The 144,179-nt window shown below is 44.4% G+C and overlaps 1 protein-coding gene and 1 long non-coding RNA gene across 4 annotated transcripts in view; both read left to right on the top strand.

Annotated features, from left to right (window-relative positions):
• The first annotated feature begins 47,006 nt into the window (after positions 1-47,006).
• Positions 47,007-114,225, top strand: LOC136313211 (uncharacterized). The gene is made up of 4 exons (XR_010727111.1): positions 47,007-47,065; positions 65,436-65,509; positions 71,865-71,982; positions 114,100-114,225. It is a non-coding gene; the product is annotated as an uncharacterized lncRNA (long non-coding RNA).
• Positions 114,226-141,458: 27,233 nt separating this feature from the next.
• Positions 141,459-144,179, top strand: part of MAF (MAF bZIP transcription factor) — a 15,313-nt gene continuing 12,592 nt past the window's right edge. Inside the window, exons 1-2 of one of the 3 annotated variants that reach the window (XM_066242862.1) lie at positions 141,459-141,804; positions 142,603-144,179. The exon at positions 142,603-144,179 is cut by the window's right edge and continues 170 nt beyond it. In XM_066242862.1, coding sequence (XP_066098959.1) covers positions 143,235-144,179 — 945 coding nt within the window. In that variant the 5' untranslated portion in view covers positions 141,459-141,804; positions 142,603-143,234. Of the gene's footprint in view, positions 141,805-141,839 lie in introns of those variants that run through there. The other 2 variants (XM_066242863.1, XM_066242864.1) reach the window with 2 other exon arrangements.

The raw sequence follows: 144,179 nt of genomic DNA, 5'->3' as shown, positions 1-144,179 counted from the left end.
CCCCCTAGCTTAAAAAAAGCCTCACTGAAACCCTGTTTATAATCTTTCACCATAAAGTTTATTTTCTAAAACTTTTCTTTAAAACCTATGAAAAATAAAAATCAGGATTGGAGCAAATCAGATTATTGTGTTTGCAGAGGCTGATATAATTACTGGCTGTTGTCCCCAGTGTCCTACTATAACTTTCTAGGCAGCCCTGACTTTTCAAGTCTGTTTTATTAAGTAGCTTTCTCTCTGAACACTAACCCAAACCCCTCCTGTTTCAACCTTTGCTCTCTCCCGAGCTTTGGCCAGTTAGTGAGATGCCTCCCTACCTACCTATTTATACAATACTTTGTCTCTTCTGCTTTCAGTACTTTTTGTTTGTTTTTAGCCTTTCTCTCTTCCACAATAACTTTTCGGAGTATGCTCTGCCTCTATGCTAGGCACTGGGGGTTCCCACCCCCATGGTACAGTCAAGTGGGAGACACACTATTACCCAAATCCCATGAGACATTCAAACAGCCTGTTATCCATGTTACAAAACAAGCTTCATGGAGGAAGAGATGTTTGAGCTGAGATTTCATGGGTGGACATAGTGTTGGGAATGAGAGAGGATAGAAAACAGAACCAGAACCAGCATGGGTGAATGTCCTCTGTTGGGTCTGACATCCACGTGTCCACTGAGTACAACTAGCAGAGCCTGTTGCAGTGCAATCCACTATCTATATAGATGGGAAATGACTTTTTATTGAGACTGGTAAAAATTAGCTTCTCTAAAAACCTTGGTCTTTCCCCTAAGACAAAGAAATTGGGACCATATGTTTAGGTCAGGTCTTACTAGGTGGGTGTACTCAGCTCAGCAAAGGGATAAAATCAACACATTTTTCACTGCTTCCATAATCAGGGAGTGGGAACATTGGAGCCCTACCGATTTCTGCCTTCGCTCAGTGTAGCTTATATTATTAAGAAATGTTAAACTTTCAGTGCCCCTTAACTGAAAGAGTTCAGATTCAAATGCCACCAAGATTTATTAAGTGCTGAGTTGAAGCCTGGTATTTCCTAACTATGACCCCCTGGGAACCCACACAACAACTCTGGGAGATAGAACTTTTCAACCCCTTTCTGCAGATGAGAAAACCAAGGCCCAGAAAATTCTTGGATTGTGACTCCAAGAGTGTGTGTCATGGACACAGAAGAAGATAACAGATTCTTTGATAGTGCACAGATTGGATGTTTTATGTCACACGCTCACAAAAGATTGGGTTTGGACTGTATTTCAGGGCAACTATTTTATTGTTGTTAATTCTTACACAGTACAGTATTTGATTTGGAATATGCCTGACTGACAAGTCCACTCTGAACTTGAATCTCTCCTCTAGTAGGAAATTTTCTGCCTTTTTGATGAAGTTACACTGAATTTTAGGTCTTTGATTATTCAAAAAGCTCTCACCTTCCAGGCTTTTCTAATTGGCCCAAACATAAAACAGTACCTTTTTAGGAAAGATATGTATTCAATGTTTAAACAAAGGCAGTAGGCATAAACAGCATCAGGTATACTAACAACAGGGCTCCTTACTTCGAGATGATAGCAGCCCTGCATGTAAAGGGCAAGCCCAGAATAACGAAGATCATAGTGTAAGTGTCCAGAAGCCTTCGAGGGCTATGCTGCCATTGCTCCCGACAACCTCTCCTATGTTTGTAGAAACCTGAATTACGACATTAATTGAGTCATCCATTCTACTCAATGATCTTCCATTGAAAACCCTTCTAGACTTAATACTATCAAAATGAGGCTCTTAGGTACACCTTTTATAGGCTTTCGGGCCTAGGTTGGTGGCGAGGGAACATGGAGTTGACATTTTTCAGAGCCTCTAGAGTCAGCTTTCCAACTCCATGGGCGTCCTATTTTCTTGTTGCCCTACTATTTGGGTGTTTCCCTGATGGACATTAATTAGCTTGCCCCTATCCTAAGTATCAATCTCAGCAGCTTCCTCAAATAGAGTCATTCTTAGTTCATCCATCCATTTATCCATCCATCCATCCATCCATCCATTTATCCATCCATCCATTCACCCATCCACCCATCCACGTAACAACTGTTTGCTGAGCTCCTACTATGTGAGCCCTGGGAAGATGAAGTTAACAAAGCAATTCTTTCCCTGCTTTTATGACATTTACAGTCTAGTGGAGGGGAAAAAGGCAATGTTTAAAGGAGCAATAATAAAATGTCAAGTCCCCATGATTATGCATGATTACATTTACCCTTCAAAATATTCCTTCTGGTTCCTGGCTGCTGTGAATGGAAGGGGATGTGGGGAAGAGGACGTTGTCTCAGGCAGTTGTTAACACTGCTCACATTTAATCACCTTCCCTGTTAATTTCCTGTAAGCACCACTCATGCTCTGAAATGACTGCTGTTGTTTCTTTATCATTTGATGATCCGCCTTTACCCCACTAGAACAAAAGCTTCGGGAGGCGAAGAACTTTCTCTAGTTTGCTCACCTCTAAGCTCTAGCGCCAGAAGAATTCCTGGAACCAAGCGGGAGTCCCGCCATATTTCTGGAGCCAATAAATGACTTTTTCCTTAAACCTGAGTGAGACAGGACTTCTAGAAGCACCTGAGAGACAGTGGCCCACCTGTGCCTATTGGGAATGTCCATCTGCTGGCTCGTGTTATTGCCACTCAAAGAGCCTCCACTCTCCTCCCAAGGAATCCTTTAGGGATTTGGGCAGAAGACTCTCCTTTGTCTTAATAATTTAATTACTGGTTAACAATTAAATCCAAGTTCAGAGATAAGTTCTTGAATTTTCAACTGAAGAGCTTTTTATTATTTTCCTTTTACTCCCTAACCACCCACCCCCTTCTCTTCCCAGAAATGGGTGCCAGGCATAAAAACCCATGTACGTAGCAGTTGGCTATGGAAGCACATGAATAATCTCTCACCTTGAACAAGGAAGGGAGAAATGGAAAATTTGATCCCCAGGGGACTTTATAGGAACTGAAAAATAAAAAAATGGAGCTGTTGGCATTGTCCAGTGCTTCTAATATTTTCCTTTTATAAAACAATCATTATGTTTGTGCTTGCAGCATGCTTGGTAATCACTTCTGATCATCATTTTCTACATCAGCACAACGTTTGATCCATTTTGAGGAAGCTGCAGTTAAGAGTGGGTGAGGGCCTCATTATTGAGGCTCAGCATAGACTGCTCAGACCCTGAAATGAATCAACTCCAGAAGAGCCCTTTTTGTCCTCGCTAATATTCCCTCCAAAGGGTAAATTTCCCATAGGATGAACTGCAAAAGAGCATGTCCACAGTTAAATGGGTTTGACCCCCCAAAGAAAGAAGCAGCGTCTCCAGGAAGTTGGTGTAAGGGCTAGAAGGGAGGGCTGTGCTCCGAGGCCCCACGTCCACCCTATCTTTGTGTCATGGCTCTAGCCATTAGGGATGTCGTCTCTCATCCCCCGATCGCAGACAAGGAGGGGGCAGTTGGATGTCACTGGAGGAGACAGAAGATGGATAGCCCTGAGCGGTTCCTCTGTCCTATTGACTCAGACACACCCGTCTCTCTGTCTCACTGCCTGCATCACCTTCAATTTGGCCAGATGGACATCACGGGGGAAATTTTGTCTGGACCAGGAATCTTAAAACACTAGCAAAAAAGAGCTGGCTCTTGGGAGACATGAGGATGGGGCCATTAGAAGTTGGGAGCTGGGGCCATTAGGAAGCAGCTGGGCTTTGTTGATGCACCGGGGATTTCTGCTCGATAATGGGAAATGTGAGCACAGGTTAGTGCGGTGATTACAGCATCCTGGAGGGAGGCCCTGAGAGGCCAGGAATAGATTAAAACTCACTCAGGCAAAGGTTATAGGGAGGGGCAAAGGTCACCTCTTCAGATTCTGGGGAAGGTATCCATGTGGTCAGAGACATTCTACTCCACTGTTTAGACAGGAAGGGTCCTTTTATGTGCCACTGGGGAGTGACACACACACACACACACACACACACACACACACACACACATATATGCTCAGACCTGGCTGAACTGGACCCTCAAGATTGGGACAAATGAAATGCACACCCAGAACAGCACTCTTTAGAAAGCTTAGTAAAGGATTTGCTACACCCTGGTGTGACAAGGTGGCTGAGTCTCCACCCTGCTTCAGGGGCAATTTAACAGCATCCTTCATGAAAACAGACTCAAAAACACACACATTTATTCTGAAAAATTAGTTTGCTATCCGCACAAAGATTTATAGGTAAGAAAGAGCGTCGGTGTCATATTTATGCTGGTGAAAAATGGAAAATAATATAAATGACCAAGGACAGAGGAAATAGCTAAATCAATTGTGCATTCCTACAACGGCACTTAGCAAACCTTTAAATTTAAAATCATGTTAATGACATGGGAGAATGATTATGGCATGTTGAGTAGGAAAAAAAATGCAGGTTACACAAAGAAAGTGGATAGGATCTGATCCTAATTCAGTATCTAGAAAAGAAAAAGTTTAAAAGAAAATAGAATAGACTGTTAACAGTGGTTTTCTCTATGTAATAAGGGTGTGGGTGGTACTTTATATTCTTTTCATAGTGTTCAGTGCTTTCAAAAGTAGCTGCACATTAATATGCATGTGTATTTATAACTAATCCATAGATTAGTTACTCTCCCCTCTTTGTCTGTCTTACCCTACTTTATTCGTCCCCACACCAGGGTTCACTGGTTGACAGCCTAGGGATGCAGGTGTTTACCTGCTATGTGTCACTGTTGCTCGATCCTCTAAACTTCCCGAGGACAGGGCCTGCGTCATGCCCAGTGCCAAACCCCGCTCCCCTCTCCTATCTAGCACACAGCCTTAGACAGAATTCAGTGATTATTCACTGAATAAAATCAATATGCTCTTTTCATAATCATAAAAAATAAATATTATTAAGATACCAAAAAGAGAAAATGTATAACTGCAGAGCAGATTGTTTTCTCTCCCATTAACAAGCCTCACGGGTTTGTTAAAATTCTCAGGTTAACAATGCGGAGTTCCTGACCCCGCTGGACTCTCCAGTCACAATATCTAAGAAGGAAGCTGAGAATCTACATTTTTAAAGGGTTGCCCCGGTGATTCTTCTGCACATATACATTTCAGATCCATTGCAACTAGCATTTCTAAAGTCAAGGTGCAAACTTTGCATTCTTCTTACTCTTCCAATCCAAGATTTTCCCTTTGACTAAGGGAATGTCTAACAGTATGGCCTTGAGGAAGAACATAGACATTAATCCTGTAACATCTAAGCTCCCTCCACATACTGACAGCGACAAAACTTTGACATGCCACCACTGCGCCTTGGAGGGCAGAGGTTAACCACTCAATAGTCCTGAATGCCCACTTCTCAGAATGGATTCATGCATGTGTCTTTTTAATTTACACACATGATCTAACGGAGCTCTAAATCACAGAAAAAGATCTGTCCCTGATGTCACACCTCCCTACAAATGAGTCTTTCTCCCTATTTCTCCATATTACTCCCTTCCAGTTCTTGAATACTTAAATTTTATAAATTCATAATCATTATATTGATATATTTCCAAGATACAGTTCTTTTAATTTCATGATCAATGTCTTTCCCACTCTTCGGCTATTTCCCATGCTATAGAACTTTTCTTTGTAATAAATAATTCTTAACCTTTCTGTGAGGCTTTGCAGCTCTCAAAGTATCTTCACACCCATTACCTTATTAACAGAACCAGATTCATTTATTTAGATGAGAGATTTGTTCCTTCTTGTGAAAACAATCTCAGCGGGGACTCACCTAGTAAAATGCTTAGGAGCATGGGCTATGTAATTGGAGAGACCCAAGTTCAATTCCTGCCACTTCATAACAATGAATTCAGACAAGTCATGAAACCTCCCACTGCCTGTTTGTCTTGTCTACACAATGTAGTTATAATCACAGTACCAAGTCCATAGAGAGGCCGTGAGGATGAAATGAGATAATCACTTATAAAATGTTCAGCACAGTGCTGGTATAGAGTAAGGGTTCTGTTCATATCAGTTATTATTGTCATTATCATTGTTATTAAATATATTAGATAAAGGCTTTTAATGACAGTAGGAAGTGGGAGGAAGACAACTCCATTTGACCTGACCCCCAAAACCAACTCAGTCCAACCCACAGATTTCAACCCAGAACAGGAAAGAGGAAATCATATTTTGCGTAATGTTCTTCACTGATTGTCTCTCTAATGAGGAAATTACAATTTTATATTATTGGATATCTTCTGAGACAGAAAGATAATTTTTAAGATCTCAACTCCACCACCACCACACTGGAATCCAAAATTTCCATAGTTTATAAATGTTTGGAATTTACTTGTCTTCAGATGGGAAATTTTTAGACTGGGGTCAAGTCGGGAATATGGGATGGGGGGTTCTCACATCCAGACTTCTCGTGTGGGAAGCAAGTTCTTGCAAGTCTCGGCAAACTTGGTTGGTTCCAAGAGTTCAGTCTCAGGTAAGCTTTGGACAAACACCTGAGGCTCTGAGAGGCTTACTGAACTTAAATGTTTTATGAGGTACGCCCATTGATAACTCTCTTGGCCAAGGTTTAGTGGGCCTCATTGTGAACATGCTCCTGTTGGCATCTAGGAAGCTCACATCTTCACAGTGGAGACATGGTTTGCTTTGACTTTACCAGATCTCCACGAGCTGGAAACCATTCTTGCACATCCATGCACATAACATGAGTGCGCTGTGATTGGCAGCCTCCTGTCATTTCAGCCTGGCAGCCATTTGTCCCGGGTACAAGTTGTCTTGAAGTTCCAGAAAAGCCAGACCTCACCTTCCCCTTAGCCAAGTCCTCCAGGCTGGGACCAAATTCTCTCTCCAACATAACAAGTCTCATGAACAAGGGAACACCTAATCTGAACACCTCTGCCAAGCTCCCGTGTGAATTGGGAGGAACATAGAGCCTGTCTTGGGAAAGAAGATGTACAATGCCCTGGCTGGATGGAGCTCATGGGCCATCTGAGAGAGGAGCCCATTAGTCTGGCAAGGTTTGCCATCTTTCTTGGTTTAAGCGAGCTTCTGCCACCCAAGTTCAGAATCACCTAGGAAACTTTCCTTCGGCTATGCCCCAACCTCAAGACTGTAAATCCTTCAGGGTCTTGTTTATTTTCTGTTCATCAACAATCATTACATACAGATATCAAAAATATAGCACAACTCCTACCCTGAAAACTTGAGTGGAACAGTATCTAGAGTCCATGGAATTTTCAGAGTATTCTTTTTTTTTTTTAATTATTTTTTTATTTATTCATTTTTAGAGAAGAGAGACGACAGAGGGGAGAAAGAGAGAGAGAGAGAGAGAGAGAGAGAGAGAGAAGGGGGAGGAGCAGGAAGCATCAACTCCCATATGTGCCTTGACCGGGCAAGCCCAGGGTTTTGAACCGGCAACCTCAGTGTTCCAGGTCGATGCTCTATCCACTGCACCACCACAGGCCAGGCTTCAGAGTATTCTTTAGACCAACAGGATATGAGCTGAAAAGGCACAAGTCAAATAATGGCCTCACAGGTAGGTTACCCTTCGAATGTTCTGGATCAGTCACGCCCCGGTCAGAAAGAAGAGTCATTTGTGCCAGGGAGCTCAATGGCACAAATTTAACACGAGGCACCATGTTACAAAGGTGCTGGTGAAAGGCAGATGGGGTTTCAGTAAGCAAACATGAGATTAGCAATGGCTAAGAGCTTCTGTCACAAACTAAAAACTGAGAAGTCAGAGAGCTACAATTACTTTAGTGCAAACACCTCTGTTTTCACATGTATTACTGTGTGTCTTCTCTATACCCCCAATTTCACGTTATTCTAGACCCTTTATTTTCATACTGTTTCTATCTAGGGCATGTAGTAAAGTCTCCATGAATGTTTTTGATTCAAGAAAGAAAAAAGCCCCAGTCTAGCAAGAGCGTATTTTCACTAAAAGGAAGGGTGGCCAGAGAGTCAGTGGTGAGCAGACGCCTTCCCTGGACTGCTGTAAGGGTTCCATGAGACAGTGGGCTTGACTGTGCCTTGTCAGTGTCAGGCCCAGACAAACACGTGCATTGTCAGTGTTCTTGGTGCTGTGTGTGCCAGTAAGACAATCCAACATCTTTTTTTTTTTTTTTCCAGGGCAATGTTGACACATGTCAAACGCATTAACATTCCTATTGAAATGACTCACGTGGAGGGAATAGTCAAGTCTGAAAGATGAGACAAGAAGATTGGGAGAAGCCATTTACAATTATTTAAGATATTAGGACCAGCATGTCTCTTTGGGGTGTTTTAAAGAGAGTAGACACAGTATTTATTACTGCTATCATATTGTTAGCCAATGTCACTGCCATTGTTGTAATTTATAGGTTGTATTAGCCTCACCAATGTAGAAATCTGAATGAGGTCACCGAGCCAGGGGGTGAGCACTAGGTGGGCCTCCCCTGCTGGCTGCGTATCAGCATCGCTGGTACCTGAGCCTTCAGTATCAGCCTTGGCCTCACTCCATCTTCCTTTCTCTGGTGCTTCCCCACAACCCTGGTCCCGCTCCTTAGGCGCTGATACCTCAGGGTCATATTCAGGTCCGGGGCCCTCCCTTCCTTTGGAGTTTCCCATCTACACAGTTGGAACTTTGTTATTATTGCTGTTGGTTGTTTTTAATTTGTTCTGTTTTAGGGAAGATCTGGCTGTAGTTTTTGGCCAGAAACAAAATGACACAAGACTCTATCAATGGAAACGAAAGATGACCCTGCTTAGAGCCACAGGCCCAGACCCTTTGGAGCCCACCCCAGAGCCGTCATGACATTGGGGAATGACCACAAGCATGTCTCACCCCTAGTGTTTGTGCCTGACCACCATGGGGCGCAGACCAGCCTTCTGTCCGAGCACTGACCTCATTCCCACCCTCCCACCATACTCACATATAACCCCAAGTAAGTGGCCACAAAGCCGTGTCTGACACCCAGACAGTTCTCCAAGCCTGTGTCATTGAACATTCAGGAACTTTCCCCACAGGTTATCTAGGGTGGTCTTTGCCCAGGATGGTCTCCCGTCCGATTTTCACAGTGGCTCCCTCAAGATGAGACAACCACGCGTCCCACAGTCCTCGTCTGTTTCCTGCCCTTTAACAGGAACACGCTATACCTACAAGGGCACGCCACATTCATAAGCACAGTTCAGACTGTGACTTAGTGGAAAAAAGAAGTATTTCAGCCCCTGCTCCCCAGCAAAAAAAAAAAATACTAAAAACAGAAGCAGGACTATGGCTCAACCAAGCATTCCACTTTTAAGCTGTCAAATGTTTTATTCCAAGTCTGTCCTCAGCTTCCTGGTTCTTCACAGGGTTTCCTCAAGAACACTGGTGGCACTTGTTTTATTTATGCGCCACCAGAGGGTCCCTCCAGGTAGTTTTTTCTCAGACAAGTTAACAGTACCCAATGGGGTAGCCATGTCTGTACCAGAAAAAAAATTCTTACAGATTTGAAATGATACATTTTTCCAGCTTTGACAACACCTACACAGGGTTTCAAATTCAAAACTTTAGTTCTTACTTGTGTGATGCTATTACCGTTCATGTTCGGGGCTTTTCCAATGTGTGCTGACATTGCTCTGCAGTGAGAGCCCACTACCACACATCCACTCTCCACTCGCTTCCGCCACCCATGTCCCCAGCCCCGCCCTTACACACGCACGTACACACATTGCGAAGAAGGTCTCTGCAGGCGAGAATTCATGTAGCCCAGTTGTCTTCCCTCTGCTGCTCTAGATCAACGTTCCTCTAGATCATCTAATCGCCCATGTGAGCAGAAGTTGCACATCAACCTCTCAAGACTGGAACATTCTCTCTTGTGACCTTTGATATGGCTTTCATACTTGAATCCATTGGGTTTTTTGACAGAATCACCAATATCTATGGCATCTCTCTCTGCAAGAGGTCACAAGGACTTCCTGTTGATTTTCAGTGTCAGCTACTTTGGGGATAACTGTCTGCTTTTTGGGAACCACTGCAACCCCACTGAAAGCTATATGTGCATTTTAACTTATAGGAGAAGTCAAGCATCCCAAGGAAATCTCAAGGCAGAATTCTGAATTCTACCATCAGTTCATTATCAGTTCATTGAGGAAGGCAGCCAAGAACAGACAGCTCCAAACTAACTTCTTTCCTTCTTCCCTCCTTCCCTCCTTCCCTCATTTCCTCCCTCCCTTCCCTCCTTCCTCCCTCCCTCCTTTCCTTCCTTCCTTCCTTCCTCCCTCCCTACCTACCTGCCTACCTACCTTCCTTCCTTCCTTCCTTTCTTCCTTTCTTCTTTCCTTCCTCCCTCCCTTTATCTCTTCCTTTCTTCCATTTATCCTTCCTTCTTTTTTCCTTCCTTCATTCTTTCTTTTCTTCTATTGTTCCTTTTTGTTTTCCTCCCTCGTTTTCTTTCTTTCTTCTTTCTTTCCCTCTCTCTTTCCCTCTCCCCCTCTTCCCTTCTTTCTTTCTTCCTTTCACTATTTTTCCTTCCTCCTTTTATTATTCCTTTTTAAAAATTTCTTCTACCAGTGCTGGTAATATATCTGACTATGTCTAACTCCTTTAAAAACTGCATCTATCCTCATCTTTAACCTAAGAACACAAAAATCGATCTTCTCATGAAAATGAAGGCATCTTTGATTTGCTTCCTGAGCTTCTCCTCCAGCTTCTGTTCAATTTCTTTCACTTTCTTCTGTCCACTAACAACCTGAGCCTAGTTTAGGGGAAACCTTCTGACCCCCCCCCCCCCCACTCCGCAATGTTCTCTCTTTCCTGTAAACTCAAACTATCAAAGGCCTTTCTAGGAGGAATGATCACCTCCCCTATGCTATGCCTGTTGGCCTTGCATGCTTCAAATGTCCCCTTTTACTCTTCAAAGTGTCCTGGTCTTCTGCTAAATTATAGTTACCCTGTTCCTAAGAGATCTTTAAACATGGTTCAGACCCCAATTTCATGGTTCTTGACAGGCAATCACAAGCCCTCCCGAAGACTTCCCAGAAATCTTTAAGTTCCTGGGGTTTACTCCCCCCTGCTTCTCTATGGCTTTCTGGATTCTCTGCTTTCCTCTGGCACTCAACTAGATACAGAACTCAGCTTTGTTGGACTGACTCAAAGACTGTACTCACTCATTTTGTGAGAATGTTGGTATACTTTATATAAATTTTGGGAGAGTGCTGGGAATGGGCACAGTGTGGTTTGTAAACCCCCCTCCTCCCTCAAATTTATTGGCTCTATGCCCACTTCCTGCCCCTCCCTCATTCTCCCTTATCTCCCCTCCTCTGCTGAGGGGCAATAAACACATTCCTCTCCCTGCCCCCTGCAGAGCCTTGCTGCTCATGTCAAGGTCTCCGCAGACCTCAGCTTCTATACCAGGTACTTTCCAGGGAAGTTTTTGAAATTATCTTGTTCTTCATGAAAGTCTGATGAATACATTTTCTTTTTCATGTAATTAAACCTATCTACCTAACTCCATTTGATTTAATTGTCCTTATCTTGATTCTCGCTGACATGTAGCCAAAAGTAAACTCTGGCAGAAAATATGGGAGAAAGTCAGAAGAGATGAAATCACCAAAGAAATGAATCTCATGGGGTGGGAAGAGGGGAGGGAGAAGGAAGAAGAAGGGAGGAGCCCTCAGTACCAGAGTTTAAGATGTTATCCCTCCTGAACAGTGGTTTAAAAACTTTCCTGGGAGAGGCTGTTCCTGGGAGTGTTGTCAGAGGGTTAGATTTGTGGAGTCTCACCCCCCAAAGGCCTTGACCTGTTAAGATCTACACAGAGCACGCTTTGAACTCTTCTAGAGTATGCTTCAGCTGAAGAAAGATGATATAAAACTAAATGTAGCTAAATTGGGGAGGATTCTCATTATTTTTCTTTTTTCCAATTTATCTGACCTCTACATAGCTCTTTCTGTCAGCCTAGATATCCCATTTTGGCCTGAGAATCTCTAAAGTCCTCTGAAGTGGCACCAATATGGGACACAGCATTACAGTAGCCAGGTCGGCTTCAATTCCAACTTGAACTTCGACAATATCCACATTAGCCTCACCCAGTGCCTTTTCAGGCAGATACAAAGTCAGGCTACCCAGGGCAGTGCTGGCCAAACTGCTGGGGCATTTGCTGGGCTTTGTTTATTTTTAAAGAACATGTTAGGAGCCTGACCAGGCAGTGGCACAGTAGACAGAGCATTGGACTGGGACACAGAGAACCCAAGTTCAAAACCCTGAGGTCGTCAGCTTGAGCATGGGCTCACCAGCTTTAGCGCGGGGTCACTGGCTTAAGCATGGAGTCATAGACATGACCCCACGATCGCTGGCTTGAGCCCAAAAGGTCACTGGCTTGAAGCTCAAGGTCACTGGCTTGAGCCCAAAGTCACTGGCTTGAGCAAGGGGTCACTCACTCTGCTGTAGCCCACCCCACCCCCCAGTCAAGGCACATATGAGAAAGTAATCAATGAATAACTAAGGTGCTGCAATGAAGAATTAATGTTTCTTATCTCTCTTCCTCTCTGTCTGTCCCTATCTGTCCCTCTCTCTATCTCTCTTTGTGTCTGTAAAAAAAAAAAAAAAGAAGAACATGTCAGGAAAGGAATGAAATAATACATGGAAAGTGACTCGTACTTTGCCTGGAACCAAGTGTTATTGTAATGAAAAAAAAAAAAGCAACAGTGATTGACTTGTTGGAGACAAAAAATGATGCTCTCTCCTCCATGTGCTACTCAAGTACTTAGTCAATGTCTTCACCGTGAAGAAAGCACCTAATCCATGTGGTGAGCCAAAAGGAGAGGCCCTAAAACAAGGGGACTTGACAAAGCCAACTTGATCTAATGTTAAAGCTGCCAGAAGGAATGCTATACGGGATCCCTGCTCTAAGTTCATTCCTTTGCAATTGATATTCAGGCAATTGTCCTGCCCTGACCCTCTGCTTAACCTCTGGCCACCGTCCTTTCTTGTTGGCAGAGCTGTGCCTGGCAGTGGCAGACCATCTGGGCTATCAGAGCTCTAAGTCAAATACCAAAAACAGAAGGTGGTCTCATGGTTTTAGTACATTCGAGATGCAATAACAACAAATATCGTAAGTGGTGTGGCTTAAGCAACACATATTAATTTTTTAGAGTACTGGGGTGGGAAGTCAAGCTCAAGGAGACAAAAATGATGATCTCTCCGCCAGGTGTGAGGGAGCCAGCGGCTTTGGCGTCCGGTGAAGGACGCTTCCTGGTTCCTGCACAGCCAGCCGCCATCCTGCTATGTTCTCATGTCGCAGGGTGGACCGGAGAGCTCTCTGCGGTCTCCTTTACAAGGGCACTAATCCCTGGTTCATAAGGTCTGTACCTCCCAAAGCCCTTACTCCCTAACACCATCACATTGGGGATTAGGTTTTCATATATAAGTTTTAGGGGGACACAGACATTCAATCTGTAGCGCCCTTAAAACTCATAGTATTCACACATGTGCATCAAAACAGACCTGAGAATAGAAACCCCCCAAGCTTAGAGCCTGTAGGATGTTACTTCAATGCTTACTGTACACAGCTTCAAGACCCCTCTTGAGTTGACAGTTCCTGGGTTGTCGCCCTGATGTCTGATTCTGATCAGAGCCCCAATTCAAAGTATTCTTCACAAACTCTGCTTTCTTGATCTCCCCATCTTGGTTTTCTACTTCAAATGGATGTTGCCCCATATTCTTCTTCATATGTACCCATAAAGTGGAAAAAGTTATACCCTTCAGCTAGAAATTGACCTCCTCTCTGCAGGAAAATCCAAATAACTCTATAGCCTTGTGAAAGGCTGTCCATGTGGTTTCTTCTCCACATCTCCATCACAGCCCCTGCCAGCCAGTCACCTTCATTCCCCAGGAACCAGAGAGCCTCGTAAGATCTGCATGAGGGTCCCCAGTCTCAGTTCTCATAGGCATGAAGGAGATCACCAGCTTTCACCTTTTTCAGTTAGTTGAAGGCAGCCATTGTTTTTCATGTACAGAAGTTGAGTGTCTTGTTTGAGGCCAACCGATGGCTTTGTAAGACAAGATCTGGGTGGACAGTTCTGAAAAGGATCCATATCCACTCTTGCTCTCCTGGTAACTGAAAACAAGTTTGGGCAAGATCTACTTCACAGAAATCTTGCTAATTCAGAGGCCACTGGGATGATGACTTCATCATCTTCCATACAGATATTAACTTTCCAAATCCCTAAGCAATAGTATGAGAATGCTTTTTCTGAATTCCATAACTCATTGCATGTACATTAGTAATCACAGGGGGAAATAAAACAACTTCTGGTGTGAACCGAGTATGGGTTATTTCAAGCACTGCCTGATTCATGGGAGTTACTTAACATAGAGGGTGCTAGAAAGATGCACTTTTCAGAGAGATTGTCATGCTGGCTGGCCTACCCTGGAGCTGGTTGATGAATGTAATGTAACCTGTTTTAGCATTTTTGAAGTCAGATGGAGAGGGCTCAAAATGTACGTATCCTTATGATGTGGGCCTTCCCCTTGGCTGGAGACATGGAAAATGCACAACAGCTTCCACGATATGGTTTAACTTCCCCCAATATTAGCAGTAGTCTAACGTGACATATCTGCAATTAAAGGGTGATGTCAGTTGACACAATGCCACCGAGGCCAGTTAAACATTGTTCCTTAGAAAATAAGAGCAGGATTCAATCCTGAAAAGGTTGGTAGTGGTCCAGGGACTGAGTCATTTGGCTCTCTCGAAGCGTCTAAGCTAGCTGGAACATGTCAAGAAGCGCGAGATCCCTTCACACCATGGAAGCAGGAAAGAAAGAAGCAGGAAAATGCTATTTGAAAATAATGCAGTGCTCCAGGGATCAACTATTTCCCTCACAATTTAAGGCTACTCTTATTCACGGCCGTTAACCCCTTGCACCGCGGTTCACCAAATGTGCTGGGTGGGAAAACGAGAGGGGCCCATCGAGGTTATTTTGCCATTCGACACATTTTTAGGTACTTGAATATTTTTTTTCTCCTTCTTGCAAAAGAGCTGGGAATTGAAAGATGAAATCTCATGTAATTTATGGGCACCTCCCATTTTGATAGGAATACTTGGAATGTAATATATACTTGTTTAAAAATAATGCCTTCATGAAAAAAACAAAATATGTACCCAAGTGACTCTTGTATTCATGTTTGTACAATTTTACACAAAAGTAAAACTATCTAGTGGAGAAGAGCGAGGCAATGTGGCTGCCCCATTAAAAGAGAAAATGTAGTTATGTTTCTTCACTGGTTTTCTGTTGCTGCTGTAACAAAATCGGTGGCTTAAAAACAACACACATTCATCATCTTTAGTTCCTTAAGTCAGAATTTTGATGGTCTCACTGGGCTCACATTAAAGTGTCAGAGTTGCATTTCTTTGGAAGCTATCAATGAGAATTCATCTTTCTGCCTTTTCTAATGTCTAGAGCAGGGGTCAGGAAACTTTCTGGCTGAGAGAGCCATGAACACCACATATTTTAAAATGTAATTCCATGCCCGACCAGGCGGTGGCGCAGTGGATAGAGTGTTGGACTGGGATGTGGAAGGACCCAGGTTCGAGACCCCGAGGTTGCAAGCTTGAGCACGGGCTCATCTGGCTTGAGCAAAAGCTCACCAGCTTGGACCCAGGGGCACTGGCTCCAGCAAGGGGTTACTCAGTCTGCTGAAGGCCCGTGGTCAAGGCACATATGAGAAAGCAATCAATGAACAACTAAGAAGTCGCAATGCGCAACGAAAAACTAATGATTGATGCTTCTCATCTCTCAGTTCCTATCTGTCTATCCCTCTCTCTGACTCTCTCTCTGTCTCTGTGTAAAAAAAAAAAAAAAAAAAAAATGTAATTCCGTGAGAGCCATACAATGACCCATGTACGTTACTCATTATCCAATAAAAATTTGGTGTTGTCCCAGAGGACAACTGTGATTGGCTCCAGCCACCTGCAACCATGAACATGAGCAGTAGGAAATGAATGGATTATAATACATGAGAATGTTTTATATTTTTAACGTTATTATTTTTTTTATTAAAGATTTGTCTGCAAGCCAGATGCAGCCATCAAAAGAGCCACATCTGGCTCGTGAGCCATAGGTTCCCAACCCTTGGTCTAGAGGCTTCCTACATCCATTGGCTTATGGCCTCTCCCCGCATCTTCAAAGCCAGCGATGGTAGGTTAAGTTCTTATCACATCGCATCACATCACTCTAATGTCCTCTTCTGCATCCCTCTTCCACTTTTAAAGCACTTTGTGATTACATTGGGGTCTTCCAGAAAATTCAAAATAATCTCTCTATTTTAAGGTCAGTTGATTAGCAATCATCTGTAACATTAATTCCCATTTCCTATACAAGATAATATATGAACAGGTTCCAAGCATGAGGACATGGACATTTTTGGAGGGCCATTATTCTGCCTATCACAATTTCTAATTTCTTTCATAAATTTCACCAAGTAAATTCTAAATGCAAATAAGTCCATTCCCATCTGTTTTTCTACAAGAGAAAAAACAACTGAAATTGACTTCCTACAACAATTACATAAGTGAATGCAGAGGTATAAATTTATAGTGGAAGAAGAAAGGTGTGTGTGTGTATGTGTGTGTGTGTGTGTGTTTAATGCATTTTGGTTAAGAGCCAACGATTCTTAACTAAAAATTGTGGAAAGCACTGCTATAAACAGATGACTATTAAACTTAAATAGTCATCAAGTTAACTTAAATTCAATTTAACTTAAATATTTATTAGGAGTGAAAGCAAACATAAATGTTGAAAACCCAAATCCTTACTTCTCGACTGTCTTCTCATTTTCTCACAATATATTTCTGGCTGTTTGGAGGCAATTTTCTACATTTTATTAACCAGTAACAGAAGGGGTTTACAGCTAAATTCATTCCAGAGAATAACTCATTTGTAACAGAGTGTTGCAGCTTCCATAGCAAAGGGGTTAAGGGGGGGAAAAAAGCATGAACTCAGAAAACTTGGTTGCCTGGGAGCTGAAACAACTTAGATAAAGACGGTCACCTCCAGAGCTGTAGTTGACATGATCCATGAGCTATACATTGGTTTCCTGTAGTAAAAATTTTTAAATACACAGAATTTGTACATTCAAAAAAATATTTGGAAGCACCTAACACAGTTCTAGGCCCTGAGGTATAGTCATGAAAGAGGCAGGCAAGATGCCTTCCCGGATGGAGTTCATGTTCCTATAGGGAGAGTTAGTGTTAAAATAATTTTAGAGAGTGTGTAGTAGGACATACACACCACGGAAGAGATGACACAAACTGAGTAAATAAGGAGAATTTCATACAGGACTATTTACAAAGGTGTGGGCAGGTTCAAGGTGAGCCAAGGAGTTCAGCAGGAAGAACACTGGGGGAATTGGTCCTCTGACTCTGTCTCCTTCTGCCTCTACTACCCATGAGAACCTCCCCTGGCTAAATTCAACTTGTCACTTGAGCTCCAGGGAGGTTGTTACTGTAGTCCACAAAGACCAATCTCCATGAGCAGAGAAGAGGATGGAGAAGGGCAGAGGTAGGACCTAGAGAAGCAATCTCAAACCTTCCAACACCTACTCCTATGAAAAAAATGCTTTGAAGCAATGAAATAGGCATGTGTTGGGGCATAGGATGGGGCATTGGGATTTACTTTAGATAGAGTTCAAGGAACACTTCTCTTAGGGAGGGACATTTACGCTATGGACGCTATGGCCACATAAGAAGCCACTGATGCATGAAGGAGGGGCAGATGGTTCTTGGCAGAAAGAACCAAATGCCAGTGAAAAGGCCTGGAATAGAAATAAATGTGATGTGCAGTGAAGGGAAAGTTTAGTGATGGTGTAACGAAGACAGCTATAGACAGGAGGTAGGAGATGGAGTTAGAGAGACAGGTGGCAGCCACTTCATATAAGCTTTGTCTTAGGTTGGATTTCCCCAGAAGAAAACCCTGAGATGAGGGGTTGAATTATTTGGAAGGTGATTCCAAGAGGCATGGGAAAGGGGATAGGAAAAGGAAGGAGGAAAGGGAAGGATTCCAATAAAGGCGATATTATTGGCTTGATTACCATAGGGGCCAGTAGGGCTTGCTCCCCTCGGGCTTTCTGTGGATGGGAGGAAGAGGACTGCTGACTCATCAACTCCTACCCATGGTTTCTTGTGGGCTGCCCCAGGGGTGTCTCACCTCTGACTCTTTGGGAGAAGAGAGAATCTTCAGCTGAGGTGTTGGGGGTATTTGCAGTAAGATGCTGCGAGGTGAGTTGTGTTCAGGAAGGGTGAGCTCGTTGATTGGGGTGGGGCACCCAGAGTCCAGCCATCATCAAAAATCATTTAAAATTTTTCTTTTTCTCTTTCTTTCTTTTTCTTTCTTTCTTTCTCTTTTCTCTCTCTCTCTCTCTTACTTTCTCTCTCTCTCTCTCCCCTTCCTTCCTTCCTTCCTTCCTTCCTTCCTTCCTTCCTTCCTTCCTTCCTTCCTTCTTTCCTTCCTTCCTTCCTTCCTTCCTTCCTTTTTCTTTCCTTCCTTCCTTCCTTCCTTCCCTCCCTCCCTCCCTCCCTCTCTTCCTCCCTCCCTTTATTTTTCTTTCTTTCCTCTTTCTTTCTTTCTTTCTTTCTTTCTTTCTTTCTCTCTTTTTCTCTCTCTTACTTTCTCTCTCCCTCCTCTCTCTTCCCTTCCTTCCTTCCTTCCTTCCTTCCTTTTTCTTTCCTTCCTTCTTTCCTTCCCTCCCTCCCTCCCTTTATTTTTCTCTTTCTTTCCTCTTTCTTTCTTTCTTTCCTTCCTTCTTTCAAGTGAGAGAAGGAGAGAGAGTGAGACAGACTCCCACATGAGCCCCAAGCAGGATCTACCTGGCAACCTCTGTCTGGGGCTGATGCATGGATCAACTGAGCTATTCTTAGCACCTGAGACTGATGCTCAGACCAACCAATCCACTGGCTGAGGGAGGTGAAGAGGAAGAAAAGGGGGAGAGGGAAGGGGAGAGAAGCAAATGGTTGCTTCTGTGTGCCCTGACCCGCAATCAAACCTAGGATGTCCATACACCAGGTTGGTGCTCTAACCATGGAGCCAGCTGACCAGGGCCCATTTGGGAAGCCATCACATTAAAAATGTGATAAATTATTCACATTTCATCTCTGACTAGGCTGAGTTGTTAGAGAATAGGAATATGAACGGGTTCTTTTTTTAATTGAGATATAATTCACATACCATAACATGGACCCTATAAAATATGCGATTCAGTAGATTTTAGTGTAGCCACAGAATTGTGCAATTATCCACACTCTCTAATTCCAGTATGTTCTCATCACTTTAAAAGAAACCCTATGCCCATTAATAACCATTCTCCAGGAATGGGTTCGTAAATGATGGTATGGGAGGCTGGTTGATGATGACCTCTGTGTCCATAACAGAAAATCTCAGTGTAAAGGATAGAGCATTAGCTTCTGAGTTAAACACCTCATTGGATTACTTGTCAATGGGCAAGTCACTTCTCTCCCTGACTCAAGTGTGTTTAGCTATGAAATAGAGGCAGCAGCATGATGATTCAAGGAGGTCCACAATCAGGACTCACACACGTTGTGTACTGCAGTCATCGTGTGTTCTATGCAAATGCGGGTCAGTAGACTGTTCACAATGTGACAGTGCAAACAAAGCCTGGTGTTTGGGAATAATGCAAGAGTTAGAAACATAAGCAAAACATGAAAAGTTTTAGTGGTGAGGCAGGAAGTAAAGATGCTGAGAAGGGTCAGTTGGAGTGTTGTTTGGAGTGATGTCTTCCAGGTGAGCCAAGAGAGACAAAGAGAAATATGGAAACAGAGCCAAGGCTTACTTAATTGGTTGGCATACAACTTTTCATAGTATTCTCTTATAATCCCTTCTATTTCTGTAAAGTCAATAGTGCTTTCATTTCTGGGGTTAGTAATTGGAGTCCTCTCTCTCTGTCTCTTTTCATGGTTAGTCTAGCTAAAGGTATGTCAATTTTGTTGATCTTTTTTTTAAAAAAAAACAAACAATTTTTGGTTTTATTGGTCAGGGTTCATTGGTCATGATATCTGCTTCTAGTTTAGGAAAATTTATACTGATCTTCATAAGCACTCACTCTCACTGTGTTTTAAAAGTGATGGTTCTCAGAGGTGAAGGGATTATAAATATATATATATGTAAATAGATAGATAGATAGATAGATAGATAGATAGATAGAGACAGCAGTGTGGTGATAGGCAGAGGGAAAGGGGTGGGGTAGGTGGAGGTGGGCAAAAGGGAGGTAAATAGGGATGGAAAGTGACTTTGCTTTGGGCAGTGGGTACACAGTGCCATGTGCAGATGGTGTTTTGTTGAGTTGTACACTTGAAACCTGTATGGTCTTGTGAACCAATGTCACTCCAATACATTCAATTAAAAACTATAACTATGATACTATTATCACATATATGAAGTATTTTAATATAAAAACTGCTAATTTCTAAAAAAAATAGCGATGTTTCTCTTTGTGTTTGATGAGTGGATTTATACATTTATTGGTTTAGAAAATTCTCTCCTTTTGGGTTAAATGGAGTTGGCTACATTCTGACAGATGCAGCCCTGGAGTGGTAATAAGGGAAAATTATTGCTAAGACTATGAAAATCTGTTACAGTCATTTTAGTGTTTCTCTTCTCCGTCAAAACCAAGTTAAACCAAATATAAATTTCCAAATGTAAACACATCTTTTATTCTCCAACGCTTTCTCAACATTTGTCCTCTGTGTACAGAGGGTATGTTTGCATATCCTTTTTCCTTATAGGGCCCATCTCATCTCACGCCACAACCCCCTAGAAGTCTTTCTGTGTGAGGTGAAGCTGGAGAAAAATCTTGCCAAATAACCATGTAGACATTCTCTTTTCCAAAGATGAAATTTAATAGGCGGTTTTCATCCCTTCCATCCATCTAGTCAACTCCTATACACCCTTTCATGTCTCACAGAGTAAAAAAGAATCAACACTATCAGACTTGTTTTTATCACGAGAATCATTATGAAGAGCATGAATTGAGTGGACCTTGATCTGTTAACTGGAAAATAAAAAAAAAGCCATGAACTTGTGCAGAAGGCAGGTTGGTCATGCATGAGGGAGGGTCTGGTCAAAGGTTTGGTGGCAGGAAAACATGGGCAGAGAGCAGGGCATCACAAGACAGCTCAAGATATAAATATAAAGTCTAAAATAACCTTCACCTCCCTGCCCTATATACATTCATGTGTGCATGGACGTGTGCACAGGCATACGTACACACACGGACATGTGGAGGCCTTTCTTTTGGTCTCACAAAAACATATCAGTATGTTTGACCTCTAGCCCTTTCTATTATATTTTGTGCCAATGGAAATAAAAATAAAGGCACAATAGAAGGACATGAGGTCTTCATCTTTGAGAAACCCAATGGAGGCTCTATGGACATTCCATAGCAGAAATCAGAGGTGAGTGATGCTCATCGGAGCCTCGTGTCAGCGGAAATGAGTCCTATATTTCATGAGTTGGGTTGTGTGTCTGTGCATGCATTAGATTGTCTGTACAGACAAGCACCAAGGACCGCTTTCATTCCTGTATACACATGCCACTACATACTTCTGTCAAGAGGAGGAGTCTTCTTTCTTTGAATCCCAACTGTTCTTCTGACATGTATTGACCAACAGAATGCAACAGAAGTGATATTGTGTTTTAAGAAGTCTGGAAGCTTCCACCTCTACCCTCCTGGGACCCAACCATCATTCCAAGAAGATTGGGGTAAACAAGTGAAAACTGAGAAACCATGGGGAGAGAAGGGGTTCATTTATTTTTAAAAGGTCTTGGGTGGTTTGGCTTAAAAATAAAAGAACCATATCTTTGATTTTTGAAATAAAGTGAAACAACTTTGTTTGTGAGTGTTTGATAAAAATATGATGGAATATTGGTTCATGACGTCCAATCTGTCTAATACATAGATTCTAGAAATGCTCTTTCAAGACCTGGATCATGATGCTCTCAAAATGTCTCTTTGCTTTCAAGGAAGATGAATGTGATGTTTCTTAGAGAAAAGATGTGTCATGACTGGGTCAAGTGGCTATCTCCTTTGGTCGGAACACTTCTTCTTTGTATGGAGAACTCGTCAACTGCCAAGCAGAAGTTATCTTTAGAGATGTCTCCTGTTCTGTAGTCAGTGTACTAAGAGGATTCTAGCAGAGCCACCACAAAAGCCTCATTCTCATCCATGTTCCATTCTCCTCTCACACCAATTACTCCAAAAAAGAGAGTGAAGGAGCAAAGTATATTTAGTTCATTAACTTTCCTAAGCTTTCTGGGTAAATGTCAACTGGGTATGAAATGGGACCCTAGTGAAAGACAGAATGGGACCCTTCAGCACCTGACTCATCCCAAATGAGAAGGATGGGACTTTCAGAGAAGATCCAACCAAGTTCATTGATTGCTTCAAATTTTTCTCATTCATACTTGCCCTTCATCCATTGCACAAACATGTATCTATTACCCAGCAGGCACAGGTATAGGGAAATGTCTTTAAATACATTAATCTTTAAAACACCACACAAAGTAAGCACTATTGCCCCCACTTTACAATCAGATTTAGAAAACAAAGTGCCAGTCATCACATGTTTACTTGCTGTCAGAGCCAGAAATCTACCAAAGTCTTCCTTATTTTGAAGATCGTGTTGAGTATGCTCCTCTTGGATTTCCCAAATGTAAATGAGTTGCCACGTCCAGGTTTCACACATATTATTATTATTTACTTAATATTTTAAAAATTTAATCACTCTTTACATGAATGTATCTTTAGAGATTTTGCATAGTTAGCTGAGGAAAACCAACATGACTTGCCGCAAATAGGAAGGAGCAAAGGAAATGAAGCCCCGCCCCATGGTTGGATCCTGACTGGAGGAGAGGCCTTTGACAAAGGCTTGAACTGGAAGCTTGATGTCTCTGTTAAAAGAGGAAACTACAATAGCAAGTGTGACCCAGTGGTGTAAGAAATGTACTGACACCCAGCTTATACTTCACCCTACATGAATGAAAGAGAATGAATGAGACTTGAAAAGGGCAATGCGTTCTCATCAGGAGTCGACGTTTTCAAGTGTCATTCTTTGATGTACCATTTAAAACCAGCTCCTCCACCACCTCTGGGTACTACCACTCTGTGTGGTGCCCTCCCTCATGAGCTTATTTAAAGAAGGTATTGAAAGAGGTAGACAAAAACCAGGCAAATACAATGCATTTTGAAGAGTATTATAGAGTATTATGTTATTGTCATCTCCAAGTTATTGTGACCATGTACCCATGTAAATTTCATGACCATACTCCCCTGTATACATTTATATTTCCTATTAAAAAGGAATAGATGTATAATAGGGTACCAATATTTTATGTACATTCTAAAACAAATAAAGGTAAGAATTAAAAAATAAAGATGTTAATGTTTTTCCCAATGGTCCAAAAGAAGGTCCCGCATTGCCCTCACTTTGGAGACTGGTTTTAGGTGGAAATACAGAAGGCATGAAGACAGGGCAGCCAGCCCAAAAGCAGAGATAAAATGGAGGTTCTGAAAAGGGTCTCTGGAAGGAGTGTCACAAGAAATGACCACAGTGTCATAAGAAATGGTCCCAGAGAAAATGAGAAACGGAATTCAGAACCAAAGGCCATGCCTTGCAGGCATGCACACACATTACACTACACCTTCTTCAGGGAAGGGGAGTGGGATTGTGGGGGTGAAGCAGAATCCATCTATGAAGGGCCTTAGGAACTAAATTGAGTCAGAACCTTCTCCAGGGCACAATGTGGAGCCAGTGAAAGGTCTTAGCAGGGAGCAGTCCAAGCTCCAGAAGATGTTCTCTCCATTCACTTACACACATACATCCGTGTACATGCCCATTGTAACCCCTACTCAAACAAGGTACAGAAAAACCAGCCTACCATTCATTCATTTTTCTCAACACACATTTATTATGGGCATAGTGTGTGCCAGGCACCATACTCAGGTTGGATTTTCCATGGTTAATACAATGGACAGATTCAAGTCATCAGAGAGATTTCAGTCACATGAGGAGATGGACTAAAACAAGAGAATAAGCAAATTTATTTATAATCTTGATTATGGAAAAAAATAACATGATATATGAGAGAATGATGACAGTTGGAATGGCAGTGTCTAAGATAGACTCATCAGGGAAGACCTCTGGGAAAGAGACACATGTGCCAAGATGTGGACAGTATGGAAAAACCAGCTCTGAAAGGATTGAGGATGAGTTGCCCCGGCTATGGGAACATCACAGAAAAAGACTATGGGTGTCCCAAAGCTTGGCATGTTCTGGAAACAAAAAACAACACAAGAGGCCTGGGAGGCTGAACTAGAGTGTCAGTGGGACGATGACCAGCAAGATGGGTCTCATTAGGAGAGCGGGGACCTAATGATGCCCGGCTTTGTAGAGCAAGGTCGAGGGGCACTGAGAAGTCAAGTCAGATGTCTGGGAGGGAGGGAGGCATTGCACATGAAATTTTTTAAAACTTCTAAAAATGTATTTATTGAATCTTAGAGAGAGAGAGGAAGAGAGAGAGACATCGATCTGTTTCTGTATGTGCCCTCATCAAGGATCGAACCAGCAACCTTTGAGTATCGTAATGACATTCTAACCAGCTGAGTTATCTGGCCAAGGATGCGCACGGTAATTTGAAAAACTCCCTTTGGCTGCTGAGAGGCTTGGAACTTGCTGTAGTTGGTCTCTCTCCGAGAAGTTGGCTTGAACTAGACTGATGGTGATAAATGAGACAAGTAGACATTTGAGTGATACTTATGTCATGGCTTGGTGATTATGAAGGTAAAGGAGTAGAATCTGGGGAAAGACAGAGAGACCAGGCTCATGATGTCCCAGGGAAAGCCCAACTGCATAGAAGAACTGGGAGATGCTCAGTCTGCGGGCAGTACAGGGGGAATTGTCTCATGTCAAAATGACAGTAGGGCTCTTTGCAGCTTCTGGAGGAAGTCAGATTTCCCCAATGATCCAGGGTGTCCTCAAGTCCAAACTGAAAGGGTGGCCTCTTAACACTTCTATTTGTCTCTAAAAACTGCATACACCCAGTGCTGCATTCCAAAAGAGCCCTGAGCTATTAAAAACACTAATGAAATATGGAAATGTGGTATTGATCAAGGGTGTTTCCTTCCAGGCCCCACTGGGCTCTGGAGTGACTCAGGGAGAGCCCAACGCAGACATGAATAATCCCGCACATCATCACCATTGCCCTTGAGAGGCCATGTCTGCAGGGCCACTCACCAAGAATTCTGGGAGACCACCTGGGAAAGGGGTGGGGTGGACCCCAACTGATTATCAGGCCAGACCACCCTTTGGTGGAAACTGAGACTAGGAAAGTCCTTGGCTGTCCCCATGGGACTGATATTCAGCCAGATCCAGTCTCAACGTTTGTTTGTTTCCTTCTGGTTGCTTCCATTGGTCCCAAATGATATACTGCTTTGAGCAGTCTCAACCAAAGGGAAGGGGATCTGGCATGTATTGGCAGGAAAACACCTGCCACAACCAAGTGCCTGAGTTAGCAGCTTTACCAGGTTTATCTCATCAGAAGCTCGTAGCAACATTTCAAAGGTTGAGTATTACCTTTGTTTTTGTTAACAGGATAAATGGAGTTTAGTGATGTCAGGAGATGTACCCAAGAGCTTCACAGCTAACAAGTGGTAGGTCCACCTGGATCTCAGATCACAAAATCATCTGTGTACATTTTAGACAGTACTGCATGCAGCCACCAACGGTCTATGTGATTGTGCCTACTGACCATGTAGTCCTCACCAAGGGTCACTGGGAGGAGACAGTCAGGAGGAGAAAGACCCATAGCAACCTTTATGAGGTAGGTGCTTCTGTTATCCACACAGCCTGAGGTCATCTGGATCGGAAGAGTTGGGATTTGAACTCGGATATTCTGGCTCTTCTCCCTGCCCTAGATTTGCCCAAATTTGTCCCTTTTCATTGTATAACATTGAACGCAGAATCGCTTAGAAGATAACTCTAAAACCAACACAAAGCTCTTTTGTGAAAGTCAGGAATGAGAGATAATCAAACAAACATTTTCTGTAATGAATGTCACACGGACCCAACTGACTAGCTTTGCATACATTCACATATGTCATCCATGTGTGGTTATTTCAAAGGACAGATAGCATGGAGTCTTAGAGACCTGTCATATAATTATGTGTGATCTTCAACACATGGCTTAAGCTTTCTAAGCCTCAGTTTCCTCGCTGTTAAAAAGAGGCTAATCACTTCTGCATGAGATAGAACCATGGGAATATTTTGTAACATCAAGCATGTAGAGGCATTCAAGGGGACAGCCAAGGACTCTCCTATTCTCAGTTCCCACCAAGGGGTGGTCTGGCTTGAGTAATCAGTTGGAGTCCACCCCACCCCTTTCCCAGGTGGTCTCTCAGAATTCTTGGTGAGTGGCCCTGCGGACATGGCCTCTCAAGGGCAATGGTGATGACGTGCAGGATTATTCATGTCTGTGTTGGGCTCTCCCTGAGTCACTCCGGAGCCCAGTGAAGACGGAAAGGAAATACCCTGATGGATACCACAATGTCAGTCCCCTTCCTCTTCCCAAGGAACTCAGGTGTGTGAAAAGGAGGTAGAAAAGGAAGGTGAAGAAGACAGAAATGAAAGAGCATGCATGGTTTTCTTCATGTTCAAAAAGGGAGCTCTTAGCAGACACATGGTTGCCAAAGAAGATTCTGAAACAATACAAGCGACCTCAGAGGGACCAGACGATGTGTGTGATAAGAAGGGCAGCAGGGCAGAACGATGTCAGAGTGGAGGAATCACTGTTAGTCAGACAGTAAGAGGAAAGAGTTGGCTTGCCAATTAAAAAAAATTTTTTTGACAGTCTGCATGTGCCTCACCCAGACACACTGGAGGCCACACACAACAAGGACAATAGACTGTCAGGCTAATGAGCATCTCTTCTGGGGTTGGGGATGGGGATGAGTTGGACACCCACACTCTTACATATTTATTTATCCAGACATATAAAGAGAATGTCCCAACCTCCACTGCGGACAATTGGCCAAGAAACGGCAGTGACTGATGAGGGAAATATATCCAAATGTATCAAGAAGAAAGACATCGCAGAGCAAGAAGCTAGGAAGAAAGAGGAAAGGTAAAAAAAAAAAAAAAAAAAAAAAAAAAAAAAAAAAACAAAAAAAACCTCAGCATGATGAAGGAAAAGACAAAGAGGGTAGAGGAATCTCGGTGGCTCTTGGCACTTATGGGTTATGCAAGAAGCAACAGCAAGGAGTTGTTCAAAAAACACGGGCTAGAAGTGCAAATTCTCAAGAAGTATCTCTTTAAAGCAAGAGGATAGTGTTAGGGAGCGGAGCTTCTGGTATGTATGATGATGGCCTCAAGGGTAAAGACTGTGTTTTTTTGTCTTGTGGACCCTGCTGCCAGCACAGTGCCTGGCATGTAGTAGGGGCTCAGGGAGTGTCCAGTTGGTCAGTAGCTATTGCAGAAGGGTGGTCATCTTGATTCCCATGGGCCCTGCTATCCTGGTCCATGAGTGGAGGCCAGGCCCTAGCAGCAATGTGGGGGTGAAGGGTGCTGGGTGGGGAGAGAGAAAGCCCCCAAGTACTCCAGTGATGTGTGCAGGAGGGAGGTGCCCAGGGGCCCCAGAGGAGAAGCCCTTCCCCCTTTGCATGGCCCATAGGCACCCAAGCAACTTGGAGTGCAGGTGTGGGCTCTGTGCTAGGGCAGCGGGAAGAGGAACCAGGAGCAGGCGGTAGTGGTCTGAAGAGTTCTCTCAAAGGGCACTGAGCCTGCCTGGACCCCTTTGGATCCTGTGCCCCAAGCAGACAAAGCAGCTTTCCACCCCTGCTTCTTTCCCAATGGATCCTTTTGTCTTCCTCTTGACCTGGACTCTCAGTTGTCTGTCTGGGCTCACCAAGATTTTAGCCTGCAGATCCAGTCTGAGCATAGACTGAGGGCATGCGGGAAGGGAAGGAACCCATACTGAGCACTCCCTATGTGCCTGGCCCTGTGCCGAGTGCTCTACTGTCTCTTCCAGTCCTCACCATAACCAGAAAAGATATTGTTATCCTGGGTCCATGATGAATTATATGACGATTAGAGGCAATTTCCAACTTGCTCAAGACCACTTAGCTAATCAGTATGGTCTTTCTGCCTTTAAAGCGCCCCCCCCAAAAAAAGCCACATGGGCATTCAGCTACATCAACATTAATTGTTGGTCTGGAGGTAGTGGTGCTGAGGAAGATGACAATGATCATTTTTATACTTTTGTCACAACAACTCTGACACATTTTTAGATAAGGAAACCAAGACTCAGAGAATTTAAATAATTTGTCTAAGATCACACAATTAGCAAATAAATTCTTTTTTACTTTCATATTTGTTTTAGCATGTAGGCACTTTTTTTTTTTGCCTTTTTTTAATTGATTTTAATTTATTGTGTTTACATAGATTCTAGTGTTGCCCCGAATGCATCCCTCCTCCCCTGTATTCCCCTCAACACCTCCTTTGCCCCCCTCCACATCGCGCCCTCCCCCCTTCCCTTCAGGTTTCTCCCATCCTATCATCCCCTTTCCCTCTGTTCTCTTTTCCTCTGGTCCCTTCGATCTCTCCTCTGTCTCAATTTTGTTCCTCAGTTCACATTGTTCATTGGATTCCTCAAATGAGTGAGGTCATATGATATTTTTCTTTTCTGCCTGGCTTGTCTCACTTAACGTAATAGTTTCCATGTCCATCCATGTTGTCATAAAAGGTAAGATTTCCTTCTTTTTCATGTTCCCATAGTATTCCATTGTATATATGTACCACTGCTTTTTAATCCACTTGTCCACTGACAGACACTTGGGCTGTTTCTAGATCTTTGCTATTGTGAATAATGCTGCCATAAACATGGGGGTACATTTTTCCTTTTGAAACAGTGCTATGGTGTTCTTGGGGTATATTCCTAAAAGTGGGATAGCTGAGTCAAAGGCAGTTTGATTTTTAATTTTTTGAGGAATCTCTATACTGTTTTCCATAGTGGTGGCACCAGTCTGCATTCCCACCAGCAGTGCAGGAGGGTTCCCTTTTCTCCACATCCTCGCCAGCACTTATTCTGTGTTGTTTTGTTGATGAGCACCATTCTGACTGGTGTGAGGTGGTAACTCATTGTGGTTTTAATTTGCATTTCTCTAATGATTAGTGATGTTGAGCATTTTTTTCAAATGCCTATTGGCCATCTGTATGTCCTGTTTGGAGAAGTGTCTATTCATTTCTTTTGCCCATTTTTTGATTGGATTGTTTATCTTCCTGGTGTTGAGTTTTACAAGTTATTTATAAATTTTGGTTATTAACCCCTTATCAGACATATTGTCGAATATGTTCTCCCTTTGTGTAGTTTGTCTATTTATTCTGTTCTTATTGTCTTTAGCTGTGAAAAAGCTTTTTAGTTTCATACAGTCCCATTTGTTTATCCTGTCTTTTATTTCACTTGCCCATGGAGATAAATCAGCAAATATATTGCAGCAAGAGATGTCGGTGAGCTTACTGCCTATGTTTTCTTCTAAGATGCTTATGGTTTCACGGCTTACATTTAAGTCTTTTATTCATTTTGAGTTTATTTTTGTGAATGGTATAAGTTGGTGATCTAGTTTTACTTTTTTTTGCAGGTAGCTGTCCAATTTTCCCAACACCATTTATTAAAGAGGCTGTCTTTACTCCATTGTATGCTCTTACCTCCTTTGTCAAATATCAGTTGTCCATAAAGGTGTGGGTTTATTTTTGGGTTCTCTGTTCTGTTCCATTGGTCTATGTGCCTGTTCTTATGCCAATATCAAGCTGTTTTGAGTACAATGGCCTTGTAGTATAGCTTGATATCAGGAAGTGTAATACCTCCCACTTTATTCTTCCTTTTCAAGATTGCTGAGGCTATTCGTGTTCTTTTTTAGTTCCATATAAATTTTTGGAATATGTTTTCTATATCTTTGAAGTATGTCATTGGTATTTTAATTTGTATTGCATTGAATTTATAAATTGCTTTAGGTAATATAGACATTTTAATGATGTTTATTCTTCCTAACCATGAGCATGGTATATGCTTCCACTTGTTTGTATCTTCCTTGATTTCTTTTATTAATGTTTTATAATTTTCTGAATACAAATCTTTAATCTCCTTGGTTAAATTTACAAATAAATTCTTATAACGCACCAGAAAACTTGTTAAAATGTACCACCCTACTGGAGATTGGAGGAGGGGGACAGTGAGTTGAGTTTAAGAAATGTATTTCTCGCCATACTTAGTCTGTAGCATTGAGGCAAATTACCCGGTGTTGCTATAACCAGTAGCCAGAGCAATGAGTTGATCCATGGCTTTTATGCTGCCATTTTTTCAAGGACGGTTAACAGGCTCCTTTCTCTTCTTCCAGGGCCTTAGGGTTGCATCCTGGAGGGAAGGATGAAATGAACAAGACTGCCCAGAGAACCAGCTTGGCAAAAAGCACCTGGGAGCAGGGGGTAAACCTCAGCCATTTAATATCAGTTTTTGTCTCTTATTGATCCATTTCATTTTCCTTTTACAGAACAGGTGCGTCCCTACAGTCTAGCTCATCAGTGGCCTTTAAAGGTTTCCTATCGATCTCTGGAACTATTGTCTCGGTTTGCATTATCCCTTTTGGAGACACCTGGGCTTTTTGGTCATGTTCCGTATTTAGTTCTTATGCCAAGTATGGCTTCTTTTCTGGGAGTAAGGAGCAGACACCTTGGACCCCAGGAAGAGGGTGGATTCGATTTTCTAATGCTTCTGGCACCTACTTTTTGGGCTCCAGGCAGTCTCCTGCTCCAGAGAATGATGGAAATGTTGGCAAAGGAGTGAGGGTCTAGCAAGGACCCGATGCCCTCATCTCAAAGGGAGAGAGTAGGAGTGAAAACAAGAGCCTCCATTTCTTGAGCACTTTCTCCATGATTCAAGCTCACAATAACCCTGAGAGACAGTTTAACAGACGAAGAAACTGAGGCTGAGAGAAATACTTCGTTGTTTCTGTGGACACACTCAGTTTTGAATTCTGTTTCATGAGTAACTACCCACATGTTAAAAATCTATGGACCAATGTTTCACTTCAGTTTTCTCAACTCTGAGTTGAGTATCATGATGGAACTTTCTAGAGTTGCTTTAAGGTCCCCATTGGGTAGTGTATCTGAGGCCCTCAGCAGAGTGTCCAGTGTAGAGAAAGTGCCCAGGGGATATTTGGCAAATAAGGGGAGACTCCCTTCAACTGTTTTCTTATAAGAGTCATCCTTCTACCCTGTCCCCCATCATTAGATGAAAGCTTAGTTCTTTCTAAAGCTAACACTTCAAGTAAAGTCTAGGTTTCAGATGAAGAGAATATGCACTTGAAAATGGCCAGTATAGTGTCTGCCATGCAGTAGTAGGTTCTCAATAAATAGTGATTGATTCATTTACCCATCCATCCCCGGCTCCTTAGGAACCGTGTGTCTCCAGCATCTACCAACCTCCCTCTTCCATACCTTCAGATGGAACCTTCCCCGCCCTCTTCACTGACCCTTCTCAAATACTTTTTCTGCTAAGCTACTTGAGCCTTTATTAGCAGTCTTCATTTCTCACTGCTAGATCTTTGCTTCTTAAACCTCTGGAAGCTGCCTTCTGATTTTCCAAAGTTCAGATCTCTCCAAGGTCCTGTTGACCTGCTCATTACTTGATACTTATTCTTGTTTTCCTCAGCCGCTCCCTGGCTTTTGACAATGGGCATTACCCTCTCTTCTTCACCAAAATGCTCTCCTCCCTTGGGTTCTGGGTCATTTAATTGTTTCATGCATTTATTCACTCACCCCACAGTTTCTGCGTGCCTTTGTGTGCTGTGTGAGTAACTGGCCGGAGATGTCACTTCTCCAGAAGTGTTCAGGGCCAACAGTAGATTCTGGTCCCTTCCTCTCTCTTTCACCCTCTTCTACTGCCCCACCCTGATTGATTCTTTTGACCCTATGCTGAGATATCACCCTCTATTCCACGGGGATACCCTGGCCCCCCTTTGACAGAAATGATTATTTCTCTTTCTCTGTACTGTTTCCATTCCTCCAGCCTACCTCCATCATGACCTATATCCCCCTGTTCTTGCACCTGACTCTCACTGTGAGTTTCTCAGGGGCATGAAGTAGCCAAGACTCAACAACTCTCTATTGAGTTAAACAGAATATTTTCAGCAACTTCTTCACTCTTTTCCTTGCTTCCTCTTTTTCATTCTGGCCATAAAACGGGAGTGTGCCTTTAGAAACCCAATTGTTGTCTCTTTGTGACCCTTGAGCTTGCTTGTTGATCATAACACCAACCTTGAAAGAGAATTCCTGTTTATTCTACTAGGGCCTTCCACCTTCATCTTGCATGCTCCTGTACAAAATTAAACTTGTTTTTCTTTGTTACCTAAGACCTCCACCTCCTAAGTCAGGGCTTTTATATCGTTCAGCCTCCTGACCTTGTTGACTCCAGCCAGTCATCTCTGTTATTAGTTTCTTGGTTGGAAGTCTGAAGTCAGTAGTCAGTAAGGCCATGCTCCCTCGGAAGGCTCTAGGAGAGACTGCTCTACCCTTCTCTGCTGGTCTCTGGGGTTGGCAGGTAATCCCACATGTCCCTTGACTTGTGGCAGCCTCACTCCAGCCTTTGCCCCCATCTTCACATGCCCTTCTTCCTCTGTGTGTCTGTGTCTTTACAAGGCCGACTCCTACGGGTCCCCGTCATTGAATCAGGGACTGCTATAATCCAGGATGACCTCATCTCAACTAGTCATGTCTCCAAACCCCTGTTTTCAAATAAGACCACACGCTGAGGTTCTGGGTAGAAATGAATTTGAGGGGAACATTATTCAAACCAGTACCTTTTTCAGTCCATCCTGTCTACCACTGCCAACGTCAGCTTTTGAAACATGGTTTGGTTATATTTTTCCGAGTCTCAAAAACCTGAAACAACTTTGAAGTCTTTTACTTCCTTCATTACCATCAGCTGCCTGAGCAGCTTGCTTTCGACTACATACACGTTACCTTCACTTTAAGTACTTTAAACAAAATTGTGACCCTGATGGACTATAAATTTCAGGGGTACAAAAGTTTAATGTGTCTCCATCCCCATTTCTCAGAATGCTGCACCATTCATGCGTGGGTATTCAATAGCTCCCTGTTGAATGGATGCGTGCAAGTTAAGTATCAGACTTTGACAAGTCCTCTATTACCTGTCACTGCACCATCCATTCTGGTCAGCATTCTCTGAGTAAAAATTGGCTGCTCTCAATAAATACTTGTTGGTTGATTGATTAATCCATCAGCCAGGTTACATGCTCTGAAGCATTTTTAATGGTGATCCCCAGGAGGCTGCCGTGAGGGGCAGCCGAGGGGTGGAAGGAGGAACAGTGGAGACACTTGGTCAGCATTCCCACCTTTGCACTCCTTGGGACCTGCCCAAGGTTTCCATTTGCCTGAGAACCCCCTTCTTGGCCTTCTAAGAGAAATAATAGCAGCAGCTTTGGAACACCGGATGGTGAGGTCCGGGACACGGAAATTAGGACATGTTAAGAGCAGGTGACATGACTTCTTTTCTGCAGAGAAAGCATTCCAGAAAGGCAGGAAGCTGACCCTGAATTGGAGAGCTGTCTGGTGACTGCACTCTCTCCAGATCACCTATGGACCTGTGTCAGCGAATGAAGTTTGTGAGAGCAACACTGTATGGTCGCATACGTTCTAACACACCCCAACGGGGAGCAACTTGTACCCATGTCACTAGAGAAAAAAGGGGTCTACGGACTAGATGAGATAGACCCCTGGAATCTGACCATTCTGTGGGTTGGCTTTCATAGCAGAATATCAAAGCTATCTAGGATACACACACACACACACACACACACACACACACACACACACACACACAAACCAGAAATAACTGAAGGGCAGTCATTTTACATAGAATTTGATCCTAGGTCATCACAGCTGTTACCGACCCCTGAGCCAAGCCCTCCTCCACCTCTACCCTAAAATGCTGTGACCTGAACCGAAAAAGATCAGGCACCTAGTAAGTAAAAAGCCACATGCGTCCACTATTTTACTTTCCTGTGTTTCTTTTTTTTTTTTTTCTTTTCTAAGTGTCTTAAGTCACCCATGCTCTTAACACTTATTCCTTTGGGGATTACAGGACTGAAGCGGGCTTTATAGTGTTACAGTTCCCTTGTATCTGTTTCACTAGAACGGCTAATACCACTCATTTTCAGATTTTGTGTGCTTAATAGATTGGGAATATGAAGTCATGTGTCCAAAAAGATAATTATCATTCTGGGCACTGGTTGAATGCTTTCATTGTGCTCAAAATATATGGAAGGCAGAAAGGACTTTTGTTATGGCTTTACCTGATGAGTATGCGTGTGTGCGTGTGCGTGTGTGTGTGTGTGTGTGCGCGCGCGTGAAATTCCTGAAACTTCACATGACTCAATTTGCCATTCCAAAATAACAGAAAGTTAAACTTTGCTACAGGGGAAGTGGGGTATTATTAGCAGATAAATTAGCATTTTCAGGAAACACAAGCTATGCAAAAGTTGTACTGAGTATTAATAGCCTGTTGGATCAAAGTGAGCGAGAGTTTAACACATCTGCCTATTAGGTAACCATCTTTGTTGGTTTCCTAAACTCTCAACACCTGGAATGGGAGGGAGGAACAGCGCCTTCCCATGGCTGTCCATTCTAAGAGCACTGGTGGACAACACACCTTCCATGGCCTCTTTTCACTCCTCGAGGCAGAGAGGAGAGGACCCAGCTTTGAGCTCTCCCAAAGGAATATGGATATGAAATGAGAGGGTCGCCAGTTCTGTAACAAACTAAGGACCCAAAAGTATTGCCACGAACATTTCTGGGAAATGACATCCAGCTTCAGATTCAAAGCAGGAAACAGAAAATGCCTGGGTCTAAGAGCGTGGACCATGTGACTCCTGATAGAGCAAGCCATGCCCTTCAGTTCCTCGTGGGAGTGATTACCGCTAAGCCACGTGTGGAGATGCCAAGGGTGACCCCACCTGGGGAGCGTGCCTGGATTGCACCCCATCTGTTTGGCTACGCAGCTTCCATATGGCTCTCAACTCCTTGACGCTTTTCATATCTCCGCCACTGCACCCAGGGCCACAGTGGACTGAGTTTGGGTCACCATTTCTGGTCAAGCAAATTTTATTGTTTTTTTGCTTCCTACCTCTTCCTCAGTCTGCAACCCTCCACTCCCTTATCACTACTATGCATCGTAAAGCATTAACCATTCACTAATGCTCAAAGATGAGTCCAACCTAATTAAAAACCTGGATGTAGAGACATGCAGCCTTAAGTCTGGGTCTCATGGCACCACTTACTAGGTGGGTAAATCTGAGTAGGTGACTGAACACCCCCCTGAACCTTAATGTCCTCGTATAGAAAACAGAAATAACAGCGCCCACCTCCCCATGCTGTGGAAACTAAAGGTGCCTGTGGCATGCACCGTATTCCAGAAATAGGACAAGAAAGCCACCTTCTCTCACAGAATGTCTTAATATTATGTTTTTATTTCAAACATAATCTAAAATAAAGTTAATAAAGCATATTCTGGATTATTTAGATGGCCCTTTATAATGGCTAAAGGCCACTGGATCTAAGTGTCAGTGATTGAAAACAAGTTGGTACTGTATAATTTGTACTAACGAGACAAGGATAGAGGTGCAACAAATTCAAAATCATGCCTTCCTGTTCAATCAATGCCAAGTAGTTCCAGGGTGCCCTTTATATTTGGGGGGAAATGCTGGGGTACTTGAACCATCACACCTTGTAGGCATGGTGTGTTCTCTACTCTGTGAAGAGTCCTTTCATTCATTATATTCTCTCATTACCCAGTTTGAGTGTTGATTTGCTTTTCTCTAACCTCTGGCTGGGACAGCGAGGGTCAGGGTGATAGTATAAGGGACTTTCTGGTGGGCATGGGGCTTTAGGCAAGTACAAGGTGTACATTAACGTGAAGAGGACAATGAACACTGAATAAAATCATAATAATTATTAGTGCTGGCATTTGCAAACCTGCTTTGTCCCTAAACAGAACTTAGGATCTTCAGCTCCAAATTCCTAATCCTGAACATAGCATCACATTGTTTTTCCCATTTTCCATGAGAGCAAACAGAGCCTCCACTTACATCTAAAACAGCCTACTTATTAAGTGGCAAGGTCAGAATTCAACCCAGGTTCTGTCCAATGCTGTCTCTCCATGCTCGATGGGCATAGCAGCCCGATGGGGATGAGATACTGGGGTCAAGTACCCAACTCTCTCTGGGGGACACGCAAATGGAAGAAAAGATTCTAAGCCAACCTGCCCTTAGATCCCAGGGTCCTCCCCTCAGCCACCCCTTAGAGCAAGGGTCCCCAAACTTTTTACACAGGGGGCCAGTTCACTGTCCCTCAGACCGTTGGAGGGCCAGACTATAAAAAAAACTATGAACAAATCCCTATGCACACTGCACATATCTTATTTTAAAGTAAAAAAAACAAAACAGGAACAAATACAATATTTACAATAAAGAAAAGTAAATTTAAATCAACAAACCGACCAGTATTTCAATGGGAACTATGGACCTGCTTTTGGCTAATGAGATGGTCAATGTGCTCCTCTCACTGACCACTAATGAAAGAAGTGCTCCTTCCGGAAGTGCGGCGGGGGCCAGATAAATGGCCTCAGGGGGCCACATGTGACCCGTGGGCCGTAGTTTGGGGACCCCTGCCTTAGAGGAAAGGCCAGTAGAGCCATCTCATATGCAGGGTGGGCGTTCCTGAGCTCTCTCCTACTCCTGAGACCATTTCACCCTGTTAGCTGGAACGCCCTCTCCACAAGCAGCCAGAACCAGACTGCAGAATGCTTCTCTGTTACCCACTACCCACCTTGCACCTGGCTGGTCTGCACGCCTCCAGGTCCTGAATCCCAGCCAGCTGCTCCATCTGGGCCAAGGTCTACCTGCTCCTCAGAGAGATGAAGCCTGCAGAACGAGCATGCATTAACTTGATTTCCTTGTGGTTAAGACACTGAAAAAGCCTGTTGTGGCTATTGGAGAGAATCAGTGTGTCAGGCATGTGGACTTGGCAAGGAATACGCTGGAATACCTGGACACATGACAAGATTTAAGAGGAGGAAAGATCTTCCAATATCATTATTTATTGCATTTTTTAATGTTTTCTTTACATGTTCATTATTAAATTTTTGCAAACAATGGAACATTTTAGTGGAGCTGGGAGAAACACTCTCAGTCCTTCATTTAGAGATGACTATTACTTTTATTTTTTTTAATTTTCATAAAGTTCAGTTTATCAATTATTTCTTTCATGGATCGTGCCTTTGGTGTTGTATCTAAAAAGTCATTGCCATATTCAATCTAGGTTTTCTCCTATATGTTCTTCTATATATTTTTTAAAAAAATTATTATTTATTTAGAAATTAAATGTAATGGGATGATATTGGTCAATAAGAATACATAGGTTTTGCCTGACCAGGCGGTGGTGCAGTGGATAGAGCATCAGACTGGGATGCAGAGGACCCAGGTTTGAGACCCCAAGGTCACCAGTTTGAGTGCGGGCTCATCTGGTTTGAACAAAGCTCACCAGCTAGGACCCAAGCTTGCTGGCTTGAGCAAGGGGTTACTCAGTCTGCTGAAGGCCCACGGTCAAGGCACATATGAGAAAGCAATCAATGAATAACTAAGGTGTCGCAATGAAAAACTAATGATTGATGCTTCTCATCTCTCTCCATTCCTGTCTGTCTGTTCCTATCTGTCCCTCTCTGTCTCTGTAAAAAAAAAAAAAAAGAATACATAGGTTTCAAGTGAACATCTCTTACAGTGTTTGAACTGTTGCTTGTGTTGTGTGCCCATCAAGAATCTAGTCTAGAAATTTTTTCTCTATATTCTTTTTTATTATAATAGTTTTTATCCTGTGTACTCAAGGTGGGGTTTAGGAAAAACAGCTCTGAAATCACCTGGGAATGAATTGGAAATGCAGAGTCTGGTCCGCCCCCCACCCCTCCAGGCTTACCAGATCTGAGCCTGCATTGGAGCGAGACCTCCAGGTGAGCAAGGGTGCGTGGAGGACACTGCTGTCCAGGACTTGGGGGTCGAGATGCACCATGCATCATCTCCTTAAGCCCCCTTTAGCTCCAAACCATACCCCATCGAGACCTTTATGACTATGTATCCCAATGCAGGGAAAGACGCTGTATAAAGACTATGGCATCCATCTTTGAGCAAATCAGAATGACATTATTATTATTACTATTATTTATTGGGTGCTGATTATGTGCCAAGCTGTGTGTTGAGTGCTTCATAAGAATTATCTCTCCTCATTCATACGATGGCCAAGAAAAAAGGGGCTACTCTCATCTTAGAAGGGATGTGACTGGGCACTTTTTAAAGTATTTCAAATAATGATGATTTTTCTACTACAACTGATGTGTACATTCTGTATTCTAAAAACTCTAATAAATGTTTTAAATTCTTTTGTAAAAAAAATTTTAAACTTCCAACAAAATTTAAACTTAATACAAGAGACATGTATTATTAGTAATCTTCTTGAAAAATAAGGAAACGAGGCCCCCAGGTCACACATCATGTCCAAGGTCACATACGACCATAGCGGAGCCCTAATATAGACCCAGGTCTGTCAGATGTTCCTACTCACACTCTCAACATGACGCATGAGCAGGAAAGTGCTAATTTGCTTCAAGTTCTTCAGTGTGTCCTTGGGGCCTCCCCTCCTGGTCACTGCTGGGCTCTTAGCAGGCCATTCTTTCCCATAGCCTTTGTGTGTGAATGGACAGAAGGGGACCACAGCACTGCCTCCTCGGCAGGGATGGGCTTAGGGGGACAGAGGATTTTGTTCTTGCTAATCACAGCTGTACACAACAGGGCTGCCGGCATTGGGATCCTCAGACATTCAGACTCTGGCTGCGTGGCAAACATCCCAGGACTTTGCAGGGAACAATGGGCACTGAACTGCAGGTGACCCGACCTGCTAATCACTGCCTGATTACCAGCTAATCAGTGCCTTGTTTGGGACACTGAATCCCAAATCCCTTTGGACTGGGCTGGGCCCTAGGAGGCAGTCACCTGGTTAATGTGCCAGGGGCGAGGCAGGGGGTCATGTGTTCCAGCGCGGAATGGCCAAAGGCCGCCTTTGGGGAAAGTGTCACGGGGTCTGTCTCTCCCAGCTGGTCCTGGACAACTGCAGCTCTTGTCAACAGCATGGAAGTGAACAGAGGCAGAGAAGTAAAAGGCCAGCCTCTGGAGGAAAAGCTAACCAACCCTTCCAGGCAGAGAAAATAAAAGACTTTTTCTCAGAAACTGTCCAAAGGATGTCTCATAAATATTTATAAGTCAGAGGAGGGTATATTAACACCCACCACTAACACACTCATGCTATCACCTCTGTCCAGGCCACCACCAGCACTAACACTTTACCCACCACCTCAACTTCTGCTCCTGCCACTATCGGTACCACCACCACCCTCATTGCCCTCATCACCACCAACAGGATCACCACCACCTCCACCATCGGTGCCACCACCCCCATTGCCCTCATCACCACCAACAGGATCACCACCACCTCCACCATCGGTGCCACCACCCCCATTGCCCTCATCACCACCAACAGGATCACCACCACCTCCACCATCGGTGCCACCACCCCCATTGCCCTCATCACCACCAACAGGATCACCACCACCTCCACCATCGGTGCCACCACCCCCATTGCCCTCATCACCACCAACAGGATCACCACCACCTCCACCATCGGTGCCACCACCCCCATTGCCCTCATCACCACCAACAGGATCACCACCACCTCCACCATCGGTGCCACCACCCCCATTGCCCTCATCACCACCAACAGGATCACCACCACCTCCACCATCGGTGCCACCACACCATTGCCCTCATCACCACCAACAGGATCACCACCACCTCCACCATCGGTGCCACCACCCCCATTGCCCTCATCACCACCAACAGGATCACCACCACCTCCACCATCGGTGCCACCACCCCCATTGCCCTCATCACCACCAACAGGATCACCACCACCTCCACCATCGGTACCACCACCCCCATTGCCCTCATCACCACCATCTGGATCACCACCACCTCCACCATCAGTGCCACCACCCCCATTGCCCTCATCACCACCATCTGGATCACCACCACCTCCACCATCGGTGCCACCACACCATTGCCCTCATCACCACCAACAGGATCACCACTCCCATTGCCCTCATCACCACCATCAGTACCACCCCCCCCATTGCCCTCATCACCACCAACAGGATCACCACCCCCATTGCCCTCATCACTATCATCAGGATCACCACCCCCTCCACCATCGGTACCACCACCCTCATTGCCCTCATCACCACCATCTGGATCACCACCACCTCTACCATTGGTGCCACCACACCATTGCTCTCATCACCACCATCGGGATCACCACCCCCTCCACCATCAGTACCATCACCGCCACTACTGTTAGAGCCAGCACCACTCACACTGCCGCCGCCACTACCACCATTCTCCGACTCTCAGCCACACTACCGCCATCACTAACATCATCACCCCACTGTCACTTTTTATCACCTGTCCCTCACCACCACCACCATCACTGCAGTTACTGCCACCATAACGCAACCACCACAGTGATCATTGTGACCACTGCTGCACCCTGCCATACCTTAAGAAGGCAATCTTAAGTCATGTTTCAAAGACAGTGGTTTGAGAGTCTAAGAAATTTAGGCTCTACTCCATGAAGTACTCGATGTTTAAGTGTGGACAATTAATTTAACTTTGAAGCTCAGTGTCCCCAAATGGAAAAATTGAGATAGTGATATAACAACTGATAGGGTTGTGACTTCTGGTGGCCATTCATTGTAATACTTGGCACATAATAAGCACTCAACAAAAACTCACGACCACTATTATCATTGCTTCTGCCCTAGCTCCGTTTCAGTGCACAGGCTCTCCTATCGCATCGTTGCTGGGCAGAGGTTAGGGATGGGACAGTTTCCCCTTCACCCACGATTATCATGGGTCTGAGCTGCCCATCATCCCTTAGAAGTGTGGATCCGGTCATGACTCCATGGGTTAAAGAAAGTTTTCAATTTGGAATCAGTGATTGGGATTGAATTGACATCTTCTTTTTAAAAGTCATGTGACCTTCACAACTTTTCTAACCTCCCAGAGACTCCCTTTCCTTTTCTGAAAAATGGAGAATGGTAATCTCTTCTTTACAGGATTGTGAGAGGATTACATGAGGTAGGAGAGGGGAAACCCCTAGGAGATCAATAGGGCCACAGTAGACATATAATACATTGACTTGTTTGCCCACTGTTTCAGCTTCAAAGAAATAGTTATTAGAAAGTGGAAAACTTATGCCTTCCTCTAGAGATCCTCCTAATGGCAGGGGTGGGGGGAATAAAACCACATCTTCCTCTCCCTCTTTCAGAGAGACCTGAGCCCTACACTCTGACCAGTCTTCTGGGAGGTCTAATAAAAGGGTACCTTTGCCCGGTTGCTTCAGTTCTAGGAAGCTGTTCAATGTTTGACTATATTTCTCCAAACTCATTTAAAAACAGTTCATCAGGTTAGTTCAGTTGAATTATTGCTCCTTGGGAGATTTCCAAACCCTGGATTTCCTTCACAGAGAGTTGGATTCTGTTCCATTCTTGGAATTCAGCTCCTTGACCCTCGCCATGACCCCTGATCACAAATGCAGTGTGAATACCCCGCTGCCTCCCGCATGGAGAGAGAATGCCCTGGCCTCCTACTCGCAGAACAGAATCACTCCTCTTGGGCTTCCCAGAGCAAGAATGTTAGACAAGCTTGTCCATTTCCCTTCCTCACTTCTATGGCTGTCTGTCACTGATATTTCAGTGGTGCACGTTGATAGGATAGATATGCCTCAAAAATGTTTGCATGGTAATGCTGAGGTCGCCGGTTCGAAACCCTGGGCTTGCCTGGTCAAGGCACATATGAGAGTTGATGCTTCCAGCTCCTCCCCACCTTCTCTCTCTCTCTCTCCTCTCTGTCTCCCTCTCTGTCTCTCTCTCCTCTCTAAAAAAAAAAAAAATTAAAAAAAATTAAAAAAAAAATTTGGCCCGACCTGTGGTGGCGCAGTGGATAAAGTGTCAACCTGGAAATGCTGAGGTCACCGGTTCGAAACCCTAGGCTTGCCTGGTCAAGGCACATATGGGAGTTGATGCTTCCAGCTCCTCCCCCCCTTCTCTCTCTCTGTCTCTCCTCTCTCTCTCTCTCTCTCTCTCTCTCTCCATCTCTCCCCCTCCTCTCTAAAATGAATAAAAAAAAATGTTTGCATGGTAAAAGAAGAGGGAGAACACTCACATTTCATCCAATCAAAATTGGTTCCTGCCTAGTCTATATGAAATTTACTCATACCCTGGGAGGCACACTGCACTGAAAAAATGCTCAACAAAATTTCCACCCATGACCGTGTAACGCAGGCTGCCCAGGGAAGGTCAAGAGAGGTAGTGATGAATTACCAATCCATGTAAATAAATAGCTTAGAATTCACTTTGGCCAGCCTATCAAGGGGCTGGGGCCAGACTGGAACCCTTCCGCTAACATCGGGACAGGTAGACTGTCTGCCAGTAATGTGGTACTTGATGCGTAGAGTGTTTCCCCTCGAGGAAGCCCCAATTCAGCCTCCAAGTGAGAGAGATAAAGGACTCAGGGAAGAAAATTAGCAGGCAGACAGTCCCCAAATGCCAATTTGACTAGATTCAGGTACCACCCCTTCCCCTTTAATCCTGACTTGTTGTATCTTTATTTTTCACCCAGCACTGCATTTTTAAGAACTTTGCATATTGCTAATTGATCATTCCAGCTAGTTTCTTCTAACTGCTGCATGCATAGTTTTCCACAGCGGGCCCCAGAACATTCTACTTCCCCATTTCTTCAACTGTGGACTCCCCGGTTGCCTCCTTGGTCCAGCCACCAGCAGTCTCGACTCTATGACAACCTCTTATATTTTCTCTCATGGGCTCAAGTGAGGGTTCTTTGGGATATCCCATAAAAGAACTTGATTCTAGTGCAGATTGGCACTCAATTTTATGAGATTGTTCTTTGGGATGGCTTCTCTAATCGATACTCCCAAGAGCAGTGTGTGAGGAATTATGTCCCTAAATCTCAGGCCAGCACTTGGAATTACCCATTTCTGCCAGTCTGATGGGTAGAAAGCTGTGTCTTACTAGAAGGCATTTGCATTTCTCTGATGACTAATGAATCATATTGTCTTAACCATGTGGATTTCTCCCTCTGAGTTGCTTTTCCTATCCTTTGCCCCTATTACTAATGGGTTTTATGATCCTTTCCCATTATCTTACCAGTGCCCCTTACATATCTTAAATTAATTCTAAGTCAGTTTTGGACATTGGAAATACTGTGTTCCAGTTTGTTATATTTTTACTTCATCTTTACTCTCCCTTATTAAAAAGAACTCCTTGATTTAGGAATAATCAAAACCATCAATTTTCCCCCTGATGGCTTTGTGAGTTTAGGTCTTGATTAGAAAATGTGTCCCACCTCCAAGTCATAAAATAGTCCTCTAAATATCCTTCTGTTAACCTTATAATTTTGCCTCTCATTTAACCTCTTATTCATCTGGAGTCCACCTTTGTGTAATGTAGGGATATAGATTTTATTGTTCTCCATATGGCAAAGTTTCTCAATACCATCCCCTAAATAATCTAACCATTCCCCATGATGGATAAGCTGTGTTAATCGTATTTCAAGTTCTCATTTATAAATAGGCCTGTTCTGTTGCTTGCTCTCTGTTCTTGAGCCAGTACCATACTGATTTTATTATTATCGTTGTGTAGGATGTCGATATTTTGTAGGGTCAGCCCCTCCCCCATATTCTTCTCTTTCGTGGTTGACCTCTCTCTCTGGGGAACTTCACTCTTCTCTATCCACTCGAGCATAATCTTTCTGTGTTTCACAACAATAAATTTAAAAGAAATAAATAAATGCAGCTGGAGTTATGATTATTATGGCATTAGATTTGCTTCTCATTCTTCACAAAAGCAGGGCGTGCATGTGCCTCCGGTAAGGAACTTGAGTCTTCAAAAAGCAGTCCCGTTGCATGTTTAAGTCAGGATGAAGATGCCACTCCAGCGGAGGGCAGTGGCTCTCTCTTGACCTCTGCACCCTGGGGAGCGCCGGGTGGCGGTCGATTGGGTTTGGGCAGTGCTGTTAATGCCTGATCCTTTCTTGAGTAATGACTCTGCTCAGAAAACCGTGCCTCAAGGCTCAGATTTCCCTCATTTAAGCTTGTGGCTTCTTGGCTTGGAGCCTGTTCCCTTCCCAAAATGTTTGTTAGTGTAGTGGCTTTTTATGGCACTTTATGGAAAAATTAAAGGGGAGGGGGTGACTGTATTCTGCAAACCAGCCCGTCCTTAACCTTCTCTTACTGGAACTTGAATCCTCTGCATACCTTGTTAGCAGAAAACTTCAAATATATATATATTTTTTCCATCCAAGCTCACAATTGGAATGTTCTTTACCTCTTAACTCGGTCCAGGACAAGTGTGGCCCAGGCTCTGCAAAACAGCCTGTTCTTTAGAAGAGTTGTACGACAGCCTTTGTACAGCATTTACAACGGCAGTTATCTGCGTGGGCATCGGGACAGGGCTGGCTCTGGTGGCGCAGAGAGGACAGCCGCTCCGTCATGCAAACCGGATATCGGAGTCTCGCTCCTCGGTCCCCAAAGCCCCTGGTCCGGCTTTAAAATCACACCTGGAAAGCTCTAGGGTTAGATAGGAGCTTTCCAGGAGACAGCAGGTTCTCTGCTTGTAGAGATGGGAGCCAGCAGGCCTACCATACAACCTGTCTCTGCTAAAGGGTGGGGTGTCAGCAATGTTGGCTGGAGCCCCGACAGAAGAAGGGGGACCAAAACCAGGCCTTCCAGAAATGTCATGTTTTTCTTAGAACTAGGGTCTATATTACACACAAATTTGAGATTATCTCAGACAATTATCTCAAATTAACTGTGGTTTTAAAATGAAAAACATTTAGGGGAGGATCAGATAAGAAGGAAGCCTATTTATAATACTTGCCACAGGGGAAGGAGGAAAAGTAAAAACAAGAATGAGAGAGAGAGAGAGAGAGAGAGAGAGAGATAGAGCACTGCACAAAATGATACCAAATGTACTTCAGGCACCATAAGCCATAGTGCTGACTTTTCTTCTCTACCCCTCATTAATAACAGAAACAAGAACTTTCATCCTGCCTGTCTGTTCACCCGTGGTCTCTTAGAGGAAATTCTGTCCCAAGGAGCAATGCTGGCTTTCCGTCCCATTCTACAATAGGTACAGACAGACGTGGGTGAGTGTGGTTCAGAGCCACAGAGGCCAGCATGGGTCAAAATGTCTGCTCACAGGGTTTGAAATATTAGCCAGTGATTCCTGCCTCTGAAGTGGTTATGTACGAGCTGGAACTGCTTGACAGTTCAAGGAATGAGAAATGAGAATAAGGTAGAATCCAGTGGAACATGCTATTTGAAGCCCGTGTGTTCACACAGACACAAATAGAAAGCACCCGAGTGCCTCTCAGCATCTGGGCTCCACGCTGTACAGGGAGCAACTCAACACGGACTATACTGCTGTTGTTCCCATTTTACAGAAAAGGAAATTGAGGCACAACAAATTTACTTGGCTAGCAAGAAAATAGGCCTGTAACTGAAGCAGGCCTGAGTTCAGAATTCACACTCTTAACCACTACGCCAGATGACCTCTACGCAACCATAGCCCACGTGGCCTGACCCCACTCTGCACACACTGCCTGTGAGTGGCTTTTCTCAAGGAAGACAGAGGGAGCTAGGGATGTGTGTGCTGAGAGGAGAAACTTCTTGAGAAGATGAGTAACAACAGTTAAAACAGAAACTGCCATCCATTGAACAGCCGTTCTGTGACAGACCCTGATAGAGGTTTTTGCCCATAATTGTCATAGCTGCCATTCATACAGGCTGTTTAATTTTTTTTTCTTTTACAATTACAGTTGGCAGTCAATAGTATATCAATTTTGGGTGTACAGCGTAATGGTTAGACCCCCATATAACGGATACAGTAATACCCCGATAAGTCTAGTATCCGCTTGACATTGTACATAGTTATTACAATATTACTAACTATATTCCCTATGCTGTACTCTACATCCTCATGACTATTTTGTAACTATTTGGACTTCTTAATCCCTTTACTTTCCCCCTAGTCCCCAAACCCCCATTTCCTGTGTTCACTGCAGCATTATTTACAATAGCCGATTTAAGAAAGCAAACTGAGAGTCCATCAATAGATGAATGGATAAAGATGTAATACACATATACACTGGACAATTTCATAGCTATGAAAAAGAATAAAATTTTGCCATCCAAAGCCATTTTACAGATGGAAAACAAACTCAGAAGGAGCAAGCTCCATGCTAGCCAGAGGCTGAGTGGGATTTGAACTGTCGAAGTCACAGGACCATTCATTTCCATTACGCCACAGTACCTCCTCACCACTGAGGCATGACAAGTATCCAAGACCTCCAGGGGCTTTCACGCTTTGTCTGCACTGTTTTTCCATTCTCTAACCTTCCCCACCACCACCTAGACAGAGGATGGCAAAGAACAAATGATCCCAAACATCAAAAACAACCCAGTGGGAAATATTTAACCCAGGTTACTTCTAGACTTTCTGGCCCCTCCTTTGTGCCTGGCCAGAGAGAAATGGCATGAGACGGACAACAGTTTTTATAACCTCTTTCAGCTCTAAACCATGCTTCCTATGCACTTAGCAGGTCTTAATGGAAACCAAACATTCTCTTAGGCGCTTATATTCTTAACGCCCGCCCTCAGTCCGGTACCCACGTGGTTAAGAGAACTGAACCAACAAAAACATTTTTTAAAAATATCAGAACACAACCCGGAAGTGACCATGGCTAGTTCAACGAGGCAGACATATTTCCTAAAGGTTGAAAAGAGGTGAGTCTTTCACAGGATTCTAGCTCAAGGCCACATTTGCAAAAAAGCATAATCGTTCCCCCTAGCAAGGTTTTGTTTATCCGGCCTTTAAAAAAAAAAATGTAAAACAACTTTTACTTTCAGCTCTCTGAATAAGAACTGTTTTTCCAGCTGTGCAGTCTGAGGACTATACAAGAGGCCTGTTTTTTTGTGTTTTGTTTTTTTTTTCCCCCAGAATGGGAGCAAGGTTTCTTGCACAATTTTGTTAGGGCTAAGCTGCATACAGAGCAGTTTATTTATACTGTTTTATCGCACACCTGTTTGGATATGGGCTGTTTTCTGGTATTTAAACAAACCACTTCTTGCCAATTGCTTTATCTGCTGCGTCTCATGCTTTTGCAGCAAATGTTTCTTATTAACTCAGAAAGAACCACCGATTGCTCCATGAACATTATTGGTGAGGACTAAAATAACTTAATTGTTACTTCTAACATGTTACCATTGAAGAACTATATCCCAGGAATCCGTTTAAAATACAGTGAAAGCCATTTCACTTAAGGGGAGAAAAAAGATAATAGAGGCTTTTGGATGAAATCCTTTAATAAAAAACAGTGTTTAAAGCCACCTGGTTATTTTGAGCTAGCATGCTAGAGAGAAAGAAAAACACTGCCGTTTTCAATTGTGGGCTATGTGACCCACCATGTAAGTTTCAGGGTACACAAATGGCAGTTTTAGAATTTGGGTTAAAGACCTAATTTCACTTCTGTGACCCTCTCTACATCATTTAAACTCTAGGCACCTCTCTCAGTGAAATGTGGGTCATAATAGCTAACCAGTGGTGAGACACTTTAATTCAACCCATAGTTATTGAATAGCTATTATGGGATAAATCTTGTGCCAGGTCCCAGGGTAAAGAGACAACTGTGACAAGGTCTCCATTTCCAGGTATCCACAGTTCATAGCCCGACACACAGTAGGTCTCTATTCAATGTTAAGGGAATTTGAATACATATGTGTAGACTCATAAATAGCTAAATATAAGCCAAAAGTAAATCTGTAGAATTAAGAACTGAGTTTTGATATGAGAGGGTTAGTTTTATCTTAAGAATTTAAAAATGAACTGTGTTAGTTATCTATTGCTGAGTAACAAATTACCTACCCACCCGCCAATCTAGGTTTTGAAACAATAAACATCTGTCACTTCACAGCTCCTGTGGGTTAGGAACCTAAGTGTGGCTTAACTGGGTGTCTTTGCCTTACGGTTTCTCAGAAGGCTGCAATCATGGCATTGGCCAGGGCTGCAGTCTCATCTGAAAGTTCAAACTAAGGGAGATCTTTCGAGTTCAATCACATGGTGATTGGCACCACTCAGTCCTTTGCAGGCTGTTGTCTTGAGGGCCTCAGTTTCTTGTTGGCTAGGGCTGGCGGGGGTGGGGAGGGGAGGCAGCGTTCTCTCAGTTCCCTGATGGATAGGCTTCTCCATAGGTTGGTACATAAAGTGACAACTGACTTTCTTCAGAGTCAGAAGAAAGAGAAGACTTTGTCTTGATAGGCTCAGAATAAACCACTGAAGGGATTTAAGTAAAGTCATGCTATCCTATTTGCATTCTAAAAGATTATTCTGGCCTGAGATCCTAGCATAACTTGAGTAAAAAATATCACTATCATTTTCCCCCTAGTTTCCATTGATATTGTAACCCCAAAGACAAAAATAGTTGAAGAACACACAGGTTTCTGGCTGCCAGCCTGGTAGGGGAGCACTGATAGAGTTCCTGGATATTTGACTTCAGCCCACCAGGGTCTGGGTTCGAGTCCTCAGAACCAGAAAGGCAACACCAATAGTAGCACCCCCTGGTCTTAGCAATAGAGTAAAGATATTCCCATGACCACAGTTGACTTTCTGGGAGGGGGTTGCTGAAAACTGTACAGTGAGGAGATTAAGGTTGAAATGCAATTGACTCTAAAGATGATTTGATTCTTCCTACCTGCTGCTAAAACATCCAAGCCCACTCTTGTCCTCATCAAATACAAATATTTTCCTATGCATCCAAACAAATATATGCCTCAGAGGACAGGATAAGAGAAAATATGCCTCAGAGTATCAGGGACCTGCTCAAATAACTCAACTCACTTAACTACTTGGAACCTTGATTTCTTCACCTATATTGTTGGACTGAGATCAATACCCAGCTCACAGCATTGTGATGAGAAGAGGATTACATGCTGCAATAGGTGAATGCCTTAGCACAGTGCCCACCACAACTGTTGCTAAAACTTAGAAATTTAAGAATATATATGCCTGTATTTGTTAGGTCTAGTTGCATAATAAATGACCACATAATGTCACTTTTTATTACAAAAACATAGTATTTGTTTGGCTCACAGGAAATGTGGGTTGCCTAAAACAGGCTGATCCAGGCTGGGTGTTGAGAGTGGCTCTCTTGATGCTGAGTGGGCTCACCCACATGCCTGGTGGTCAGCTGCTGTCAGCTGGCTGGTGCCCTGCATGTCTCTCATCCTCCTCCCGGGATCAGCAGGTAGTCTGGTCATGGTCTTCTCATGACAATGGCAGAAACACAAAAGAACAAAAAGAAACACCCAAGGCATCTGAAGTCCTAGGCTTGAAATTGGTTCACAGTCATGCTATTGGCCAAAGAAAGACACAGAGTTGAACAGAAAGTCAAAGGCAGGGTAAAGAATCAGAACCAACAGGCCCTGGCTGGTTGGCTCAGCGGTAGAGCGTCGGCCTGGCGTGCGGGGGACCCGGGTTCGATTCCCTGCCAGGGCACATAGGAGAAGCGCCCATTTGCTTCTCCACCCCCACCCCTTCCTTCCTCTCTGTCTCTCTCTTCCCCTCCCGCAGCCAAGACTCCATTGGAGCAAAGATGGCCCAGGCGCTGGGGATGGCTCCTTGGCCGCTGCCCCAGGTGCTAGAGTGGCTCTGGTCACGGCAGAGTGACGCCCCGGAGGGGCAGAGCATCGCCCCCTGGTGGGCAGAGCTTCGCCCCTGGTGGGCGTGCCAGGTGGATCCCAGTGGGGCACATGCGGGAGTCTGTCTGACTGTCTCTCCCCATTTCCAGCTTCAGGGGGGGAAAAAAAAAAAAAAGAATCAGAACCAACAAATCAATCAGCAAAAAAACATGGATAGCTGGTATGGTTGGCTTTTCTTTATTTAAAAAATATTGCTATAATCTACTTAGTTACAAAGTAAATCTTTTGTCCTGGGAAATATAGTATGTGATTCATGTCTGTATTCCCTTTACAAGACAGTATCTAGCAAAGTGTCTAGTATGTAGTAGGGGTTCCCTAAAGGTTTGATTTAATATAGAGATGACATTATAGATGAGCTTATCAGAGGAATATTTTAATCAGACAAGTATCTATTAAGGGACTATAGTCAAAAGCACATTTGTATATCATGGAGAGTCGCTGGAAACCAAGGTAAACTTTGCCCTGACCTTACACAGCTGGCATATTGGCAGAATAAATAGAGCTTGTATCAGTCAGCTTTCAGCAGGCTGTGCTGTAGGAACAAACAACCCCCAATGCTCAGTGGCTGAAAATAACAAAGGTTTACTTCTCCCTTCTTGTTGCATGCCGCCTATGGGTTGAGCAGGTTCTATTTCATAATTTTTATCTATGTTTCTGGCCCAATTTTAGATCCACACTGAAGGAGTGGATCTAACTATCTAGATATGATTGTTTTTTTATACAGGGAAAGTACAGTAGTCAAATGATGAAATACCATATTTTTCACTCCATAAGATGCACCTGACCATAAGACACACCTAGGGTTTTAAGAAGAAAATAAGAAAAAAAAAAAACACAAAAAACTATTCTGAACCAAATGGTGTGTTTAAATATTTAATAAAATACCATATTTTTTGCTCCATAAGATTCACGGGCATTTTCCTCTCTGCTTTTTGGGGGGAAAAAGTACGTCTTATAGAGAAAAAAATACAGTAGTTCTTTTTAAAGCTCTGCTGGGATATGATATACATTACTTCCTCTCACAGCCTTTGGCCAGAGCAAGTCACATGGCCGTACATGACACAAATGGGAGGAGGGAGTGTATTCTTCCCACAGGAAGGAACTGCAGGTCATGTGATAATAACCAAAGATGGATGATCCTCTTACAGGGAGAGGAACAGACAGTTGGGAACAATAGTAAAGTTAAAACGATTTCAGATGTGACTTGAACTACAGAAGAGAAATACATAGTGCTATGCAAGCGACATGGGGTGAACATGTGCAGTCCTGCCCACAAGGTACTTAAAATCGAGTTATCTGGGCAGACAAGATACCACCTTTAAATTGGCAGCTAGAGAGATGGGTCAAAGAAATATATAAAAATGTGAAGTATCTTGGGGGTTCCAAGACTGGCTGGGGTCTGTGAGTCAGAAAAGTAGAGGAGATAAAACTTTAGCTTAACTTGAAGGATAAGTAAGGATGATCAGAACAGGGAGAAAGATGGTGGCATTCTGGAGATGAAAGATGCTCACACAAGGATGGGGACTACAGGCAGGAGATCTGGGGTGCAAAGGGTTTTAGGGAGGCAGGTATTCGTGTATAATTGTTATGCTCTGTGTCATCCACGAGGGAAAGATCATTCTCTGGTCCTCACTCCACAGTCAATGCCTAGAGCTGGATCTGACATACAGTCAGCTCAGAAAATACTTGTTAAGTGGCGGGGAGAGTCTGCATGGTGGTGACAGCCTAAGATCTTAGGAGAGGTCAGTTAACCAGGATGAAAAGCGTGGAGTGGCATTGCTGTAGTGCGGACCACCCGCATGAGGGTCCCCTTGGTCATTTGTTAGAAATGCAGCCTCCTTAACCCCACCCAAGTCCCATAATCCCAACTCTCCCTGCATGGACCCTGAATTCTGAACGTTTGCCAGGCTCCCTAAGAGATTCTAAGACGCTCTCAAATTTAAGAACCGTAATTCTAAAGACAGAGAAACAAAAGAAAAGGAGAATTAAAGGCCAAAATCTGGACAATGCCCACCATGGGGAGGCAGGGGGTGTGCAATTGAGAAAATGAAGTGAAACAAAAGTGAGTGGAAGTTCCCACAATCCACCAGGATTCTCTCAGTATCCAAGGGACTCAATTTTTTTTTACAAATAATTCATTGTTTTTGCTCTTTCCACTTCTTGGAGGTAACAATAAGTTTGCTACCGGGTAGAAAAAGCTCTATTTCATTTTCTTTCAAGCCTGAACTGAACTCTTGTCTTACGAAATTTGTCTGACATGCCCTAAGATCCTTGTTTGGACAAAGACTTTCATGGAGACCAGGGGATAGAACAATTAGTAAAATACCCTCCCCACCCTCAAAGCACTAGTTGCCTGGTGTGGCCAAGTTACAACAACAACAAGTCCACATGCTGAGAAGCAGTCCAGAGATGGTTTATGCTGCCAGGGCCTGGAGGAGAAGTAGTGTAAGCCTCCTTGGGGATGCAGGGAAGGCTTCTCGGAGGCAGTGGCACATGAGAAAACAGCGATCTGCCAAACAGACGAGGTAGGCACAGACATCCCAGCAGAGGCAAGGGTGCAGGGAAAAGAAGTGAGGCTGCTGTGATCCCCACGGGCATTTGGCCATGGCTGCTGGCATGTGAATAAGACAGGCACTGAGATGAGGTCCCAGTCTGTGGGCGGAGCCCAGCTGACCATGCCTATCCTATGGGGAGCCATCAGTGTGGCACAAGGGCAGGGCCAGGGTGAGGGCTGCCCCTCCCTCCCAGGCTGCCAGGGCCCCCAGCCCAGTGTGGTAGAGGGCAGCACTTAGAGAGAGGGAGTGAGCAGGGCAAGTCCCGGCACCCCGCCCTGTGACTCACTCTTGGCCCTCGGAGCCCTCGCCTGTGCCGAGAAACCTGGAGCTGCTACGGGAGGCTGCTGGGAAGCGAGGCCTGGGCCAGACCATGGCCCCCTCCACCCTCCCTCCTCCACACAGAAGCTGGGACAGGCAGCAGGCGAGCCCTTCCAGGGCCCTCAGATGCCGCCAGATAAAGGAAAAAGTTAAAATGCATGCCAATTGGGGCTCATGGAGGATCGAGTTCAACTGCTACAAGATGGGGAAACTGAGTCCTGGTGAAGGAAGGGACTTGCTGAAGCCACACAGTACAATAAGAGCAGGATATGCAGTCCGACTCAGACCCCCAACGTGTAGCCTGGTGTTCCATGGAGACTCCTTCGGTCACATGAGAATAAAGGAGACCAGCTCACTCAAGAATTCAGGCTTCAATGGCCTAGCCAGAGGTCAGCAAACCATGGTTCACAGGCCAAATCCAGCCATGGCCATTTCTGCTTTGTCCATGGCTGTCTTCAGGTTGTGGTGCTCATGGGAGTCATCGCTACAGAGGCTGAATAGCTGTAAAGCTGAGAATGTTTACTATCGGGCCCTTTATAGAGAAAAAGAGTCCTGGTCTAGCCTAATCCTGCTCCAATTTCCACATGAAATTGCGAGGGAACTGATATAAAATAACCAGTGCATTTGAGGGAGGACCCAGGAATCTAAAGGTTAGTAAGAACCCCAGGGGTTTTGATGTAGGTAGCCCAAGACCACATTTTGGGAAACTTCAGTCTCTCTCCAGCTCAGGGAAGGGAGGGCTGACTCTATGGGCCCCCACAGCCAGGGGCGGGCCTGCAGGCTTCCTTGCAGAAATCCAGGGCTCAGTTCCTGGCTCAGAGGCCCAGAGTTCTGCCAGCTGTCACAGAGCAAGGCCCACGAAGCCTCTGTAGGGTTCCTCCCAGCATATCAAAGGCATAGCACAGTGGCCACAGAGACAGTGGCCCTTGCCTATTAGCTATGTGGCTATTGGGTCGGGATATAAAAATTAGCGAAGTCATTTCCCTTCTGGGCCTCAGCATTCTCATCTGTATCTTCTTGTTTGCATAGATGCCTTTTTCTGCTCTGTGGTTGCTGATCTAACAAATAATTGTACACTGTCACCAACATACCTGAAACCTCTGTGACATTGCCGGAATACCACAAAAGCAGCAAAGGGACTTAACTCAAGTTTTCTAACTGCCCACCTCGATTGCCAAAGTTCATAAAAAGACACTAAAAAAATGTGCAGAAAAACCTAGACGTTCTTCGCCAACAAAAAGTAATTATTAACATTATTAGCCATTGTACTGTCATTGTTTTTATTGAGCACCTATTATGTTCCAGGATGTCTGCCAGGCCCTGCAAGTACAAAGAACCAGGCCCCTACTTTTGAGGAGTTTTCCCAACAGATGGGCCATGATCCTTTGACATTTACAGTATTCACTGCTGTCATTTGGTTTAGTATTTATAGAAAAACAGAGGAATATTTATGTTTTGTGTTAATTCAAAACATATGAGCATATTTCAATATTATTTGTATTAGGCAAAAAAAATAAAATAAAAAATCAAAATAAATATCCAACCACAGAGGACTGGTGTTTAAATAAATAAAAGGCTTTCAAACAACAGAACAATGTGAAACCACCAAAAATTATATCTACAGCAGGGATTGCCAACAATGATGCTTTATTGGCATTGGGAATTAGCACTTCTTTGTTGTGGCCAGTGCCCTGTGCATTGGTATGATGTTTAGAAGCAATCTTGCCTCTATCTAAGACAACTAAAATGTCTTTAGACATTATCAAATATCCCCTGGGGGCAAAATTGCCCCCTACCCACATTGAGAAGTGTTGGTCCACAATAAATTTTTGATAACCATAAAAACTACATATGTTATAATAGGTAAGAAAACTAGAAAAGTCAAAACTAGACCGAGACTATGATCTTTTCTATATAAAACAATCAAAGCAAGAGAGAAGGCCTGACCAGGCAGTGGTGTAGTGGATATAGCATCGGACTGGGATGCAGAGGACCCAGGTTCGAGACCCCAAGGTCACCAGCTTGAGCACAGGCTCATCTGGTTTGAGCAAGGCTCACCAGCTTGGACCCAAGGTCGCTGGCTCCAGCAAGAGGTTACTTAGTCTGCTGAAGGCCCACTGTCAAGGCACATATGAGAAAGCAATCAATGAACAGCTAAGGTGTCGCAACGAAAAACTGATGATTGATGTTTCTCATCTCTCTCCGTTCCCGTCTGTCTGTCCCTATCTATCCCTCTCTCTGACTCTCTCTCTGTCTCTGTAAATAAATAAATAAATAAATAAATAAATAAATAAATATCTTTTTTTAAAAAAAGGGAGAGAGAGAAGGATGAGAGGAAAAGAGGAAAGTAGGGAAATTAAAGACTGAAAAAGAAATAGCCCAGAAGTTTAAAAATCATTGCTTCTATTATAATTATAATCATTTAGATTTTTCTGCAATGTTCTGCATTTCTCACAATGACTGCATATTACTTCAACAATCAGGAAACAAATGAAGAGAAAACTTAAAATACCAAGAATAGATGTTATTTCAGATTTAGTTAGCTGGCTATATTGGACAAAGCACGTTTTTTTCGACTTCCGATTTCTGAAAATTGCCTCTTCTTTCAGATTCATCTCAGGCAGGTAGACGTGGGCCACGTTTCGGAGCGGCCGTGTCTGTGGCCGTGTGGCAGGATGTCATAGCAGTTCAGCTCAAAGGGGATTTTCCCTAATTCTCACCACACTGTTGGTTCAAACCAAGTCATGTTAATATTGATACAAAATTTATGCTGACTCACCTCCGCTGGCTTATTTTAACAGGCATTTGGATCTTTCTAGAACATGCCCCTAGTCATTTCTGAGAGGCTTCAGGGCACATTTTGTGGGATCTTAAGACAACTCCCTTGGGAATCTATGTGACCATTTGTTGATATCCCTGTTCAAACAGCCACTGGAGGTGGAAGTTGTCCCACAACACTGCTGCCTCTGTCTACCCAAGGTGTGTGCTGCCTTCTCCAGATGCTTCCCAGGCATGCCTTCCTTGTTCCTTATATTCCTCCATCACCCACTGTGCCAGCAGGAATCCTCAACACCTAAGCTCTCTGAGAATGCCGAACGCACCCAGAGGTTGAGCCTGTGTTGGGAGTGATTGTGAAGGAATCTTTCCGGGCTCCTTGACAATCTGAGTCCTATGGAGGCAGGGCTGCAGAGAAGAGAGACATAAATGATCTAAACTGCTTGTGAGAGGAGGAAAAGAGAGCCTGTGGGATGCCAGGAGGGAAAAACTAGATTCACAGCTAGGTTTCAAAAAACATTTTTAAGAAAATGGAGGAAATGTCTTATTTGTTTCTTCTTAGAATAGAAACGATCGTAGGCAAGATATAGGAGAAACCGAAAATATGATTTTCTTAGGTAGTATGCAAAGTCAAGACAGGAAAGGAGAAAAAGTAGAAGCAAGAGAGAGAGAAAGAGACAGAGAAATAAAGAAACAAGGAAGGGGAGAGGGAAGGAAGGGGAGAGGTGAAGGAGAATTAGGAAGGAGGGAAGGATCAAATGTGAATGAACAGAGACCAGCGCAAGGCTGACGCCCTCATTGGGTGCAGGGCACCCGGTGACTAGGACCTACGATACGTTTAGGGGCCCACAGAAATGTTTTCATTTTAATCTCTTTTAAAATCAGAAGGAAAAAGTGAATCTAATTATAATGAATAGGTCATATTGAATCTTGCCGAGATTATACTCATACTTAAACCAATTCAGTCATAAAATATAATACACATTTAAATGATTTTTTTTATGGCAGAAGGGGCCCATGGATCTTAAAATTTCTGGGGCCTACCAAAGTCATAACACAGTCCTAGGGAGGAGCGAGGAAGGGAAGGGATGGGAGGGGAGGGGAGGAAGGACAAGGGGACAAGGACAAAGAAAGCAGAGATAGAGGTTTATATGATACAATCATTAGATCTTGGCCGTGGAGATAGTGGCTGTTAAAGGCTCTTCGAGAGGTAGCTTCTTGCATTATCTATTTAGAGAACCTGGCTTGTAACTTGGATGCAATCACTACAAGTTGTATTTTAACATTCCAATAATCCTTCATGCATTAGAAGAAGATTTGCAAAGGCAATAAGTTACTTTAAATTATCCTGTGTTTCCTTTCCTATCTCTGTTGTAAAGCATTGGTGGGTTTAGACCCACTTAAAACTATTGAAATCATAGTGATGGTTATTAAACTTCAGGGGACTGAAGACAAAGGCCAAATCTTTACCCTCAAGTGGTAGGCTTGCTTCCTCTGATATTGTCATTGCTGGGTTTCATCCTGTGCTCCCGAATGAGGGGCTATGGCTAGTTGAGGAATTTAGGAAAGTCTAACCTCTCTGTGTATTACCCAGCCTTTCAAATGTTGTTTTTATTTTCCAAATCCAGAGTCCAGGTAGCTGGCTACCATGCCTGGCTTCCCCTTGTCCACTGTAGACCCAGAGATTAGAGCCCCAGGAGGAAGTCCTTCTAAAGCTTCCTTCTCTGGCGTCCCTGAGGCTCTGCTCAGAGGTCAGGGCAGACAGCCGCATAAATGACAAACTCACCCATTGAACCCTCTACCAATGGAATTCAGTAAAGTAAAAGTTACTACAAGAAAGTATCCTTCTGAGTTTGCCTAGAAAATTGCATAGTATCATGCAACCCAGCTCAACTATGTAGTGGGTAGGTGACTATGCAAGTTCCTTTGTGACTTGCAATGTGACAAGCAATACGTTCTGTACAAGGTTGTGCCAAGATCAAAATTAAATTATGTATATGAAGCCCTTGGCAAATCCTTCACAAGTGTAGGCATTAATCAAATGGTGGCTATTATCGGTACTATTGTTATTTCATTTTCAGTTTGATTATTAAGGAGATGATATGTATTATACAAAATACTAAAGTACTGAGGAGTATAAAGAAGCAAAAAAAGAATTCTTCCCTAATCACTTCATGTAGAAGCAGCCAAGTTGACATTTTGGCAGACTCCTATCACACTTATATGTTTAAAAGAATTTCAGATACAAACTATTAAAACTAATAGGAGAGTCCCCCAAAGTTGCTAGATTCAAGCCCAATACACACAAATCGCTTGTGTTCTTGCACACAATTACAAAATGTATTATTGAATTCATGTGATTTACAATGGCAACTAAATAACAAATATTTTGGGGGAAAATCTAACAAAGATGTATACAACTCTATGAAAAAATAGAAAAATATTATCTTAAGTCTTAAAAGAAAATCTCAGTATAGGAAGAGACAGAAAGTGGTCACAATGAGCAGATTACAAATTGGCAATTCTTCCTGACTAATCAATATTTAAATTCAAATATAATTTGAATTGGTTGGTAATTCCAACCAACACCCCAGCAAAGACCGTGAGAAGATGATACCAAAATTTCATATGGGAGATGACAGGGGAAAGAACAGTCAAGATCATTTTGAAGTAGAACAAAGTAAGGGACTCACCGGGTATCAAGGCTTATTATAAATAAACAGCAACTGTGGCATTGTTGTAGAAAAGAACAACAGGCAATGGAATTGAATAGAAAGTTCCCAAATGGAACCAAGCATTTATGGAAACTTGATGTAGAATGTGATGGGCATAATCAATAGTCCTAATACAACCAATTTTCCAAAGAAAAAGATCAATAAATTAGATTCTTTCTTCCTTCCACACACATATACACACACAAGAATTCCAGATGGATTAAGCCTTAAATGTGGAAAACAAAATTTAAAAAATGTAGCAGAATATGTTAAAGAGTATCTTTATGCCTTTTGATAGGATAAGATTTCTTAATCATGAGTCCAAAGGGCTAACATGTAAAGAAAATTACTGGTGAGTTGGGCATTATTAAAATTTGAAAGTTATGCACAACAAAGATACTATTATGTAAATCTACAAGAACCCAGAGAAGTTATTAAAACAAAATAACCATCAAAAGGTTAATACCCAGAATACTCTACAATCACTGAGGAAAAGGCTAAGAAGCCAATGGTAAAATAAGAAAATATATGAGTAGACAATCCATAAAGGAGAAAACCCAACAGTCCAGTAAGTCAATGAAATGATGCCCAATCCTACTAGCAATAAAGGAAATGCAAGCCAAATCAATACAGAGATACCATTTCCGAGCCACGAGAGTCTAGAATTGAAAAGTTTACCAACACCAAGTGCGAACAAATGCAGAGCAAAGGAAACTCTCATCCTCTTCTGATGGGAATTTATATTTTATAATCACTCTGAACATGAGTTTTGCAAAATCTAGTGAAATTAAGGATGAGCATAACTGAGACCCAGAAATTTCACTTCTCGGAATATGCCCTGGAAAAACCTTTGCACGTGTGTGCCTGATGCACAGGCACTAGAACGTTTACTGCTATGAGCTAGAATGTTTATAACAGCTGAAGTGGAGAGCCATCCAAGATGTCCATCAACAGGAGGATAGATAAATGACTTCTGGTGTGTTCATGTAGTAAGCTGCTCCTCAGAAGATAAAATAAATCAATTAGAAATACAGGCCCTGGCCGGTTGGCTCAGCGGTAGAGCGTCAGCCTGGCGTGCGGGGGACCCGGGTTCGATTCCTGGCCAGGGCATATAGGAGAAGCGCCCATTTGCTTCTCCACCCCCCCCCTCCTCCTTCATCTCTGTCTCTCTCTTCCCCTCCCGCAGCCAAGGCTCCATTGGAGCAAAGATGGCCCGGGCGCTGGGGATGGCTCCTTGGCCTCTGCCCCAGGCGCTAGAGTGGCTCTGGTCGCGGCAGAGCGACGCCCCTTGAGGGGCAGAGCATCGCCCCCTGGTGGGCAGAGTGTTGCCCCTGGTGGGCGTGCCAGGCGCATGCGGGAGTCTGTCTGACTGTCTCTCCCCGTTTCCATCTTCATAAAAATACAAAGAAAAAAAAAAAAAGAGAAATACTTACATGGAAATAAATTAATCTCCCAAACATAATATTCAATGAAAAAAAGAAAGTTGTAGAAGGTTATTGGTTTCATAAAACTTAAAATATAAATATAATACTATTATGTTGTTTATGGGCACTTATATATTTAGTGAAAGCATGAGGCAGAATGAAATCATCAAATTCAGGGTAATGAGTCCCTCTGGCAACAGAGGGAGAGGAATGGCAAGGGGCAGATGCTGTGCATATCAACTCTCTTTCTAATGATGCATTAATTGGGGGGGAGTAAAAATGAATATGGTCAAATAAAAAGTTAAGATTTAACAAAGTTTATGACTGCACTGGTTAAGTTGTATTATTCTCTGTATCCTTCTATGTATTTGAAATATTTCACAATATATGGCAAATATTTTTAAGCATATAAGAAATGTCTATTATAATTATAATTAAAGGAATAAAACACAATCATTCCCATATGCCCCAGGAAAGGGGTGCTGGGGAGAAATAAAGGTCTGAGAGAGAGAGACATCATCTCCTGACGAGGGAACCACTAAATGGAGAAGTAGTTTTACTTCTTGACTGCCTGATCATCTTCTGGAATTTTCTCTATTACATTTCAAGCCACTTGTGTCAAGTCTCATAGATGGGAGGGGAAATCCAGAGTCACAAACGTGGCCTCCTGTCCCAGGCATCTGTTTTCCTCTTCATAGTAGGTGATGCCTACCTGTGAAAAGCCATCACAGAACCTCATTCTGCATTACACCCACCACTGCTACCAATAAACACAAAAGGCAAATATTGGGACCATGATCAGCACACACCGGATGGCCCTGGGTGCGCTGCGAAGTGGAGTGACCGACATTGACTAAGGGTGATTTGGCTCTGACCTTCACTGAGGCCAAAACAAGGAGGGGAACCTGATCGATCCCAAGCTTCGCAGTATCCAAAGGATAAAAGCAAGGAGTTCTTCCGGATCAACGTCACAATTCCAAGAGGTTGCCATCTGATAGAGAATTCTCCCTCATAACAATTTAAATAAATAAAGAATGGGAAGCAGAGACACCTACCCCACACACAGCTTAGACCTTGTGATCTGAAATTCCCCCAGCACGTCCAGCACTCACTCACTGTCCACATCGCATTATCATGATGACTACTCCATTGTTCTCATCAATGCCTTCTCCCTTCAGGGAGAGTCTTCCCCATGCAACAATTATTCATTGCAAGAGCTTCCCGAAAGACCCACCAACTGGTCCAGGGAAGGCATCCGCAGAGGACTGGTGCCCCAACAGCCTGGAGTATGTGATCCTTCCCCAGTTTTCATCAGGCCCCCACATTAAAGGAGCTGCCTTAGACCAAACTTCCAGTTTATAATTAATTCTGATCTTGCCTCCTTTTTCTGCAATGCTGCTATCGCTCTGTCGAGGTGGTGTTCTTCCTTAATGAGGGGAGCAATAAACTTGGTGTTGCATTACCAACAAGTTGTGTAGTGATACTTGGGGAGCTGGCAATAGACGATCATTTCAATTTAAAAAAATGTGAGAGTGAATGTCCTTCTTCCTTTTCTAGGACTGTTGGAAAGACTTTTCAGTGAAGGAAAAGCCTTGCCATTTGCTTTCAGAATGCTTGGCCACTTCCTAAGCTCTGGCCCAGTTTGGCTCCTGCATGCTTTCTGAGTGCCCGCAGTAAGGTCTGGGCATGTCTGTGATTCTGCTTTTTCTGGGCATGCTCGCTGAGAATAATCAGGGTAATTATAGGCTGTTCTCTCATTGTCCTGACTCTTGGGAGCTCTTTAGCACCAGAGAATGATAAAGTCAGAAAGCGTTCAGCCCAGGCTCCCCCTTACTGAGAAAGATCTGGAGAAGGCTTCCAGCATGGCTTCTCAACATGCATTTCAAAAGGAGGAGGAAGAAGAGAGAAAATGAAAGAAGAAGGAGAAGGAGATTCATTGTTCTGTCAAAGCAGTATAGGAACTGCTACTTTTAGACAAAATTGGACACTTTTTTATTTTTGTTTATTTATTTATTTATTTATTTATTTATTTTTACAGAGACAGTCAGAGAAAGGGATAGATAGGGACAGACAGACAGGAACAGAGAGAGATGAGAAGCATCAACCATCAGTTTTTTGTTGCGACACCTTAGTTGTTCATTGATTGTTTTCTCATATGTGCCTTGACCGTGGGCCTTCAGCAGACCGAGTAACCCCTTGCTGGAGCCAGCGACCTTGGGTCCAAGCTGGTGAGTTTTGCTGAAACTAGATGAGCCCACACTCAAGCTGGTGACCTCGGGGTCTCGAACCTGGGTCCTCCGCATCCCAGTCCGATGCTCTATCCACTGCGCCACCTCCTGGTCAGGCTGGACACTTTTTTTATAATTGCAGCATCTTTGAGAGCCTAAGTTCAGATCACCTGCAGGATGGGGTAGGGGCGGAGGCAGAAGCGGGCCGTGGGAAATAAACCTCACCCCAGCAATTCAACCAGTCTAAGGTCGTAGATAGTTTTGGAAGTTCTTCAAATGATTCTACTGTGCACTATGATGGACCTCATTACCTCTGTGTGCCAACTAATGTGCTTTGAGGTGTACAAACTCCTTTTCCACGTATATCTGACCACATTTACCAGCCTCTCATGTAGCCTGATGGGACTAGTGTAATTTTTAGTAGAAGATGCTTGTAATTTGGGATATTTCTGTCACAGACATTTTTTTAGGATGGGAAGAGGACACAGTATGAGTGCTAAAGTCCAATATGAGGAAACGAGTGTCTTCTTTGACTTTAAATTAGATTAATAATACCAACAACTGGAATTCAGTGACGAGTTTGTGTTATTGTCTCATATACTCATTAAAAATCTCTATTATTTTTAATAATAATGGCACTCCTATTATTCCCATTTTACAGATGAGAAAACTGAGGCTTTAGAGCAATCAAATGTCACAAAGTTAGTAACTATCAGAATCAGGACGACTTCGGTTTGATCTGAGTGCCTTTGGCATCTGAGTTCTACAACCAGTATGCTCTACTGTTTCTGTTTTTAAAAATGTGGCCTGTGGTCCATTGCATTATTGGTTCTAGAATCCTAGAACCCATCTGGTTCTCCAGGAAAGCAAGAAAGTTGGTCACTCTTCTGTCTGTGAAATGAGTTTCACAAAATGGCTGTTCTGAACATGACACTAGTTCTGTGGGGTTTGTGATTCGCCAATGTCCCTCTTTAACCTGGTCCCCTCCCCTGCTCCACCCCAAGAAATGGTCACTGTGCTCCAAGCTCCTGGAGCCCACACCAGGAAGGCAGCATGGGGCCACAGAGCCCAGGCACCATTTGGCAATCTGGGTCACGTGGTCATGGGCCAAGGCTCACACAGGCTGTGCAGAGTGATTTGCAATCAGTTGCGAGTGATTATCCATTGTTTCTCAGGCATAGGCAGGAGGGAGCCCGGGCAAGGTAATGAGATGCAGCTGATGGAAAATCACAGCTGACTATCAGCCACACGGCTTGCACAGCCCTCCGGTCGGCAGCCGTGTCCTCCCCACTGCAGAGGCCAGGAGCAAAGCTGAACGTGTTTAATGTTATACACCACCTCGCTGTGCCAAGGGAAACTGACTGGAGGGCCCACCAGTGAAGTATTAGATAATTGGGTAAGAACAGGACACAGGGACTTCCTCTAGACCAAACCACATACCCTCCAGCCTGGGGCTCCAAATAACCTTCCTCAATGGATAGGACAGGCACATCCCGGACAGGCAGCCTGGGGAGAAGACTGGAAACCAGGGGAACAAAAGATGGGGTCCCTTTATGTCGCCTGACTCCGGGAGAAACGAGGTGCTTTGCCTTTGTGTTACCTACGCCGGGATAGGGAGTGTGGCTGAGTGTTTTCCTCACTGTGCTCAATGAGAGAAGCTGTTTAAACTACCTTTCCATGGATCACTTCATTAAGGGCCAACTGGAGCCCCGTTTACCCTTCTGTTGTCAAGAAAAAACAGCTGTTTACCCAAATTGAGGTCTCCTTCTTCCATGACGGTCATTACCGCCTCCCTGGTAAGAGATAATGGGCTTGAATTTCCCAGCTGAATGGGAGTTGATCAAGCCTTGACTCTGCTGGTGAAGTCCATCTGTAACCCAGAGTGGCCTGGTCCCTAGTCCCCAGCAGCCATGACTCCGGCCTCCGCTGCTACTATTTTCTCACTTCAAGAAGCCTTTCTAAATGGAATCATAGACAGTGCGTCACCTTCCTGGGACTGGCTTTTTCACTCAGCGTCATTCTCTGGATTCATCCGCGAAGCAAGAGCTCCTTCCTGTTTGTCACTGAGTAGTGTTCCGTGGTGTACAGATGATGGATGGGATCCGGGTCGCTCGCAGTTTGGGGTCACTCTGACTAAAGCAACTCTGAACATTCATTGTACAGGCTTTGGTGTGAACATTCATTTTCATTTTTCTGGGATGAATGTTCAAGAGTTAAGGCTGGGTCACGGAACAATTGCATATTTAGTTGTTTAGAAACTGGTTTCCAGAGTGGCCATACATATTAGGTTCCCAACAGCAATGTCTGAGTGAGACATCTCTCTATCTTTACTAGCATTGGGTGGCGTCGGTATTTTTTATTCTTGCCATTCTGATACATGTGTGGTAATATCTCATTGCGGTATTAAGTGTACCTAATGGCTAATGATGCTGAACATCTTTTCATTTGTTTATTTTCCATTTCTATATCCTCATCAGGGAAATGTCTATTCGTGTCTTCTGTCCATTTTCTTATTGGATTTTTTTGTTTTTTGTTTTTATGAGATTTTTTTTTAACTGCTGAGTTTTGAGAGTTTTCTGTATGTTCTAGATACTAAGCTTCTGTCACAAATGTGACGAACGTCTTTTCTCTGTCTGTAGCTTGCATTCCTGTCTTCTTAATGGGATCTTTCACAGAGCAAAAGGTTTTCATTTTCATGGGATCTAATTTATTGCATTTACCTTTTTGAATCAAGTCTAAGATTTCTGACTAGACCTAGGTCCTAAAGATTTTCTCATATATTACTTTTCTAGAAGTTTTATAGTTTCGTGTTTTCGATTTGCAACCATGATCCAGTTTAAGTTAATAGAAAAGGTATGACATTTCAGTCAAGATTTTATTTTCTTTGTGGATGTCCAGTGACTTCAGCACCATTTGTTGAAAAGACTATCTTCCCTCCATTGAATTGATTTTGCACCTTTGTCAAAAATTAGATAGGCATATTTGTGTAGGTGAAGAGTTTTTAAAGTTTAAGTAAAACAGCAAGTTACAAAACCATATGTGTGGTATAATCCCATTGTTTTGAAAACATTAATATATATATACATATTCACAATGATGTTTACTGTGATTACCTCTGGAGGTGGAGGCATGAGGGTTTTTACCTTATATACTTAAATATAATAGCTAGTTTATTGAGCATTTATTATGTGACAGATGCTAGGCAGGATTTTATAATTAATAACATACTATTATAATAAAATAATGAGGATAATGACCATGATTACTAAATTATTACTAACTCTCATATAGCCAAGTCCTGTTTTTAAATGCCTAACATATATCTTCTCATCTAATTATCACAGCAGCCCTCTGAGTTAATTTTTGTTATTATTCTTATATTACAGTAAGGAAGAAGAGGCTTAGAGGCGTTGTGTGCCCAAGGCCACAGAACAAGAAAGCTGCAAAGATACAGACCCAGGTATTCTGACACTACATTAAGCCTTTGACCTCTATATTACACTGTCTACCTGTATGTTGTTTGAATTGTTTGACAGCATAAAGTTGTATCTTTCACAATTAGAAAAAAAGATGGCTTAAAATAATGCAATCTGACTTATATTGAATACAAGAAAACACATGGCTTCTCCTTGACCAACTTTGCTGCAGTATCAACTCTGCAGTTGCCTGAGCCAATGGTCTATGACAGGGATTTTCAGCCCAGGTGTCGCGGCACACTGGTGTGCCACCAGCATTTTTTTTTTTTTTTTTTTTTTGTATTTTTCTGAAGCTGGAAACGGGGAGAGACAGTCAGACTCCCGCATGCGCCCACCGGGATCCACACAGCAGGCCCACCAGGGGCGATGCTCTGCCCACCAGGGGGCGATGCTCTGCCCCTCCGAGGCGTCGCTCTGCCCCTCCGGGGCACCGCTCTGCTGCGACCAGAGCCACTCTAGCGCCTGGGGCAGAGGCCAAGGAGCCATCCCCAGCGACCGGGCCATCTTTTGCTCCAATGGAGCCTTGGCTGCGGGAGGGGAAGAGAGAGACAGAGAGGAAGGGAGGGGGTGGAGAAGCAAATGGGCGCTTCTCCTATGTGCCCTGGCCGGGAATCGAACCCGGGTCCCCCGCACGCCAGGCCGACGCTCTACCGCTGAGCCAACTGGCCAGGGCCGCCACCACCATTTTTAAAACATGTAGTACCTGACTATTTAGTCGGGGGCACGGACCTTTAGATTGTCAAATAAAAGAATGACAAGAGCTAGCACAACCATAATGACAAGTCGGTATGAATGAATCAAAATTGTACCTATAATTTTTGTCAGATTGGCAAAAAATATATTTTTTGGTGTACTGCAGAGTTTTAGTTATCAGCTTATGCATGCCATGAGATGAAAAAGGTTGAAAATTGCTGATATGAGAATATTCTCTCTTGGATCCGTGTGGGGTTTTTGTTGTTGTTTTTTTTACCTTAAATTTTTTTTCTGAAACTTCTAGAATATTCCCACATAGTTTTCAAAAAGAACTCACTTTTTAAAAGAATATATTTCTTTCTTAAGAACTTTGCTTGGCTGGTTCAGATGGCTCCTGAGAATTAAGTGGTCTCCACAATGTCTCCTCTATATTCCAAATAAACAAGACAAAGCCAAGAAGTTTTGTGACAGGACATGACCCGAGCACTCTAGTCTTTATGGCCTAGAGTCACCACGCCAGAATGTACCCAAAGGCAAACAGCGAGCATTCTTTAAATATTTCTGTTAAAAGAAATAAATAAAGCAAGCCTCTAGTTTATTCCTTTTATTAAGTAGCAAGCACCTAAAAAAGAAAGCGTAAGTGTGTGTTAAAATGTACATTCATGAAAATATGTAAGTTTTTCCTGGAGTAAGCACGCCCTCCACTACCCCAAATCCTGCAAATGAAGAGAGACGGGGTTCATATAAGCTTTCATAGGGCTTTCTCTCAATCTCCTTGTCCCCCACTTTTTTTTTTTTGTATTTTTCTGAAGTTGGAAATGGGGAGGCAGTCAGACAGACTCCCGCATGCGCCCGACCAGGATCCACCCGGCATGCCCACCAGGGGGTGATGCTCTGCCCATCCGGAGCGTCACTTTGTTGCAACCAGAGCCATTCTAGCACTTGAGGCAGAGGCCACAGAGCCATCCTCAGTGCCCGGGACAACTTTGCTCCAATGGAGCCTTGACTGTGGGAGGGGAAGAGAGAGACAGAGAGGAAGGAGAGGGGGAGGGGTGGAGAAGCAGATGGGTGCCTCTTCTGTGTGCCCTGGCCTGGAATCAAACCCAAGACTCCTGCACGCCAGGCTGATGCTCTGCCACTGAGCCAACAGGCCAGGGCCTTGTCCCCCACTTTTTGATTCACTGACATGTTCCCCCATCCTAAAACCTCCACATAAAATAAAAATTACAAATTAAAAGAACTTTTAAAAATAAAATGTTTTTAAAATAGAATTGTTTTTCCATGTACTATTTCTTCTACCTTGGATACATTTCTTCCACGGTCATACCTTTCTGTTCTGATGGCCACTGACTTAGTTGGGGTTCATGTCACATGTTTTCATCTGTATTCTTGTGACAATATTTTGCCTTCTCTTCACTTCAGTCTTTCTTGTCCGGTCTGCCCCACCCACACTGCCAGAAAACATAGCTCTGGCTATGGGTGTTCGTCTGCTCAAAGATCCTCGATGGCTCCCGCTGCCTCCTGACACAAATACAGACTCTACAATTTAGAATTCAAGGACAGTCTCAAAAGCACTCCAATCCACCATTCCCTGTCTTTTTTCTTTTTTTCTTTATTTACCCCTAACCTTGACCCCGCACACTCCATTCAACCTAGAGGGAAGACCACTTTCAAGATTACCTTACCACCTGCGTGCTTTTCCTCAGGCGGAGCCCTCAGACAGGCTGTCCTCATAGGGCATGTGGTCATTCACTTCCCCTTTCAAAGCCATCAGAGCTCCTCCCCCATGAAGTTTTTCCTTAACTTTATCCAGATTGGCTGAGACCTTGAATATGCTAATTCTCATTCTCACTTCTACATAGTGGCTTGCAACTTCTAAGCACTCTCGTGGCACTTTTAATCTAATCCTCATGACACTGTGAGTTAGTATGTGCTGATGATAAATGTTTAACATCTGGCTCAGGGTGGAGCAGGAAAATAACGTGTGCATATCTATGTATTTATTATAAATGTTGCTGATATGAAGAATAGAAAGCAAGCCTGACCTGTGGTGGTGCAGTGGATAGTCGACCTGGAAACGCTGAGGTCGCCAGTTCAAAACCCTGGGCTTGCCTGGTCAAGGCACATATGGGAGTTGATGCTTCCAGCTCCTCCCCCCTTCTCTCTCTCTGTCTCTCCTCTCTCTCTCTCTCTCTCTCTCTCTCTCTCTCTCTCTGTCTCTGTCTCTCCCTCTCCTCTCTAAAATGAATTTAAAAAAATAAAATAAAATAAAATAAAGAATAGAAAGCACAACATTTAAAAATAATAATGAAATATGCAATACTCTTTTTTGTACATTCCATATAGCGCATTGATTTTCACAAAACGCTCTTCTTCATTTTTTTTCTTTGTTGAACATTGATATCTGTGTAGCCCACCTCTGGTTGCAATAGATGAGTAATGATACTTCCCACATGAATGTTTGTTGATATTTTTGTGTACAAAATATGAGTAAGGTATAAGTAAAATGAGGTATGCTGGAATTTTACTTATTCATTGATAATGTGTGTGACTTCTTTGCTGACTCAGATAATAGCTTTCAAATACAGGAAGACTGGCTCCACAAATTTTTGTACTATTCACAATGTCATAGTTGCAAACAGGGTATAATTTTAAGGTTACTCTGCATTATTTCCAACTCACTCTTTAGTCTGGAAAATCAAAATAACAATAAACTAAGCCTTGGTGTATAACATTTGCCAGTTTCCATGGTGTAATTATTCCCATGGATGATTTCAAAGCTATCAACCTGGTATCACAGAACACTGAGTTGAAAAGAGAGGGATAGTCACCAATCATTATATACTATTTCCACCATGTAGAGATGATGAATGTAAACAAACTAAAGAGCATAATTAAAGCTAAACTAATTAGAAATAGTCAATTAATATTTAACAAAGGGAGAAAAGCATTTCAGTGGGAAAAGGAATTTATCTACATGGGTAAAAATGAACTTTGACTCATATCTTATACCATATACAAAAATCAATTGGAGACAGTTCATATACCTCAACATAAAAGCTATAGGAAGACTAGGAGAATGTCTTCACGACATTTAAGTAATGAAAGGTTTCTAAGAACACATTAGTACTAACCATAAAGAAACAAATGATAAAGATAGCAATACATACATCTGACTTCAAACTCGCATTTACAATATACACTGCTCACAAAAATTAGTGAATCAGGGAATGTGCAGATACTCCAGTACTTTCAGCCTTTTGTATAGTGCATTTTCACCAATGAAATAAAAGTTGGTTTTACATTCATTTGCATAATTGAACAAGTTTCTTTGACTTGTCATTTGTTTTTCTGATGTTCTTGTTTAATAAAAAAAAATCAAATGCTTCTTTTTTTATTGCTTCATATTCATTTTGATATATCCCCTAATTTTTGTGAGCAGTATATAATTATATTTTTTTAAAAACCCCAAACTTCAATATTTAAAAGATAAATGACACTATTTAAAATAAAATGGACATATGGCTCAAACAAGAACTTAAGAAAAATATCAAACGGTCAAGAAGCACATGAAAAAATGTTCAATATTAGTCGTCAGAAAAATGCAAATTAAAACCATGAGATAATGTTATACACTCACTAAGATGGCTAAAAAATAAGAGATTGAAAACTCCATATGTTGATGTGGACCCAGGGCGGGTACAAAATGATAGAATCACTGAAAATCAATGTAGCAATATCATAAAGGTAAACTTCCACCCATCCCATGTCCCAGCAATATCACCCCTAGATGTTTACCCAAAAGAACATACATACAGACTCGAAAAGACTTGTACAAGAATATTTCTGGAAAATGTATTAGCAATATAAATAACTATAAAGAGAGCCCAGATGTCCATCAAAATGAAATAAATAAACAACTGGTGATACTTTCATACAATGGAATACTGGATTGTAATGAAAAGTAACAAACTACTAATATACCCCCAATATCAATGACCTCAAAAACATTAGGCTGAATACTGCTGTGTTATTTCATTCAGTTGAAGTATTGAAACAGACGAAAGTAATCTCTAATTAAAAATAGTGTCTTAGCCCTGGCCGGTTGGCTCAGCGGTAGAGCGTCGGCCTAGCGTGTGGAGGATCCAGGTTCGATTCCCGGCCAGGGCACACAGAAGAAGCGCCCATTTGCTTCTCCACCCCTCCGCCGCGCTTTCCTCTCTGTCTCTCTCTTCCCCTCCCACAACCGAGGCTCCATTGGAGCAAAGATGGCCCGGGCGCTGGGGATGGCTCTGTGGCCTCTGCCTCAGGCGCTAGAGTGGCTCTGGTCGCAACATGGCGACGCCCCGGAGGGGCAGAGCATCGCCCCCTGGTGGGCAGAGCGTCGCCCCTGGTGGGCGTGCTGGGTGGATCCCGGTTGGGCGCATGCGGGAGTCTGTCTGACTGTCTCTCCCTGTTTCCAGCTTCAGAAAAATGAAAAAAAAAATAGTGTCTTAAAGGTTTTTTCTTCTTATCACTAAGAATTCCAGTCAATATAAAAACCTTAAGTGAGAGTGTACACACACACACACACACACACACACACACAACCTTCTGACAGATGATACCAAACCTGACTTAGCCTTCTCCTTCACCGAGACACAGAAATTGGATTTTTTTTTCCCTGCTAGTACAGAATCTTATGTACTCAGGAATGCAAACTATAAATCAATACGCACGTCTTAAAGGTGACATTTAAACAACTGTACATCCTGGAGCCTTTCAGGATCTCAGGATCATTTTGTTCCTGTCAACTGTCTAACTTTTTAAATAATTTATGTGCATCCTACTCTGCATCTTGCAATATAGGATGAACCTTCACTCTCTGTGTGCATGGCTTCATTCAACTAGCCAGTCATTTAGTCACTTAATATTATTGAGCACCTACTGTGTGCTGGGCACTGTCTTGTGCAGTGTTACCATAATAGTGGAAAAGACAGGCACAGCCTAAATCTGGAACTTACATGGGGAGAATAGACAACAAATTATGGGTTACACCAATAATTGTTAAATTTCTATTGAGGTGATTGCAATATCACTTTTATATATGATATAAGGAAGTTGTACAGTGTATACTTCTCATGAACACATTTACCAGTAAGTCCTGATCTTGTCTTAGATTGATGGAGTAAGACTAAATATCAAGGAGTACTTCCTGGAGGAAGAAGCTTTCGAGCTGAGAACCAAGAATATACTTGGAGGAGGTGAATATTTCAGGTGGCAGAAGCATTATATATGTCAGTGTACCTGATAAACAAAAGAACATTATTTTTAAGCTACTGAAAGACAGTTTATCATTGGAGAAAGTAGAGATAAAAAGTGAGTCTGGTAGAATTGGCAAGGTCTAAAAATTAGCAGGGCTGTGTTAAGAATTTTCACTTTCTCAATCCAGTTGGACAGATAGGATCATCTGTCTACAGTGTGTAAACAGACTGAGCAGTGTGTGCACCAGCTGCGGGAAGCCCAGCTCTGGGCCGGCCGGGTCCATAATAACAAGTGCTCCTGCTAATTTCCTGTGAAAGACATGCTCTTAATGCTGTGGACTAGGGAGATAACTTAGATAACCCTACTTTGAACAGTTAGCAATACAGTTGCTCTGCTTTTTAGACAAAAGACAGAGACCTGAGAGGCTCCAGAGAGGGTGTTTAAGAACAGCCAGCCAGAAGGACTCGAGAATGGACAGACCACAGAAGATAACCTCAGGAGGCCAACATCTGAGGTGCAGGTATGTGCTGGTCTTGTTTTTTAAAATTTTTATTTACACCAGCAATTAATGAGAGCCCATTCTGTCTCAGAACTGCACCAAGTGCTTAATAGTTATCACTGTTAATCTTCAGCTCTGTCCCACAAGGCATCTGGTAATATTAAATACTTTTGGCCAAAAAAGAACTGGAAGTTCAAAGAAGAGTAACTTGAGGTTGCTCATCAGTAAGAGGCAGGACTTGAACCCAGGTCTCCCTGATGTCAAATGTGGTTCTTCACTACCTCTAACCTCTTGCCCTGGTTCTCCTTTCTTTATTCCCATCATATTTGGAAACAATTTCAAGTTCTTCTGTACTTTGCCATAACAACGTAGCATATTAGCTCTGAAGGGCTATTAGGAATCAGATAGGTCAATCCTCTGATTTATAGGGAAACAACATGAGACTTAGAGGTATGCTGGGACTACACAAAGCCCCCTAACAAATACTAGGCAAGTGACATACAGAACCCCCAGTCTTCCTATAGATCACACTATGGTTTATCTCATTCACACTCTTTACAGATATGAGGATTTTGCTTAGCAAAGTCGTACTGCATTTGTGGCCTAGTTAGGGGAGGTGGGCAGTTCTAGACACTGGTCTATGTACATAGTGATCATCCACAGGAGCTTCAGGGAAGTGGGACTAAAACTAGACAAGAAAAAACAAAACAAAACAAAACTAGACAAGAAATTCTATTTTGTTTAGTCTCCCCTTCTCCAATGAGAAGAAGAAATGTTACTTAACCTGTATTAAATGTTGAACATTTTAGAACTTGTAGCTGTACTCGTCGCTTCATTATTCACATGTTGCTTAGGGAACCATGCTGGCTGCTGGGGCCAGGTTGCTTCTTTGGTTACCTACAACAGCAAAGCGGACAGGAAAACTTAATCACATGAGCAGCAAAGCAATGGCCCCCAGTAGTAGAACAGTAGACTAGTTAGGATTTTTACAAGGGGCATCTGCCTTATTTATAGTTCAAATTATACATCGGTACCAAAAATGACGCACAAAGGCCCTAGAACATATTTGATGATCTAGTATTGCGTAATTAAATACAATTAATATGTAGCTAGTACAGATTCTGTAATTAACAAATCTCTCAGCAATTCTTGTTGGTGGAGAAGCAGCCACACAGATCCCAACTAGGAATGGTCCCTTCTTGGGATGCACCCAGGTTTGGCTATAGCAAACTTTAAGACTCAAGGGAAATTCTGTAAGTTTCCAACACAGGACTTGGGGTTGTGTATGTGTTGAACAGGGGTGTTCTGGAGGTTCAGCGACTATCAGAATGCCCAGGCATGCTTATTTTAGCAGAATTCTTCACTTTCAGAGAGGCAATCCATAGTCTCTGACTGCACCTGGAAATAAATTTTACCTTCTATTTTATAATTGAACCAATTTTTTATTTTTAAGATAAAGAACATTAGCTTTTACAACTCAAGAGGAAATCTCTGTGGGCTGCTTTTACTCATCTTCTCCTTTTTGATCAGGAATAGATATTTAATTTCTGACCCAACCATATGTTCTCCCAACCTATGGAGAGACAGGAGGCTCTTTTTTCCTCCTGTTGGATTACCACCGTGGTTTTTCCCTGACTGTATTATACCCCACCATGGAAAAACCTTGCTCAGAGTTGTGGCTAGGAAACAAAATCTCAGAGGTATTAAAAAAGAGACAGGGTAATGCAATGTGTGGGATTTGGATTAAGCTCTAAAAAGTTGTTAATTCCATCTCCACTCTTAACTATTTGCATGACCTTCAACAAGTTAGGTAACTGCTCTGAATCTAAGTTTCCTCGTGGATGTAACTTTTTTTTTTCAGGTTAGCATGATGATAAAATGAGACCCCAATGATATAGTATCTTGCAAAGACCCTGGCAAAAAAAGTTGAATCTTTACCATTATTGTCTCTTTAAAAAAACTTGACACCAAGCCCATATAGCTTTTAATAAATTCAGAACAGCTCATCTCATTTCAAACAAGACACTGTGGAAACTTAAAAGGAGAGATAGGACCGAAGGCTGAGAAAGGTTCTCAACAAAAACAGGAGACAACCCACAATAACAGGGGATTTGCCATAATCATTTCTGAAGATCTCTCCTGAGTAATGTGGAGCTCTTGCACAATGGCCAACCATGAATTTGACAAACAGAATGATTGTTTTGGTCTGTGGTAGGTCAGAGAACAACAGTCACCCAGAAGTCCATGGAAGGGATTTAAATTGGGTAAATCTTTCAACCTCTCCTGATAAGTTAAGCATAGTCAGCCGTGATAGAAACTGCTAATGGTAACTTCTGGATTTCCAAGGACCCCCACACAAGTTGACACCTTGTTTCAGTGTGTTTGTTTTGGAAGCAGTAATGAGTGTGAACAGAATGAGAACCTCCCTAGATTCTTAAATATAATCACTTCTTGGATTTCAGTAAGCTGAGGAATGAGCTTTCTGACTGAGACTGTGAAACTAGATAATGAGGTCATAGGCCATTTTTGGTAGCAGCTTTAGGCCAGAGACCAACGCCAGACTTTTGGCTTAGACCTAACACATTCAAAAGTAAAAATATGTAGTGCATAATATATATTTGTATTTATTAGGGTGAATGAGCCTTTCACCTGATTTTCTTTCTCTGGTTTCAGTGCACACCCCCTGAAATGCTTGTAGCCAACCACACTTGTTAATGACACAGCTGGGATCTCTGGGAGGCTGGTATTTCTATTATTTGATAGAAATAAAGTATTATATATGAAGTAAACTATCCCCCATGACCCCATGCTATTAAGATGAATAAATGTCTTCAAGAACACCAAGGTCAAACACAGGAGGGAAAATTCCCAGTAGTAAATCTGAAGAGGTAGTCCTGATAATAACAACAAAAGTTGGACTATTCACTGAGCATGTGTGGAACACTGTGGTGAGTGCTTGGCATGCATTCTCATTTGTAATTTGCATAATAATCCTATTGTTTTCACCATTTTACACGTGTGGATAGTAAGGCCAAGAAGGACTAAGTAACTTGTCCCTGAGCACATAGCTAGAAAGTAATGAGGGAGAGATTTTTAATGCATGTCTATAAAGTCTTTTAACTACTGCAGGGGCTCAGGCTAAGGATAAACTGTGTAAGCCATTTTCTCATTCAAGGGTCCTTTACAGCATGGTGACCATGTGGCCAGCACTGGGATAGATGATAAAGAGCCAAAGACAAATTCAACCCAGTGGTACACCCTTGAGAAGTCACAGAGAGAGAGGTCTGATACATAAACAAATCATTGCGCAACTATGTGGTCGGTGAAGCAAAAAGGTGTGGGTCAAGGATGCCTTGGGAGCCCAGAGGAGGAGGCTTCTTCTTGGCTTAAGTAGAAACACATTCCAGGGGAAGGGATTAGATGAATAGGATCACCAAGGCAAGAAGGAGTAGAGGAGGCACGTGTGAGGAACAACCAACAGCTGGCATGGTGGAGGAGACGGGAGTCGGGGAGTGGTGGGTGAGGAAAATAAAGAGGTAGATAGGTTAGATCTTTGGAGGATTTTGTGACCTCAGTTATGGAAGTTGAAGTAATGTTGTTGCCAAGTATAATTCAAGTTCTAAAATAATCTTTCTGACTCCAAAGCATAAATTAGTCTGGAGGAAACCAAGGTTGGTGACAGGAAGTCTACTTGGGGAAGTAGTGCAACAGTCCAGACAAGAAAGGGTGGGGTCTTGAGCTGTGGACCTTATAACTGAGGTTGAGTAAATTCATAAGGTATTCATAAGTTCCATCAGAAGAATTTGGGGACTAACTGGGGATGGATTAGATGTGTGGAAGAAGAGGAGGAAGATTTCAGGTGACTCTGGCTACATGATTCTTGGGACATAAGATAGTCCTAAAACCATCCCATAGAGAAGTAGAGTCACTTGTTTTTCTCTCCAAACATCTTAATTTCCTGACTTTTCCCAGAGTCTTCCTTCCTCATGATGCCCATATGGTCCAGAACTTCCTGTATTCTCTCAACCACTGTGGTTGGTTCACAAGGGATGCCTGACCATGTAATGTCTATCTCATGGTCCAGTTCTAAAGCCAAACCACAGCCCTTAATCTCAGAGGAATCAGGATTGTACAGCCTCTGTCTCCTACACAGCTACTTGGCTTTTTCCAGCTTCATGGTGCCATGATCTATGGATAGCTGTGTCATATCTTTCCAATATGGGAGTTTGCAACAAACACCTCCTTTTTAATCAGGCACTTTTAGCCTGCATGTGTTAAGATTCTGCCTTGTCACAACAATGTGTAAATGTTTTGCTTTGGGCTTAAACCTGTCTGTACCCATAACAGACTTGCTAGGGTTGATTTCTTATTAGCCTAGAAAGAAGCTTCTTTTAGCATGTGATTTTCTTAGGATTTTAGAGATTTTATGGTTCAAGATCCTGCTCTCTGTAGGCCTTGAACCCTCAAATTTTCAATCCACGGGGCCTTTTCCACTTGCTCTCAGGAATGAGAACTGACCATGGGAGCATCTCTGACACAGATGGCCTGAATTTCTCATTAGCACATCCTCCCTGCCATCTCCAAACCCAGCAGCAGTTCAAATAATCTTTGCTAAACTCTGCTTATGCTCTCCGGTTCTTTGCATTCCTCCCCTCTTCAGAGGCAAGTCTAAATTCTGCAAAGGAGGAGCCCCTTTGTGATGTCCAGCAGCAGAAAACAGACCGTTATCATGAGCTCTGGGGAGAAAAAACTTAATGGACTGCATTCAGCCTGAACTGCTAGAACCTGCAGCTACAGGATCTGGGGAACCAACACACACACACACACACACACACACACACACACACATACACACAACTGTTCAGAAGTAAATGGCTAAAGAGAAACACAATGACAGCATCAAATGATGGAGAGGATGTAGAGCAACCAGAATTCCCATATATTGTTGGTGGGAGTGTAAAATGGTGAAAATCACTTTGGTAAACTGTTTATCAGACTTTTCAAAAGTTGAGCACACAAGTACCTAATCACCCAACAATTTCACTCTGAGATATTTATTCAAGAAGAAATAAAAACATAAATCTACAAAAAGCCTTGTATAAGAATGTTGATAGCAGTGTTACTCACAGCAGCCAAACACTGGAAAAAAGATCAAGTGCTCATCGATAGGAAAAATAAATAAATTGTGATGTATTCATATGATACAATATTACTCAGAAGAAAGAAGTGGGATGAACTACATTCATGCAACAACATGGATGCTTCTTAAAAATAATATGCTGAGTAAAATAAATCAGACACAAAAGTACGTACTGTACGGTTCCATTTATATGAAATTCTAACAGTGGTCGGCAAACTCATTAGTCAACAAAGACAAATATCAACAGTACAACGATTGAAATTTCTTTTGAGAGCCAAATTTTTTAAACTTAAACTATATAGGTAGGTACATTGTTATAAACTTAATTTGGGTACTCGCTGGCCTTTGCTGAAAATGTCCTCAATCTGATTGAGCCACATGTGGCTCGTGAGCTGCGGTTTGCCGACCACTGTTCTAGGATATGCAAAACTAACCTACAGTGAGACAAATCCAGTCATACAAATCAGATCAGTGGTTGCTTCTGGTATAGAGAATTGACTGGAAAATGGCACAAGGGAACTTTTTGTGGTGATGGAAACATTCTATGTCCTGATTGGGGGCAGTGAGGTTACACAAGTAGATGTGTTTGTCAAGGCTGAGTCAACAGTACACTGAAAAGCATTTCACTGTATGCAAATTATACCCCAATTTAAGAAAAGAGTATTGAATGCTTTGCAAGTCTCAAACAAAGAAAATCCTGGACTTAGGAGACAGAGGAGTGGGGACATCATGTGGTCCCACCCATTGTGTAAGTAGAGAAACTGAGTCCCCAAGAGGAGAAGTAACATGTTCAAGATCATATAGACTTGATGGCTGAAGCAGGACTAGAACCCAAAGACTTTAATACACAGGAGGGTCGGGAGCCTCACTGAGTGACCACTTCCAAAGACAAAGCTGAAAACTACTTCAATCTTGTACTCTCCTTGCTTTAATATTATCAGTTAATACTCCACAGGACCTGGGTCAGCCTGCTGTGCTTCTATCCACCCCAGCCCTGCTCTACACCCCTTCACCACTTCCTCTGGTGGCACTTCACCAAGCTTTGTCTCCAGGAAGACCAGTGCAGTGCGAGGCTAGCTAGAATGAATGAGAATTATTCATTCTCTCTGGATATAGAAGGTCTAGTTTTCAGGTTATCCTTAGGCTATTGGAGAGTCTCTGAAAGAGTTTCATCACCTCTGAGGACAGGTGGAGGAAAACGCTAGTAGCCAGAAATTAGGAAAAATATCCTGGGGCCAAGTTCAGGAGAAACCACAGCTGCCTCGGAAACTATGAAGAGGCCACTGAGTCAGGCAGGAAGTGGAATGAGGAGAAGGATCCGCTCATTCCCACACAGCACTTGCGCAAACCAGGCTGGGCTGCTCACCCTGTTCTAAACAACCTTTCTGACTTAGTAAAGTCAGACTCTCCTGGTGACCCCCGTTCCCACTGCTGCTTCTACATTCTTTTATTCCATTGATTTGAGAGAGAGAGGAAGAGGCAGCAAGAGAGAGAAGGAGGGGAAAGAGAGAGAGAGAGAGAACGAGAAGCATAAACTTGTTCCACTTAATTATTTCATTTAGTTGCGCACTTACTAGTTGCTTTTTGTATGTGCCCTTACTAGGTATTAAACCCATGACCCCCATGACCTCAGCACTCCAGAACAATGCTCTATCCACTGAGCCATCCAGTCAGTACCATGTCTCTATACTCTTTCCTTTAACCAGACATCACTTGGATACCCATGACAGTGGTGAAGAGGGTTACTGAGCAGATAAAATATATTATGCTCACTTTGTTAAAGATGGCGCTGCCCACGTAGAAGCCCATCGCCCAGGTGATTGCTTGAGATGGATGTGATTATGTTAATATGTGTTGGGGGAGGGCTTTCGCACCAAAAGGTTTTAAAAGGAAGAGAGATCATGTTGTTCTGGAAGAAGAGGGATTACGTTCTTGGAGGAGAGCAGAAAGGAGAGCAGGTAAAGGCCATGTGGAGGAGAGGAGAAGCAGCCAAGATGGCGGAGTGCTAAAGGAGAAGCCAGTTTGTGTAGAGTTTGTGCAGAGAGAAGGAGATGGGGAACAGAGGTGAATAAGGCTGGTGAGCTAGAAACCTTTGATTCTAGGAAACTCAGATGAGTCAGTGGCTTTGGGAGCCCTGAATGGAAAGGGAAGTGTTTTCCCACTGTGTGCATTACTTGCCTGCCGAGCGCAAGCTAGGATTAAAGATGATGGCCCACCAGTTTTTGGCTCTGTTGTTTCATTACCGACTGTCCAAATCTAATGTGCCTGCACTGGCCAGGCAGCTGTGATGGTGGCCGTGGCTACTGGCTTTACAAGGGTCAACCAGGTTATATGTGGTCTCAGCCCCATCGCTTCTGAAGAAAGCAGGAGAAGAGTCCCTATTAAACCATAGCAGTACTCTGAGACAACAACCTAAATGCTTAATCTTAAACGTATCAGGATGGAAATGCTTCCTATAGGATCTGGAGACATTGCATATCAACGTAGATGGTGAATTTTGTTCCTCAGCTGCCCCTTTGCTCAGCCAGCAAAGCCCTCAGTAGGGTACCATCCCATCTTCTTCACTGAGGACAGCCTCCCTTATATACCCTGGACAGGTAGCCCTTGAGTTCCCAGTGGAAGGCTTTCCCTCAGGGACAAGAATGCTAACCACAAGCTATGTAAAAATTTTTATAAGCTCCAAGGAATCTTCTCTTATTCCAATGCCAGGCACTTAGTAGATGCTTTAAAAACATAATGATTGTTTCCGGGAATCAGTGGCATTTCACCTCCATGTATTCTGGAGGAAAGAAACAACTTGAGCTTTGAAGTTCAGCCAGTCAGTACTGAAGGGCCCAAGCTGCCGGCCATGCACAAGCATAGCGCATAGCTCCTCTAAGCCTCCGTTTGCTCATTTTCTACGTGAGAAAAATAGGGATACTTCATTGAAAGCAGGGGCTTTAGCCTGAGGTCCATGGATCCTTAAGGAGCCCTTAAAATTGAATGTAATTTTTGATTCATATGTATTTTTCTAAAGGAAAGAGTTTTAGATTTCATCAGATTCTTTAACTAGGTCAGTGACTTAAGATTTTTTTTTTTTTAAAGAAAGAAACCACTGTGGTCTTAGACTTTTTCATGAAGATGGAGATAACGTATATCAAAGTTATGAGACTGTGAGAATCTATCGCAGCCAAAGAACAATCCCCGGCTTAGAGGAGTGAGCCTTGTCAGCTTTGTACGTGGCTGTCCCAACCCTTATGTGTCTGCGGCCCCCAAGAGAGGCCTGTGGAGTGACCAGATAAGTCATCTCCGGTGAATCCTTTCCTCTCTCTGGTTTCTCATCTGTAACGTGCAAAGTTGGACTTGATGTTCACCCAAACCTTGGTTAACATCTTGACACTGGACAGACAAATACGAACATGGTTAGTTCTAGGCTTCATTTTCCAGAGGCCTGAGGAGGGTGGCTTCTGCTTTTTATCTCCGAGAATGTCTCAGATGGCAAACAGAGGTCAGTTTTGGTGCAAAGACATGTGTGGGTCTGGGAATAGGGTGGGAATGCGTCTTCAGGATGGTGCAAGGAGCCCAGTAGACTGAGGACTTCAGGCTCCTCCACTGGAAAAAGATGGTGGGGTCAAGGGACCAAGGTTTTGAGGAGCATACGGGGTCAAAAGGGTAGAGTGGGGGGGGGGTCACAACTTCTCTGCTTCCTTCCAATTGTTCAATGAGCTGAAAGAGGAAACTGAGATAAACACTCCTATTTAGAGTGCAAACCACCAATTTGCATAGATTTAGACAGAAATGAAGCCCTTTGGTGCTCTTCCTCTTTGGCACGCCTCCAGGCACCCTTGAAGGGCTCTTGTGAGGAAGCGGACCTCTTATAGACCACTGGGTTGGGGCAGACTTGCAAACTCACCCTCTAGACAGCTTCGGGGAGAGAAGCTTTCTTTCCCTACCCTTCACAGCTACGTCAAAGGCCTAGGGTGAGTATCCAGGGAAACATCCAGAAAACCCAGTCATCCTTGCTTAGTTCTTCTATGGGTACGTTAAGTGTCCCCAAGCATACATTGAGTGACCATAATGAGTAAAATATATTAGATGGGCAATATTTTGCACTGGCTAGATAAACTGGAGATGCGATCCACTTTCAGGATGCTACAAGTCTCCACCCTTTCTGTGAACTGGATACCTTAATATATGGATACTTTACTATTATGTTAGAGAGTGTCCTACTAACGTTTTTCATTATGTTCAAGCAAGTTTAGTAATTTGTCCACCCAGTGAATTTCTAGGGTGCCAGATCTCCCTGTGGAGAGGAAGGCTGCACCAGGTTCTTGGCCATTCACATGGTCCTGGGATGGAGTATTCCTCTGCAGGGGACTGTTCCACCCCAGAGAACTTCCAGACCCTGGCACAGGACAAAGCCTTGGCCCCTCCACATTTATGAGGTGAGGGGGTGGGAACTGCCCCACCTGCTAGTTTGGCTGCCTTAAATCCCATCCCACGCAGGCTTGGTAGCTCCCTAAGAATTCCCATAGGCCAGGGCCCCAAAAGTTGTTTGGGGGACACACCCATACAGGCACAGTCTGTCCTAGCCCACTAGGCCTGGATTCCATGACCGCATAGCACATCTTCAGCTTCTGGAGTTGGCGTTGTCCTGTCTGTGACACCGTGAGGTTCCCCAGGACAAATCTGGATTAAAACCTACCTTCATCCGGGAAGCTCTCCACACCCACCCCTTGCCTTCCACCTGGGAAGTGAGCTCCCGGCCCTGAGGCTCCTCGTGTGGATTTCAACTTCTCTTGCGGTAAATGTTACTTCCCAAGTGGAACTATAACTGTTCACGCATACATACTATCTCTGGTTCTCCTACTTGTTCATTCCAAAGTTATTTCTTTCTCATTTTAATTCTCTGCCTCCCTAGCACCTGCTTGTTGTCGATTTTTGAATACATTTGTTCAGTTATTATTGACTCATTCATTCAAGAAAATTTATTGAGCATCTCAGCTTCTGCCATCATTGAACTCATAGTCTTAACTGGTGAGGTAGACAGTAATCAAACTGTCCTTTTTAAGTAAGTAAGTAAGGAAGGAAGGAAGGAAGGAAGGAAGGAAGGAAGGAAGGAAGGAAGGAAGAAAGAAAGAAAAGAAAAGGAATGTTGGAAACAATTGCTATGTAAAGGGGGGTACATGATGCTCTAATATCATGACATGACTGAAACAGGTTAGGGAAGACGCTCTCAGGAAAGCAGAAAAGTAAGTAGGAACTAATTGGGCAAGAAGGAAAAGGAGTGTGTTCTAAGAAAAGAAAATGGCATGTGCAAAGGGCCTGTGGCAGGGGAAATCTGGTGTCTGCTAGGGCTTCAAAGAGTACTAGTGTGGCAAGGGCAGAGAGATCTGGGGACAGTATGGTGCCAGCCAAGACTGGAGAGGGAGACAAGGGAAAGTAATCATTTGCATGATCAATTGAATGAGTTGAAAGGATGAGTGAGTGGGTGATAATACCTCCTGCCTCTTCACTGGGAGTAATGAAAGAGTACTGGTTTGAAAGCCACAATTGTCAAGTACTGATTAGCTCTCTGCCACCAGCTCTTCTGTGATATGCAGTTAGACAATTGCACTTTCTGGGCCTCTGTTCTTTATCTGCTATGATGACAGAGGAGAGATGGGTCATTGCAGTGATGTTTTTAATTTTTCCTATAGATATACTTGTGAAGTTGACTCTAGGATATGGTGATGTGTGCTCTAAGCTTCAACCAGGTTTCACAAAAGCAGATGCCTCAGGGCAACCATGGTCCCATAAATGCATCAAGCCAGCCTGGGGTTAGATAATGGAGGCCAATGTGCTGCTTCACACCTGCCCTCCACAACACCGTGCCTGGTAAGAGAACACACTCCCGCTGGCCTGCAATTCGCCAGTCAAGAGCACAGGCACTTTACACAGTGTCATCTCAACTCACGAATTATCTGAGGAATCATGACGTTCTTTGTGCAAAGTCACTTGTGCAAACATAATAACTACAATAGCAATTTAAAATTTAAAGTCGTAAATCATATGAGTAGGAGTGTCTGCTTTCTTTTGTGTCACAGGTCAGAAAGACCTGGATACTCCCCACCTGTGATGCTACCTTCCCAGGTGTCCAGTCTAGACACGTGGCTGACCCTCACCATAGCTGTGTATTGGCCCGTTTGTTTTGAGACCCTACTTTAAGGTTCATCTCTGTCATGGCATTATCAGTACTTCATTCCTCTTCATGGCTGAATAATATTCCATGGAGGGAATATCACACAGATGTGTTCTTTCATTCATCAGCCGATAGACATTTGGGTTTTTTCTACCTTTTGGTAATTGTAAATAATGCTGCTCTGGACATTCACATAATCATTTTCATTATTGCTTGTTAGAAGGACCTAGTAGCTTCCAGAACCTTGTTGGCAGAGCCCTGTGGAGGAATTGCTGCTAGTACAGTCCATGTCCCTATAATGAGATGGCGACCCCCCTGGACATTGCTGAGAATTCAAGGAGCAGTAGGTCTACCTGAAGGGGCTGGATGTTTTCTGTCCAGGACACCAGGGCAGATTCAGGGGCATGTCATTGCCATTCTGCTTCTCCCTTATGAACGACAATAACTTGAACACACCCTTTCCCATCTCTAATAGGAAGGGTGTCCTGAAATGGGGATGCTTATACTTACAGAGGGAACAACTCCATGCTACCCAAATCCCAAACTCATGTGCTATTATGGTTATTTTTGTGCTAGACCCACTGAAATGCATTACGGTACACTGATTTCATAATGTTGAATGCATGTGGATTACATACACTAAAAAAAACAAAAAACACGATCTTTTAAATGAAATATGGTATATAATTATTTATGACTTTTTTTTTGTTTTCAACCTTTACTTTGAATAGAATCATACAGTGCCTCTAAGGACAGGTTGGGAGAAGGAAAAAATGGTTGTGTATGTGTGGTTGTTTTTTTTTCTTTCACAAAAGCTGCAGTGACCAAGGCTTTAGGTACAGTACATAGTTTTGTCAATAACAAAGGAAACCTTAAAAATAATAAGGAAGAGATTGCATCATGTGGTCACCAAGAGCTCTTCCAAGTCCATGACTACATCAGCCCTGACTTCATGCAGCCTCAGAGGAGGCGGGTACCCTCTGCCTTAATGTGAAGCCAAGAGTCCCAGGGTTGTGGTCACACCTCCACTTGTGTAAGTGCATCCCAAAAGACATATCACCCAGCAGCATTGCTGGGGATAGCGACACAATGACATCCCATCTCAGTAATACATCAGATCAATGCTGTTTTCATTCCAAATGCAGGAGCATGAATCAGTGAGGCAGTGGCCTTTGCCTGCCCCAACACAAGTTAAAAATACTGCCTGCTTCCTTGCTAACTCCCATCTTAGCCCCGCGCATTTAAAAATATACCCATCAGTGGCTCTGCATTTGAAAATATATTCTGCATCTGATAATTATGATGCATTTAAAGGGCAAAATTAGAAAGCGTAAAATTAGGCTGGCAGGCTTAATTAGCCCATTCTTTTTTTTTTTTTTTAATGGGTGGGATTTGGGCAACTGTCTGATCCAGGGGCACAAAGACCCCCTAATGGGGTTGGGAGAAATTCAGCGGCTCCTCTGTCAAACCAGTCACTCAGCAAGCTGCATGGGGGATTAACTGTGCACCAAGAAATGTGAGACCCACGAAGCAAGGAGATTACACCCTCTTGTCCTAAGAAAATGCAGCGAGCGTGATTACAAAGTAATCTATCAACAGATAATAGAGGGCCTTGCAGATGGCGTCCCAGAGCCTGATGTAATCACAGTGGCAACACAGGTTTATATGTAAAGAGATGAACTCCACAGCGTGATGCATTTGCCAGGATAATTGCCAGCCGTCTCTCCACCTGAAGATCCACTTCCCCTCCATCCCCCCGTCTTGCTAAGCAATTACTGAATGCCTTCCTCTGCACACTGTTGCTGGTCCCTGCTCCCAAGTCCATCAGCCATTCACAGAGGGGTGCCTTGAGCTGGCCAGGACAATTTTGGAAACTTCAAGGATCTTCCAGGCACCACACACTAGATCATCTGCAATTTGATTCCGCATCCCCAATAAAGTTATCTTGATGGCTGCACTGAGCTCTCTCTGTGCCCAGACGGGTGGACCCATCTTCACTATTCAAGAGAGAGTTTTTCTCTTTGTCGCCATGGCCCTTCACAAGCCTCAACAGGTCCCGGGAAGCTGAGGAGAGGCGAAGTGATCCCAGGTATGAGTCATCCTGATGAATCAGACAGGTTCCTGCTTTTTTTTCCCTTCAAGCCGTGGGCTTCTTCATAACAGAGACCGTGTTCTTTTGGCAACCAGATCCAGAAGCCCTTTGATGCAGAAAAAGGAGGCTCTTCTGTGCTGTGTCCATTAGACAGACCCCAGGATGGGTCGCCCTTGCTTCAGCCCGCATGGCATTTTCTGAAACAATCTATGAGGCAGCTGCAGAGCTAAGCAACGGGTCTGAGATATGAGTATAATGCCAGACTTTTAAGATACGGATGGTCCAGGCAGGACTCTTCACCTCTGGAACCTACAGAATTGCTGTCAGAATTGACTCATTGAAGAGAATGATTCTCAACCAGGGGTCCTGGTGCCCATGAGAGACATTTGACCGTGTTCAGACACAGATCTGATTGTCACAATAAATGCCATCTTTACCACCGATGATGGGGCACTTGGGGTTACAGAAAAATCCTTTGAGTTGCTAACCATCAGCCAAAACTCAGACATTCACTTTCAACATTTCAAAATCTTTATAAAGAGAAGTATCTAACTCCAAATTACGTGGATGGGGAGATAGGGGAACTGAACAGGGAAACCGTGGCCCTACTATATTTATACTACTAATGTTACATTTTTTTTAAAACCTGGTTAACATATCTTTATGAGAATGTTCAGCCATTTCCTTCCAAAAAGCCAAAACAGAGGAAAGAGGAGAGAGAGAGAGAGAGAGAGAGAGAGAATAAATCATTAGAAAGAGTATAAAATCTTTTAGTTTCTATAGCCTAGTACTTGGAGTACTTGGAATTTCCCCAGCTCTGAGCAGAAATGCTTTACCCAAAGTCCTGTCAGATAACAAAATGGTAGCCTCAGCCAGGACAGGACAGGGGCAGGGGGGTGGGAGAGAAGCGTGCAGGAGCTGCACAGAAACACGCAACCTGGCAGACCCTCCGGAGGGTGAGAAAGATCAGGGGGGTCTGAGCAGGAATGTCCTGGGGCCCCCCGGCTCCTGCAGCGGCACCTGCCCTCTGGAGCCAGCAGGGCTCCCTTCCCCCTGTAAGAAAGCAGCGGACTTGAGGACAAACAGTATTTCGATTGCCTGAGAGGGAGGAAGAAGAAATCCAACCGAAACCCCACCATGAGATAAACAGAGCCCAAGTCATGCTCAAACAATGTCCACATACGAGATCTGAAGGGTGCTTGGTTTACTAGTCAAGGGAACACCACTGTGAACAGGGAACACACAGCTGGGAGCCAAGGAGGGGAGAGAAGGGGAGAGGTGAACAAGGAGGAAGAGGGTTGTTGGCCGTCTAGACTATTAAATTGAGGTGGAAATAGTTCCCCTTATCCCTCCCTGCATAAAAAATAGTTGTCTATTTCAGACAGAACGCCCCACACTCCCAGAGCAGCCCTTAAGTGCTGTTTACTCCGTGTGCTAATTGCAGGAACGGGACCCACCCCAGTCTTGCTCAGCTTCAGTCCAGTTTCCTTCATAAGCCTCCTTAGTCACAGCCCTATTTCTGGATCATCCTCTCAGCCCTCAATAATGAGCAAAAGTGGGAAATATGTAATTATTCATTTTATTGCTACTGATGCAGCCGACATGGAGTGGCCATTGCCACCCCTGCGTTTTAGACAGCGGGGACCCCGTCCAAGTGTACTGCAGTCAGAATGACCTCCTTTCAGTGTGGGATGTGAGGCCAACCATTACCAGAGCTTTGCCTACAAAGCTTCTGGGAGCTTTGGTTTGAGGTCAAGTTCACATTGTCACGGGAAACTGTAGCATTAGTCTCCCATGGGGCTCACTTGTATCCAAAAATTTGCAGCAAGGATACTAGCCCATGATCTTTACTTATGTAGCTGTCGTGAAATGCACCAATCTCCATAAAGGTCAAGGTCAACCAGACGCCCAGTCTGCATGCCTTGTGGCTGTCAACCTCTTGAGGGTGTGTAGGCAAAACTTGCTCGTTCATGTTTCTTGTTCAACATCCTTCACCCTCTATTACACCTTTAGCCCATCAAGGCCCCATCTAGATGCTATTTTAATACAAGAACCCATTTCGTCCCATCTGACACATCGACTCCTCTTTGTCATGGCTGCTTTAACAATTTTCCTCAAATTTAATGGCTCAAAACAGCACACATTCACTCTCTTGCAGTTCCAGAGGTCAGGATATCGACATGGATCTCTCCTGGTGTGGCCAGGGCTGCTTCCTCTGGAGGTGTTAGGGGAGAATCCACTGTCGGTCTTTTCTAGCTTCTAGGAGCTGCTCACATGCTTTGGCTTCTGCACTCTTCCCCCACCTTCAAAGCCAGCAATTGCAAGTCAAGATCTTTCCCCTATCACAGAACCCTGACTCTTCTTTTGCCTCCCCCATGTACTTTTTAGGAATACATGTGATTTCATTAGACCCACATTTACAATCCAGGATAATCTCCCTATCTTAACATCAGCTAATTAACAAAACAATTCCATCTGCAACCTTAATTCCTGTGTGCTGTGTAACCTAACCTATTGACAGATTCTGGGGAGCAGGATATGGACATCTAGGGCCCATTATTTGCCTCCCACAGTTCCTCTTCTGATGGTCTGTGCCTCACCTCCTTTATTTGGTGGCTGCACAATGAGTCTTTCAGGTGATATCTCTCTAAGATGGTGGTTCTCAAACTTTTTGAAGTCGGGCCGCATTTAAAATCCTACAAATAATTGTAGGTGCACTATATACAAATTTCTGAGAAATAAGTTATAATAATTAAGTCAAATATTAAAGAAAAAAATATAAAGTCCAAGCTTGCTTTTATGGTAATTAAACAAAATAAATACAACAAAATTAAATTTATTCTGACATTAAAAAACATTTTTATGTTACATTTTTTGAGTTATGCTTTTTAGAATTCATAAAAAAGAGGGGTTAAAAATAAAAAAAGACCAAAAAGTTATCTTTATTTATATATATACATATATATATCGATACATACATATATATATATATATATATGTATGACACATTCTTAGCAAGATTTAGTAAATTCGGCAGGTCTCAGTGCAAATGTGTTAAGTTTTTTTCATTCTTGTGTTTATAAGAAACATGAGCTTGATGTGTCCTAGCAATTTCTTCAATGTTTGGGCATATATTTGAAAGGCAAATTCTCATTTCCTCGTCAATACATTGAAGAATTCCTCTCTTTTTACTCTTAATTGTGTTGAGTGCAGAAAACACCACCATACATATCATCTTAACTTTTCACCAAACAAAAGATAGAAGAAACTTGCCTCCAGTCTTTCTGGGGAACATGGGGGGTAGTGTAAACAATCCAGCACCACAGCTTAACAGCCTTTGCAACCTAGTCAGGCAAATTTGGTGGGGGGGGGGGCTACTGTCAGCTTACAGCGGATTCCCCACACCTCTGTCCCCCAAAAATCTAAACTCTAAGTACCTTGTTGGTTTTTTGGTCCCCAATAGGCACATATTTCTCTGGAATATCATAGGGTGCACCTGGAAATCTTCTAGGGCACACACTTTGAGAACCACTGCTCTAAGATAACCTTGGATCCTGGAACTTTCCTGTTCAAAGATAGAATGCACTAATATATGCATACACATATTATCCATCCCTCCATCCCTCCATCCCTCCATCCCTCCATCCCTCCATCCCAGCCTCATGGGGTGAACCAGATCTAGAATTCCAGTTCTGTGAATAATATAACAATTTGGGGCTATATTCTGAGTGCTTAGAATAGCACCTGATACATATATTGCAAGCACTCAATAAATATTTCTTAAATAAATCAATCAGAAGAATAAATTCCAATCTAGGAACGGTATAAAAATTAATGCCTGAGCCCTGGAGTCAGATATGGGATTCATTTCCTGCCTAGCGACTTAAGAGGTCCATAACTCTCTCAGGGAGCCTCAGTGACCCCATCTCTAAAGCGAGGATAAAGTCACTCATGCAGCAGGGCTGCTGTGAGGCTGAGAGCATGTTTAGCAGAAGGCCTGGGATGTGATCGTGCACAGGCCAGTGTTCTCTTCCTCACTCTAGCAGTTACCATCTGGGACACGAGAGCAGACACGGAGGCAAACAAGTACCTCCAACACCAGAGGTGCTTCGGGGGAAATGTGCTCACATACATCGTTGGGAGATGAAGTAGGAGATGGTCAGTCCCAGCAGCCATATCAAGGAGTCTTTATAGATGTGTCAACACTCGAGCTGGATCTGAAACAATGAGTAGATGTAACAAACGGGCGTTCAGGAGAGAGAACAGCGTGAGCAAAGTTTCAGGGGCATGGAGCCACCTAGCCTACCCAGGAAGCTGTAGGCAGGCAGTTCTATAGGATTCGAGCACAGGGAGCAGTGGGAGCACCTACAGTGGAGGACAGCCGTGGAAGCATGCACACATACACGTACACGTTAGCTGCGCAGCACACGCCTAGGTGCTAAAGACACAGGCACATGACGGAAGCCCACAGTCACTGTCCATGGGTATCTGCAGAACACTGACCACCACAGCCCTGAGCATCAACACAGAGACCCCCACATTTCTTTCCAGAATGTGTCTGAGTTCCAAAGCCAGTGATTGTCTGGCCTGAGGAAGACTGTGATTATTCTCCCAACTGCGGCAGGCAGCACAGCTCCGGGACCCGTGTGGGATTCCACAGTTTATATATACCTCTCCCCCGTGGGTAAGGGCAGCGCAGAATATAACGTCTCTAGTGTTCCCCGAGCACCCAGCTTCCAACCCAACCCCACCGAAGTCTCCGTGGTCTGTGACAACTGGACATCATCCAAAAAAGCATTGCTGGGTCTTTTGCAAGAGTTTCCCCATGTGCAACTCACTGCTTCTCCCTCCCTTCCACACTGAGCTGGCAGGGGGCCAGGCCACCCTGGCTTGGAAGGGGTGGGGGGCACAGAGCCAAGTGCTCCGCGGCCCCCGGCGCTGCAGGGCCCTCATCAGCGGCTCTCCCTGGGGTCCTGTGTGCGCGATGAGCCCAGCCAGCACTGGAGCTTTGCGGAGAGGGGTCCCGCTCAACATCTGCTTGGCCTCTCTGGGGCTAGTCAAGCACGGTTTCCTCTTCTGCCTGCGCTCGTCTAGGAATTGGGTTCCAATGAGCTGGAACCCTGCGCTTTCGCCTCAAGTTTTGACAAGTTGCTGTTTTCTGGCAGCAGCCAAGATGGAGCTGTGACCCCCATCTGGGTTAACGAGCGGAAGACGTACCATGTGCCTACCCCACTGTCCCAGTTCACTTGCCCTACGCCAAGGAGCTAATAAACAAGGTCACGCCTCCCGGTGGGTGCACAGCCTCCTCCTTGGAGGCCATTTCACGCCCTCAATCAGACCATGCTGCCGCGGACTCAGCCCAAGCCCCGGCCAGCTCTTTGTTCCAGAAATGGCGCTCTCCATGCAGGCTAGCAGAGGGATGTTAATAATGTAACTCAGATGGTATCCACGGCCCCCACTCCTGGGGGACTTGGTTTAAATTAGTCTGATTTCCACTGATTTTCAAGAATCCAGAGTTGTCCCCACAACTGCTATGAATTCCCCCAGCCGTTATTTCCTCACGTTTCTCCTCACTTCTGAGCTCACAAGCACCTCAGCGGGGCTTTGCTGATGCCCGTCTCGGAAAACTGAACAGGAAGCTCAGATGTAAAAGGCCTTTCCAAAATCAGTCCACTCGTCTGAAACATTTTGAGTGCAGCGACTTGCCCAAAGGGTTAATGATCACAGGACTGGGAGCGCCACAGGGCATGTGGCTGACACGCTTCTGTGCCACGCTCTCTTCTCCATCATCCTCTTCCTTCTCTCTCTGGAGTAGCACACAAATCCGCCCCCAATCTCCCTCAGCTGCTTACATTCAAGCCTCGGAAGGTAGTTCCTGTCACTCATGCCCAACAAGGTCTTTTTGAATGTTCTTCTCTCAAAGAGTGGGTGTCTACCCTTTAGAAATGCTCACAGCAGCTGCCAAGAAAATAAAATATTCCCCATGGCATTACAAAATGAAGCTGTGTTCAGGAAAGAAATTCTTTGAACAAAGGTGACTAAACACGACAAAAGTGCACTCCCGAAGTGAGAGGACTTGTAATACAGGGGAGAAGTCTGACAGCCATTCAGTCAAGTAAGTGAGATTACAGGAACTGGGTGTCCAGTCGGACTTGTGTTTACCCAAGCAATGGTGAGACAGCTCAAGCTTGAGTCAGAAGCCGGCGCCCCTGCTTGGGCCCCAGGAAATTCTGTCCAGCCAGGGTCTGGGCCTTTTGTTCCAGGCTGACAACAAAGGCCTGTACTCCGAACCCACCCCCGCCCCAAGTCATTGTGGTTTCCCCAGGCCAAGAGGGGGAACAGGGGCAGGGGCAGGGTACAGGCCCCTGCTGAATAGTTGACTAGGGGCCATTCATCCGCAGGAGGGTTTCCTTTCAACAAAGTCTGCTTGTTTCCCCCCAAGAGCCTTGGGGACTCTGTGCCAAGACAGAATGACTCACTGGCTCCCAGGCCTGGCCTCGCTCTGGACGACACTCAGCCAGGGTCCTTCTCCCCACAAAGCAGAAGAACAGCTGCTGTCTGGCTCCAGGTCATGTGGGCTCTGCAGAGTGAGCTTAGCTAGAAGCACAGGGAAAGTTCCATGCGTGAACCTTTGGGCCTCAGCCCTCCTGCAGGACTCCCCTGCTTGTGTTTGCTGACTTCCTTTAAGGGTTCGGATAGCATCACTTTAAACACAGGTTTGATCTCCCTCCTCGAGCCCACTCCACTCTCTGGAAGTCATGGCCAACCTGGAATGCAAAAATGTGGATCCTTGTGCTAGACAGCTCGATAAACACTGTTCTTTTCAATAGTTCAGAAGCTCCTAGAAAAGCTCTGTCCACGGGAGAAATTTCTCTCTTCGGATCAGTCGAGATCAATTGTAAACACTGGTAAGATATCTTTATTGATGACTGATTGGATAAAAATTCAACTAGTTGTCCTGAGTGAACTTCAGAGTCATTGTCTCTGAGATTAATACTATGCTTGTTACTGGCCCACGGGATTCTTGTGAGGATTACACAAGGGAAGAGGAGCTGTCATGACAGATGATGACTCTAAGCCATGTGATGTACTCAGTTATTGCCTTACAAACATCACCTGACTCCATCTTCCTCCTCTGCATCACAGGGCTGCAGGAAGTGTTAGTCTCTTGATTCCCTTTTGAGGAAACTGAGGCTTGGAGAGATTAAGTAGCCCAAGTTCCCCCAGTTAATAGCTATCATATGACTCAACACTTAGGAAGACAATAAGATGGTGAAAAGAGAGTGCTCAGACGACTTAGAGACCCAAAAACATTTTAGTCGTTTGTAAGAACTTTAGAAGCACAGGTATTAATTAGCAATGGATATGCTAATGATAAAGCTAGTTTAGCTATTTATTAAAACAAAACAAACAAAAAAAAAAACCACATTTCCGTATGTCCTCAATCATATTAGTCTCCAGGTAAAACATCCAAGCATTAAAACAGGGACAACCTGTCTGAAAGGCAGACTTTAGAAGATGTTGGAGAGAATACAGTGCTTCTCACATTCGTCTGCACATAGAAATCCCCAGGAAGGCTTGTTAAAGCACAGATTCCCTGGGTCCCACACCCAGAGTCTGTGAATCAGGAGGTCTTGGGCGCAGCCAGAGGATCTGCCTTTTGAATTAGTTTTTAGGGGGTGTGAATGCTGCTGCTCTGAGGATTGACCTTGAGAACCACTGACAGAAGCCTGAGTCTCCAATTCTGTTAATAACAATGGGGTCCAATGAATAGAAACATGGTGTCTAACTCAAGAAGGTGAGAGACGCGCAGTGCTCAGACGACAGCTGTCACGCCAGGAAGAACTTGGAACTCCACATCTTTTCAGGGGATCCTTGGGAACCTGAAACGTGTCCAAAGAAAAGTGAGGAAACCAGATTATATGAGAAGTGGTAGAAGAACATGGGGTGTTTGGCTGAGAAGAGAGAAGTTATGGGAAGAATCTGGAGCTGCTTCAAATAGCTAAGAGGCTGTGCTGGGAATAATGGGCTTGATCCATTTTGGGTTCCCCGGAGTCAACAATAGTATGTAGTTCAAGATAAGGAAAAACAGGGAGGGCATGTCAGAGACAGAGGCTGAAGTTCTATGTGGGATCTTATAATAATTACAGCTCTGATGCAGCATTGTCCAGTGGAAATATAATATGAATATATATATATATCTATATATATATATATAAAATGAAACATATATTTTTTAAATTATCTAGCAGCCTCAATATAACAAGTAGAAAGTAAAAAAGAAATTGGTAAAATTCACATGAATGATTCTTTTTTTAATTACTTATTGGGTGACACTGATTAATAAAATGTTATAGGTTTCCAGTGTACAATTCATTAATAATACATCATCTGTATATTGCATTGTGTGTTCACCACCCAAAGTCAGATCTCTTTTCCTCACCATTCATTTGATCCTCTCTCCCCTTTGCTACCTCTCTCCCACTCCAAGGGATGTATTTTATTTAACTGAAAATATTTGCACTTTGCCGTGTAATCAAAATAAAATTATTAATGAGATCATTTACATTCTTTTGTCTGTACTGAGTGTTCTAAAACTAGGGTGTGTTTTGTACTTACAGCTCATTTCCATTTCCAAACCAGCCAGATATCATGTTCTCTGTTGTCACATATGGTTCCCGGTCCCATGCTGGACAGCTGGGCTCTACTAAACCATGAACTGGTCACCTTGGACTGAATCCTAATTTTAATCAGTTGCTCTGCCCAGTAACTATCTTTTGGATTTAATGGCATTCCCATCCCACTCAGATATTCCTATTTTAAACTAAAAGGATCTTGCTATAGGTTTTTTCAAGTATTTCTTTGAGTATTTTATAACATGCTTGAAGTGATCTGGAGGCAGCCCGGGGCACCCGAAGTAGAGCTGATATCAGGGCTCCTGCTTATAAGTGACAGGAGACACTCAAGTCAACCTAGCTTAAGAATGTCTCAAAATCATGTATTGGCTCACATTTTGAAAAGTCCAGTAGTGATACTGGCTAGATCCAGATATGTCAGTAGTGCCACCAGGAACCTGATCCTATCGATAACAGATTCACTTACTTCGACATTACCTTCATCCTTTGCCTAAGTCCCCTTGAGGTCAAAATATGGCCGCTGGAAACTCCAGTGTTAAATCATCCTTACCATAAGCAACCTCTGTAGCCTAAGCTTCTCCTTTCAAATAGTTATTTCCAAAATGTCCTGAAGTTGAGGCTCATGGGTTTGGACTGGTAGTGTGCTGCTCAATGCAGAATCCAGTATTTGTGGAATTTCTATTAGGCGAAGGCTGTCACCTGCAGAGGCAGGACCTAAAGGGATCAGCCCCATGCAAACTTCAAGAGTAGGGGTGAGGGACAGGATCCCGAGGAAAGAGAAGTGTCTGACAGACGCAAATTATTAGATATTCACCAGAGATAGGCATGCATGATAGAGCCTGGTAGAACACTGTGTCCTGGATTATGAAAATTGCCTTTGAGAGGATCCAGTTTCTTTTCACACTGAATGCTCCACTTAGAATTTCATAGATAAAAGCTCAATTTAAGACACTAATCTTCAGGGTTAGGGCCACAGTATGTGTTTCACTTTATTTTTGATCAATCAACATGAACAAGTCTTTTTTAAATTTTTTAATTCTATTTTTTTTTTTTTTTAGAGAGAGGTGGGCAGACAGGAAGGGAGAGAGATGAGAAGCATTGATTCTTTATTGTGGCACCTTAGCTGTTCACTGATTGCTTTCTCATATGTGCCTTGACCAGGGGGCTCCAGTCAAGCCAGTGACCCCTTGTTCAGACCAGCAATCTTGGGCTTCAAGTCAGCAACCATGGGGTCATGTCTATGATCCCACGCTCAAGCCAGAGACCCATGCTCAAGCCAGATGAGCCCACGTTCAAGCTGATGACCTTGGGGTTTCAAACCTGGGTCCTCTGTCTCCCAGGCTGATGCTCCACCACCTGGTCAGGTGACATGAACAATTCTTATCCCATGTGGCTGAATGTAGGTGACAGAGATCAGAATGAAGCGTGGGAGAATAAATCTCAATTGACCTATTCCCAGGAAATTTAAAAAAGTGAAGCTAGAATAAACCAGGTGGCAGTCTGTGCTTCTCTTTCCCTCCCACAAACAATGAGTTTTCAACCAAAATGGTGACTGATCTCACACTAAAGACCTCCAAAGTCAAACATGTGAAAAATCTCCCAAGACTCAATGTCTAGCTTCTTCAGATCCCTGACCATCCGAGACACAAACAGGATTTTTGCATTTTCTCCAAATACCTGCAGCCCTCACTCACAACCATTCTTTGTGCCAGGTACTCATTCCACTTTGCCCACTAATTTCCTCCCATTAGAGTTTGATTTCCCCAGAGTTATGAATTTTCTCTGCTGACATATACCAAAGTGGTTCCCAAATTCAGTTAGCAATTTAGGCAGGGCCATGGGTTGATGCCTAAAATCTTTACATGTGTAATTCATGAAGTTCTAAGGGGTGGGGGGAAGGAAAACAAGATGTGAAACATTTCCCAAGCCAAAGGACCTTTAGGGGCACAGTATGCTTAATTATATAAACATATGGTTCTTTATCTCAAACTAAGGTATCTTTAGAAGTAACAATAATCAGAAAATGTTAGGTACAATGTGGCAGGGGTTTCCCCTTGAGTTATCAAATGCATTGCTTGCTAATGGGTGGTTACCCATTCATCTTTCAAGGGCCCCCAAAACTTTGCCAACCCCTCCAAAGAGTTCTCCGTATACTTCCTTCTTCCATCTCTTCGCCTTGGTCATTGCCCTGAGCTGAGACTCTGAGGCAATCCAGTTTAATGGAATTGGACTGTTCAGGATTCAATTCTCAGCTCCGTCATTTCTAACTGTGTATCTAGAAGGAAAGCTCTTAAATTTGTCTGGGTCTCAATTTCTTCACCTATTAAAAAAATAATCCTGTCTTGCTAGGTTGCTTTTAAAAATATGTGAACTAATGAATGTAAATTGCTTCATGCAAAGGCACACAATAAATTGTAACATTATAATTATTATCCCAGTGCACTATGGTTACTTGTTCATAAGTCAGTCTTTCCCCATTCTCAGTGACCTCCCCTAGGGCAGGGACTGTGTCTTATTAAACTTTATGTCTCAACCCAGAGTATAAAGACATACGTGTTTGTTGAAATAATAACATGAATAAATAGATGAATGCATGCAGAGGAAGACAGAAGAGTCAGCCCACAGCCAATCTCTAGGGTTCTGTGGCTCTAGACAATAATATTATACTACAACCCCTTTCATTTTCAGTTGCATGCTTAACACCCTATTGGACTGAATTACATGAAATGTTTCTGGAGAAACAAGACCCATGGTCTATGTGGGAAATCTCATATGATTTGAACTGATTAAGAGCTAAGAGTTCTTGAGTTCATTTTCAATGTCTTTCAAATATCACTATATAAACAGCTGTATTAAATATCTTCCTCAATTACCTCCTTCCAACCGCAGTGACTAATCAGAGACTTACAATCAAAATAACAGTGTTTGTAAACTGAACATGCCTGGTTGCAAATGAAGCTCTGAGCGGCCCAGGCCCTGAAATTTGGAAGGTTGATTTCTGAATTCAACCCGGTCTCCACGCCCTGTATTGAAACTAGAGAGACTGCCTATTATTTTCAACTTAAAAACAGACACATGCTCATCCCATTAAAGTCTACCATATAGCATTGTTCCGGGTGCCTTTAAACCTAAAATATTGAGTCAGGAAGTGATAGAAAGGCAGTGGGCACCCAAACCATCTCTCAGCCCAGTTGGCTCAGAGGTAGCCCAGCTGGGTAAGCTCCCATATAAAAAAAAAAAAAAAGTTGTCTCTTGTTTGGATTTGAAAACCCTTCAGTCCATGTTGTTAATCTCGTCCTAACCATATTTTGTAAACACAAAGCCCGGTTCAATGGTCCCACCGAGACCACATTTCCCAATAATGAGGGAAAGGGCATTTACAGGAAGGTCTGAAACTTTCCCTCAGTAGCCTGCATTTTTGCGAGTCCCGTATGAAACCTTCATGTGGGCATGACTAATGGATCCACCTAATTAAATTTTTACAGCATTCCAGGGCTGGAGTGTCAAATGTTTGCTTCCAGCTTGTCTCCTTGTAACCCTGTCAAATTAAGTCTCCCGTCGCATCCCCCTCCCACACATACCTTCTTTAGGGGCTGTCGGCTGCATTCCGATGTCATATGAAATCAGAATTTGGTTGAAGAGAATGAAGAAATGGATTGCCAAATAGTTGTTGTAAGCCCGCCTACCTTCACCTATTTAGAAAGGTTAAGAGGGGGAGGAGAAAGAACTCCTTCCAGTTAGGGTAGGTCTGTAAATGGAAAGTTGGAAAAGTCACTTCCAGTGGGTAAGAAATCACTGCGGTTGTTTATCAATCCTTCTTCCTCTAGAATTTTAGAGTGCGCATTTAGCAAGACGGAATTTTAACTCTAGAAATGTACTTAGGTTCGGTATATTCAACGGACTTCAGGAAAAAGGACTTGCTGAATATGATCTGCAAAACATGATTTGTTGCTGTTCTTTGTTGTGTGTTGGTTTCACAGAAGAGACACACAGGTGGACCATTCGCTGCTTTCCTTACTGGAAGGTCAGGGTTCATCACAAAATGGGTAGATGATCTGAGAATGTATCCAGGGCTGCTCCACACACAAAGAGGGGAAATAGGATCTCCTTTTATGGTTGAATGACTATCACTCTCGAGCCAGGACACTGCAGGGAAGCAGTGGGTTCCTCCAGTGACTGCTCAGTGCACAGAGCGTGTCTGAAGCACCTTCCTGGGAATGGGTGCTCAGGATGGACACCTGTCAGTCAACACCTGAATGCTAAGTCAGAGAGTCTCCAAGTAAGATCCATGTCTTCTGCAGCAGAATTACCTCTAGAGCTTGTCAATATGCAAGCTCTCAGACCCCAACCCAAATCTTCTGAGTCAGAATGAAGTGGAGACAGGGTCTCTGCATGCTAGGGCACCCCCAGGCAAGCCCCGCCAGCATAAACATACAGGTCCTCACTGCAGGGCTCTTGGAAAACTCAGATCAGAACTTCACACGAGATATGGAGTAACTGAGGCCATATGGAGACCCAGCCCAGGTAACCAGGTCACCGGCACCTAGAAACTAGTGTGTCCACGCAGCCAAAAGATTCCTGTGGACACACACAGGCTCAACCTTGACCCCCACAAAGAGCTTAAGAGGATTCTTCTAGTCCAAGGCTCTCAGGAATCAGTCGTAATGGAACATCTTCTGATGTCTTCTACTCACAGCCCACCGCGAATGTATATGCCCAGAAATACACTTGCACAGACACTCAGATGAGTCCACCTTCACAAGCGTACACAGACCTGTCCTTGCAAACAGACGTTTTTGTGCACGATTTGTGTGTGCACATTTAATCTGTGTGTTTATGGCTGCACACAAATGTTGAGCATCCACGCATACACATCTCCTTATCTGCTCGCCCACCAACCCTGACACAAAGATGCCATCCCTCAGCTCTTATTGACTCAAATTAACCTCCTTTTGCAATATGTTTCTTTCTAATTCAGCTGAGGAAAATCAGTTACCACTAGCAGCTCGGAAAACCAGTCCTTCCAAAAGCTCCATTCTAATGTGGGGATTTTCTAACTCCAACAGCAAGTGGTTGACTGGAGTAAGAGCAAGATGAGATGGTCAGAAATTTGTGATTCAGCCACAGTGGGATTCCTTGGCAGCCATTCCTCCTGGCCCCTCATCCTGTGATGAGTTTAGCACCATATTGAACAAAAGAAATAGAGCAGTGTGCAGGGACTCAGTGGGGCTTCAGAACTGGGTAGCTCCATAATAGTGTCTTTGGCTGGCATTGGCTGTGTGAGCTTGGGCAAATCATGTGATGTTACTGAGCCTTAAGTTCCTTTTCTACAAGCTGGATGTTAACAAAGATTGAATGAGACCATGTGTGAAGCACAAAGCCCTGGGTGCTAGGATACCCAATAATAGAAAGTGATTGATTGTGATTGGCCTGGCAGGGTACTATGTTCCACAGACTTTAGACTGAGAAAGCTCTTGGCTTAAATTTTGGCTCCTCCTCCTACTTATTGGGAGATTTTGCACAAGTTCCTTAACCTCTCTGATTGTTGGGTTCCTCATCAGAATAAAAACAACACCCCCACCAAACTCACAGAGCTTTTGGGAGAATTGTTGCATTGATGCACCAGAAGAACTTAGCACATGCTTAGAAAGAGATGGCTGGTTTCTTCTGCTGTCCTTATTTTTTTCTCTACAAAACAAGAATATCCTCTGGGAAGGAAGGATAAAGGTAGCTATTTCCCTTTTGGGAGAAACTCAAGACAGGAGACTAGATGGAAGCAAGGAATTTGTAGCTGTTGGGGAAGCACTCGTTCCCAGTAATACAAGTCACAAAACAATCTTTTGGAAAAAGTTAATTCTTCCATCCTATGTCACCTAGGCTGAAGGAAACCTCCTCTTGCCTGTGGTCTGTCTTTGGATCAAACTTCCCTAAAAAGGGAAGGGATTTTTCTACTTGAGTTGGGGGCAGTTCTTTCTGAAGGGTTTCGCTGTCTCAGGCAGGGAACTGGCACTCTTTAAGTCTGGTGAAATGACTTCAGTAGGTCTCTAGACCTAAGAAGGCCCATAATTCTTAGCTTTGTATCCTTGAGCAAGTGGATCGATCTCTCTGAGTTCCTATTTCTACATTTCAAAAAATAAGGAGAATCACGCCTGCTCTGCAGGGTGTTCAGGGGATTGAACACCTGATGCATTATTGAGGGCATAGTTGACTTTTCTGGCAGTGGAGAAAAAGAGGGGCTCCCCAGGGCTCTCTGCCCCTCTTCATCCCCCTCACTCCTGGGCAGAAGGCCATCATTATCTCAGGAGGTGACCCCAAGTTTAACTGTGGCTCCTCTTGAGTAGAGGATATACTAGAGGATGGGACACCAAAAGTGGTTGTGAAATGAGGTCCTTAAAAGAATTCTTGATTCCCCAAAGAGTGGTCCAGAGAATTACCATATGATTGAGCAATTCCATTTCTAGACACATACACAAGAAATTTGAAAACAGGTCTTCAAATAAATACTTACACGTGAATATTAATAAAGCGCTATTTGCAATAGCTAAGAGGTGAGAGCGACCCCAGTGTCCATCATCAGTGGATGAATGGATAAACAAAATGTTGCAATTGTGGTCCATTTATACAATGGACTATTACTTAGCTGTTAAGAAGGAAGGAAATACTGCTACAAGCTACCACATGCATGCACCTCAAAAACCTTTTGCTGAAGGAAACAGGCTGACATCAAAGGTCACATGTATGATTCCATTTATTTCAAATATCCAGAATGAGAATGTCAGAAAGCAGATTAGTGTTAGCCATGGGCTCAAGAGAGGGTGACAGGAGGAGTGGAAACAGGTTTCCTTCTGGGGTGATGAAAAGGTTTGGGGACTAGATAGCTAGCATTGGGTGCACCACATTGCACATGTTCAAAATGCCACTTTAAAACGGTTACTTTTAGGTTATGTTGGTTTTACCTAAATTTGAACTAAAACAAAAACAAAACACCTCCCACATTCCATGTGGTGTCTTGATGTCAGAATGAAGAAAACAGAAGCAAAAGGAGGCAGTGATTGTCAACTCCCTGATTTAGCATGTGCACTTAGAGGACAGGGCAGTCTCCTAAATCTCTTTAATTAAGACAAAGAAGACAAGAGTGAGGTGGGGGGGACGACAGTTCAGCAGATAAATAGCAAGTGAGGGAGACTCGAGCCAGGGGCTTCTCAGGAAGGTCGGCGGGACGATTTCTTACCTACCGAGGTAGCGCGTGAAGTGTGCAAACACGGCTGCACGTTCCTTTGTCCGCACTCTCCCCATCCGTCTCCACCAGCTCGGCTTGGCAGGCGTTCTCTTTTCCAAACAGCAGCTGCGCACAGTTGAATAGTAAATCAAACACCCTAAAAAACCGTTGTTTTAAAACAATGTCTCAGATTTCCCAGATAGTTCATTTCTGTGTTCCTTCCCCCAGACACCCTCGCCTCTGACGGTAGTGGGTAGTCAACCCGTTCAGGTACCGAGTCTCGATCCCGTCTGCGGTGGTTCGTGAGTGATTATTTCCCATTGAATAGCAGTTTCAGAGGCAGAATTCGCAGGCAGAGTACATTCCGGGCTGACCCTAGATGTTGTCAGGAAACATATTGGTAGCATAGGCTCTTGAACAGGAAGGGATTGGATGGCTGGGTTTTCTGGGGACACATATCCCCAGGGTGAGCCCTAAGATGTCCAAGGCGGGCATCATGAGGGTTGTCCATTCCCACGTCTCTGCAAACCATTCTGCAGAAAGAGTGGCTAGCAGCCCCGGGCTATACAGGTTCCAAACTCACTGTCTGGGGAGGCAGTTTCTCTAGGGGAAGAAGCAAACAGTCGTGGTGAGGGCTACTCCAGAAGGGGCAGTGCCTGGCTTCCTGGCAGATCTCATACCCATCCACACATAAGCACATCCATACAAACCCTGGTGCCAGGAGCGCCTCAGGCACCAACTTAAGTCAGAGTTTCTCCACCTTGACACTTGACATTTGGGTCTGTTCATTCTTGATTGGGGGAATCGTTGAAGCTCAGAAAGGCTGCAGGGCTCACCAGAGTGACACAGTACTAGGTCATGGAGCTTATCGGATAGTCACTCAGCAAACATTTTATACTGCCTGTTGTGTATTGAGCATTATTCTAGGCACTGACAGACTGCAAATATTTATTGAACATCTATAAGATGTCAATGCTCTGTATACAAGAGAGAATCAGCTATACCTTCTCACTGTGGAGGATACAGAAAATATAAGGAAATCAAAATTTCTGAGCCCTGTTGACATTTGGGACTTGGTCATACTTTGTTATGGGGCTGCTGAAGCTGAAGGTCCTTATGACTTTGATTAAGTTTAACCTGAATCCTAACTCTAGATCATTCTCTCTCTATGTATATATATGTATATAACCCTCAGAGACTTAGCCTTTCCCCTGAATAATTAGCAAACCCTTAGGCGGCAGAGGACAGTAGCCTGGACCTGACTAATGATCATAGGTTTGGACCTCTGGCAGGCTAAAGATAACATCTTGACTTGAATTATGATTCACCTCCAGAGCCCTAAGGTGGCACGACCCCATGGCTACTTTTCTGTGAAAGCAGACAGAGGGACACCAGAACAGACCTCAGAACTGTCCTCAAGACTTAGAGAAATGATTTATTACCCTTTTTTACCTTTGACCAATCAGTTCCCAGCACGACCCCAAACCCCTAACCAAGGTGCCTTGTGATTTTGCCCTATATAATCTGCAACTTACATGCCATCAGGGAGTTTGGCTTTTGAGCATTAGCTTCTTGTTATCCTGAGTGACGTCATTTATAATAAAATAGTCAATCTTTCTCCGCTGCAGTTCTTGGGTCTGGTGTCTGGCTCTGCCAACACTAGGTAGAACGGGCTCCTTCTGTTGGATCACACAGCCCTGTGACTGCAGAATGTTTAACAGCATCTTTGGCCTTTACTAGGCTCTAGTAGCATCTTCTAGTTGTGACTTCAGACAATGCTGATTGTTCTTAGTTGGACAAAATCATCCCCTGTTGAGAACCAATGACATACAGGGAATTTAAGAAAACAACCTTAAAATGGGGTGAATGATCTCAGTAAAAGTAAAAGCCTATCTGTCCAGAAGGAAACAACTGTATCCCAGAAATGCCCTCCCTCGGGCAGTAACATTCAGAGACAAGAGCTGCCCTGGAGTAGGACAGTCAACCCTGCTGAGACAGAAGGCATTGTTTTACTCCGTCCTGGACCAGCCATTTTTATCCGAAATGACCTGAAACTGTCAGTGTCCCTCACTAGATGGTAACATCTATGAGCTCAGGGACTTTGTCACTCTAGATGACTGTAGTATTCCCAGAACCTGGAATAGTACCAGACACAAAATCCTGCACCATAAATGAAAGAATGGATAAACCTGGGCAACCTCCTTCTTAGGAGGCCACCATGATCTTTGCCCACCACTTCCTTACCTTCTCTTATTTCTCCCTGTTTGTCACCCTGGCCTTGGGACCATAGGTACCCCCACACACACACACACACACATGCATACACACAAGCAAATGTACAAATGTTCCCACAAACAGACACACCCACCAACACACCAGCAGGAAATTACAAGTAAAGGCCAAATGCATGGCTTTGTTTGACTCAGTGTTCTGAGAAAATCAACCCTGGCAAACCCAACAGCAGATCGCAGGGACGCAGACTGTCCCGAAAATATCAGCCAGCCTTTGAGCCTCTTGGCATCTCCTGATTTGTTACCACTTGAAATCTTTGCTGCCCTCACCACAAGGTCACCAGAAGTTCTGCGTCCAGGCCAGGAAACTGTGTGATCCCTTTGCATTCGGGGTAATTCACTTTACCGTCACATCTGGAGTGAAAAATAACATTGAAAGGCCACTCCCTCCTCCCCCACTGAAAAAATAAAATAAAAACAACACCACCAACTCTGCGGTTATGAAGCCCATATAAAGTGGTTCCAGTCTCCTTGGCAAACATTATTAAAGGCTGGCAGGGCCGGCAGAGACGCAGCTCAGAAAACATAATCTTTCATTTACCCGGATAAATATGATCCTTGCTACATAAATTCGAGGCCACTTTGTTAAACACTTTCTATGCTGTACTACACCCAAAAGACCGTCACTGCCTTTCGATGGAGGACAGCGATTGGGAAAGAGCAGACCAGGCAAATAAATAAATTATATGTATTTATTTATTTTTATCAGGCTTTTCTAGACAGGCCACAGGGCCTTTCCTCAGGTAACACACACTTGGCAACCTAAAATAAAAAGTGACCTCTTGATCGAAAACAACTGAACTCTGATTCATTTTTCCCCCTGGGCTGCCACTGAGCATCCGCCCTTCTGCCATCCTGGTGAAACCCAGGAAGTTCGGACCCAAGGGCTGCCAGGCTAAATCAAAGCAGCCCCCTCTTTGTCTAAACTCTGCACAGAGGAACTGTTACAAATTAGGAGGCAAAGTCTAATCGGTACATAGAGTCAACTCCCAAACTGTATTTGAGTTGAATAGGGACCACGGCACCCATGGGAACCACGTGCCGACCCCACATAGAGGATTGAGTCTTAGAAACAAGATGAGTTAGGATTCTTCCCAAATGCTAGCCAGTCTCCTGTGGTTAGGGATATCGTGATGTCCCCCCAGACTCTGGTATAGTCTCTGAGAAACCCTTCTTAATCTTTACCTTTCCTCTTCTCATTTCCCCCCAAATAACATTTATTGAGCATCTTCTATGTGTCAGCTTGTTCTAAACACTTTACAAGACTGTAATGTTATCTAAAATGTTGCCAATGAGGTACTGCTGTCATCCATGTTTTACAATGAAGACCTAGGGAGTTTACATAAATCTCCAAAGCTGACACAGCCAGTGAGTGGTGACAATGGGAGTTGAATTCAGGTCATCTTCTGTCAAAGCCAACACTTTCAGTTACAGCTGTGTGTTTTGCTAGGTGCCAGTGTCCAATGCATTCCCCTCCTCACTCTCCACACTGGGTATTCCCAACCCCTCCATAGCTTCAATCATCCCCTCTATGATAGCCATCAAGAATATTTCAATTTCCATGCTAGCTCCAATCTGTTGGTAATGGCTGTCTGAATCAAAGCAGCTGGGGTCAATGCAAAAAATTCAGCAATTGATTAGTGATGCCTGCTCTGGTCTGGGTGCAGAAGTGAGGAGTAGTGGCACATATGTTACCTATTCACCATCTTCTTTCTATATGCTGATGACTGTCCAGTTTCAATTGCTAACCAATATGTGATCTTCTAAACTCCAGAGCAAGATTTTTAACTGCCTACTAGACATCACCCCTGATATGCCCCCATTGGCATCTCAGACTCTTCAATGCTGACCTCTTTTCTCACAGTCCCCAATCAGGTTTGAAAAATAACTATCCACACAGATTTCAAGCTGGGAACCTGAGAGGTGAGCTTAGCTCTTCTATCCCCTTCATTCAACACTATAATCTTTACAGTTTTACTTTTCAAAAATGTTGAGAACCTGCTGTGATCTATCAATTCTCCTACTCCTTGAGTCTTGGATATGTCCTCATTAAACTAGTTGAAATAATCAACTGACTAGTGCCCCTGCCTCCATACTTGCCCAGCCACTGCCAAGTATTCTTCCAAAAGCACAAATCTGGATATATATTTCCTTTGCCCAAATAGCTCTGTGGCTCCTCTAAGGTCCAAACTCCCCAGCTGGCATATAAGACCCTTCACCATGAGGCCTGATTCTAACTGTTCAGATATCTTTCTTCCCCTTCCATTAGCCATCCCATCACACATTACTTGTGCTTCAACTGCATAATCACCTTGCTCTATTATTCCATCATCATTATACCTCTGTGCCTTTGCACAAACTGTTTCTTCCACTAAGAAGGACCTCCACAATTTAGTGGTTCTTTATGGAGACATCCATGCCCTGATTTGCAGGAGCCAACAAGCACCAACCACACTCCCAGCTCTAAGAAGCATTGTCTGAAAGACCCAGTGTAGCTATCTACAGAGGGGCTGAGCCTTACCCCAGCCTGCTCTTTCCTGAGTTTCCTTCAAAGCAGCAGCCATTAGGATCTGATATATAGCCTGTACTTCCATAAACAAGAGGTACTCTTTGGATAGTGTCCCCAAGGAGGCTAGGTGGTGGGCCCTATGACCCTCAGTCATGCCCTAACAACGTCAGTTGTACTCCAGGCACCTCAGCAGGTGGCTTTTCGCACCAGCTTACCATTGCATTCAGACCACACAGCTCACTACCAGCCTGTGACATTTGGCTTGATTCAACAGTGTAAGCTCCTCCAAGGCAGGGGTCCATCAGAGACAGCTTTACCTTCCTGTGGTACCTGGCCTTGGTACCTGGTACAAGGCAGGCATTCAAGCAATAGTTGTCCATGAATTGAATGGAGTGAACCACTGAGTAGATGAGTCAGTCTCAGAACCATCCCTTATTAACTAGGTAATCTTGGTCCAATTGTTTAACCTCTTTATGCCTCAGTTCCTCCAACCACAGAACTATAATTGTGCCATGATCTGGGGTTCTTCTGATCTTGTTATCAATGTGTAGAGGATTGATAGATGGATGGATGGATGGATGGATGGATGGATGGATGAATGGATGGATGGTTGAGTGGGTAAATGAATATTCCTATTGATGAATGAGTACATTATCAGATAAAGAAGTTATTTGATGGAATCACTTTATTATGTAATTAATTCAGAAAAATAATGTTCCATCACTACCAAAAGCTACCATCTATTCACATACTAAATCAAGTGACTCCAACACAAATGGCCCCTCAGAAAACAATCAAATAATAATAACTTTTGCAACCCTAGGAATAGCATGAAGGCTCCCTCTGGGCATTCTTTTTATAAAACATCCTTCCCAGAAAGGGAAGGGAGGAAAGGAGAAAGAAAACGAGGGAAAGGGAGAGGAAGGGAGGGGAGGAGAGGGGAAAGAAGAGAAGAGAAAAGAGCACACATGCCCACACACTCAGATAAATGACTTACAGCTGCACCCTCCGTTTAAAAAGACTGTCACTTCACCTAAGCCTCTCCCCTCACCCCTGCCCTTCCAGGGAGCAGTCTACAGGTCTGAGGTTTTGCTTTGCAGAAAAGGTGGTGAAGACAGGATCTTGAGCTCCGAGTTAGCCGGCTTTTAACTTAATCAGTCATCTCCATAGCACTTGTGTGTGAGGGCCGGCTGGTGGAGAGGTGCACAGAAGGAGCTGTCCCTAGAGAATTCTCCTCTAACCTTTTAGATAGAGGCCACTCCTTACTGGCCTAGGTTTTCTCATCTGTGGCCAAAAGACCTAACCTGCCCTGAAAACCCAGACCCTCCTGTTGGGGCACTTTGTGGACCCCCAGACGTCTTCAGCCCCTCCCTGGCTCCTCCGTATCAGCTGAGTAATCTCTCCAAGCGTTCTGACACACAGCTGCAAGAGATGAAAACTGTACTGTTGATAGATGAAACTTTGGATAAGATTACATGGTTTTGAATATCTTGATGACATATTTGTCTGAAAAGTCTTTTAGAGGACGGCCTAATATAAATGCACGGAAATGTTTCTAATGACTAGCATTTGTCTACAGACTTCGTTGGAGAAATTAGCATTCATGTGTCTCTCGGAGATGTCATTTGCATTTGTATGTGGGGACCAACTTTTGAATAATCATTTCTTCCAGCCCAGAAGAGTTAACTGTTTATTCTGAACACAGGCTGGCTTCCTTCTCAGGCTATCTGGCTGGGTCTGCAGTGTTCAGAAATAGGTAATGAGGTTCTAGGCATACATCCCAGTGCTCCGGTACCACTGGAAGCCTCTTAAGTAGTCCTAAGAGACCATTTGGACTAGCAAGTGTTTACTTGGCTTTGCTCTGCCCCGCACTCATGCAGCTAGTTGTTTTAGTTGCCTCTCCTGTCCCAGGCCCATTGGATTGAAGTCTGAAGCCTATCTGGTCACCAGGAGACTTAGAATCCTCCCTGTGACATTGGTTGCATTGGAAAGCCACAGAAGGCAGCTAACATTTCTGCAGCATGGGTCCCATTCCTCTAGCCCCCTGGATGGCAAACTGCGTCTCACGAGCCACATGGGGCTCTTTGGCCCCTTGAGTGTGGCTCGTCCACAAAATACCACGTGTGGGCGCTACCTCGATAAGGAATGTACCTACGTATATAGTTTAAGTTTAAAAAATTGGGCTCTCAAAAGAAATTTCAATTGTTGTACTGTTGATATTTGGCTCTGTTGACTAATGAGTTTGCTGACCACTGCCCTAGGCAGTTTCTTAGAGGTCTGTTGGCTGAAATCCAGGGTCATTTTTCTGGTCCAATTTTGCATTAAGTGCAAGGAGAAGAAAAGACTGGATAAAGTCAAGCAGAGGTAAGGTCTAACAAGGCTCTTATCTGTTCTGTGACATCCGGGAATAAAATGAAACTCTTTAGGCATAATTTTTTCATCTATAATTTGGGGAGATAAATCCACCAAATGCCCAGCATTTAAGAAGAGAAGAGTTGATCTTATATACATAATCCAAAAATGTGGCATAGAGCAGACATTTAATAAATGTTACTTTCCTGCCCTGGCTCCCCTAACATTTCCTAGTGCTGGCTTCGGGTTGACATTCATTTGGGAGAGTTTCATGGAGGCCACTTTTATTTGGGGAGGAGGTTGTCGCTGGACAGCTTTGAGATTCATTCCCTGTGTGAGCTCTGGGTCTGTAGTACAATTCCTCTGCGTCTTTATCCTCTGAGCGTTTACCATGGTGCCAGAAGTAACGCCCAGACTGTTCTGTCTGAGCGGCTGACTCTGGAAGCAGGAGGCTGAAGGTCAGGTTTGGCCCACATCCTGCCTCTGCTCTGGGATGCAGCACAGTGCACGCGGTTGGCATTTCGTAAATGCCCGGTAAAGGCACTGATGTGTGCTCAGGAATTCTGTCAGCACTATGCTGCCTCCTCCTAGAATGTGCAGCAGGAACACTGACAGTCAACATTCCAAGAGATAAGTATCTTTCATAAGAAGATAGATGAACACCAGCAGCAACAACAATCGTAACATTTCTAGAACCCTCACTCCAGGCCGGACTTTGTGTTAAGTGCTCTGTGGTGTCATCTAACTCAGACACACAACAGGCCCCCAACCCTCAGCGGCCACTTTCCATCTCAACAGGAAGTTGGGTGTGGGATGAGAAAAGGTAACTGGGAACCCTAGCAGTGTTCATAGCAGATGCCAACATCTAGGCATCTCCACCTGCTGTTCCTCCCACTTGGCATGCCCCTGCTCTGTTTAGTTTTGAAGCATGGGTAGCTCATTTCTTCCAGAAATCCACTCTAAACCTCCAGATTTGGGGATCTATGCTCCCAGACTGGCTGGATTCAACCTTTTAGTGGCTCCAAGACCTGGAAGAGCCTGACCAGGCAGTAGCGCAGTGGATAGAGCATTGGCCTGGGATGCAGAGGACCTAGGTTTAAAACCTTAAGGTCACTTGCTTTAGCGCAGGATCATCTAACTTGAGCACAGGCTCACCAGTTCAGGGTCTCTGGCTTGAGTGTGAGATCATAGACATGACCCCATGATCACCAGCTTGAGCCCAAAGGTTGTTGGCTTGAAGCCCAAGGTTACTGACTTGAGCAAGGGGTCACTGGCTCAACTGGAGTCCCCCGGTCAAGGCACATATGAGAAAGCACATCAATGAACAACTAAGATGCCACAACAAAAAAATGATGCTTCTCATCTCTCTCCCTTCCTGTCTGTCTGTCTGTCTCTCTCTCTCTCTCTCTCTCTCTCTGTCTGTCTCTCTGGGAAAAAAAAAAAAAAAGACCTGGAAGATGTAACCCTCTATGTATTTAAAAATGGAAACATTAGACTGAAAGAGAAGTCTTAAAAAATTCAGCCTTTCCCACAATCCTGACTTCAATCTGTGTTTTAAATTGTTATTAACAGAAATATATTTTGGTGGGGTTAGGGAACAGTGGCTTTGCTGATATCCTGAGCCTGTGTCCTGGGTGATGCAACTCCGTGCCAGTCCTGGGGCATCCTGTGCTTCCTTCCGTATCATGGGCCATGTTAGCCACTCACCCCCCATTATAATCTCATGTTTGCTTCTCTGTCTCTCCATCCACTGGAAATCTCCTGGAGGGCAGGCTCTGGTGCTGAGCACCGGGTCAGACACAAATGAAGTGCTTGGCAAATGTCTTCAGAATGATGCAGTGTTCTCTCCATTTGCTGGTGTGTCCCAACCTGAAAATGACTGTTCTCAGAAAATGGGATCCCTCTCACTCTTTCTCTCAAAGATGCTGGCAAGAAGGAAGGGAAGATTGAAACCCGATTTGCCCAAATTATTTGACCTGTTTCCATTTTTTGATTAAGCCCCGTGTGAACACCCCGCCAAGCTCTCTGCCGCCATGTTAATATCTCCAATGATGCTATCTGGTGGCCCACATCGCCTGCCAGAGACAACGCCTGCTCCCAAGGATTCCCAAGTCACGTCCCGCCCTTTTTATATCTGTGAGGGCAGGTTGGGAGAGGCAAAACTTATCGTCCTTGAAGCCTGGAATTTTTTTTTTAATCACTACACTTGAGAACATTTTTATGTACCTCTTGCCACTCCTGAAACTCAGTGTTGAAATCCTTGGTGATTCTCTGAAAAGTAGAACCTTAAGAGGCACCAGAATGCACCTGACCACTCCCAACATGCATTTCCTCAGACCCAGAAAAGTCCTCCTCGTCCTCGGGGTAGGAACGCTCAGGAGAATGGCACAGAATCTTCCAGCATCACTTTTGATTGTTATCTTGGAAGAAGCAAATGAACTGTGGATGTGGCTACACTGTAGCCTTTATTCTGACCTAGCTGATTGGTCAACGGGGCAAACATAACACTAAATGAATACACGCACACATATTCAGATATAATTGATAGGTATAGGACTTTCCCCTCCCTTTAGTCACCAGCCATTAGTTTTTAATACATACTGACCATCTATAAATCAGGTAGTGCCTCATTGCCCTACCATTTAAAGGAAAAGGCGTCAATTCCGCCCCCGCCTCCGCCTCCGCCGCCCTGCTCATTCCACCAGATCCCTTAAGGAAACTTACGTTCTTAGAATTTGGATGACATAATTTGTTGATGAAAAGGCTACAGTGATCAAACTGGTACTGAGTATTCGTCACTGAAGTGTCACTCTGTGTAGGAAACACAACTGAGGGTATTTCTAATCTTCTGTCAAACAATGTCACGTGGGGTCTGGATTGTGAGGATCGGCAGGCAGGGAGGCACTGTGTGCACAGGCGGAGCTCATAACGGCAAAGGGGCTTTGTCCTATGTGTGAGCCCCATCTTTAAGCACCCCGGGGAAGCTTCTGGGACATTCACTGGTAGTGATACTTGCATCAGCATAAGGACTGGGCGTGTGTTATCGGCCTCTTTCCCCTCACTCAGTTCTGTGCTGGACATCCATTTGCGGTGCGCCCTCATGCTCCTCCCCCACATCCGTTCTCCACCTTCCTTCACTCACTCCCTCCGCGCCTCCAGGTCAGATCTGCACAAACACAGGAATGGACGCCCCAAGCCCTCCGACTTTCATGTGGGTCAGGTCTGTGAGTAACGTTTGAGGTGGGGGGGAGTATTTCCTGCCTGCATCTCTGTGGGGTCACTGTAGGGTCACTGTGGGGTCACTGTGGGGTCACTGTGGTTGTGCCCCTTGACTGGAATTACAGCTAGAGTCAGGCTGTACTATCTACTCAACTGGCTCTCTCTCCCCCTACCTCTCTCTCTCTTCCCCACTCTCGCCGCTTTCACTTTCTTTCTGGGTGGACCAAATAAATCTCTATGGGTGCTTCTCCCAGGGTACTTGGAGGACAGCCACAGGGAGTCCCTCTTGTCATTATCCACTTCTCCCTTTAGACACTATTAGTGCTCAATACAGAAGATTGTGAATTCAGGGGTCAAAACTCTGGACCCCTGAATTAGGGCCCAGGTGTGCAAAACAGCAGAGCTACCCTGTGACTTTGGGTCATATTCCTGCTTCCTTGCTATCAGTCAAGTCAGCGGGACAGCCCGAGTCTAGTTCTCATCAGGCTCTCGAAGGATAGGAGGAATATAGGAAGAGAGCTTGAGTGCGTCATGCAGTTACCCAGTACATTGCTCTTGTTTGGTTAGTGTCATTGTAGACTTCCAGCTAGCTAAGAGTTCTTTGGGTCAGACACGGCGGCTTGTGCAGAGTTTTTAGTTCGTTTGTGGGACCCACCCCAGTGCTGTACACCTAAGAGCTTAGGACATGACAGCTGATCAGCTATTATTTGCCTTGTGATTTTTGAAGGAAAGCAGAAAGACTAGGACTGTAAAGAGGCAGGCAAAGGGTACCCACTCATATTTAAATTTATTTGTTTGTTTGTTTGTTTTTAAGTGAGAAGAGGGGAGATAGTGAAACAGACTGCTGCATGCACCCCAACTGGGATCCACCTGGCAACCCTCATCTGGGGCCCATGCTCAAATCAGCCGAGCTATTCTCAGTGCCCAGGGCTGACACACGAATCAATTGAGCCACTGGCTATGAAAGGAGAAGAAAGAGAGAAGGGGGAAAGGCAGGAGAAGAAAAGCAGATGGTCACTTCTCCCATGTGCCCTGACCAGGGATTGAACCATCTGCACGCCGGCTGATGCTCTATCCACTGAGCAAACTAATCAGGGCCAAATTTCAATTCTTAAATGTAGAGGAAGGCTTTCTTTGCTTAATTCCAAAATTATATTCTAATTCTGCAAAGTCAAATCATATTTTAATAGATAATTCTAAAATAAATAAACCTAAGGGGAATGTGTCAGCTAATATAAATTGACTGCTTAAAATCCTTTGCTCTTATCTGTGTCTACTACAAAAGCTGGTATAATTTTTAAAGGTTTTTAAAATTTATTTTGAAAAATCACTCTCTAAATACTCTGGTAGCTAGGAATGGCCATATGACTCAGTTCTCCTGAATAAGATATAAGTATTCTAATGGTGCCATCAATTTTCCTTTTTCCTAATTGAAATGCAGACATGATGGCTGGAACTTCAGCAGCTACTTTAGGAAGATGAGGTAACAGCAAGAAGGAAAAGACATGGGGATTGTAGAGATGGTGACCTTGATATTGTTAAGCCACTGAACTAATGTGAGCAACCAAATACCTCCAGAAATGTGTATGCATGTATGCGTGTGTTTGTCTATATGTATGGAAAGACAGAGTGTGTGTGAAAAAGAGAGAGAAAACAGAGGAAGAACGTTTACCCTTGTTTGTATAATTATTTCTTGTTAATTAAACGTTATTCTGTTGCTTATATTCAAAGGCATTCCTGTTTGATACAGTTAATAAAATGTCAATAAAATAACTTCCTTTTCTTCAACATCCCATTTCCTTTGTAAATTGAAATCTGTATACCATAGACATACATTTATTTATTTATTTATTTATTTAGACAAAGACAGAGACAGAGAGAGTCAGAGAGAGGGATAGATAGGGACAGACAGATAGGAAGGGAGGGAGATGAGAAGCATCAATTTTTCATTGTGGCACTTTAGTTGTTCATTGATTCCTTTCTCATATGTGCCTTGACCATGAGGCTACAGCAGACCAAGTAATCCCTTGCCCAGTGTCCTTGGTCCAAGCTGGTGAGCTTTGCTCAAACCAGATGAACCCGTGCTCAAGTTGGCGACCTTGGGGTCTTGAACCTGGGTCCTCCGCATCCCAGTCCGACGCTCTATCCACTGTGCCATTGCCTGGTCAGGCCATAGACATTTATTTTTAAGTGAGAAGACTCCATGAGAATTAACTTGAACCCCCTTCCTAATGCCTATAATCTTATTTCACCCTCTCCTCAGCAATTCCTGGAGCTCTGTGAGAGCGGATGCCATGTTGACATTTATATACCTAGATACGAAACACACCTTTTATATAACTGTCATTTCATTAAAGTCTGAGGCTGGAAGAAAGAAAACAGGCTTCGGAAGGTCCAAAGAGGGTATTTATTAACAGTAATTGTCATTTATTGAAAGGTGAAAATAGGCAAAGCACTTTCTAATCAGTATCTCAAACACACTGTATGTTTATTAAACAAGCCATTTTACCCCCATTTTAGAGATCAAAGTCCTGAAGCCCAGAGAGTTTCATAATTTGTCCAACATTCTGAAGCTTATGAACGATACAGAGGAAATGGAAGCCCCAGTCTCCTGGCTCCGGTGTAGACGTCTTCCCGCGAGATGAAGAACTCAGAGTGTGGAAACCACCCAGAGGAGTCTGTTTTTCTCATTTGAGCATCTGAAGATACCAGCAGACTGGGCCAGGGGCCAGCCAGCATTTACGCAGAGTCTGCATTGCACCTTCAAAGTGTCGAGCGTTCAATCCATGGAGGTTCAGAGGATGATGGGTTTAAGGCTATTGAGAAAGTGGCTTTCCACTCTCTAATTTGCATGCTGGATGTCTATTGAAAGTTACTATGGTGATCCGTTTGACCAGAAGTTTCCGCTGAATCATCCCAACACATACATAAAAACATAAATGTGGTTTGAGGACCCAGAGCCCTGCAGCCGGGGGAGCTGTCTCCCGTTTTCAGTTGTGACTCACTCGTGGTCATGCGTGGGCCCATCTGCGAGGAAGGCGAAAGCTCTGCGGGCAGGTGTACTCCCTGGAGAGGTTTTTTTTTTTACTGCGGGACACTTTGAAATTGCCTCTGGGCAACCTAAAGACTGAAGAAGGACACATGGAAGCCCACACCTGGGCAGTGCTCTGCTCCGCTGGGTCCTTCCAAAGCTGCGAGACTTTTTTAGCAAACGTCTCCGTTTGATGAGCCCGAAAAGCAGAGGCTGCGCGAGGCAGTCGAGAGCTGGAGAGGGAGCGAGGATGCTGAGACAGCAAGGAGGAACAACCCAGCCCATATACGAGCGAGCTGTCCGTTATACTGTGGGCAGCGGTGTGCGTTAGGACCTGTTCCAGAGGAACTGGGGATGGGACTCAGTGACGATGGAGCGTGGGGCTGGGAACAGGCAAACTCGGGTTCAAATCTTCCATCTGCTTGCTGCAGTATTGGCTGCAGGCCTTGGCAAGTGTCTGAACCTTGACATTGATGTCCCTAGGCACAGAAACGTAGGAAAGAACACCTCATACAGCTCAAAAGAAACAATGCACACAACGGAGCCCAATATTGAGGCACCTGGTATGCCCTCAGTCAGTTCTGCTTTCTTTCTTTCCTCTTTTCGCCAAAAGAGATTCAGCTCAATTATACTGCTCTTCTTGGCTATGAACCAGGGAGCTGTACACCAACAGTTCATTGAAAAATGTTATAAATATATAGAGATATACATAAACACACACATACACACACACACACACAGATTTAAAGCTCTCAAAAAAATGCTACCCCCTTTCTTTTTGAAGTAAACATTACTTGGCATCTGATCTTCATTTGATATATGTACTGTGTAACTACATGAACATGCATATGGCTATCTTTATAGATAAACAAATGTGAATATGTTGAGAAAGAGTCATCTAATTAGTTTTTTTTTTTTTTTCTACTCGGAGACACTTGAGTGAGGCCGATGGATAGGGGAGTAGGGGCTGTTTGGAACAAGAATGTGGGAGAATTGTCAAAGACAAAAAATCCAGGGCAGACAGAGTGCTGTTGAAGGGGAGATACAGACAGAATTCTCTTAAAGGGAAGATATTGCAGTTCAAATTGACAGGGATTTTTTTTAAACTGTGTGACACATTGCATTAGCAAGAGTGTGGAAGGACAGATACAACTTTTCTAGAAAACATTTTGTCATATTAGAGCTTTAAAATAGTTACACCTCTTAGGCTATGTATGAGTCAGGGTTCTCTAGATAAAGAGAATTATATATGTACACACAGAGACATATATGTACATATATATACACACATATATAATATATATTATTCAAATAATATATATTTGAATATATTCAAATATATTCAAAAATTATTATTTGAATAATATATATTATATATCTTATTGAATAATCTTGTGTGTATATATATGTATTTTATATATATGTCAAAGGAGATTTATTATGAGGACCTAGCTTACATGTAGGCTGAGAAGTTCCTTAATCTGCTGTCTGTAGCCTGGAGATCCAGGAAAGCCAGTTTTGTCATTCAATTGGAGTCCAAAAGCCTTGAGGTCCAAGGGAGCTGATTATATGAATCCCAGTTTGAGGGTAGAAGACAAGATGAGACAGTCCAGTTCACACAATGAGACAGAAGAAAAAGAGGGGAGGGAGTGAATTCCTCCTTCCCTGCCTTTTGTTCTGTCCGGGCACTCAGTGGGTTTGATGATGGTCCCCGCATTGGGGAGGACATCTACCTCACCCAGCCTCCTAGTCAAATGCTAACCTCCTCCAGGATCACCGTCACAGACACACCCAGAAATGAGGTTAATCTGGGCAACCCAAGGCCTGCTCAAGTTGACAAGTAAAATTAACCATCACAGCCTAGTAACTTCAGTTATTTAATATTGGTCTACCTGTCTTTTTTTTCTTTCTTTTTTTTTTTTATTCTGTATTTTTCTGAAGCCGGAAACAGGGAGAGACAGTCAGACAGACTCCCGCATGCGCCCGACCGGGATCCACCTGGCACGCCCACCAGGGGGCGACGCTCTGCCCACCAGGGAGCAATGCTCTGCCCCTCCGGGGCGTCACTCTATTGCGACCAGAGCCACTCTAGCGCCTGGGGCAGAGGCCGAGGAGCCATCCCCAGCACCCGGGCCATCTTTGCTCCAGTGGAACCTCGGTTGTGGGAGGGGAAGAGAGAGACAGAGAGGAAGGAGAGGGGGAGGGGTGGAGAAGCAGATGGGCGCTTCTCCTATGTGCCCTGGCCCGGAATCGAACCCGGGACTTCTGCATGCCAGGCCGACGCTCTACCACTGAGCAAACCGGCCAGGGCCTATATCGGTCTTAAAGAAATGATCAGATATTCAGCAAATGTACAACGGCCTAGATCAAAGTAGTATGGATATTACTGAAAATATTGGAAAAGATTTTAATGTCCCCAAATAAGCAAAATAATCAAATAAATTATTTTATAATCACATGATTACATTTGATGTGGCCAATAAAGACATGCTTTCAAAGAGTACTCAGTGATCTGGTAGAGTATTGATGGTATATTATGAAGTAAAAAGTTGGATATAAATAGTAGATCCAATCTGCTCCCATGTCCATTAAAAATATTTTTAGTTATAAATTTGCATATTTATGTACATATTTTTGGTAATATTCATTACCAAAGAAAATTTTTTGAGAGGAAGACAGTATTAACAGCCACTGTTTCTATATATAGTCTTTGCTTTATTCTTTCTTCTTTTTATATTCTCCATAGTTTCTGTAATGAGCAAATAATACTATCACAATTAGAAAAATAAGAGAGATATGATTTACAAGAATTCTAAAAAAGTCAAAATTTAGAATTCTGGTCATTTTCCTTTGGCATGATCATTTTTTTTACAATGCAGTTGGACCTGCTCCCAAAAGGTGAGGCCACCAGCAGTGCCATGGAGAGTCAGGGACAGGAGCTTTGATGCGTGGCCTCTGACCCCAAGGACAAAACAGTGAAGAAGACAGCCAGGTGGATGTGGCAGGCAGGGAGCTGTGACCACATTGAATGACAGCTGTCAGAGGACAGCTCGGAGGGTAGGTTAGCCTCTGGAAGACTCAGGGGTCGTGGCACATGGCAGCGACTGCTGTCACTTTGAGCCTCTGGGGATGCATCTCTGACCGTGAGAAGAGATTAAAAACTAGAAGCTCCCAATATCCTGACCTTAATATCATCGCTGTTTTCTCTCCTTTGATGGCACCTTTATTTTCACACCCTTTCCCTCTTCTCTACGGCCCCCATGTCTGTGTTGGCTGAAGGCTCACCTTGCTTTGGAGGTCCAGGGCTGCTTCTGCTCCCACTGGGGTTCTATAAGGGTTAGCCTCTGCCCCCCTCTTTTTTCCAATGTCGCATGTCCCCCATTCACAAAGATAGAGGTTGAGGGCGAGAGAGGAAACACAGCTACGCTCACCCTGGAGATGTCTGAGGCCCCAGATGGAGGCTGCATAGACAGGTAGAAAGACATCAGAACTTTAATCGGAAGAGCTGGGTTGGCATCTGTCTGTGCCCCCCTTACAAGCTGCGTGGGCTTGAATAGGTATCTTTTTGAATTTCAGTTTCTTGACCTGTAACCAACAGAGAATAACATGGAGCTTACAGGCTTATCATGAGAATGAAATGAGTCGGTTGGCAGCAGTAACGAGAGCGGTAATGGCCTCCCACTGCCGCCCAACAGGTACCACCAACTTTGCGGCTTAAAACAATGCCCGCCTATTATATCACAGTCTGGAGGTTTGAGCTCTGAGTGGGCGCAGCTGGGTTCTCTGCAAAGGGACCCATCCAAGGCCAACATCAAGGTGCCATCTGGGCTGAGCTCCTGATTGAAGGCCTTGGGGGGAATTCTTGTTCCAGCTCTTTCAAACTGTTGGCAGAATTAAGTTCTCTGTAGCTATGGGATTAAGGTCCTCACGTCCTTGCTGGCTGTCAGGAGTGCAGGAGGAGGCACTCTCAGCTCCTGGAAAATACCTGCATTCCTTGTCACGTGCCCCCTCCATCTGGGAGGCAGCAATAGCAGCTCTAGACCTTTTCGTGCTTTGAATCCCTCTGACTCTCCCTTTCAGCTAGAGAAAACCCTCTGCTTTAAAAGGACTTTCTGAAATGGAAGATGGTGCATGTACATCGCTCAGAACAGTGCCTGGCACATAGGAGTAGACCATCAATCAAGGTCAACTTTGGGACAATACATAGAAGGTTCTAAATAGACCCCTGGGGAATAACTGGGTGAATGACTAAATGCATGAATGAATGAGCCAAAGGGGGAAAAAAATCAGCAGTGAAGGGAAGAGTTCCTATTTTGGAAAGCAGAGGCAATCAGCAAGGGACACCTCCCACAGTGAGGGGACGGTCTGATATGAATCCCATCAACCTGTATGAAGTGAGGATTCGATTTATACAGCTACTAAATAAGGTTTCATCCCGCAGCATGGGGTACACCTTCTAAGCCTGGCTTCTCTCCTCGGAACACATCCAGCTCCAAGGCCCCAGGAAGCCATACTAGCAATTAGAGTCAAAGGAGCAAAATTCAGTCTCTAAGCACTTTCCCTATAAGCTTCAACTTGCTTATGGGATCTTTATGTCCCTCCAACACAGACTCTATGCTAGGCACCCAGCAACCATCCCACCAGATGCTGATGTGGGTTCTGGCTGGAGGAAATTGGGTGCTTAAGTCCTTAACAGCTCAAATGTTTGTAATCTTAACTGTTGTCTGAGCATTATCAAAACATTGTTAGCAGCACTAATGCTGCAAAACAACCCAAGCACCAGACAGAAACAGGACGAAGTTGGAACCTGGTATCTGATGGATGGAAGTATGCCTGATAAACTTACAAGCAACCCCTGGCTTCCAGGCCTCTTCCAAAGAGTTCTTATAACTTTCTAAAAATATTTTAGCATTGGGTTTTAATTAAACACTTAATATACAACATGCAAATGTATTAATTCTGCTCAGGGAAAAAGATGACTCTTGTATTTGGACATCTCCAGCAAAAGATGACTTGAGTTTTCACAGGGGGTTACTAATGGGGCTTCAGTCGTACCCCACCGAGTCCGAACAGCATTGAAGGAGCTGGGAAGCATCCTGAATTAGAAAGACTCGGAGCAATTGTGTTCACCTCTGCATCTCAGACTCAGGCCTAAGACTAAGGCTATAGGAGATATAAGCTGATGAAATGAACATGAAGCACTTACAAATGAACTCATTTTCATAGGGTCTCTCTCTCTCTCTCATCCTGTGTTCCTCCTTCCTGTTACTATGACTACTCTAAAGTTCTGATCTTTTGGAAAGAATGAGCCAAGCAATCCAGGAAAATACTTCATAGAAATGGCTCCCTAAGGGGCAAGACCATACCCCCTGCCTGACCCAGGATGGTGGGGAATCTCATTAGGTTGATACCCAAATTCTGGAAGAATGTGGAATCCTGTAAATCAAGTATGCTCATTAACTGCAGATCTATCACAAACTCTTTTGGATTCCAACTTCATTGTTAAAATGTCTTCTAAATCCATGTGGGTCTTATATCCTACCTTATTAAAAGGGAATTGGGTAGAAGTCTTTCTCTGATGAGTAGAGATTGGAACTACCCTTGGCTATTTTCAGCACCAACATCCAATGAACCAGACGATAGCAATAGAGCAGTGGTTCTCCATTGGGTGATTTCCTCTCCCCACCCCAGAGGATTGGGGCAATGCCTAGATATAATTTTGGTTGTCACAACTGAGGAGGTGGGGTGACTCGTGCTGGCCTCCAGTGGGTGGAGACCAGTGATGCATAACTATGTCCTACAACTCCCAGGATAACCTCCACCACAAAGAATTATATCATCCCAAATGCCAGTAATGATGAGGTCAAGAAACCCCAATAGAGTGGTAGAAGAGAGTCTGTAGTACAGGTTCCTATATCAGGTGATCATCTAGGGAAGGTTCAAAACAAATAAAAAAACTCTTTGATATGAGAATCCAGTGGGTTCTCTGCCATCAACCAGCTGTGTGGCCTTGAACGTATTGAATTCAATGAATTTGCTCATTCCTTTGTCCAACCTCATGAAGAATGGCATGGTCTAATCCAGGCAAGGGAAACAAAATATAGGCTAAGTGCAAGGGCTCAATGCAGGAAAGAGCCAGTGTCCAAGGAAGGCCAGAGTGACTGGAAAATACTAAGAGGGAGGGAAAAGCAGAGGAGACCCTTCAAGCCCCTCTAGACCTTAGACAGGAGCTGTGCTTTTATTCTAGGTATAATGAACTACTGTATTTCAAGCAGTGCATAACCAGTAGCATGACCCAGCTTATACTTGAAGTACTTTGTCCTTGTTGTTCACTAAACAAGTTCTAAAGGTGTCTGTTGGATGAGAGGCTTTGCTCCCTGTTGCCGTGGTAAGGAGTTCTGGTAGGAAGGAGGGGGAAACCCTGGGGCTAAAGAGAACACTCAAGGCCCTGGCTGGTTGGCTCAGTGGTAGAGCGTTGGCCTGGCGTGTGGGGGACCGGGGTTCGATTCTCAGCCAGGGCACATAGGAGAAGCGCCCATTTGCTTCTCCACCCCCCTTCCTCTCTGTCTCTCTCTTCCCCTCCCGCAGCCAAGGCTCCATTGGAGCAAAGATGGCCCGGGCGCTGGGGATGGCTCCTTGGCCTCTGCCCCAGGCGCTAGAGTGACTCTGGTTGCGGCAGAGCGACGTCCCGAAGGGGCAGAGCATTGCCCCCTGGTGGGCAGAGCATCGCCCCTGGTGGGTGTGCCGGGTGGATGGATCCCGGTCGGGCGCATGCGGGAGTCTGTCTGACTGTCTCTCCCCATTTCCAGCTTCAGAAAAATACCAAAAATAAAAATAAAAAATAAATAAAGAGAACACTCAAGAGGCCCTTGTGTGGTCTTGGGGAACAAAATGAAAAGGTGGAAAACAGGCAGTTCCTCCAACAATTAAACATCGTGTTGTCAGATGACCCAGCAATTCTGCTCCTAGGCATACACCCAAGACAAATGAAAATGCATGGCTACACAAGAACTTGTCCACTAATATTCATAGCACTATCATTTATAATGGCCAGAAGGTGGCAGTAACTCAGATGTTCATCAACACAAGAATGGATAAACAAAATGTGATGCATCTATATATATAATGGAATATTACCCAGCCATAAAAAGGAATGAAGTGCTGATTCATGCTACAATATGGATAAACTTTAAAAGCATTACACTGAGTAAAAGAAGCCAGACACAAAGGACCATGTTTCCTATGATTTCATTTATACAAAATGTCCAGAACTGGCAAGTCTATAAACACAGAAAGTAGATTGGGGGTTACTGGGGACTGGGGAGAAGCGGAAATGAAGAGGGACTGCAAAAGGGTACAGGTTTTTTTTGGGGGGGAGGTGAAAATTTTCTGGAATTAGAGAGCGGGGATGGCTGCACAACCTTGTGAATGTGTTTTAAAAAACAGGGACTCATACACTTTAAATGGCTGAATTATTATCAATAAAGCAGTTTTTAAAAAGGTGACAAATATACCAAAATGGGTGAGAATGAACTAAGGGTGGACTCAAGAGGGGAGACGGATGTGATGTGAGGGAGGGAGAGGGGACCACAGAGGCTAGGTGCTGGTGTCTCAATGACGCTGCTGCTGCCACTCGTGACAATCCCTTTTGGTGTCACCTTCAATACCCGCACATGCTGATTTTCTCAAAATCTACCTTTTTTCTCTTCAGCGTGTAAAGGGATGGGGGTATGCTTTGGGGAAGGAGATTTGTTTTTTTTTAGAGAAATCAAAAAGCCTACTTCTTGGTGACTTTTTATTCTTCTTCACCAGAAGACCTTTGACCCCAGGGGTGCTGAGGGCACTGACTCAGGTCAGCAAAATGTTGAAATCTCAACAGGTTTCCCTCTGGAGGATGTGGTGCCTTTTAAGCCAGATGGCTTCCCCACGTTAGAGTCCTTGTACAGAAAGAGAACTGCAGTGCTTCCTTTACTTAGAAACTTATCTGAGCTTTTTATACACATGCAAGTGTGACTTCTGGTAAAGGCAAAAGCAAAAAGAACATTTATGAGTGTGTGTGCTGATGAGAAATGAAGATAGAAACAAAACAAAACAAAACAAAAAGACCCACCAACACATAATTCATCAATATTAGATAGCAAGCCCTTGTCTCTCTATTTTTTTATTTTATTTATTCATTTTTAGAGAGGAGAAAGAGAGGGAGGGAGAGGAGAGAGAGACAGAGAGAGAGAAGGGGGAAGGAGCTGGAAGCATCAACTCCCCTTTGTGCCTTGATCAGGCAAGCCCAGGGTTTCGAACCAGCGACCTCAGCATTCCAGGTTGACGCTTTATCCACTGCGCCACCACAGGTCAGGCTTTTTTTTTTTTTTGAGGGTACCTTTTAATCTCATTGGAATTGTAGTGACCAATAACAAACATGACAGAAGTGTTTGAGGCTGGGAGCAGAAGTCTACCTTCCTCACAGGATCATGAGACAGAGGGATAGCCTCTGGGTCCAGGAGCCTCCCAAGAAGCACACTCTTATATTCATAGCAGTATCTAATTTCCAAAGTTATTGACTTTTCACTCATCCATCCCTTTACTCATGTAATAAACCATTTGCTGCTATACTCACTTGGGGATGTGAGGATAAGAAACCATCCCTGCTCTCAAAGAGTTCACAGACTTATGGAGAAAAAACAGATGACAGTTAAGGATCACCTCCGTAAAAGGAGCATTCACAGAGCGGTAAGGAGGTGGGCACATTATGAAGATTATTAAGGTGGGCACACTGTTAAGGTGCAAGTGGTCTTTTGTAGGTTGTCCCCATAAACTGGGCAGCGGGGGGTATTGGGAAGTAAAATAAATGATTGGGATCGTTGTTTTCTTTTTGTATAGTCAAACATCCTCTGAAGTCTGCCCTATTATTAGAGAACCTGAGGTTATTCTCTTGGGATGTCTCAAGGCTTAGGTTAGACCTCAAGTCCAATCAAGCAAAGCCAAGTGGTTTTGGTGGCTCCCTGCCCTGCCCCAGCCCCCTCCACTGGCCCCGCTTCCCATCAGGGGAGACAGAGGAGGTGGGTTTTGTTTCCCAGGACTGCACCTCCTCCCCACACCGCGCCCCCGCCCTGGCTCTGTGCAGTCATCTTGGCTCCTGGGTGTGGGAGGATGTTCACCGCAGGCTGGTCTGAGCCCAGGCTCCTCACCCCGCAACACTCCCCCGCAGCCCTCTCCGTGACTCGGCGCCTGGCAGGCCCCGGTGCCCAGGCTTCGGCCTCACATCCAGCCTCCTTTCCCAGGCCCTGCTGCCCCCACCTCCTTGGCAGCTGGCCCACCATGGTTGACCGACAGTGGGTCTGTGATTTTTTTTTTTCTTCCTGCTTGGGCAAAGCCAGTGTTGGTGCGTCAGGGGAGAACCCAAGCTGCGGCCTCCCTCACCATCCCAGGGCCCCTCCCGACTTCCTGGCTGCTGGCTTCGAGGCCCGGGAGGAGCTGCCAAGCCATCCCATCTGAAAAACCAGCTTGTGACCAGCAAACTGAACAAATGCAACACAGGAGTCACCGAGCGCATAAACAGGGAGCCCTGCGGACCGTGCCATCTTCACAGAGCCGCTTTCCCCGTGGCTTCATTTCCAACTCAATTAGAACCTGGCTAATTAGTTTTGTGCTCTGCACAACAGTTGGAGGAAAAAGGTCACTTTGGTATATATAGTTCTCTCTCTCTCTCTCTCTAAGCCACAGAACTTCCTTCAAGGAATAAGCAGTAACCTCGGCTTCTCAGAAGCAAAACAAGCCAAGTCACACATTTCTATGAATTCTCTCCATGAGCCGGTGATTAGTAATAATAGCAGTAGTCCTATTGATTGAGTGCCCGTGCCGGAATCCACGGACCTCGGCTGTAAGGGAGCCTCCCTGAGACCTGGGCAGCCCATTTCATACTTAAGCGGACTACATCTCAGCGAGGATAAAGAGAGGCGATGCGATCTTGTGGCCAGAAGTCAGGAGAGCCAGGATCCTGTCCTGGCCCTGTCACCCCATTGTAACTTGGGCAAAACTTTTCTTTCCCAATGTAATTTCCAAAGCACTGCTCAAAAACAGTTATTCACTATAATGATAAAATGCATCTTGGTGAATAATTTGATTGAAACTGTTCCTACAACAGAGATGACACTCCAGCAGGTATAAGTGACACATTCCCAGGGCCTTCCAAGATGAAAGAGGATGGAAAGCAGGTGTCCCTTCTGGAACCATGTGCCAGGTAATTTGTGGGGACACTGCCCCCCGTGCTTTGAAACAGAAATAACATTGAAAAAATATGGATAGTGTATAGATTTGCAGACTTCGAGGATGGCAGTTCTGTGGACCTTTGACATAGCTCCCGTGTTTTAGACAGAGGACACAGAAGCCCAGGGAGCCAGAATGATTCTCAAACTATCCCCAACATCCCATCCATCAGGATTTGTTGAGACAAGATGTAAGAAGTGCCGACTCCCTTAGAACACCAAGTAAAGCCCTGTCCCTGGATGTGTTGTCATGAATACTCCTTAACCCCTAAAGTTATGTGGAGATATGTGGCTGTCACAATTTCATAGCGGTGAGCTTCCAAGCAGCACAGCACCCTGCTTCAGCTGTCACTCTCTCCCAACCCTCATAGCATCTCTGCTCTCTGTCGCTCTGAGACAACAACCGTGGGCACGATGTCAAGTCCTGGCTCTATTTTCCCCTTCCCTTTCATACTGTTGCCTTTTCTCCCCGTGACATCTGGTTGCGCGATGTAAGAATTTGTGCCAACAACTGTCCAGAGTAGAACTTTGTGATAAGGACACTTGCCGTGAGAATGCATCTCTGCATTTGAAGAAATTTAGGTGAGTGGCCACTTATAGTTCATTTTGAATAGCTGGACAAGATCAGCACAGCGCAGAATGATGAGCGTGTTCATCATATGTCACCCTCTGTTGTTTTAGATGAGCCCCTTGGTCCCTAAACTGGGTTCAAGAAGACACACCTTGGAACCTTTGAGAGAATATTCAATTCCAGCCAAATCAGGTAGGGGGCCCAATGAGAATGGGCCTATTGACATGGACTTCTATGAAGTGTGTTCCATTATGCCAAAGCCCAGTGAGGCTTGCAGAAGTTGTTAGGAGATATTTTATTCTTCCCGAGGTGAAACTGAATAATCATAGTGCATTCCTTATATAGCAGATTCCCCCTGGAGGTATGAATAGATATCAGTGAGAAAAAAAAATAATATTCCACAAGATTTTCACTTCTGGGAAACCAAAACATAAAATATATTAAGTGCTGGGTGAGAGAAGAACCACAACAATAATTCCCTCTTCTGTTCCCATGCTCAAGTTTATTTCTTACTTAAAGCAGGAGGAAAATGTCATTGTTTCTTCTTGTCACCAATAAGCTGTTCCGCATATATCCGGAGGGGCTGGTGTTCTTGTTGTGTCTAAGAGGCAATGATATGTTTGTGCCTAGAAGATACTGCAAACAAATTCAAAAGGCTGCTATTGCCCTAATGGTCTTTCACATGTCCCCTGGGGCTGCTAAAAATGGTTTGCATTCTGTACATAAAAATGGATGGATGGATGGATGGATGGACAGAAAATGGAATGATATAGGAATGAATGGCAGAATTAATTTTTATCCCTTTATCTTCCCAACTAGCACAAAGCCTGACATATATGACAAGCTTTCCAAAAGTGAAGACCTGACTCTTAGTGATCTCAGTAATGTGCCAGCCGGTCGATGCCCTTTCCGGACTTAGGCTTGAACGAAACTCAGAGGCATCTGACATACTTTGATATTTTGTTCCTTCATTGAAACCTAGAATTCAGAAGTCTCACAAGGGTCTTCATGTATCAGGGAAGCACATGACTAGGCACTTGGGGGTAATATAAGGATCCCTATGACTCCAAAACGTTTTCTGAAAACTCTGCCCTTCGTGGGAGGAAACCCAAGAGTGGGGCTAGGTACCAATGAAAGAAAACATGCCTTCTTCCCAGTCTGTCACGAGATAGTCCAGAGTAGTGTTTTTTAATCACTGGTCCACAGATCTGTACCAGCCCACCAGAAATTTTGTGTCAGTCTGTGAAAAAAGTTAACCACCTGATATTGTATGAAGATTCTTTCTGGGTACCTCCAATTGCTTGTTCGAGTCACTTGCCCACCAGCCCACGAGGGATGGGGGAAGTAGAGGAGGGTATAGGGAAGATACATTGTAATGGAAGGAGACTTGACTGGGGCGGGGTGGTGAACACACAAAACAGTATATAGATGATGTGTTATAAAATTGTGCATCTGCAAAAAACAAAAACAAAAACAAAAAAAATAAAATTGTGCATCTGAAGGCCCTGGCCAGTTGGCTCAGTGGTAGAGCGTCGGCCTGGCGTGCAGGAGTCCCGGGTTCGATTCCCAGCCGGGGCACACAGGAGAAGCACTCATCTGCTTCTCCACCCCTCCCCCTCTCCTTCCTCTCTGTCTCTCTCTTCCCCTCCTGCAGCCAAGGCTCCATTGGAGCAAAGTTGGCCCGGGCCAAGATGGCTCTATGGCCTCTGCCTCAGGCGCTAGAATGGCTCTGGGTGCAACAGAGCAACGCCCCAGATGGGCAGAGCATCGCCCCCTGGTGGGCATGCCGGGTGGATCCTGGTCGGGCGCATGCGAGAGTCTGTCTGACTGCCGCCCTGTTTCCAACTTCAGAAAAAAATAATAATTAAAAAAAATTGTGCACCTGAAACCTGTATAATTTTGTTATTTTTAATAAGTATCACCCCAATAAATTCAATGAAAAGGAAGAATAAAAGAATGTGAGCATCTAGAAGCCAAATTGTGTTGGCCTATAACTTGAAACCAAGCAGTTCCACCCTATCGCATGGAAAATGGATAGCAATCTCATGTTGGTGCCGAGTTTGGAAAATGATTCCAATACAAATGAAATGCTTGGACTTGTGCAATGGCCAAGGAGGACTGGCACAGAGGCCACACTCAGCTCAGGGAGTTTCTGGAAACAGACCTTTCTGACAGTAAATTCCGATGGAGTTGGTGGGTGTTATATTAGTGGCTAGACTCTTAGTTGCCACGGGTGAGCTGAAATCAGATGACACCAGGATGATGGAGGGAGGTGAGATATTAGCAACTCTGACAGCAGATGTGAACGCAATTTCAGGGGCATGAGTCTAATTGTTTTTATTTTTTATTTTTTGTATTTTTCTGAAGTTGGAGACAGACTCCCGCATGCGCCCACCAGGGGGCGATGCTCTGCCCATCTGGGGCGTCACTCTGTTGCAACCAGAGCCATTCTAGCGCCTGAGGCAGAGGCCACAGAGCCATCCTCAGCGCCTGGGCCACCTTTGCTCCACTGGAGCCTCGGCTGCGGGAGGGGAAGAGAGAGACAGAGAAGGAGAGGGGGAGGGGTGGAGAAGCAGATGGGCGCTTCTCCTGTGTGCCCTGGCCAGAGATCAAACCTGGGACTCCTGCACGCCCGGCCGATGCTCTACCACTGAGCCAACCAGCCAGGGCCTAATTGTTTTTATGTTTTGATGAAATGCCTCACATAATACTAGGCTATAAGGTGGGAGGCAAGAATGAAGTGAGGAAATCCAAGGTTTTTTATCTGCCTTTATATCTATGCTCTGAAAAGGCCAGGGTGGGGGTGCTCATCATTCAATTAAACACAAAACTCTCACTTCTCAGTGCACCCTGAGCACATTGACACTCAAAAACAACAAACAAATAGACCCAGGCTCATTCGTGTGTAGCAAACACCAATTTAGGGACAGTCACAGAAATTTCAAAAAGAAGGCATTTTTTTAAGAAGGGGAAGGAAAGAGGCTGACCAGGTTGTGGCGCAGTGGATAGAAAGCATCAACCTGGGATGTTGAGGACCCAGGTTTGAAATCCTGAGGTCGCTGGCCTGAGTGTGGGCTCACCAGCTAGAGTGCAGGGTTGCCGGCTTGAGTGCAGGATCATAGCCCAAAGGTCACTGGCTTGAAGCCGAAGGTTACTGGCTTGAGCCCAAGGTCACTGGCATGAGCAAGGGCTCACTGGCTCAGCTGAAGCGCCCCCCTCCCCCATCAGGGCATGTATGAGAATGCAATTAATGAACAAGTAAAGTGCTGCAACTATGAGTTGTTGATGCTTCTCATCTCTCTCCCTTCCTGTCTATCTGTCCCCTGTCTATCCCTGTCTGTCCCTGCCTCTCTGTCTTTCACTCTAAAAAAAAAGAAGGAGAAAAAATTAAGTTACAGAAAGTCTATATCATTCGCATTTGCCACTTACTTGCTTTCCCACCTGTCCATAAAACAGACTTCCTTGGCTCTGGTCCACTGAGAGTGCCCAAGAAGAGAGTCTTTGGGAGACAGGCTCAGTGACTGCTTTAGCGCCCACCACCACTGGAAGCCAGAGAGCTGCAAGTGTAGAAATTTCAGCTCAACTGATCATTCTTAAGTCTTCCCCTTCTAATCACTTGTTCTTCTTGTGGGACTGAAACAAACATAGGAATGTCATAATAATGAGGTTGCCATGACAGTAACAGCATTCTTAGATCAAAGGCTTCACACGGCACACAGAAACTGATTCATTTGCTCAGCTGGTCAATGCTCATGCAACACTGCTGATGCTCCATGCTGGTGATAGATGTTCTTGGGATGGATATGAAGATGGGCTTCCACTTACCAAGGCCGGCCATATGATATGATACAATATGATATGATATGATATGATATGATACATATGATGATGGTGATATACAATGCTATATTATATTATTACATTATGTTACCTTATGTTGTTATATATTACATATTACATTACATTACACTAAACTATATTACTTCATAATATAGAATAGTATATCTTAATTTGTCTATTAGTCTCTTGCCTGTATCCCTCTTACAAGAGATAATAAAAGAAGTAGGTTAGGAGCAGGGATTTGCAACCATGTGTAGATTCTTACCTTGTGCCAGTCACTAGCCGAGTGACCTTGGAAAAGCCCTGTAACGTCTCTGTACCTTAACTTCCTCCTCAGTCAAATGCAAATTACAGCAACATATATCTCAGAGGGCCCATTGTAAAGACCAATGAGTTAAAACTCAGGGCAAGACCTGGGTGCGTAACATGTACGTGTTGGCTGTTGATGTTATCATTTGAGGGTGGGGCTCTGTGGTATTGAAGTCAGGGGTGGCTCCTCCATGACACTCAGAGAGGCTCAAAGAAGTCCCCTGGTCCCTGTTCACTTTGTTTCAGAGTCTAAGTCTGAGTCAAACAGAGTATATTTTCTCTTTTGCCACAGAGATGCGTTCAGGGGTGGTAGATAACCAAATGACCCAGACCAATTTGTCGACACAAAACATGACTTTGATTGGCCCTGTTGGGGACTCAGACTGAATCCCACGGGGGAGGGGGATTTAGAACTGGAACTGCTACAACCATCTCCCCTAGGGAGCCCGGCTGAAGTCCAATCAGCAGAATGTAGGGACCTACAAAAGGAAGGCACGTCCAATAATAACACCATACAACCCCTGTCTACAGCCTCACCTGGAAGCAGCTTTGTCCCTGTTCCTTTCAATCGTGTGAGACAGTATGTGCCCTTCTTGCTTAAGCCAACTGAGGTCAAACTTTTTTCACCTACAACTCAAAGAGGGCTACTTGGCAGTCCATTATTCGCTGACAACCAAGACTCAAAATAAGTAGCAGAACCCCATTTTGAACCCCACCTCCTCTGCCTGACCACTATACCATGCTGCTCCCCAAAGCCACAGAAGGTTCTAGAAGACAGGTCAAGCTACAACCACGGGGATCCCACAAATGAAAGGTGGGATCCAGAGAGGGTTTCGGGAGGCCGCGGCATTGTGTTAAAAACTAACCTTTATTACATGCTTATTAGATGCCAGTCACTGTGGTATACTTCATGTGCAACCTTGCACATGAGCTGTGCCCTGAAGAACGAGCCAGATTTGGGCATGTGGAAACGGGGGCGGGGCAGCATTCTTATTTGACGATTACAAAACAGGCTGCGTGTGCCTCGAAGCAGCTGTGACTCAAGGCTGAACAGGGCCCTCTGCAGCGGCAGCAACCAGGACTGGAAGGCAAACAGCGCTTACTTACCCAGGTATTTAACCGCGGCCCTTCATTCATCCAAAATGTCATCCCAGCATCGCTTCCAGGGCCCACACATGTCAACCATGTCTTCTGCCCAGTTCCATCTCAGGAAGACAGAGACTAATCAGTGAACACGATAAGCATCCTGGTAATTGAGGGATGGGCCCGTTGGGACTAGTGAGAGGTGAATGTAAGAATCGTCTTGTTGCAACATAGCAACCAGACAGCCTGCCCCTACCGAAGTCATGTTTTCTGGGACACTTGGCAGCACATTGTGTGTGGGTTAGTACTTCCAAATAAAAAAAAAAAGCAAGGAATCCAACTGTGTGTTTAGTCACTTTCATATAACGAACACTTACTAAGTATCGACCGTATGCCAAGCACCGTGGTAGGCAAAGGAGTGAGAGGCTCCATTGTAACAGGCAGGGGGGGAACTGCCATGGCAGCGTGAGGACTGCACGGCCGCGAGTGTAGAGACTGAACACCAGCCTGCTTGGGGCTAGTGGGCATGGGGGCCCGGGTAAGGCTTTTAAGAGGAAATCCAAGATCTGAAGACGAGTCGAAATTAGCCAGGAGATAGGACAGAGGGCGGGGAAGAAGGGGAGACATAGAATTCCAGGTGAGCAAAATTATGCAAAACTCCAGAGAGAGAAAAAGAAGATCTAGTCAAGGTTCAGGGTAACTACAACTATAAATCAGGAGCAAAACACGGCAGAAGAAAACGTTTCCCGCGTCCCTAGTCCACACAAGGAGACCCCTTTCACGGAAACGGTGTGCGGAGAACATGAACTCAGATATTTGGCACACGCTAATAGATTTTATTCACTTCTGAGCACTTACCAGGGTGACATGTGCCACGTACTTGTTGTGTATGTTCATCATGGTCACCAAAACCTCTTCACCTTTGACGGAGAAGGAGACTGAGGCCCAGGTGGTTCACCTGACATGTTCAGGTCCCACACCTAGGATGGCGCGGGATTCACACCCTTGTCAATGTGGTACCCAAATACAGCCTCTCCCCAATACGTCTCCTTGTCCAGTGACCCTCAGAGTCCACTGCTCTGCCACCAGAGGTTCTCGACACTGTTCACCTACGACCGCAGCATCCTCTGGCCTGGAGATGCTGGAGGGGCTGGCTCCGCCATTCTGACCCCAAAGATAGTCGAACTTCACCATTCTGACCCAGCAGGCTCCACGACAACCCAGCATGTCAGCTCTGTCTGTGTGCCTGGCCGTCTAGTCCATGTCTACCTGCCTAGGTTCAACCTCAAAGGGCTGCGAACATTCCCTCTATGCAATCCAGCAAAATTTTTTTTTTAAAACTCTTCATGCAATTCGGTCCCTTTGCAGCCTGAGAAGATGGGCTGGAGGAAGACAGGGAAGTGCTCTGCTGAGGTCAGAGGGTGAATGAATAGGCTGTCTCCCAGCCAGCCCACCTTTCTCCCACCCAATCTGCCAGCGCCCACATCCCTGGGCCCTGATTGGCAACTCTCACAAAGCCTGGAGTCCATAGTCAGTGACACTTGCCTGGAGAATCCCCGCCATTCCTCCAGAGCCCTGGTGACCCAGACCGGGTCTGTGGACCCAGCTAGCACCAAGCCCTTAGACAGGAGCCAAAGCACAGCTGGCAGGTCATAAAAAACTCCCAGGCTCCCTCCTTCTCTCATTCCCAGGGTCTCTCTGACAGGGGGCGAGATGGGGATCATGGAGGGCAGATTCGCAAAAACCTGCACATGTATGTCCTTTCTAGAGAGACCAGGGAAAACCAATTGCAGCCCAAAGGTGGACATACTGGAAATTCTGAACTCTTTCTGTTCAAGAAAATGACTCGGAGCCTCCAGCTTCAAACTGGCACCAGGAAATGGCAGCGAGGGTGGCAATCTAAACAAGAAAAAAAAATGAGCAAGGAAGACCAGATCTCAAAGATGCTTTCATACAGAAACAGAGTTACTCTGCTTACGTTTTCTAGGGTACATCTATTTTTTATTAGTCTTCAAGGTTCCGACTTTAGACAACTCCTATACGTTTTTGACAGGTCAAATGTTTACAAAGATCAGAGCAGGTGACACATCAAACAATGAAGTAATCCACCCTGGTTGACAGAGAGCTTTGCCTACCCCATAAGAAAGTAAAGCAGTTATCAATTTTAGAATTGATTAGAAGGATGTGTGTAGGACATCCTGGGTGAAGGGGGGAAGGGCGGGTAGTGTAGTTTCAAATTACCCCAATTACCAAATAGGCCAATTCAGTATTTATCAGCTTTATTGAGGTATAACTGACAAATAGATATTATATATATTTAAGGTATATACTATAATGTTTTAACACATATATACATTGTGAAATGATTACCATTGTCGAACTATTTAAAATATCTATTACCTCACATAGTTACTATCTTCTGTGCGTGTTTGTGTGTGTGTGTGTGTGTGTGCATATATATACCAAAAACACTTAAGATCTACCCCCCTAGCAAATTTCAAGTACACAATGCAGTAGTCTCTGTGCTATCCAATAGATCTCCAGAGCTTCCTCATCCTGCATAACTGCAAACTTGTACCTTCCTTTTTTCTTTTTTTTCTTTTTTTTCTGAAGCTGGAAAACAGGGAGAGACAGTCAGACAGACTCCTGCATGCGCCCGACCGGGATCCATCCACCCAGCACGCCCACCAGGGGCGACACTCTGCCCACCAGGGGGCGATGCTCTGCCCCTCCGGGGCGTCGCTCTGTGGCGACCAGAGCCACTCCAGCGCCTGGGGCAGAGGCCAAGGAGCCATCCCCAGCACCCGGGCCATCCTTGCTCCAATGGAGCCTTGGCTGCGGGAGGGGAAGAGAGAGACAGAGAGGAAGGAGGGGGGCGGGGTGGAGAAGCAGATGGGCACCTCTCCTGCGTGCCCTGGCCGGGAATCGAACCCGGGACTTCTGCACGCCAGGCCGACGCTCCACCACTGAGCCAACCGGCCAGGGCCCAAGCTTGTACCTTTCACCATTATACCCCAAACTTCCCCATTCCCCAGTCCTGGCAACCACCATTCTACTCTCTGTAGCTCTGAGTGTGACGATTTTAGATTCCACATATAAGTGAAATCATACAGTATCTGTCTTTCTGTGTCTTATGTCCCTTAGCATGATGTCCTCCAGGTTTATCCATGTTGTCACAATTGCCAGAACTTCCTGGTTTTTTAAGGCTGAATAATATTCCATAGCGAATATGGTACCACGTTTTCTTTATCCACTCACCTGCGGGCAGACATTTGGGCTCTGGCCGGCCTCAATAATGCTGCAATGAATATGGGAACGCAGATACCTCTTCGCGATCTTGGTTTCATTTCCTTTGGATGGAATACCCAGAAGTGGAATTTTTGAATCATATCGTATTTCTATTTTCAGTTCTTTAGAAACTTTCATACTGTTTTCCATAATGGCTGGACCAAATTATATTCTTATCAACAATGCCCGAGGGTTCCCTTTTTGCCACATCCTCACCAACACTTACCTGTTGTCTTTTTGGGAATAGCCACGAATGCAGGTGTGAAACGATAGCTCACAGGTGGTTTTGATTTGCGTTTCCCTGTAGATTAAAGATGTTCTTAAACCCATCGAATAATCTGGTGGGTCATTCTGTGTAATGATTGGGTTCAGAGGGACAGGGTCTACTGGGTCATCCTAGGGCTTTGTCCCTTCTGATGCTTTGCCAACCACCCAGGGAGAGGGTAGAACATTCAGAAAAGCACCGACCACTTGTGCAGCCCCTCTATGGCCTCACAGCACAGGCACAATCTCTGATCTTGACTCTATCCCCATTTTGCAGGTGAGGGACCTGCTTCGGAGAGGTTAAGCCATAGGAAAAGGGGGGGGGGCATCGATTTCATTTGCATCTGACACAAAGCTGGGAAGCAAATTAAAACTAGTCGATGGCACATTTTAGAGCCACAGAGATTCAGACAAGCGGAGAACAGGCTGAACCTAATGAGATGAAGCCTGCTGGGCATGGTTGTGCGGTTTCTGTGCTGGGGTTCAAAAACATAAGAACACAGAGGATGGGGGAAATGTGAGAAGAAAAGGCCTGGGGCCGCGCACGATGAGTCACCGGTGTTCTGTGTCTGCGGAGAAGCTTGTGCAATTATGGGCTGCAGGAGCAGCAGACAGACTGCGGCTCCAGGAGGCAGAGGGCGGTGGTTGCTCCGTGAGGGGAGGCTTGCACCTGGCGATCCGGGTTCAGTGCTAGGACCTGAACCCTCCAGAGGGGACAACAGCCAGGTGGGCCCATCTGGGACTCAGCCACCTGGAGGCAAGGGCACTTAAAATGCAGGCACAAGTGAAAATGCAAAAGACACTGGCTATGTTTGGAATGGAATATGAAAGGCAGGGAGAAGGCATTATCCTGTGGGTTGTTTTCTACTCCCCAGAGACTATGAGGGAGCTAAGGATTTATTATGCATGGCCCTGAGTGTATGAAATCAGGACTCGTGTGCAGAAGGGAATATACTTCGTACTAGACAAACAAAAAGCTTTCCTGACAACGTCAAGCACTGTGGGAAGACAGATGGACAGAGTATATGATAAAATGGAAAGGTAGTGAGCGCCCTGTCACTGGAGGTGATCCAGTGCATACTGTTGGGACCACATTTGGGGTTTTGTAGGTACAAGGCACTTTGGTTTCTGTGAACCCCTTCTTCCATTAAAATTTAGGTATAGTTTATGACTCTGTTGGTATGATGACAGACATAATCCATGCTACATTATATTCACTTCTTTTCCTCTAATTTTAAAAGAAACTTAAAATGTTTTCCTGGGCCCCAGATAGTCTCATAGGTCCTAAGAACGGTGTCTGCTGGGCCTAGGAAAATCGACCCTGCGTGCTGACTCACATGCCATATTGTTGTAAAGAGGATTCTGATCGCTGGTTGGTGAGACGGTGTAATGGGCAGAACCCTTAAGTCAGAGGTCCCCAAACTTTTTACACAGGGGGCCAGTTCACTGTCCCTCAGACCATTGGAGGGCCGGACTAAAAAAAAAAACTATGAACAAATCACTATGCACACTGCACATATCTTATTTTAAAGTAAAAAAAACAAAATGGGAATGAATACAATATTTAAAATAAAGAACAAGTAAATTTAAATCAACAAACTGACCAGTATTTCAATGAGAACTATGCTCCTCTCACTGACCACTAATGAAAGAGGTGGCCTTTCCGGAAGTGTGGCGGGGGCCGGATAAATGGCCTCAGAGGGCCGCATGTGGCCCGCAGGCCGTAGTTTGGGGACCCCTGCCTTAAGTCCTCCCAGCCTGAGATTCTATTAGGTGAATTCTGACAACAGAGAGAGGAGTGCTCCAAACCACTCTTTAAGGTTGTTAAGGTGGATGTGTTGTAGGGAGTCCAAGTTATATAACTGTGCTATATACCATGATTTCATTCTGTAAAAAGTATATGCACAGGCCCCCATTATTACAGACAGTAGCACCTGAGACCAAGATTAGAGGATTGGGGTGAAAATGAGAAATAGTAGTTCTTTTGTTTGATATCCTCCTATGTCTGTCTTGTTCAAGTATTTATATGTAACAGATGGCCTGCACCGCCCACATCACTGTTACAACTAAATAAAAACACCAGCAATAGGTCTAAAAATGTGACTAATTTTTATTGTGAGGAGGGTGGTGTAGCCCAGTTCTCTGTCCGATCAGGAACACGATCCTGATGAATGAGGCTGGGAGGGTGTCACTGGCATGTAGAATAGCACGTGAGAAAGCTCAGCAAAACCTATTATGCAACCAAGAATGAAGATATAAAGCAGGGCCCCAAGGGGTCCCTTCCCTCAGGCCCCGGCCACCCTTTCAGAAACATACAAATTCAGCAATCATCCGCATCAACACACTCCTCCTGGTAATCACACAAGTATTTAAGTTTGGTCTGTGTTTTCTAAAACTCCGGGTGCCATTTCCCAGGTCAAATGGCCGCTAAATGCCTCTGGAACGGGCCCAGGAATCACCCCACCCCCAGGGGTAGGACAGTGACCCAGACTGTCACAGCCAGCATGACCACAGCCTGGCTTTTGAGTTATCATGCATACAAATTGCAATCTGAATAAACACTGTCCCAGTATCAGGTCCCTCTTCTATTCTTCCTTCTTTCTTTCCTTCCTTTCTTCCTTCCTTCCTTCCTCCCTTCCTTCCCTCCTTCCTTCCTCCCTCCCTCCCTCCCTCCCTTCCTCTCTCCTTCTTTCTTTCTTTCTTTCTTTCTTTCTTTCTTTCTTTCTTTCTTTCTTTCTTTCTTTTCTTTCTTTCTTTCTCTTTTTTTTCTTTTTCTTTTTATCAGTTCTGATTTCAGCACAATAACAATCTTTGAAGGGTTGAACACTTTCGAGACAAATTCCCTCATGGGTGTAAGCTGTGACTAGGATCAAAAGGGATGGTGACAATGGAGAAGCAAATCAGAAGCTGTCCCTAATTGAAGGGAAAGCAAACTCCAAGGAGATGGCTGTGCCCTGGAAAAGGGAACAAGTTATAAAAGGCAGCCATGGGGATCTGTTGATTTGGAATGGCCGGGGGGGGGGGGGGCCTTGTCATTTTGTATTTCCACTTATTGCCCTACAACCAATAGAAGTCCTTGCATTCAAATGTTCATGTTTGCACAAAACTATTAATCACCCCCTGTCGGCAGGCTAGATTGGGTGTCTTTTGCAGGTGAAGAACAGGAAGGGAATTGAGCAAATCTGGGGAGACCTGTCCAGGAATTCTCACTTGAGAAAACATCTGGGCTTTTCACATCTCTTGTGCAACACAAACGAGTATTATATGGGATGGTGTGTATTGTGTTCTAAGGAGGAACTCTAGGGAGACTAAAACAAACAAATAAACAAACAGAATCAATGTAAAAGGAACCATCCCCACACTCTTGTCAATGTGATTCAACTGCTATCGCGGTCCTTCGCAAAGGGTACAGATGATGAGTTTCAGGTTTTTTCAGGATCCACAATCCATGTCAAGATCATCCAGTAAGCAATCTCAGCAATGTATGAAAAGCCTAGCCCCTTCTCCAGCACTTTGCCCCTAGCCTATCCCAGGCATACACCACCAATCTAAACAACACCCCCTTGAAAGAAACCTACCAACCTCACTAGTCCGTATTTTGCCTCCTTCTCAAGATTACTCCCCATCCCTCTCAGCCTCGTTTCGCCGAAATCAAATGTGAGTTGTTCTCTAGCTGCACCAGAAAATCAGAATTTATTGTACATATGTTTGTGTTCCACTTAATAAAAAAACCTATATTTTAAGATAAACTTTGTTAGTAATTCATGAGGTAAGTGACTATTTATGCTAATCATGCAGAAATATATTCTCAAGCATAATGCATTACATAAATTTGAATGCAAAATGTTCAATTATGAAGTAAATACAGGTAATGCAAATAATAAATTACCTCCAATAAAAATTATAAAAGATGTGTCTTCAAAGAGAAAGCGGCTTTAACTTACAACTGTGAATCGCTTAAAGAGAAAAGAATTAATAGATGCTGAATTACTCTGATGATTATTTAGCACATAATTCACCTATTCATAACGACTCCTAGTAATCAGACTGTTGTTTCACATTCTCCAATATGAGGCAAGACTGTTTCCTCAGCAATTTTGCCCTTATCAGATTATCTCGTCTGATTCTATTAATTTTCTTCCATGAATCTGCTAACAGTGATTTGAGATTTACTTACCCTGCTCACTAAAGACTGTTAAAAGAATATATCTAACCTTAGACCTAAGAACAGGCTGTGCCTCCTCATTCAGTTACTTTCCTCACATCACTTCAGTTGGTTTCACAGTGAAATCTAGTGGACTCTGGTTAGTTCTGTGTCAGCTCCTGAGAAAACAAAGAGTTCAGACACTACACTGGATGCCTTCTGTTCTTTTCAGATGATCTAGGTCTGCTTCCAACATGATATACCTGAGTAGCTGTAACTCACCACCAGGAAAATAAAAAACAACAACTAATAAATCACGTTTAGCTTTTAATCATTGTCATTTCAGACACGAACAGGGTTTTCCTTCGTTTTGCACACATAGCTGCTGTGTAGGTACCGACGTGAATCTACAATTGTGATTTGGATGTTACGGTTTCGCAATCCTCTACATGATTCGACTCATGTCCTCCTCCCTCCCCAAATTCTTCTATAAATATTCACGGCTTTCGGAAACTTTAGTGCTACTGGTTTGAATTGGTCAATAATGACAAATGCATGGTTTCAAAATTACTCTATATTGTTCTACGGAGATTACTAGCATATATATAGCGAGGGGGGGTATTAAGCAGTACGAAAACACGGCTCATATTGTATTATTTGGATGAGATGAGCTTGGAGAGAAGTGAAATAAACAACATGAGCAAAGAAGCCTAAAGAAACGTGGCCTGCCATAATTGTACAGAATCCAAAACCTGAATAGTACTAATTAAAATGACAGAGCTCAATTGTCAAAGAAACGCCACTAAACGGAGAACTGTAAATGTTTAGACACCCCTATGAATCACTAAGTAATAAAGTAAAAAGGACAAAAGTGGGAATTAAGTTACAAGCCTGAGAGCACGACTGTTACACATCTTAGAAATAATTCCGATCCTCTCTCTTTTTCTTTTCAAGAGAAAATGGGAGACTGTAAAAAAAAATTTTAAAAAAATCTGCAATAAGAGAAAGAAAAATACCATAGCTTGACAGCAGTATACAAAAATAAACCATAAAAAATATGCAGATAATAATACATTTAGCTGTCCAAACATGGGCATTTAATTTCTAGAAATTATATATAATTGCAACAATTAGGTACATAGCCATAAATCTATATCGCATGGTCTTCGTCACGAGCAAACTTTGTTTATAAATGTTGTTTATAAATGCAGAAGTTTCAGTGTTTCTGGCCAAAAAATACTTTCATGAGAGACAAGGATCATATCTTACAGCTTTTAACAAAAATGTGATGCAAAAGGATAAAAAAATATCATAAAAAGATTAATTTTTCCTATCTACATTTAAATTCCCTTTTTACATAAAAAATTATAAACTTCAGACATGTGTAGCTAATGACAAAAAAAATGCCTGGAAAACTATTGCTATGAATAATGCTAAATGTTATAACATGTTTATGTAGTTTAATATTTTCCTGAATAAATAAGCTATAATTCCTGAACTTCAGTACTAGGTAAAATACTGTTTAAGAGGTGGAAAGCAAAGGAATTCTGTTAGGTTGCATAAATATTGACATAATTGTCACTCTTTATTCCCCAAACTGGTGATAGACATACTTCATTCCAACCCTACAAAGTAGTCCCATAAAATCCAAAACTACCCTTATAAACAGCTTCACTGCAGTAATGATGAAAAGAAAAGGTGCTTTTCTGGAAAATACCAACAGCGTTGGCCATTTAGTATTATGATGTGCCTACAAACCTTTTTTTTGGGGGGGGTCTCATTAGAGACTCTGGGGTCTGCTGAAACTGAAGGCTGCCAGCATCAGAGAAATTAACACAAGTCTGATCTGGTGTCTGAAGCCAGGGAGTGACACCTGAGGTCTTGTTATAAATAGTAAAGTATGCTGTGGGGTGGGCGAGAGCATTTTGAAGTGCAATGTTCAAGAAGCGGGCTTAATATATGACTAAGTGTCAGATGTCAGGTTTTCTGAGAATTACTTTTCAGATAAACAACTTTATAGCACTGCACTTAATCTTACTTACTAGAGACATCCCATTTATCACTGAATTACAAGTAACTTTAATTCTATCGATATTGCCATAAAGCCCGCTGGAAGGCCATCCTGGCACTTCTAAAGGGTATGGGGCCCTGTTACATGGGATCCACTTGTTAAAAAGTCTCTCGGCCGGAATTATACTCCGAAGGCTTCTGTGTCTCCTGGCCCCATGGTCAACAATCAAGAGGGACCAGTAGAAAAAAAAAATGTCTCTCACATCTGCTCGCACTGTCTCCAGCCCTTTTCCTACAAGATCAGGTTCTCCCACTGCAGTCAAACTAACTTTCTGCACCTCTTTCCTCTTCCCACCTTGGGAAACCAGCTCCTTTCCATTTCATCAACAAAACTGGACACGGATCAATTTCAACTGACCTTTGCCGAAAGGTGGCGCTGTTGAGATATAAACCAACTGGGTCCAACAATAGTTTTCACTCTTCGATCCTTTTGCAGGCTTTTCAGATTTTTTAAAAAATGCACCCTCCTAGCGTCTCCCCCTCCCATAAAGTAGAAAAGAAAGAAAAAGAAAAAAGAACAATTGTCATTAACACCAAATGAATTTCATTAATTGAAGGAATCAACAGTCTCAACAATCCAAACAGGCAGGCTCGTAGTCCAAACGCTGGGTCGGCTCGCGCACTCTTGCTTTCCCCCAAATAAATCTCGGCTTCTCCGACTTGCCTATCGCTTTAAAATCTTAGAAACAGAGTTGTTGGTTCTTTCTTTTCTCTTTGCTTTCCTTTTTTCTTTTTGCATAAGATTTAAAAGAATCGATCTAGAAAATTGAACAGTTATTAGCATCTGCAACAGGGAGGGGGAGAAGTAGCTCCCCACCCCACCCCACCCCCATTCTAGGTTTCCGGGCTTGTCCGAGAAACCGCGGTTTAAAATTTAACCCTTCGAGGGGAGCTGGCGAGTGCTGGAGTGTTGTTTTTACCCCTAGTTCCGCTCCACGATCGAGTATGAAATAATTAGTGTAACGTAAAAGTGCAAAGGGCACGCGGGACCCTGATAAAACAGGGGTCAGATTTCATAGGGGGTGGGTGAGCCTGTGTGTGTGTGTGTGTGTGCGTGTGTGCGTGTGTGTGCGTGTGTGTGTGTGTGTGTGAAAGAGAGAAAGAGAAAGAAAGAGAGAGATGAATATGAATCTCAAAGGTCAAACTCAAGAGAGCCAGAGTGGGAAGCCGAAGGGCTGAGCCGGGCTGACCTGAAAGAGCTTTCCCGGAGTTACTCGCGTAGGCGTTCGCTCCCCGCAAGGGCACGCTACGCCAGCGAGCAGCCGGTCCCCACGCGTGATGGTCCCTGAACAACTTATTTCAGCTCCTTTAAAAGAGAGGGCTAAAACGGGCTTTCTCTCTCCGCATATTGCGCACCACCACGGTAGGAGCGCGGCTGGGCAGCGTCTTGCGCACAGTCGGGACCCCTGCACCTCCGCGCGCCAGCACCCGGAGAGGGACAAAGAATTGAAGCCAAGTTTGAGTTCCCGGCACAGCTAGGCTGGGGGAAGGAAGGTGCCCGGGGCAGACACCTGGATGCCGAAGGTAGAGCGAGGAGTGAAGGCTGCCAGGATAATGCACAATCCTGGGCACCATAAGAAGGCAGGGGAGCAGTCAGACCAATCCCCGCAGAGTGAGTGACGGACCAGCAGGGGCTCCTGAAGGCAGGTGTCTCTCGAGCTCCGAAGCAAAACAAACCGTCCTCCCGATCCTCCCGTTCCCTCAGCCCCTCTGGAAAACTCTTTCCCCACTTGCACCAAACTTTGCTCCTTCTCGAGAGGTGGCGGCGCGGGAGGGGTTAAGCCAGCCCGTCCCAGCTGACAGTCAGCTGATTGGGCCCTGATTGACAGCTCCGAAAAGTTTCCTTGTTTCTATACTATTATGCTAATCGTGGCCTCTCTCGCCGCCTCCCATTGGTCTGGAGTACCAGTCAATTTCTCATCTGGGCCTGACGTCACAAGTGCTATAAAACTCCGCAATTGCTTTAAACTCTTCTTGCTGGATCAGAGGCTTTAAAATCTTTTTTCATCTTCGAGCTGTAGCTAGGGCTGTTCGTCGGCTCGGCCTCCCCCTTTTGCGCTCTGCCTCGCCTTTCCCCAGGACTTCGCTATTTTGCTTTTTTTTTTTAAAAAAAAAAAAAAAAGGCAAGAAAGAACTAAACTACCCCCTCCCTTTCCTCCAGCCGGGCTGCACCTCCGTCTTGCACTTTGCACGGAGAGAGCGCGCAAGGAAGAGAGAGAGGAAAGAAAAAAATAAAAAGAGCCAGGCAGAAGAGAAGGCAAGAAGCATGAAGTGTTAACTCCCCCGTGCCAAGGCCCGCGCCGCCGGGACAGCCGCCCGCCGCGCCTCCAGCCCCGATCAGCCGCCGCGCGCGCCCCGCCTGCAGCCCGGCCGGCGAGGCGAGCCCTCCTTATGCAAAGCGCGCAGCGGAGCGGCGAGCGGGGGACGCCGCGCACTAGGCAGGGCTCCTCCGGCTTCGCAGCCGCCGCCGCCACCACCACCGCAGCCCGTGGAGGACCTACCCGAGCCTGAAACCGCCGGCTCGGCGCGCACCAAGGCGAGCAGGCGAGGAGGGGCCGGGGCGAGCAAGCACATTGGCGTGAGCCGGGAGGAGGGAGGGCGGACGCGGGGGGCGCGGGCAGGGCGGGGAGGGGGGGTGTGTGCGCGCTCGGAGGTTCGGGCCAGCCACCGCCGCGCGAGCTAGAAGCGCCCCAGCCCGGCAAGCTGGCTCACCCGCTGGCCACCCAGCACAGCCCGCTGGCCCCTCTCCTGCAGCCCATCTGGCGGAGCGGCGGCGGCGGCGGCGGCAGGAGAATGGCATCAGAACTGGCAATGAGCAACTCCGACCTGCCCACCAGTCCCCTGGCCATGGAATATGTTAATGACTTCGATCTGATGAAGTTTGAAGTGAAAAAGGAACCGGTGGAAACCGACCGCATCATCAGCCAGTGCGGCCGTCTCATCGCCGGGGGCTCGCTGTCCTCCACCCCCATGAGCACGCCTTGCAGCTCGGTGCCCCCTTCCCCCAGCTTCTCGGCGCCCAGCCCGGGCTCGGGCAGCGAGCAGAAGGCGCACCTGGAAGACTACTACTGGATGACCGGCTACCCGCAGCAGCTGAACCCCGAGGCGCTGGGCTTCAGCCCCGAGGACGCGGTCGAGGCGCTCATCAGCAACAGCCACCAGCTCCAGGGCGGCTTCGATGGCTATGCGCGCGGGGCGCAGCAGCTGGCCTCGGCCGGGGCCGGCGCCGGCGCCTCCCTGGGCGGCAGCGGCGAAGAGATGGGCCCCGCCGCCGCCGTGGTGTCCGCCGTGATCGCCGCGGCCGCTGCGCAGAGCGGCGCGGGCCCGCACTACCACCACCACCACCACCACCACGCCGCCGGCCACCACCACCACCCGACGGCCGGCGCGCCGGGCGCCGCGGGCAGCGCGTCCGCCTCGGCCGGTGGCGCGGGAGGCACGGGCGGCGGGGGCCCGGCTAGCGCCGGGGGCGGCGGCGGAGGTGGCGGCGGCGGCGGCGGGGGCGCAGCGGGGACGGGGGGCGCCCTGCACCCGCACCACGCCACTGGCGGCCTGCACTTCGACGACCGCTTCTCCGACGAGCAGCTGGTGACCATGTCGGTGCGCGAGCTGAACCGGCAGCTGCGCGGGGTCAGCAAGGAGGAGGTGATCCGGCTGAAGCAGAAGAGGCGGACCCTGAAAAACCGCGGCTATGCCCAGTCCTGCCGCTTCAAGAGGGTGCAGCAGAGACACGTCCTG

Source organism: Saccopteryx bilineata, chromosome 9 (genome assembly GCF_036850765.1).
Source record: "Saccopteryx bilineata isolate mSacBil1 chromosome 9, mSacBil1_pri_phased_curated, whole genome shotgun sequence".
Classification (NCBI taxonomy): domain Eukaryota; kingdom Metazoa; phylum Chordata; class Mammalia; order Chiroptera; family Emballonuridae; genus Saccopteryx; species Saccopteryx bilineata.
This window is presented reverse-complemented; position numbering and strand designations above follow the sequence as displayed.